The sequence below is a fragment of the Cupressus sempervirens genome, chromosome 1, assembly GCF_028749045.1.
Source record: "Cupressus sempervirens isolate cs-2001-9-10 chromosome 1, ASM2874904v1, whole genome shotgun sequence".
NCBI classification, from domain to species: domain Eukaryota; kingdom Viridiplantae; phylum Streptophyta; class Pinopsida; order Cupressales; family Cupressaceae; genus Cupressus; species Cupressus sempervirens.
This window is the reverse complement of record NC_143118.1, coordinates 890,356,120-890,500,298: the sequence shown is the minus strand read 5'-3', so window position 1 is coordinate 890,500,298 and position 144,179 is coordinate 890,356,120. Positions and strand designations below refer to the sequence as shown.

General features: G+C 36.3%; 2 protein-coding genes across 2 annotated transcripts; one reads left to right on the top strand and one right to left on the bottom strand.

Moving 5' to 3' along the window:
- Positions 1-26,232: 26,232 nt before the first annotated feature.
- GLYR1 (glyoxylate reductase 1) lies at positions 26,233-110,588 on the bottom strand. Its single transcript, XM_089793045.1, has 8 exons — positions 110,368-110,588; positions 87,005-87,115; positions 86,760-86,861; positions 86,021-86,122; positions 85,041-85,156; positions 27,208-27,286; positions 26,845-27,015; positions 26,233-26,684 (listed from the first exon to the last, which is right to left on the bottom strand). The coding sequence occupies exons 1-8, from the start codon at positions 110,470-110,472 to the stop codon at positions 26,607-26,609; spliced, it is 864 nt and encodes a 287-aa protein (XP_089649171.1). The 5' UTR covers positions 110,473-110,588; the 3' UTR covers positions 26,233-26,606.
- LOC149580718 (uncharacterized) lies at positions 71,553-72,557 on the top strand. The gene is made up of 3 exons (XM_089814568.1): positions 71,553-71,783; positions 71,881-72,402; positions 72,499-72,557. Exons 1-2 carry the CDS (start codon positions 71,556-71,558, stop codon positions 72,118-72,120), a joined length of 468 nt encoding a protein of 155 aa, XP_089670694.1. The 5' UTR covers positions 71,553-71,555; the 3' UTR covers positions 72,121-72,402; positions 72,499-72,557.
- Positions 110,589-144,179: the final 33,591 nt, after the last annotated feature.

The following is a 144,179-nucleotide window of genomic DNA, read 5'->3' as shown; positions in this document are numbered from 1 at the left end:
TATTATCTAAAATGGGTTCTTATCCAATCTTATGTAGACTTTGAGTCTCTTATTTTGTTTAAAGGTAGTGTCTTGTACTCATGCTAAGAAACAACTTATAGTCTTTGTGCTACTTTTAATCTTTATACCTGAATTCACATAAGAAATCATAAAATGTCTTTGATATTTTGTGAACTTCTTGGATACTAACTTTGCTAGATTGTACTTTAAGAAATATTCTTAAAAAGGATAATATCCTAGAAGAAGAGGACATAATGAAGGAAGAATGCCTATTTTGAAGAAAGAGAAAATGGTGAATGTAATGTACCATGTTAATTATTTTAGTGTACATAATCTTATATCCTAGTTAGATGCTAGTTGTTTTCATTGACAATAAATAAAGGGATCCTTCCCTCAAAAGTTGAAGAGACTAAATGTATGTGTTGTGGTTGAAACACAATTGATTAAAAAATGAAAGAAGGGACAATTGAATACATATTGTTGATCTCAAAAATGAAACCAAGGAAATGAACAACAAGAAAATAATAAGGAGGAAAATATACACCAAGTGATGTGTTTCAATTTGCCTCAATTATTTATTTAAATAAATTTACTAATTCTTGAGGTTAGATTTGGGGATTTCTTTTCATGTAACATCCCAAACAATATCTTTTCTAGATTATGTTCAAGGTGATTTTGAACAAGTTTATTTAGGTAATAATGACACGTGCAAGATTATTGAAAAAGGAAAGATACATGTAAATTTACCAAATGGAAACCAATGGTTACTAAAAGAGATAAAAACATGTTCCCAATTTGAGAAGAAATTTGATTTTATTAGGACAACTGGGAAATGAAGGTAGCACAATTAAATTGCAGACAATTTGTCACTAAAGACTAATTAATAAAAGCACAAGAGAAAGGTAGGCACATAATATTTATGTAGTTGTAATCTTGATTTTTCTATTTCCTCGACTTTCACTTAACTCTAGATACATCATTGCGGTTCGAAATAGGCTCGTGAACATTTGTAAGAAGACAATACAAATTCTCCATCTGAGGAATTTATTACTAGGCTTGAAACAAGTTAATCTAGATTTATGGAAAAATTGTGTTTGTGGAAAATAAAATAGATATTTCTCATATGATGGAAGGAAAAGAAGAGTATAACTTACAGCTTGTGTATTTAGATTTACGAATATTGATTTAGGTAGCTTATCTTATTGGATCTTATTATTATGTTATTTTATTGATGGTGTGATAAGGAAAACTTTAATTTATTTCATTTGAATAGAAAATATGATGTATTTGATACTTTTAAGAAATTAATTTTTTTAGGTAAGATCAAGATGAGAAATAAGTTGAAGTGTTTGAGATCAAATAAAGGAGGTGAATAACCCAATATATAATCTCATAGTTACATTTCATACCATGGGCTTCATAGACAAAAGTTGTTCTTAGAATGGTTCACTATAAATAAAAAATGGTATTTTTGAAAGGGTGAATATAACAATAATGGAATGTACAAGGAGTAAAGATTATATGCAAAATTTTAATTAGAATTTTCAGAAAATGTTGTGGATATTATTCTTTACCTAATAAGCATGGGACTTTAAGTTCCTTAGATGGTGATATCTAAGAGGGGGATTGGATCAGCTATGAAATAAATGACTCATTTGTGTAAACATATAACTTTGTAAAAAGGTCCCCATTAATATAGGGAACATAATAAAGCTTCGAAAAATTCAAGAAGTATACTTTTATTAGATATGATGTTAATGGTTTTGGTTATTTTTAAAGGATTATGAAAATGACAGGCTTTGTTTCTGATTATACTCTCTTGGTTCAATGTAGTGGCTCCCTATTCTGACCTTGGTGAGTTCTAATGTTTTTAGAGGATATTTTGATTTTTGTATGTTAAATCTTTTAGAACATTACTTTATGACTTAAAAGAAAGGTTAACGGTTTCACAAAATGACCCCTTATTCTAGACTAGTAACATGATAAAAAAATGTTATTTTTTTAAAGGGGCTAGATTAGACTTCCTAATGTGATACAAAGAAAGAGTGAATCTTTATTTACTATTCCATCCCTAATCTATTGAAGTTTGTTTTAGATGACCTTATCTAAGTCAACTCATTGCATATCTTTATTTAGTACTTTCATCCCTAATCTCTAATTATCTATCTATATATCTTAGCCTTTACGAGACATGTCCTTCCTATATCACACCTTATCTAGCTATCAATGGCTTTACAAATTTTCCTATATGGGTGTTGTCTATATATGTTGATCTTATCCTTTTGGCAAGAGATATGTCAATTTTTTGGCCTATGTTGTTAGAGTGGGGTTTTCATTGCACCAAAAGACTGATCTATCAATGTCGAATACAACCACACAACTTATAGTACACAACAGGTGGTTAAGCCCCAAAAATCCTGATGGGAGAGCTGACCATTTTTCCCCCTTAGCATTACCCAAGGGTCTGAGGATGAAAAGTTTTGACCAAGATCTAATACCACTTGTTAGAGTGGGGTTGTTGTTGCACCAAAAGACAAATCTATCAATTCCCAATATAACCACACGACTTATAGTACATAGGAGGTAGTTAATCCCTTGTCATGAATCCTGAGGGGAGCACGTGTCATGAAATCATGCATTTATAACTTATCTTTCTTCTTTAAGCCCTCGATATTCAATTATTAGTTTTTCCCATTTCTCATGCTTTCTTGAGTCTATCCAAATCTTTTGGACTTCTCGGTATGTTTATTAGTGACATGTAATGAAGCATGAGCTTTACATTTATGGTTGTCATGTTTGTGGCTCATTCTTGTAATACTATTTCCGCTATCAATATCCATGTATGTGTTGGGATAATTTCTAGCATGGGTTGGCATTCTTTGTATACCAAGTCATCTATTGTCATTTGTGTACTGGGAGTATCATGATTCAACTCTCTTTTCATCACATATTCCAACATGGTTTTGTGTCTCCTAGCATGAGTAGGAGAAAATTTAATTTGTGAGTCCTCAACTCCTCATCTATGAAAGAGATGAAAATTCATGTTGAAGTTGATGAAAGATCAATCCCATAGCTCCCATGAATCACCTGCATGAAAAAATCTATCACAGAAAGAGAGAAGCAAAAGCTATGGAGACTGGAATTCTTAGATCCATAGATGAGACATTCTTGATGAGCAAAAAAGAGAGACTGTTATTATCAAAAGTGAATGAATAAATTACAAAGAGAGATCATCCTTATAAAGGAGATTGAAACCCTAAAAAGGTCTCACCTAGGTTGCATCATAATAATTAATAAAAAAATTAATTATTAGATGCCTAAAGTTTAGCTTAAGTAGACTAGAGATAATAAGTGACTTAATAATTTTATTAATATGATTTCATTAATAAGAAAATACTTAATTACTCTAACATAAGGAGTAGCTAAAAACTTAGAAACTACTTCTGAAAGTAAAATTGGGTCCCGTCAACAAGGCCTGATGAGGTACCCAAGCACAACTAAGTCTTTGAAAAGAGGAGAAATAGAGAAAACCACATGGGAAAAACCCTACTCCAAAAAGAGATGGAAATAATGTTGAAAGAACTAGTGAAGGAAAGAAGAAGCTTCCAAACTAGGGAATGTCCTAGAAGATAGAAACTAAAGATGATCATGAAGAACACCATTGACACGTGAAGCTACAAACACTGTCAAACTGTTGATCTGAAGAACCTCTGCTGTATAGAACATGACTAGGTAGAGAAGACTAAGTCTGAAGAGCTGATCAAATGAAGATGAAAGGTATCTCCATGGCCTCCAAAAATAGGAATGAAATAATTTCTATATGGTAAATGATCCATCTCACCAAAAGCATAGGTATCCAACCACTATAATCACCTAGTACATAGGATCAAATACTAAATACATAGCTCACTCCATCAAACCAAGAAAACAATAGAACCAACATAACCCCCTATAATGTTGAGAGGTAAGACATGAACACCGAAACTGAATGCAATATCTCCTACAAAAAAGAAGAACCAAGAACATCGAGAGTGCAAAAGAAGTACAAACACCTATAATGGAACATATCATCGACACATCATGAGGCTAATGTCGTGGAAGGAATACTCACTTGAAAAAGGAAGATGTCAAGTATGGCTCATGAAACCCCCCAAGGAACTTTATAATGTAGTGCGAGTACAATAAAGCACAAAGATGTCCAAGTTCTCGAAATGTAGTAGAGTGGCACTTTATCTCAGTATGAACATTGCAAAAGTACTACAAAAGGATGTCAACAAAGATCAAAAGAGACATAAGACTGATACAAGAGATACTACAACCCATGAAAAATCATCTGAAACAATAAAATCAATCTTTGAACATGAAACAACTAAGATATCCACTAGAGTACAAAAAAGCAAAAAATTGAATGGGATGTGCCTGGAGAAAAATCTGAAAAATAGAATGTCTCAAAATATGTCTCTTGGAGTGCAAAATAGAACCTATGACTTTGAATGCATAAATTGGAAACCAAACAACATCAAAAATCAAAATAAACTACACCATCATGACTGGATCAGAATCATCTTTCCAGCAATATCTCGTTTGCGAAAAATGGAGTTCGAATGAGCAAGTTATGGCAAAAAAAACCACATGTAGATCAAAAAAAGCATTGGAAGGGAAAACCAAAACAAAAAGTACCGCCTTAGGATCCATGCCAAATGTCTAAAAAAGTGTGCCCATCAATACCAAAATTACCTCAGGAAGTGTGCCAATTTTGTACCAAAACTATCTCAATTTGTGTGCCAAAAATTTTGGCCCTCATGCCAAAAATCTTGATTTGCGTACAAAAAACCACGATTTGTTTGCAAAAAATCTCGATTTGCATGCCCCAAAAATTGTTATTTTCATTCTAAAAATCTTGATTTCTATGTCAAAAATCTTAATTTTTGTGCTGAAAAATCTTGATTTGCATGCCAAAAATCAAAGAATCATCAACTTGGGAAACATGTCCAATCTCTCATAAACAAAATAGGGGCATGAAGATATGGAGCTCTAATACCATGTTGAAGTTGATGAAAGATCAACCTCATAGCTCCCAAGAATCACCTGCATGCAAACACCTATCATAGAAAGAGAGAAGAAAAAGCTATAGAGGCCAGAATTCTTGGATCTATAGATGAGACATTCTTGATGAGAAAAAAGAAAGATTGTTATTATCAAAAGTGAATGAATAAATTACAAAGAGAGATCGTCCTTATAAAGGAGATTGAAACTCTAAAAAGTTCTAACCTAGGTTGCATCATAATAATTAATAAAAGAATTTATTATTAGATGCCTAAAATTTAGCTTAAGTAGACTAGAGATAATAAGTGACTTAATAATTAAATCAATATGATTTAATTAATAAGAAAATACTTTATTACTCTAACAATTCATAGTAGTTCATTATACCTTGATGCATAGAAGCCTTGATATACAAAAAATAGGATTGCTCGTCACATTTGTTTAGCATAAGAAAATCACAATATTATCTTATCTTATCAATCTTGTAAATTTGATACCATTACCTACCTATTTATATTCTTTATCTTATATTTGATCAATGAGCTTATTTCCACTCTTTCATATACCTACATATCTATTCTTGCATATAATTTAGTATTCTATCATTTACCAATAACATTGTCTAAACCTCAAATTTAATAATTAATTCACATAAGTTGTACCCTTGGTGCGGTGAGTTATTGTTGTTATAATGAGGATAGTCACTGTGATAAGCATGCCCTAGGAACCTATTGTTAGAAATAGGAAATACTGAAGCGAGGGGGGGTTGAAGTGTGAATCCGTAATTTACAAACTTTAGTCACCAACTGGATATTATTTGTTACTTTAAACCATACATAATAAAGTAATAAAGTATTGTTGAACAGTAATAGTAACTATGCACAAAGATAACTCATAACACCATATTTTGTTAACTAGGGACACCCTGGCCAAGGGAAAACTCTGGTGGGGATGATACCCACTAGATAATATACTGATATATAAATTCCTTGTTAGAGGATGGACCCTATTAGGAGTCAATGAGCAAATTTAGTATAGAAAGTCCATGTTAGTAGACTTTGAATCCCTATTAGGAGTTGTAATACAGTAGATGCAAGATGAGCCCACTGCCCAAACATGCACTTCCAATTACAAGAAGAGTTTACTGCCCAAACAAGTAATCATATTTCTGGAATATAGATTATTTCTCACTTCAATCTTGGATCTTGGATCACAAAATAGCTTCACAAACTTTTCATATGTCACTTTAACAAAATTTTGCATATAATTGCTCAACATAATTTCTCCAAGATGGACCAATAGCACACTAGCACACTTTGAGTTTGCAAGATGTACTTTGCATAAATACCATGCCTTTGCAAAAATTGCTGCTAGGTCGGCTAAGAGTTGTTGGATACAACTGATTAATTTTTTATTGTCTTTGATGTTACACAAATGTTATATCATTATCAGTCAGTGCATGTCGAGCTCACTCCGGCAGCGAAGACAGTTTTCTGTGTCTACCGAGTGTTCATGTGTTTGTGTAGTTCAAAAGGCAATGTCTAACGAATTCACTCAAGCATCAAAGGAAAGTCTATAGAAGATGAGTGCTAACCAAGATCACTCGGTTAATGAAGGAAATATTGGATGGAACTAGTGTTAACCAATCTCACTCAGTTACCAAAGAATCTTCACAAATATGTAGTGTTAGCCAAGTTCACTTGGTTAACACAGGAAAATTGTTTCTGAGTTAGTACCTACCGAGCAGGGTCGGCTAACAAAGGATTTTCTTATTTTGGCATATTGAGTTTAATTAATTTATCTATCAGTTCTAGCCGACTGAGGAGATGAACATTAATTACTCTAAGTTGTATATGAGTTGACTTGATAATAAGAATGATATAAGTATAAGGTCAAGTTAAGAATTTGTAAGTGTGTAAGAGTGTGAATGCATGGAGGATTTTGAAGATCTAATGATGCAGTAAGGAAGCGAATTAGAAGGATAAGCAGAATATCCTTATGAAGTTGAAACGATGTATTCGATCAGGAAGGATCAAGTACAAGCCAGAACAAAGATCTATAATCAGCAATTCAGTTGCATCATAAATTAGGTCATCTCATTGTTACTCTCTAGCCATTGTAGCAGTGATCTAAATCTCTTAACAGAGTTGGCTTAACAACTATTTGTAAAACCTCTAACAAGGTGACAATTCTATTGAATTTTCTAAAGACCTCTAACAAGGCCACTCCTAACAGGGTGATTAAATCCTTTAACAGGGTACACCTAGCAATGTATTTTGTAACCTTTAATAGGGTTGGCTCCTAACAAGGCTCACTTTAGAAGAGTGAAAACAGTAACTAGTTCCAATTGGTGGTTTTCCCAAATTGGGTTTCCACGTTAAATCTTGGTGTCAAATGTCTTCATGCTATTTTCTTTATGTGTTTGCATCTAATTTAAGATAATGGTAATCACACATAACATCTAAGATTTGCATGTTAAGTACTTACCGAGCATATTCAATATTTATTGAGTTACAACATTTTATGTGTGTTTGTCGAGCATTAGCAGTATTCAGTTTTCAGAGATTATTTTGTACTGACATCTAAAGGGATCTTGGATTTATTTTTGTGGTAATTAATTCACCCCCTCTCTCTCAGTTACTCCTCTTATATTTCCAACAAGACCATAATACACTTTTCAACTTAGAGTGAACATCTAGGATGTCGGCCCTAATTAAACAAGTAATTATTTTGTAAACAAAATAATTCAGTTCCTTTAATTCTGACGTCCTATTACATTGGTAAAACATGAATATCTCTTTTCCCTACAGTTTGTACTGACTTCTGAGGTTATACATGTCATCATCAACAGGTATACTATCTCCATCTAACTTCACTAGTTATAATATTACATCAACAACAAGTTACAAACAAAAAAATACATTGTTGTATACCAAATTCATATTTAGCCAATTTTCTAAGTACCAAAAGCTAAGTATCTTTATTTCTAAGATTTCTTGTAAGCATGTACATCATGTGTTGCCATAAATGACAACAATTACATATCCTCATTAGCCAATTGTCAACAATCCCCCCCTTTGGCATTAATGGCAACAAAATAGGAAAAATTGGCTAAGTATCAAAAACTTAAAATAAATAACACATTAACATTACATCTATTACAATTTGTCCATTTTACACATGCTCCCCCTTACAATATGATTTCATACTTTTCTCTTTACCTGATTTATAATTTTCTTACGTACTTCTCCCCCTTTGAAATTAATGAGAAAGGTTAAAATGTCAAAATTTGTCCAAAAATTGTCCATCTGCTATCAAAATGTCTATAAACATCTACCTTAAACTGATAGTATCTTCATGTAATCATCAAAATTTTCTTTCAGACTATCTATACTTTTTGTCCACGTATCTTTGGCAGATTCAGCAAAGGTGAGAATTACAAATAAGGCATATGATGCAATCTCAATTGCATTAAGGTCAGAGTATAAAAAGTTAGAATAAGTGTCCTTGGCCTTGACACATTCCTCCAACTGTTTCTCAATAAAAGATATTTTTAGAGAAATAGACTCCTTGAAATCTGATACTCTCTTCAAAATTTATTCCTTTTGAAGTTCCAGTTTCCTAATATCGCTCTGAATATTGGCCACTTGTCCTTCAAAATCATCAATTTTACTAGCAGGATGTTGTAATTGGCTAGATAGAGCTTCTAGCTCACTCATTTTTCTTCCAATCTAATTGTCAATGTCCTTATTTAGTTTGTGAAATAGAGTAAACTTGATGTACAATATCTTGCTATCCTGTTGACACTTCTGAAGTTCCTTGATACAAGTATCAAGTATCAAGGCTTATCAAATTATTCTTAATATTTTGACTAATGGTGCTAAACAAGTTAGGATCATGTGATATTTGTACCTTAGATTCTGCAACATTCAATAAATTTGTGAATTCTTCATAAAAAGACTTTAGCACTACTTGTGTCCTCTGTTCTGGATCTGCCTCTATGTGTTGCATTGCCATAGTACTATGTAATGTGTCAGTAACCTCCATCAAGGTTATTTGCAGGCTCTTCACTGTCTTGTTCTTTTGAATAAGTTTTGACAAAGATGAGATCAAGTTAGTTTGATCATCATCATCAATTTCCAAGCTAGCAAGTGAAAGCGAAGTAGATGAACTAGAAGGTTTAGTGTCATCTTCCCTTTGTTTCTTTTCAATTACCTCTTTGACTCTTCTTTCTTCTTCCTCTTTCTCTTCCCTTTCCTTTCTTTCTTTTTCTTTGTTCTCTTTCTCTTCTAATCTCTTCTTCTCATCTTTTTCTATTTTCCTTTTCATTTCTTCTTTGGCTACTCTTTTCTTTTCTTCCTCTACTTTCCTATCTTCAAGCAATTTCTGCTTGGCCTCTTCTATTTTTTTTCTCTTCTTCTAGTAACCTCTTCTTCTCTTCAATTTGTCTCATTTGTTCTTCAATATCCTCGGTATGAGGATCATTCTATTTGGAACCTTCAAATGGATTTATATCATTAATGTTAATGGTAACATTGGTCTAATCTATCTACATTGTGTCACCAATCGCTGATACTTCCAAGGTTCTGGGTGCTGGTGAAGATGTTGCTTTGGACTTTGTCAACATCTAATTTATGGTTGTCATAGTTTCAATTCTTACTTTATCTTTCTCACCCACCATAAATAGAAATGGTCTTACCTTGTTTCTTAAGTAAGGCACTAGATTGTTTAACAATCTCTTGACTTCTTCATTATCAGTCTTGCATATTGTTCTTAACATGGACTTCTGAAGTTTTATATCCTCTTCTCTAGTTGGTGCCTTCTTTCTTTGAGCCTGTCGTAGGCCTTTTGGTTTATTGTACCTTCAATATCCTTCAGTTTTAGATTGTTGGCTATAATGTATCTCACAGTAGAGATATCAATTTGATCTTTCTCAAAATTGTTATATAAATCATAAAATTTATTCATCTAAACAAAGTTGCCTTCATTAGCAATAGCTAAGTTTATCTTCTCTATCTTCAGCTTCCAAGGTTGTTGAGCTTTTCCTACTAACTGCTTTGAAGTTGTTACCTTCTTTGTTTGTTTAACCTCTTATTTTTCTTCTTCTTCTTCACTAGACTCAACAATTGTCAACAATGTCTTTTGTCCCTTTCCTGGTCCAATGGCTTGTTGTTTGACCCTTATAGTCTTTGTGATCATAGCTTCCACTAATCTCTCAAATTTTCTCTTCAATTCACTTGTCTAAACATCTAACATTGCTACATAAGGAATGCTTTGTTCTAAAGATATCTCTGCAATAGACACTAACAAAGGTTGCACATTTAGTATACCTTGCTTCATGGTTTGCCTAACTACTTAGAATAATTTGTGTCCAATTCTCGATAAAAATGATATTTGAATAGATCTAGTTCCTTCAAGTGTTCAAATCCAAATTTCACAGTCATATCGTGATTAAAGACTAATTCCATATCCTTGTTCATATACTCACTTCTAATAGATTCAAACTTACTGGTAAGATAACTTCCTATATCTTCCAAATATATTGTACATTATTTGGAGTAATGGATAATGTTGAGTTAGGGTTTCCTTCTACGGGTTTCACGAAAAAAACCTTCAATTTTGGTCTCTCCTCATTCTCAACATCGTGAAGTATTGACATATCCATGATTCTATTAAATATAAAATTTTATCGAATAAATTCTGTGAAAAATGTGTTGAAATACCATTTTCAAAAATAGGGTTTGCTTTGAAACGCCTTGTCAAGTTGCTTCTGAGTGCTCTCTGCTTTTGACGTATTTGCAATGAAATGGTAATCAAGTATGTGCTCCATTTATTCCTTCAACTTGAACTTGCATTAATTGTGTACTTTGCAAACATGAAAAAGTTGTCAATTATATATTGAGATCAAATAACTGCTCAAGATCATCTATCCAATCTTCAAATGCCACCCGAGGTTTACTATAACTTCCTCCCATCATGATAATGTTCCAAAAAACTATGCTCCATGAATTTTTTAACAGAAACATAGTTTTCATCTTCTGCCACAGAATTAACTTTCTTTGTAATAACAATAACTCTTAATTTCTTCATAACTGATTTAGATAAGCTCCAACTTACAAGTGAGCTTAGATATAGTCTAAACTTATCTCGATACATCTTTTCCCAACTTCGCTACCTCTAGTTCAATCTCTAGATGAAGTTTCAGGTTTTGGTGCTGTGAACAAGCTTAATTCAACTTAATTGAATGAAACTCAATAATTGACTTTGATCTTCCTATCTCATCATCTTCTAGCTTTTCTTTTTAGATGTTTAATCCTTCTACAAATGTGTCATTGAATTCTTCTCGAATTTCACTAACTACATTTATTTGTTCCTCATTTTCTTTGTTAGTTTTGGAGTTCCTTTCATGGTTCCTTCTGTCATTTCTGACGTTCCTTCCATCATTTCTTTTGTTTTTGAAGTTTATTCCATTGTTCCTTCTATCTCTAAAGTTTTTGTCCATTTTGCAATACTTTGTTGTATATCCAAAGTTGTTGCATAATTGGCATACTAGTGTTCTACTCCTAGGATTCTGTTGATCATCAAGTGCATGACAATTATGAGCTATGTGTCCAAAGTTGTTACACTTACAAGACACAATTTGTCTTCTTTCTTCAAAAAGTTTTCTTTCTCTCGATGTCCTTTCATTAGATCTTCTTCTATTTGTAGGGTTAGTATTCCTAGACATTCTACAATTCCTTCTATTGTTATCATATTTAAGTTTCCTACAATCAATTTCGTTATGACCCCATACCATGACAATTATGACAATAAAAATCCTTAACGTGATTAAATGACTTATTTGTACAATCTCTTTTCATATGACCTATTTCATTACATGAAAAACACTTACCTCTAAATTTATACTTGGTTTCCTTAGGAGATTCCACTTGCTTTGGTTCATCCAATATTTCAACTTCCTTGTCTTGTCCAACTTATTTAGGTTTATCAAAAGATTGACTGGATTCAATCTTATCATCAGATTTATCTTTTTCTTTTGGATCTAATCTAAGCTCAGGTTTATTTGTAGACATGTTAAATAGATAACTAAGACCAGTCTTATCATAAGTAGGTATCTATATTGATATTCAATCATCAATCTTTTCTCTGCTAGAATTAAGCTTCTCAAGTTGTTGCTTGCACCGAGTTAATTCACCTTTCACAATAGTATTGTACTTATGAAGTTCATGATCTTCTTTTAATGTTTCAAGCTTAGATGTCTTATTTGCTAGACTTGCTCTAAGATTTGCATTCTCAGTCTTCAAGTCAATTTCAATTTTGCTAGGATCGCCCCTCAAAGTTAACTTCAAATTTGTAATCTTCAACTCATTCTTCAAGATCTTGTACTCTATCTTCATTTTTGAATAATCATCATCACTAGTTTCAGATTCAATAGATTCAAGCTTGGATTTGAGATGTTCAATCTTTTCTTTCAATTGTCCAATGTATACTTTGGAGTCTTCGGATCTATCCTTCAGCTTATCGCTTTCTTCAGTAAGGAGATCAATTTGTTCAAGTGCCTCTTCAAGGTTCTTCATCAACTGTTCCATATCCATAGGGATCTTACTCAAGTTGTTAAGCCTCTTCTGAGTAACTGTGCTCTAGGGGGGGGGTGAATCAATAATTTACAAACTTTAGTCACCAACTGGATATTATTTGTTATTTTAAACCATACATAACAAAGTAATAAAGTAATGTTGAATAGTAATAGTAACCATGCACAAAGATAACTCATAACACCATATTTGGTTAACTAGGGAAACCTTGGCCAAGGGAAAACCCCAGTGGGGATGATACGTACTAGATAATATATTGATATATAAGTTCCTTTTTAGAGGACAGACCTTTTTAGGGATCAATGAGAACATTAAGTACAAATAGTCCTTGTAAGGAGACTTTGAATCCCTGTTAAGAAATTCCAACTCTGTTAGGAGTTGTGTCAACCCTGTTAGGAATTGTAGTACAGTAGATGCAAGATGAGCCCACTACCCAAACATGCACTTCCAATTACAAGAAGAGCTCACTACCCAAACATGTAATTAGACTTATGGAATATAGACTCTTTCTCAGTTTGATCTTGGATCATAAAATAGCTTCACAAACTTCGCATATATTGCTTTCAGAAAAGATCGCATACAATTGCTCAACACAATTTCTCCAAGATGACCCAATATAATAGCACACTAGCACACATTGAGTTCACAAGATGTCCTTTGCATAAATACCATGCCTTTAGACAAATTTTTGCTAGGTTGGCTAAGACCATAATACACTTTTCAACTTAGAGTAAACTTCTAGGATGTTAGCCCTAATTGAACAAGTAATTATTTTGTAAACAAAATATTTTTTTTTCCTTTAATTTTGTTGTCCTATTACATTGGTAAAACATGAATATCTCTTTTTCGTATAGTCCGTACTAGCTTTTGAGGTTATACATGTCATCATCAACATGTATACTATCTCCATCTAACTTCAGTAGTCATAATATGACATCAACAACAAGTTACAAACAAAACAATACATTGTTGTATACCAAATTCATACTTAGACAATTTTCTAAGTACCAAAAGCTAGGTATCTTTATTTCTGAGGTTTCTTGTAAGCATGTACATCATGTATTGCCATAAATGACAACAATTACATATCCTCATTAGCCAATTGTCAACACATATCCCTCTACTTCACCTATTTTAATTAGATCCTAGTTGTCAACCACTATTTTATCTGAAAAAAACTTTAGTTTAACCTAATGGTGTACTTTAAATTATGCCTATTAGCACCCTTGTTTAATTAATTGTGTCATTTTATTGGTCATTTGTCATGTCTTTTCCTTTTTCTCTCTCTACATACATTGCGTGACACCCTATGTCAACCATGTAATATATTGCATCTATTTTGGATCATTAATTACCTCATTTATACTTTATAGCTAAATGTTAACCAAAATGACCAATATCCAACTTGAGACTTAATCTGTCTATCTTCACTCACATTTTCTTCATCTATCTTATATTTCCTATCATGAAATTATGATGTAGGAGTATCTTAGTTTTCTTTGTTATCCTGCTTGGTTAAGGTGTGCTTGGTTATGCTTGTGGACTTGCTCGATGACATTGTTGTTGTGGGCTCAGTGGATGTTCTCTTTTCTTCATTCACCGAATGGCTCAAATTCTTCTTTTTACTGAGTGTTCATGTTCTTGTATTCACCAAGTGCCTCTATGACTGTTGTTATTGTTATTTAGTGTTGTCTTTCATCGAGTTGTCTATTTGGTTCTTACTTGGGAACTGACTCATGCATTTAATTTGTGTTAGTCATTTATTATTGGATAAATCATTGGGATGTGTGTAGACCTTTATGTGGTTGACCTTCTCCTATGATGATCTAGAATCTTCTGTAAGTCATTTTGGCATGCATAAATTGAGAGTCTTGGTATAGGTTTAAAGGAGGGGAAAGTGAGAGCAGAAAAGTTGGGGAATTAAAACTAGGAAAAGGAGATCGTAGATCTCACATGTTGAATGCATCTTGATGTATACTTGAACCTTTTTGTTTGGTTGTAACACAAAAGGCCTCACAATCAGACATGTATGGTAAAATTTGATGAGTTAATAACATTATTATTTTTCTCCTTTCTGACATCATCTCTTTACACCTATTTTTTCCATTGTGTAATCTTTGTACAAGAGCGTTTGATTTCTAGGCATGCCTTTAGCCCTACCATTCATATTGTACCTTGTGTGAGGTGGCATTAAAGTCAAGGTTCTTCATGGGAATTGGATCTTGAAGAAACCTAAGCAATTTGGGGGTATAGGGTGGGAGATCTGAGTCTGGCCTATAACTAGTAAAGGGTTATGATCTCGTAGGAACTTGTTGTCAAAATGGCTTGAGGTAGAGGAAATACTGATAATAGCATTTTGGACATGCTGAGATAAATTAGAGCCAGACTAGATGCTATTGCAACAGGCCAAAGGAGAGGAGTACATCTTGATGATGCTAGTGATGATGGAGGAGCACTCGGGGCACCAAACCCTAATCTTGAACTTGAAGTTGAAGAGGATGAGAAAGCCTGATGTTGAAGTTACAAGTTATGATGGAATACTGGACACCAATAGTTTGTTGGATTGGATCTTTGGGAAGGAGAAATACTTTGAATTTGAGAGCACTCATGATATTGGAAGGTGAAGATAGCAGTTACTGAATTGAAAGGTCATGCTTCACTTTGGTGGAAGCACTTGTAGATTGATAGATAGAGAAAAGAAAAGGGGAAGATTAGAACCTGGTTGAAAGTGGTGAAAAAGCTATAGAAGAAGTTCCTCCTACTGATTATCAAGTAAATTTGTTGAGGAAGATGCAAATTTTGAGACAGGAGGATATTTGTGTGAAGGAGTATACTAGGGAGTTCTATATACTAGACATTTCATTTGGATATGTTGGTGATGAGGTAGAGAAAGTCGCTAAATATTTAAATAGATTAAGAAATGCAATTCAAGATGTGGTCATTTTTTTTGAAATCGGATAGTGTGGAAGAAGCATATCGATATGCCCTAAAAGTTGAGGAGATATTGACAAAGAAGCATGAATAAATATAAGGAGATAGAGGTGGAAGATTTCATAGGGGTAGAGGTAGACCTTATGGAGAAAACATCGCATTTGACAATACCACACACAATAAGGACAAAACTTAATGGAAAAGTGATGAGAAAGGCAAGACCGAGTGGAAAGGTGGTAGTTCTTACTAAGGATGAGGTAGTTCTTAACAACGTAGTTATGGAAGAGGATGTTTTTGTGGTACTTGTTTCAAATATGGTGAGGAAGGAAATAAAGCCTTTGAGTGTAATGATTCTGGGAGGAGAAATGAAGGTATTAGTAGAAACATTGTAGTTAATGGGGAATCTGTAAGACCATTGAGTTGACCTAAGGCCAGAGAAAATTTGATGGTAAGAAGAACTTTGTGCAATGAGAAGGTGGATTAAGAACTTATCCTGAGGAGATTCTTTTCAAGACCAAATACAAGATGGTAGGAAAATGTTGTAAGGTGATTACTGATAGTGACAGTTCTTTGAATTTGGCTTTAGAAGAGTTAGTTATAAAGTTGAAATTTGCAAAGGTTGAAACACCCCACACCCTATCATGTTTCATGGATCAAGGATGAGAATAAGTTATTAGTAAGTGAAAAATGTATTGTGAAATTTAAGATTGGGAACTACTATGACGAAATCTTGTGTGATATTATGCTTATGGATTGTTGTCATATTTTGTTGGGTAGACCTTTGAAATATGATAGACATGTTATGCATAATGGAAGGTTGAATCAATATACTCTTTGGGTGAATGGAAGGAGGAAAGTGCAACCTTTAATTGAGAGTCCAGATGAAGTTAATTGTACTAATGTGAGGGTTTGCATGGTGAGTGGAAATCAATTTGTAAAATATATGAAGAAGGAGAAAGTGTGTTTTGTTGTGATCCCTAGTAAACTGAATGTTGTTAGTATTGATTGAGTTACAACATAGTTTGATCAGTTGCTTTTCGAATATCAGGATATTGTTTCTGAGAGTGTACTTGGTTTACCGCCAGTTAGGAGTATAATTCATTGTATGGACCTGATTCCTGGAACTAGTTTACCGAATAAAGAACCTTATAGATTGACACCTACCGAGAATGAAGAGCTTAACATGAAAGTACAAGAATTGTTGTAGAAAGGTTTGATTAGAGAAAGTTTAAGTCGGTGTGTTGTACCTTATGTATTGGCACCTAAAAAGGATGGTGAGTTGAGGATGTGTACTAACTAAAGAGCTATTAACAAGATCATTGTAAAGTATAGATTGCCTATGCCTAGGATGGATGATAAAATGCATTGTCTAAATGGAGCAAGGTATTTTACCAAGATTGATTTGAAGAGTGGCTATCATCGTATTAGAATCATAGAAGGAGATGAGTGGAAGATTTCTTTCTAAAAGAAGGCTTGTAGTAATGGTTAGTTATGCCTCAAATGAAGTGTTGAAAAAAATTCTTCGGTGAGTTTTTTATTGTGTACCTTGATGATATTTTGATATTCAGTAAGACTAAGGAAGAACATATTAAGCATACTAGGAAAGTGTTACATAGATTAAAAGAGGACAAGTTGTTGATTAACTTGAAGAAGTGTTCATTCATGAAGGAGGTGATTGTGTATTTGGGATTTGTGCTTTCAACTGATGGTTTGAAGATGGATCTTGAGAAGGTTAAAGTAATTCTTGAATGACATGCGCCTAAGAATGTGAGTGAGGTAAGATCATTTCATGGTTTAGCAAGTTTCTATAAAAAGTTTATATCAATAGTTTCAATTTGGCTTTTAATGCTATGCCTGAATGTGAGTGAGGTAAGATCATTTCATGGTTTAGCAAGTTTCTATAAAAATTTTATATCAATAGTTTCAATTTGGCTTTTAATGCTATGCCTGATACAATAAGAGGAGATAAAAAGGATTTCAAGTGGACACATGGAGCTGATAAGTGTTTTGAGCCTTTGAAACAAAGGGTTGTTGAATTACTTGTGTTGGCTTTACCTGATTTCAATAAGGTGTTTCAAGTTGAATGTGATGCAAGTGGCAATGCAATTGGAGTTGTGTTAAGTCAAGAAGGTAAACCTATTGTTTTATTTAGTGAGAAGTTGAATGATGCTAAGAGAAAGTATTATGTATATGATCAAGAGTTATATGTCATTGTTCAATCTTTGAAGAAGTGGAGACATTATTTGATTCCTAAGGAATTTGTGTTGTATACTAATCATAAGGCTTTACAGTATTTGGGAAGTGAACATAAATTGAATCATAGACATATTAAGTTAGTTGAGTACTTACATAATTTCACATTTGTGATCAAGCATAAGAGTGGAGTTTCTAATCAAGTTGCAGATGCATTGAGCAAAAGAAGATCTTTGTTAACCGAGATGAAAGTTGAAGTTCTTGGTTTTGATGAGATGAATGATACTAGTATGAGACTAACATTGATTTTTATAAGGCATGGAGAGAGTGCAGAGCACCAAATCTATCAAATCAATAGAGGAAGTATGAAGATTATTTCATTCAAGAAGCTATGTTGTTCAAAGGAGTTTAGTTATGTATACTGAGCAGATCTATGAGAGCTAATTTGATTGAGGAGAAACATAGTGGTGGATTGGTTGGACACTTTGGTATTGATAATACTTTGTGTTTGCTTAAGGAAAAGTACTATTGGCCACATTTGTATAAGGATATTCAAAAGTATGTAAGGAATTGTGGAGTTTGTCAAGTTGCAAAATGAGTGAATCGGAATACTCGATTGTATACACCTATTTTAGTACTTGAGAAACCTTAAAGTGATATCAATATGGATTTTGTTCTTGGCTTATCGAGGGTAACAAGAGGGCATGATTTAGTATTTATTGTTATTGATAGATTTTCTAAAATACACATTTCATACAATGTAAGAAGACATCTGATACAGTGCATGTTGTTGAGCTTTTCTTTAAAGAGGTCGTTAGATTGCATGGACTACCAAGAAGTATTATATCTAACCGAGATAGTAAGTTTGTTGGATATTTCTGGAAGACTTTGTAGAAGAAGTTGGATACAGAGTTGAAGTTTAGTTCCACATTTCATCCACAAACTAATGGACAAACAAAGGTTGTGAACACAATCTTGGGTAATTTTTTGAGATGTTTAGTTGGAGATAAACTGAGTAACTGGGACTTAATATTGGCACAAGATGAGTTTGCATACAATAATTATGTGAATAGGAGTATTGGAATGACACTATTTGAGATTTTTAGTGGAATGAAGCCTAGAGGTATATCAAAATTGAGGAATATGGTTGGTGAAGAGAAGAGAAGTGTTAAAGGTGATGAATTTGTTGAATTTATGAAGTCTTTTCATGAGGAAGTGAAACAAAAGTTAGAACAAGGTAATTAGAAATACAAGGAGAATGTTGATAAGTCTAGAATACATGAGTTTTGAAGTTGGTGAAAAGGTGATAGTTCATTTGAAGAAGGGTGGTTTTCCTGTTGGCAATTATAGTAAGTTGAAGATGAGGAAGTTTGGTCCTTGTAGAATCTTGAAAAAGCTTGACATCGATAATGCGTATGAAGTTGAGTTCCCTGATGACATGGACATATCTTCTATATTCAATGTTGCCAATTTGTACAAATATCATGAACTTGATGATGAGTTGATAGTACCGAGTAATTATCCTAAGAAACAAATTGACGAGATAAAGCACATTTTGTATCAAAAAATTGGTAAGAGTACAAGAGTAAAGGATTACTTGGAGTATTTGTTAAAATGGAAAAACATGTTAGTTGAAGGTGTTGTGTTGATTTCCCAATCTAGGTTGGATTCAACTTGGGTTGTGGTACCTTCATGATTTAGGAGAATCATTTCTTTGAACCCTAGTTGTCTGATGTAGGAGCATCTTAGATTGCTTTGTTATCTTGCTCGGTTGAGGTGTGCTCGGTTATGCTTGTGGACTTGCTCAATGACATCGTTGTTTTGGGCTTAGTGGATGTTCTCTTGTCTTCATTCACAAAGTGGCTCAAGTTCTTCTTTTTACCAAGTGTTCATGTTCCTATATTCACCAAGTACCTCAGTGATTGTTGATGTTGTTATTTGGTGTTGTCTTTCACCGAGTTGTTTGTTTGGTTCTTACTTCGGAGCCGACTCATGTATTCAATTTGTGTTAGTTATCATTGGATCAATCATTGGCATGCATATAGATTGTTATGTGGTCAATCTTCTCCTATGATGATCTAGAATCTTCTGTAGGCCGCGTACGCATGTATAAATTGAGAGTCTTGGTCTAGGTTTAGAGGAGGGGAAGAGAGAGGAAAAGTTGGGGAATTAGAACTGGGAAAAGGAGATCACAGATCTCGCATGTTGAATGCATCTTGATGTATACTTGAACCTTTGAATTCGGCCATAACTCGGAAGGCATCATAGTAGAACATGTATGGTGAAATTACATGAGTTAATATGATTAGTGTTTCTTTCTCCTTTTTGGCATAGTCTCTTTGTGTGTGTTGCTTCCGTTGTGTAATCTTTGTTAAGGGTGGTTGATTGTTAGGCCTTTGTCCCTACCATTCATATTGTACGTTGCATCAAATTACCTTCAACCTTGTTTGCACACCAATCTCATAAGGGAACATCCATATTATATCTGCCCTATTACTCATGCATATTACTTGTTATGTACTCTTATTTTTTGAAATAATCTCGTAAATGGCATTGCCACAATAAGTGGGCAAAGTATAGACATCTAAAAATAGATAATGCCTAAACATTGAATGTTGTTATTATATCATTGTTAGACAACTACTTGCTTGTTCATTTGTGAAGGTTAATCATCATGCTTGGAACATTTTTCCAATTACATAAAATGGTGCAATTTACCTTTTGCATACTGTCAAACACACACATAAATACAAAGGACAAACAAATGGAAATGCAATAGTGCTTTATCAATTACCATATTATCCTACATTCACAAGATTAGAAAAAAAATTAAACACCAAACAATATTTTAAGATCATAGATTCAACCTTGTACAACATTTCACGCACTAAGGGTTGACAATTAGGGAAATGTCATCTCTTACAACTTGACAATTAGCTCTAATACTAAATAAAAGAACATTTCCAACAATATTAATCATTATTACATAACCCCTATAAGAGAAAGTGCAAAACAAGTATTCAAATTCACAATAAAAACTAACATACACATTATCAAGAATGCCAAATGTAATCAATTAGAGATTTCTAAAGAATAAATCTAGCCACCTAAACTACCCACATAGCTCAATGTATTGTTCGACTCAGAACGATTGTAATACATTCACAAAGTCTCCATGCAAAGATTCTAAATTATCAAACAATCATAGTTGCATTCCTCCATGTGAACAAGCAAACTAGAACATTGTAGCCACACATCCCTATCCATATTTCCACTACTCATAAATGCAACTTACAAGAGATCCACAAATTACCCTTAGTCAATAAATAAATGATTGCACAAGCCAATCTTAATAATTCTTGATGTACTTGTTTTTATAGAAATAAACTTATACAATACTACTAAATATTATTACATTAATCATGTTTAAAAAAAAACTTTCAAATATATATTTGCCATGATTGAATTATGAAATACTCATAGACTAGAAATCTACTCACTACTAATAACTATTTCTTTGATACAATACCCACACTAAAATTTCAAAAAAATAAATCCTATATGTACATATCTCTAAAATACACCACAATTAACTATTTAATTTTACATTATTAACATTAAAAAACACACTTTTCCCAACAATTAAAAGGTTTCTTGTCAAGTGATGCCATTGCTCGCTCCATTTCCTATCACTTCAGAAATATATATATAAAACCACAACCTTTAAATTTTCCATTACAAGAATATGAAACAATCTAAGAGAACATAGATGTAGAGAGTGATTTGTATTTGTTTGTGGCTTCAAATGCATGCAAAGACACGTAGCGGAAGCAGCAGCCCATACATAAAAGCAACGTCACTCGTGCACAATGCAGACAAAACTGCTACATAAAAATGCTGCCTAAAATAGTATGTTCCGCGAGCTACTGAGGAACAATTCGGCAAAAACACAACGTTAATGAATGATATATTTCTTTGTGAGTAACGAACTCAGGCACTAACATAGCCAAACTGGCCCTAATAGAATTAGAAAAAGTGGATGTGAATTCATCATGTTAATCAATCCAAGAATATTGAAAAGTGAAGAGTGAGATTTTCATTTTGGGTCATCGTGGAGTTTTTTTGTTGTGGGTTTGGTTTGGATCCACCGAGAATCCAGGTGGAGTTTCTCATCACCCCTGAAGACTTTCATGCAATGAAAATATCATTAATTTGAGTATTATTTCTCCTTTGAACATATATTTTTGCTCATCTATTTTAACCTTGCATGTTGGGATTGAATTAAATACACCATTCTCTATTTTCATGTGAGAAAGTAGAAATTAGGTGATTCTTTTATATGTGGCTGTCCTGGATATTTTGATTGTATATTGAACTCATTTACACATGGCATGGGCATACCCTCAAAGCTGACCAATATCAGCAAATATATTTGAAGTTAGATTGGAAATATTTTGAAGACCTGTTTCTTACCGTAGATAAGAAACAACAGGTTAAATGGCTTAAGTGCCCAAGCAGTTTTTGGCAATTGAATTTCGATGAGGATTAGTGAGGTAACTCGAGGTTAGCAGATGAGAATTTTTCTCTACGGGGTTCAGGAGAGCTTTTTGACCATGGGGCTTAGAAGTGTAATGAAGCATGGTGGATGATGGTGGAAAGGGTTTTTAAGGCTTTCTTTTGGATGCAAAAAGTTCAGAGATTTATTAAGTCAGTCCTTCTCTAATTGGAAGTGCATTATAGAAAAACAGAGGACTTTTTCTTTCTTTAGTGAGATAAATAAGGTGGTAAACTGTTTATCAAAATTGGGGATTGATCATGTCCTATTTTGAGTCTTTGTAAATGCAAAATGAAGTAATCGATGGTATGGCTTTTATTATTGATAATGATTGGACTTTAATTGTCAAAGCCCATTTAGCTAGATAGGTTCGCCTTCTGTCAAGGTCACCGGGAGACAGGGAGACTTCAAGGTCTCCGGTACTGGTACTGGTACCGGTACGGCAATTTTTCAAATAGGAGACAGGGGTACTTGGAGATGGCAATTTTTAATTTTTAAATTTTTTTAATAGTTTAAAGAGTCTAATACTAAAAGTAAATACAAGATTTGAAAATAGTAATACTGTAAGGCTAAAGTAAATAATAATAGTAATGTCACATTAAAAATTAAAATAGACTCATAGAGTCAAAGATTTCAAAACTCACATGATCACAATATTGTATCTCATAGACGTATTTGTTTTTCGAATATTGCATATGATCACCATCATATCAGATTGATAATCGCTGAGATTATCATTACATATTCAAATTTTAAATTCAAAAAAGTATAGTTTGATGCTGAATTGCCGATATGCAAACAAAAATGAACACTTTGTACAATAAACAAAAAACAGAAATATATCTAGTATTAGTATGTCGATGGTACTATCATCTACTCCACAAGGTTGTGATCATCCATCTCAAGGTCTTCAGCTATCATGCTCTCCAAAAAATCATCGCTCTCCAAAAATATTTTAAATGATTTAATCATTTAAATTGTTGAATAAAAATAATTTTTTAAAAGTGTTTCTAATGTTTTTAAAGTTATTAATTTATTAAATAAAATATATTAAATGATTTAATCATTTAAATTGTCGGTGGTCTTAATTTTTGTATAAAAAACATTCAAATGAGGGCTAAAATATATAAAATTATTTAATATTATATTTTACATTTATATTTTACCAGGAGACTTCGGGTAGACTTCACTTTTTGGATGAGGAGACGGGGAGACTTTAGGAGACTTCATCATGAAGTCTCCAACCTTTTTTGAGGTCTCCGGAGACGCGAAAAGTCTGTGAGACGTGTCTCGGTCTCCAAGATGCGACTTTTAGTGGGGAGACAGGTCTCCCGGTAACCATGCCTTTTGTTGTATTCTTAACATATTTTATATTTCATTCACATGGTGTTGATGATGGGTTATCTCCCCAAATTTCTATTAAAATGGTGATTTATTAGGACTCTGTATAGGTATTCCATCTATGTATTTCACTTGTTACTATGTTCCAGGTGGCTCATTACAGTTATGGTGAAGAAGAATCATGTGTATTTACTTCATTTTGGTCTATTTGTCTAGTCGTGCCCCATCTCTTCGTATTATTCTCTATTTGGTATATAATGGTCAATTTAGTCTTTGGATAGATTTTAGGAATATTAATCATTATGTGTCTTTTATTTTCGTAAAACCATGTTCCCAAATGATGGCTTCCCAAAGGTCATGCACGTTCCCCAACTCACATGAGTTGGCTTGATACCTCAGCAGCCCAATTCATGAGGGTTGCTCATAGCTTTTTCTGAGTTTCATCTTGGTTTTTTAGCCATATTCTTGCTTGAGGTAGCGAGGTGCATGGCCTATTTGTGGGTGACTATGACAATAGCACACAAAGGAATTTTGGAGGGGAGAAATCCCCATTTTCTCTTAAATTTCGTTGGAGTTTTAAGTTAATATGGTGCTCTCTCTCTCTCTCTAAGCATATTTTAGGTCTTCAATGGACTGAAAATATTGAGGAAGTTAGGTCCAAGGCTACATTATTCAAAGGAGTTTTTCAGAGGTTTGATGAGAAAGTTTCTAACTGAAATGGTAAGGACTTAAATGCTTGATTGATTGGTGCATGATGATGTGTCGTAGTCATTGGGAGAGGATGAAATTTCGGTTAATTTGATTGCATCCACATATATGTGTCTCCATAAGCATTGAGGAAGAAATTGAAAGAGCTCTACAAGTTTATTTTGTCTGTGTTTCAAGGGCCAAGAGATGAATTCTGTTTTGCATTGATGTTAATATTGTCATTTAAATTTTGTAGATTTCTCAGTTTAATGGGCTTCTTGAGGTGATCACAATGTTCACCCCACCTTCATTTAGAACATTTTCCTTCATCAAGTTGCTTAATGGAAGAAGTTAATTGAAATTTTATGTTTACGAACACAGCTTTTTCCATGCATGGGATTCTAAAGAAGATATGGTGGTTGAACTTGCCTATGGTCAAGAGTTCATTGTTGTTCAATGCTCAAGCAAAGTGTTTGGGTGGGGTATTTCGTAGGTTGTGGATATCTCTTCATCTTGTAGCTTTGTTGTGGACTTACTTTGTTACTCTAGGCCTTCTATATTATGTTGAATTTTAGCCTACTTGGTCTTTTTGTTTTATGGCTATAGTCATTATGCTAGTTTTTGTTCAGTCATATTTCCGTGTGAGAGCCACAATATAACGCTCTTATTGTCCAAAAAAAACTGAAAGATTTGCCCTACTTAACAATGAATTAGCATAGACAATTAGATCATAACAAGCTTTGCTGGGATTTTCTTGCTAGCAAATAGATTGGAACGAGCATTTGCTAGGTTTTTTTTTAATATCTACCTAGGTTTTCTACTTTTTGTCTTAGAATCCTTTTACGCAGTTTTTCCACTATGGACCAAGTTGGGAGGGGATTCTTCTTGCCCCCTTTGTGGTCCATTATAGGTTTGTTTGATAGATTAGTTGCATCCTTGTAAGAGAAGGAAAGTGATGTCTCTGTAGTGGCAATGGGGAAGAAAAATGATCAAATGACAAAGGGAACGCATAAATGTGTGCCAACTATGGAGGAATCTCTAATTATCAATCCTGATGTTTAGGAATTCAGGAGAAATACCTGTCTTTGCAGGGCAAGGGTTTGATTTGTAGATTCATTGCGATCTAAATTCCCCTTGAAGATTTATGTTATTGTGTAAGAAGAAATTGGAAAATAAAAGAGAACAAGAGATTCATAAAGGATATTTATGAAGTACTAGAATATTAGTATATATTCTTCAAAATAAATCTCATCTATGATATTGGCTTGGATACATTCCTATGCTCTCCCTCCACAATTCTGGCCCCCTTATATTTTGAGGTAGAAAAAACTTTGAAAGTGTCAATTGATCTCTCTAGACCCTTTAATGACAAAGATCGCGTAGTTTATGCCGAGATCTATGTAGACATGTATCTCATCTCTCCCTTCCCTTGAGAGGATCCAAACCCTAGACTATGAAAGTCTTCTAGGTTCACATTTAAAGGATTTTGTGAATATGGTCATTATAATATAAGATGCCAAACAACCTAGATGCTTATTCACCTAGTTGTTATCTCATCTCTCCCTTTCCTTGAGAGGATCCAAACCCTAGACTATGAAAGTCTTCTAGGTTCACATTTAGAGGATTTTGTGAATATGGTCATTATAACATAAGATGTCAAACAACCTAAATGCTTATTCACCTAGTTGTTAGCCAAGAAGATATTGGAAAGGATAGAGATGTGTACATCAAAGTTTCAAACCATAAAGGAAGAATATTTCAAAAAGGAACCTAGAATCTAAGGGCAGTAGAGCAAATGAAAAGATGTCACTATTCAGGAAGGTGGAGATATGGTCAAAGAAATATAACTCTAGGATATAAGTAAAAACATATAAACTAGTAATATAGTCAGTAAGTAAAAATATATAAATAAATGTTTCATGAAGTGATATATTTTCTCTATCTTTATTCTGAAATTGCACAATGGGAAATTCAATTAACTGAGTAGAATTGCCATGATTCAGAAAACGGTATGCTGCTGAAAAGTGCATGATGAAGATGCAAGCGTGTTACAACCCATATATTATTTTTTCTCAAAATCTTTGAAGAGTGCGAGTGTCTGAAGTCAATAAACTATGGCATATCCACCATCTTCAGAATGTGTGACACGGGATATTTGAAGAAAGTATGTGCACAAGTATCATCTGGTAATCCTGCTATTTGATGGTTTGATTCCAGCAATCCATGACATTAAGTGCACATGAGATTTACGAACTCTTTTATGGTTCCTTCACTGCTTGATAGACAGCTGAAAAGTCATGATCACCAAGCCCCATGCTTCTGGCCTTCTTGAAAACCTTAAGAATTTAAAAAACCAGAAGATTGAGAGTAAACCAGAGGGTAGAACTCCTTACCCAACATATTTTTTTTAATTTTGCAAATTACTTTGAGCCAATTGCTAGCATAACTTTTAAGTTCATTCCAGTAGATGAAAGGAGGAAGACAAACTTAAGATACCTCATTGGCTGCAGCAGCTACAGGCATAGATACTCCAACATCATCTCCAAGGGCAAGTGCTAAACGCATATCCTTTTGTTGATGTTTCAATGGAAATGCCGGAGGGAACTTTTGTTGAATCATAGCTGGCCCTTTCAACTTAAACATAGGATTGCTGATTGCACCTAATTCCTGTCATAAATCATTAAATTAGCAAAGACAGCACTGGTTTGCCATCATAAAACATTTTCCTCTTTGCAATACCCTTTTGGTAGCATTGCATGTTATGGCCTACCTACTAGTTGTAATAGAACTTAAAAGTATGCTCAAAAGTTTTAAAATAAAAGATAGGGTTCCTCACAAAATTATGCATAAAAAGCCTACCAAGACATCTAACAGCGTATGCTGACTTAATCCGCTCTTATCAGTTAGAACGAGGCCTTCAGAGAATGCATTTGCCATGCTACAATGACAACCAGGGTATGTCAAATATAGAAGTTTGATAGTACATTGCAGGTCATGAAAAATTTAGCATTACATAATAGTCATATGAATAACATGGAGTTTATATGAATCTGCACATAAAAAAAAGCATATGCTCTTATAACCTGCAGTCTTCCTCAGGCATAAGAGTTGAAATTGTGTACAAACTTCTTCAACTCATATTGCCATACAGACAATAAAAATTGACATCTTTGACCAGGCATGCTCCTGTAAAAAATTTGCTGCTTGATTTGACATCGATGTGCGATTACCATTGCTAGAAATTTTAACTAAACATCCCAATAATAATTACAATTATCAAAGGGAAAATCTTTTGATTTATGAGTCTCATTTTAATGAGAACTTACATTAATTCTTTGTCTAATGGTTGTCAGACCATAAATCTGTAAGTATCTATTGATTTAACTGTGGCTGAAGGAGATCAATTTTTTTTTAATGGCTTTTACTATGAACATACACTTCACAGTTACAATATAGAGCACTAAATCACTAAATCGTTTTGCAAGCTGTGGTAAGAGTAGATCATATTTTCAATGATAAAACATGTCAACTTCTATTGACAAAAGGTTTAGACACTTTCTATGTACATAAAGATTAGATACACAAAGATTAGACAAGAATATCACACAGTAGTGACACCTCATCATCAAACAGGTTAGAACTTAGAGATAGGTGACAATATCTAGTCATCCTTGTGGATGGTAAGACTGATGATATCCTCAAATATGTATCAAGTTCAGCAAAAGTTGTTAGCATTATGATTTTCATTGTCTTTGATGTCAACCTCTACTGTGGCACTAATGTCAGTTTGTGAAGGATGGAAGGTTGCTGAGTCTTTACTGAGTCTGTAACAGTAATTGAGGAAGAAGATTGGAAGAAGTTGCCAAGGCTGTAACTGCTTGATGAAGAAGATTTGAATAACGACTCAGGAAGTTGTTGAGGCTATGACATTGATTGATGAAGAAGACCTGAAAAATGATTAAGGATTTTTGTAACTTATATGATGATTACTGAAGAGTATGAAAAGTGTATTATGATTATCTTACTGAAGATTATGCAGGAAAGAGTATTTGAAGATCTTACTGAAGAATGCTTTGAGATAATGATTACTTGCAGTTCTCGACATAATAATTGGCTTCTGTAAAAATTGCACTATCATGTAGGCAAGTCCCCAACTGATTATTCAACAAAGATTTGATGCATTGTTTGGATGACTGTAAGGCCAAGTGTCAGGATGGTTTGGACGGGCTTCAAGAATGGCTTGCATTGCTCCGCAATGAGTTCTCCAGTAATGCAGTTTGATGGACTTGGTCAGATGGTTTGTGCAGTGTTTGAGTTCGGACATCTTTTGATGGTTATCTGTACAGGTTTAGATACATGTGCTATTTTGTTGTTTGTGTTGGCTTTTGGTTAACTCAGCTATTTGCAGTGACTTGATTTGAGTAGTTTGTGTCTGAATATAAGTCAAGGGAAGTGCTAAGAGACTTAAGATGATCTTGCCATGGGGAGTCGTGCTTCAGATCATGCTAGATGCTTTAAAGAGTGTTTTGGGTCAACCAGTAACTTGTTTTTAATGCATTTTCTCACATTACTTTTAGATCTAGCTTTTGAAGTTGTGATGCATATAGATGAATTATATTATTTGGATTATAACTTTTATGATGTATTTGGCTCCTGTTTAGCTCTTGGGGTGGTCTACATTAAGTACTTTGTTCAAGGTGGCCGAATTTATATTAATAATGAAAAAAATTTATGGTCAGCCTTGTTTCTGCTGAACAAATCTCTACATATTTTGGTGGAAAGGGATGAGATGAGTATGACTAAATGTGAGGTAGCTGTGAAGTTTGTACGATTCAATTGTGTAGGGAATTTTATAAAATAATTAGCTCTTGGGGTGGTCTACATTAAGTACTTAGTTCAAGGTGGCCGAATTTGTATTAATAATGCTTAAATTTTATGGTCAGCCTTGTTTCCGCTGAACAAAACTCTATATATTTTGGTCAAAAGGGATGAGATGAGTATGACTAAATGTGAGGTAGTTGTGAAGTTTGTACGATTCAATTGTGTAGGGAATTTTATAAAAGGAGGCAGAATTGAGATGCATATTGTTGATTCAGACTAGAAGGTAACTATAGTGAATTAGGAGGTTCCATATTTCATTTATTGCCAGGTTAGTGAGTTTCTACAGAAATCTATATTTTTTGTTCTTTAAGGTGTTTATCCTTGGCAATGCACCTAAATTGGTAGGGACAATGAGTTAATTGGCTTCTGGCCTAAAACATTGTACATAATTTTTTTAATATGGTGAGTACATTTTTCAATGTGATTTTTCCCAACTTGACTGTTGCTTGTAAATCTGGTGTTCATGTGTGTATGAAATCATTACTTTTTTTTGTGTTGATTATTGGTGTATGCAATGAAAATGTGCATTAGGAACATAGAGCTTAATTTAACATTCAACAAACAAACTTAAAATATCACTTATTGGACAAAGAAAAGCATAAAAGTTACGTGAATGCAAACCTCAAGCACCCAAGAAGCCTTTCTTGATGTGTGGATTTGTCAAAGAGATTGGATGTGTGCTCAAAGAATACAATGCTCAAGATTCAATGGATGAGTAGGGATTTTGGCATTATGATGTTGCTTTGCTATGGATTTGGAAGCAAAATGGCATTACAACAATGTATTGATGGTGGATGAAAATGAAGAGGAAGAGGCTTCAATTTATAAGCAAGCGAGAGGTGAGACGGATGGTCAAGATGCAAAGCTTGTGAAGGGCTAGGATGCATTTCAGAGAGAGCACATGAATTGTGTTTTCTCAAATGTCTCTTATTGTGACAAGTGTCACAAGGAGAGAGGCTTAGGAAGATGGGGGAATGTGAACATTTTGGAGAGTGTGAGAGGGGACAAATGTGTAAGAGATGTAAGGGATGTGTATGTGTGGGTAATGAAGATCATAAATGCACTTGGTTAGGGAGTGGGAGGATGTGACTTGATGGTTAACTTGGGTTTGCTTAGGATTTCTTAATCCTCATGATTAAGATTGCGCAAATGTCTAGGGTTTTGATTAAGCTTGGATTAGGGGTTGATTAGCATGCAAGTGGGAGTTTATGGAGGATGTGATGGGAGGAGAGAGAATTAGTGGAGGATTAACTAGTTAATCAAGGTTGATTAAGTAATTAAGAGAGGTTAGTATGTGTGAATGGGTTGGGCTGGGTTGAGTTTGAACCAAGGGTCAAGGGGTAGGTTAGGGGTTAGGCTGGGGTTAAAGTTAGTGACTTTGTGCTTTAATTGATTAAAAGAGAATTATATGATCAAAAAGGAAATTTGGGAATTAATATAAATAGATATAAGTATTCATTTAAATTAACAGCAGAAGGGGGATTTTTATATAGAAAAATGACTATGGGTTGCCATTAGATAGTTAATTGGACTATAGTTACTTAAGTAAATTAATTATCCAATGGGATGACATAAATTAATTAAATATTAGTTATTTAATTAATAATGCCCAAGCAACGAGGTAAATTAGATTACAAATTTCTGTAATTAGATTTAGGTGTCTATAGTTAGTTGAATTAATTAAGTCCTAAGTTAGATTTATACCCGCCCAAAACCTTAAAGTATTCAACAAATGGCCCTATTCATAACAAAATACACAATACCAACACAAGCTTAGGTATTGTACACCGATGGCAAATACATACTTAACGAAGAATGTTGCATGAAATAGAGATGTAAAAATCTTATGTAATAGTGAATTGAACACCCAAAATTTAACTCTTGTATTGAAGATCTTACTTTTTAACTTACAGTAATCCAATTTCCTCATCCTTCAAAATAAATTTATAAATATATTAAGAATAATGATTGTGTTTTTTTCATATCATAAGGTTTGAATATTCTTACATATTAGAACTCAAAGATTATTGTAAGTTAGCAAATCATTACCTATCAAAGACGATCTCCATCTAAAATTAGTACTCTATTTATGATTATCAACAATGTAGCTAGGTTTGCCCCAAGGCTTGTCAATTCTGGGTCCAGGCACCAATCCACTGCACCTACAAGTACCAAAAGGGCTATTTGAAACTTTAAGATAAACCTAGGCAAACCCACATGAACAACTTGCACCTAAAAGACCAGTGATGGGTTTTTCAATTTTTATACAAATTTTTAATATTTTTTGAGATTGGCATTGACAAGTTGCCCTCCTTAACCCTAAAAGTGATCTCCAAAACACTTAAAACACCAAAAAAACTACATTTTTGTTCATTTCTTTTGCAAACAACAAACTTCATTCCAAAAGGTTGAGCATTGATTTTTGCTTTTTGAATCAACATAGGTAATTGAAGATTGATCTTTGAAGCTTCAACAATGATTGCATCCTCATTGCTAAGCATCTGCAACTCTTCATCAATTGTCAAGTTCATAGATGGATTTTTTTTTGCAAAGAGGTAAGTTTTTTGTCAGTTTTTTTCCCTTCATGTTTATTAACACATATATGAAAATTGAAAATTGAAAACAAAATGGAAACATAAATGTAGAAAACCTAGCTCTTTTGAATGTTTGATACATTCATAAAAGAATGGGAAAAAATAGATAAGCAAAACAAATAATTCTCCAATACGACTATCCCATTCTCTAGTTATGCCATTACCTCATTTTGCACGACCTTGGGTTTGGCATAGAGGCTCTTGTGTTTAGCTTCCTTTGTGCATATAGCTTTTGGCACAACATGCAGAATGAACTTCAACCCTCCTAGCATACAGTAGCAATTCATTGCTCGGATGAGTCGAGGCATGTCACTAATTTTTGGCTCCATGAGCAATGCTTTTGGCATCTTAAAAAGTCACAAAATAATGCATGTCATGCAATTTTGTGTGATTCTAGACGTCTTAATGTTAGGGTTAAAGAGACGTAAATAAGTAAATAACAATTACAATCAAATATAACCAATATCAAAAAGGAATAAAGTACACATGCAAAAATAAGACACAAAGATTTAACGTGGTTCACCCAATCCTTGGGCTACATCCACCAAACAGTAAGTCCAATATTATTATCCAGTGATTTCAACTTGATTACAATCAGCAACCCCTCACAACTCAATAACGCCACAAGAAACTACTATTTTATCATACATTATAAAATCCCTAACCCTAAGTCATTTTATACAAGATTTATGCCGCTTACAAAATTAGGGTTAGAATATTCCGTCTAATAGAAAAATAACTCCCAATGCCTTTTACAATAGTCTATGTTCCCCCTATGCACACAAAAAGTGGACACGCTTCTATAGACCATTATACTCAAGAATACCTATGATGAAGAGCATCTGAACAGGTGGCCTATATCTCTCTATTTATGATGTGCAAGAGTGCAATGTAGTATGGTGGCTCTCAAATGAACCTAGTTAGGTAACCCTTGCAAGGTGCACCATAAAACAAGAGATTCAGAGTAGAGGCAAGAGTGCCAATATCCAAGAATCAAATATGCAATGCAAATGCAAGTAAGAACTAGATGAAATGCAAGATTTAAGCTAACAAAGAGTTAGACAACCCCTAATTAGACTAGATGAGTTAAGCTAGTGCATAAAACGAACTAAGCTAAGAATGCAAGTAAGCTAAAATGCAAGTAAACAGAGTGAGTGCAAGATGAGTGCTCCGAGTGCCCTAGAATGAAACTTGCAACATAACAACAACATGAGAGTTTAAGAGATGAGAGAATGAGGAGAAAGCCCCCTTTTAAAGAGAAATGGATGGTAGAGATTAAGAGGCAAAATCTATGGTGGAGAACGAGTCCCATGTTGACTTTGTGCACAAGAATCTCAACTAAGCAAAGATCAACCGTGGCGTTTAAGAGGCAAAAATGTGTGGAGGAAAATTAAAGTTGTTTTGAAAATAAAGATTCCTCTCGCATAGAAAAGTGTGCCCCTCATGTATAGACAAAAATGCTTTTTCTTTTATTTGTAAAATAGGAAAATGCATTTTCATGTGCACACTTAGGATAAGAGGGGTTTTGGGGATTTTATTTAATTAAAAGAGGACAAGTTCCTTTAATTAAATAAAAGACTTAGGATGAAGTAGTCAAACCACAGATTATAATCAAATAAATAGTAAAGTGATGATTAGATTAAAGATGAGTGATAGATAACTCATGCAAAATTGCTAGAAAGGGGGCTCATACTCTAGATGACCATTTTTTGGGTGATTAAACCCCCAAGATTTTGGTACGAGAACAGGGGATAGTGGGACGGGTTTTCGGGATGATAGTTTTGCCAATTTTGGGGACAGGTGGAGACAACAAATAGGGACGGCTATATAACAATAGTGAAAATTAAAATATATAGAGAAATTTAAAATATTTATATGAAAACATGGATAAAACATGTACTTATAGATAATAGAACCTTAAAATATAGGAATTGGCAAAATTCATATGTCAAATTTATGTTACTTTGAGAGTCAAATTCTAATTTGTTCTAGAAGTCAAAGTCAAAGTCCCCTAGGTGTCCCCAACTCTCTAGGATGTCTCTGGGACGGGGATGGCTGAAAATATACCGGGGACACGTCCCTGGGTAACAATGACAATATTAAATTCATTTTTGGCTTCAAGGGCATTGCCCCTCGACCCCTCTCTGTATTGCAACCCCAGCACCCCGCCTTGGGTGCTACCCCTGGACTCCGCAAGCAGTTTTGCCCCTTGACCCCTAGCATGGGGACACTGCCCCCAAACCCCCATAGGAAATATTGGGGATAAATTGCGCCGAACGAAGTGGGGAAAAATTAACCCCTAAGTCTAACTAGGCTCCACATAACAACACTTAATTTGGGCTTAGCGATCGTGAGGGGTGTTGTCTGTTGATCTTTGTGGATACGTTGCCCTTTGACACTACTAGGGGAGCTATCCTCAGACCCCCATTTGATTTTCGAAGTGCACTAGAGCTTTGAGTTTGCAAAGTAAAAGTCATTGTCTACAATCTTGTCATTTCTTTCCTAAAATTGCTTGATACATACTTGTCTAGAAGACAATTTTTTTAGAGGGATGTAATTAGTGCAATGCCTATTTTTATGTTTGATAATATTTGTTATCTGACAATTTATTAATTGTTCATATTAAGTTTGTTTTCACTCTCAGGTACTTGCAAGTGTTGGTTGGTTAATGGTTGTGTTCCACTTGGTAATCATGGGGTCCTTTACATGTGTATCATCAAGGAAGATAGTAGTATGGTGTAGTCAAATGAACTATAATCCTTGCCTAACCATCTCCAATCTTCTTTTTTATAGTAAATTCATGAGCAAATAAATATATATTTTACTCCCATATCTATATGTCATTCTTAATATTACTTCATGTATTTAATTTTTTAATATAGTAATAAACACAAAGAACTATTTTGTCTCTAATAGAATCACCATGACCCTAAGGAGAATTTCTTCAAACAAGCAAACACAATTATTGTAGGAAGCTGGAACAAAATGACCACTCCTTTTCTTTGCATTGTCTCCAGAATACTATAGTAGTCAAATTCTTTTTGCACCAGGAAGGCTTTCCCATATAGAGATTTTAAGTGGCTAAAGGGTACACAACAACATTTTGTGGACTATTCCTTGGATTAATTGTGAGATTCAGTCATGAGATATTTTATTAACTTTGTGCACTAAAATGGTCAAGGCATTGAAGCTTTTTGTGATAGGTTCTATAGTTGTTCTTACTAAAATGGTCAAGGCATTGAAGCTTTTTGTGATAGGTTCTATAGTTGTTCTTCCAGAAATTGCAGCCCTCACAATAAATTTTTTGTCACAAATTCAATAAATATTTATGTTTCAATTTTAAAGTTTCATTTATAGTTTTTTTTTTTTTTTTTTTAAATTTATTTTTATAATGTACATCTTTAACTATTTGCTTTGTCTTTAAGATATACAGATCAGAGGTGCCTTGTGCTCTATCTTCAGGAAACACGGAGACTCTGGGACCACAACCTTCAACAGATTCTCCCCCCAAGATCTCACTCTGACCAGCTCGTCACCCCCCTTTTTACAATAGTTCCCCCAATGTGGGGCACCAAGCATGAGATGGATCCCCCTTCAAGATCTCCCACAGCTGTGAGGCCTCATAGATCCTCCACTGAGCGGCAGCTTTCTTCTTCTTCTAGCACATCCAGGGGTTCTTGGAGGTGTCTTGGGACCTTCAGTCCTATAGCCTATCTGTCAATTCAGGACCTTTTCCCAGTTGTTTGGAGTAGCTAGTTTCTTGGGCAGTCTGGCTGGTTTCAGAGGCTCCCTCGTGTCTTGCTTTGCTTTGCTTCTTCAGCTCTTTGCTCGTTTTGTCTTTTTCCGGACACCGTTTGGTGCTCCCATTGTATTTTGGGTTGCTGCTCTATTTTTTATAGTCCCTTAGGCTTCTTGTTGGTCTCTTGTTGGACCATATCTTATCTTATCATAGGTTGCTAGTTCATTTGAATTTGAGAAGAGTTCGAGCAAATATTATTTCATCCACTTAGTAAATTGCAATAAATTGCACTCAAAAAGAGCAAAGAACTTAGTATATGTGCATTCCAACCTACATCTCCTTTGACAGAAACAACATGACTATAAGGAAGAGGAGATGATGTTATGGGATATAGAGCCTGAGCATACTAACTTGGATGCTTAGACTTCTCAACACATTGCATTTGAGGAGTCCAAAAGTGAGCACACTTTTAGTGTAAGTGGTTGTGGCACTACTTGTGGTTCATTTAATGTTCCTACATCATCTGATGTCAATGAAATGATTTAGAAAATCCATTTGATGATTAAAAGTTGAAACTAATTGTTGAACTTGATATTATTGTATAGTGAATATTTTATGCTTATCATGCATGTTTTGAAATTTACATGACCTTCAAGTTTATGATGATTTTGTTGGTTATAGGACACTACATAGCTATTTGATATTCTAACCTCAATTCATGCTTTTAGACTGTATATATACAACTTTTACATGTTTTTTAAGAAACCAGAATGAACCTGAACCTCTAAAAAAGTTTTAGCAACTCTACAAACTGAAGCCCCGAACCCAGACCCAAACAATACTAGAACTGACAACTTAGATTATTAATGATGTTTACATTCCATTGAAATAGTGTGAACACTTTACAATATTCATAAATGTTCAAAAGCAGATCTATGTGATTTTGGCATGTCTAGAATTGAGAGAGAAAAGACCCTTTCTTACTTTAATTTGCAAAATCATAGTCTGAGCCTACTATGAGTTTTCCAACCATACAAAAAAAAGGCATTGCAAAAATCCTCTCAGAATTTGAAATGCTGAAATAATTAGAATACTGTAATGTTTCTTTAATGTTCATCTTTGCTTAGTTTTTAGTTTATTAGGTAGTTTCTATTTTCATCTTTAGTTCATGATTGTGTCAAAATACAAACATAATCTTTGTAAATCCATATAAGAAGTTTGCATCTCCTCTATCTAACACAACAACATCAATTTATCATAAAATGGTATCAGAGCGGGTCGATGGGATTTCATAAAATTTGGCAAATTTTTAAGAAAAATCCGAGCCTCTTTTGATTTAGTTTTTTTTCTAGAAATGTGTTTTTTATTTTTTTAAATAAAAATTTTTGGAGGCATTTTATGAAAATTTTGTGATTCGCCTTTTAAGATTTTTGTTGAAAATTGTAAGCTTGGTCAACGGCTTTGATCGTGCAATTTCCTATTTTCAGCAAAAGTATGGTTTTGTAGGGTTGCATGTACTTGTATGTTTGTTGCATGTGAGTCACATGTGCATTTTGTGAGTTGCTTGTTCTTGCATGTGTTGTTCTAACATGAGAAATTTTGTGTTTTGCTGCATGAAGGTTTCTTTGATGGGTTTTACAACTTTTCTCTTAAAAAATTCTTAAGGGTTTTCATAATTTTTTCCTTTCAAAAATTATGTTAAAAAATTGTGTTGGTTTTTAATAATTTTTGTTGTTGGTAAATTCTATATTGTAGCCGACAGGTAGAATTGTATCCGAAAGGGCGCGTGACGATTGAGTCACCTCTTCGGGAAAGTATATGTACATCGTCCATAGGGACTATTGAGACATCATAATCATTATTGTAAGCATTATACTTGGAGTGCACATTGCGTATATGAATAAAGTATCTATTATGTGTTACATCTTAATCTACTGAATGTGATAAGTATCATTTTATCCTGTACGGTAAACATTTGGCGTCATTGCCAGTCGAACCTAGAACAAAGGAAATGTTATGAAGATTAATGCCAAATCTGCTTAATAAAGATAGGAATAAGATAAAAGATAAGGATGAGATATGCACAGCACAGGAAGTATTAATTTTAGCACAATAGGGGAAGCGTAGACAAAAGTTTCAGCAGCTTACCAACGGACACCGAGGGGGTGAAGGAGCATAGACGGAGGGAGTGCATTCACCTAGCAAACCGAGGAGTGTCAAGGAATCACTCAAAGAAACTTGACAGCGATTGAATTTGGTGGAAGAGACAAGGGAGGAGTTCTTTAACTTGTATACGCTAAGGGTAGAGAATCTAAACGGAAAGGACGTAACTCGCACGGCTCGAAATGCCAAAAGAGCACGAGTGTGAAGTGAACTCTTTGTTCTCAATACACCCGACAAACAATTACAAGTAGAGAATCGAACAATTTCGTTTGAGGAAGATTTTTTTACACCGGGTAACATGGTTGTCCAAAATAGGGCGATTTTCCGAGGCAGTGCGGTTGTGCAAAACAATGCGAGTGCTCAGAACAACACGGGTGCTCAAAACAGCGTGGGTAAACAAGTACCACAGAATCAAAAGAAAGTAGCAATGGTAGAACTAAAGGAAAAATTATCGAAGTTCAATGATGATGGGACGATCGATCCAATCAGACATTGTAAGACATGCGAAACGATCTGGACGGCGAAAGGTGTAATGGACCAGGATGATTGGGTCCGAGAGTTTCTAGCGACTCTATGGGGTGTAGCGATTGATTGGTTTTTGGATGCCAATCCATAAAAATTAACTATATGGACAAAAGTCAGGAAGGAATTCATAGTAGAGTTCTGACCACTAAGGGATGATAACAAAATAGTAGCGGAAATATATAGTACGAAACAGGAAAGAACAAAACAATCCGGGTATATGCAAGAAGGCTGAAGGAGCTAGTGGGGAAAATGGAAAGCCAACCAACTGATGGATTAAAGAAAAGATGGTTTGTTGAAGGGCTACGGCCGACACTGAAGAAAAAGATGAAAATTGTACCTCTAGCATCGTATATAGATGTGTATAATCGGGCGATGGATCTGGAGAGTGAGCAGAAAATGAGCAAAAAGAAGAAACACAAATCGTCGGACTTAGATGATTCATCTTCTGAAAGTAGCAGCAGCGACAAAGAATCAAATAAGAAAGTTCGAGCATTACAAAAGGGTATGTTAGGGATGATGGAGTTCAAAAATCTAAAAAAGAATCCTGACTTGGTGAAAGGGGAATTGTGGTGTACGGACTGTAAGGAGAAGGGCCACACAAAGGGCTCCTGCCCGAAAAAATAATTTTGCAATATCTACCAAATTGCGGGACATTCCTGTTGTCAATCAGGATTGCACCTATAGCAAGATGCAGAATCTAGCTATCCTATTGAAACATGGAAAAACTCTCGGGTGGTGGGTTGTCCTAAAACGAGAGATGAATCTCTGGAAGCTAGGCCGGTTCCTAAATAATGATCAGCTCATCCTAAATTATACGCGAGATAAGGGGTAAGAAGTGAATAACAAATAATGAATACTAACCTATACGAAGTGATACACCGTTGGTTTTGAATGTAACTTTAATCAAATCAACACGAATTATGAAAGACACAATTGATTCACAATACTCAAACAAACAAGCAACCACAAAAGTGTTTCTATGCAAGGATCGGGATCTTCTGCTTTGAAAGGGAAACCTAGGTTTCACCAATTTTTTGCAAAAAGAACAATGATCACAAACAAAGACCTACAATCACATGTATCAAGATTCAAATCTGCAATAAAGAACGTAACTTAAATGAAGGCAAACACAACATTAAAGTAAAAAAATCACAATATTGCACAAGAATCAATGAGAAGGAACTGTTGAATCTCTATAACCAATGCTGAAAAAATCTTTACTACAAATGTGCTCTTACAATCAATTCAAAATCTGCGATGCGCAAAAATCTGAATTCGAAAGAAGATGCCTCATAACGAGGTGAATGTACAATATATAGAAATTATAACCCTAATTCAGATTCCAAAATCATGCCTAGAGAAAATCAGTCGAAAATGATTGAAACTATGAAGAAGCCTCTGAAAACTGCCCTCAACCACCTACCCAACTGATAGATAACTGGAAAACTGCCTCTAGCCCCTCAAAATCATGCATAAAAAACCCAAACTCGGATCCCTCAAGTAACCCAAAAATATAGCATGTAAAACTCCTCATAATTATGCAATATATGCATAAAATAAACTCTCATCATGAACTGCATGCATTATTGTCCTTAACTGCTCCACAAATCACCAAAAATAGCACTATTTTGCCCCATCACTGCATGAGAAAATCAACTTGTCCTTGGCCTCCAAAAATAGCTCCATACTCGAGTCTTCATATTGCATGTAACGTTCAGTTATCTCCAACAGTCCATCTTTGCTAAAATAGAACTCATCTTTGCATGAAAGAGTTAACTGAACGTGCTTTCCTTGCATTTACGCATTAAAAATATCTGAACTCCTTTTAATTCCCTTTATTTAATTAATATAATCAATGGTTTTATAATTGCAACCATTTGATAGATTAATTATACAATAATATCTTCTATTTATTATATTTATTAATATTAACGTGTTTATCTTTATATTTTATCAAATTTTTTAAATACGTTAATCTTAATAGATATAATAAAGGGAATATATAAAATATATCTTTTATAAGTTTTATATATATTAAATGATCGTAACGAATATATAAATCATTATATATATATATATATATAAAAGACATAAAAAATATTTTCATTTATATTAAGTTTTATATGCATTTAATAAGTTATATATTCTAGCATTATAAAATCTTATGCATATGAAACTTAATATGAATAATGGAGATTTTAGAAATAAATAAACCCAAACATAACTGAATGCATGGACCCGAAATCTGATTAAATGGAGTTTATGTGGGTTATAAAAGGCAAAAAGGAAGGTGCAAAGACTTTGTTTATTTTTCATTGGGAGTTTTCAAAAATAAAAATAGAATGCCTATCCTTATGAATGGATCCAAAATCTTATGAAATGTAGCAAAGGGCAAGATGGAAAGCAAAAGGGAAGGCAAAAGGCAACTTTATTTTGTTTTAGTTTCATTTTGGTGTTCACGCATAGGAAGAATGAGGGTTTGTGAAACCCTAGCCACATGGAGAATGTTCCTGAGATTTTTTGCCTATCCTTATGAATGTTTTTCATGGCCGAATCTTGGTGATGCTGTTCTTGCTATAGACGCAATGAATATTTGCTTTGGCCGTGGATTTCTGTGGGTTTAATGTGCTGGATGTGAATGTTGGACGCCATGTTTTGGCATGAGCTGCTGTTTATGGTGGTTAGGCACAAGTTTCTTTTATGGACACCATCTCTTGCTAGCGTGGTTGTTGGACTCTGCTGATTCTGGGTGTCATGTTCCTTGGACGCTGTTAGCCGACTGGATGGTTCCGGCGGTATTTTGTATTCTGTAGCCGACGGTCCGGCGATGTTTCTGTAGCCGACGGTCCGGCGGTGTTCCTGTAGCCGATGCTCCGGCGGTGTTCCTGTAGCCGACGGTCCGGCGATGTCTCTGTAGCCGACGGTCCGGCGGTGTTTCGGTATTCTGTAGCCGACGGTCCGGCGGTAAATAGTTTGTAACGGATAGAATAATTGTGGCCGACGGACTCCTTCGGGAAGGTTCGGCAGTAGTATTTATATCCCGTCTGGGATCATTGTAAAGTATCATTCATCTACTATTGCGAATATAATTCTGCTGTTCATGTTCTATTGTCTGTATGCATTAATTTAGTTTTACCAGTACGGTAAACATTTGGCGTCGTTGCCTTATGAATCTGGAAGGTGGGAGGAATGAAAATTAATGCCAAATCAGCTTAACAAGGATCGGAATAAGGCGAAGGGAAAAGATGGAATCCGTATTGCGCAAGAAAATTTAATTCTGGCACAGCAAGCTGAACGCCGACGAAGATTCCAGAAGATTGCCGACCGAAACCGAAGTGCGGAGGAATTGTTGGAGACTCGATAGCGGGTGGAATTGGTGGAAGAAGCACGGGAGGAGTTCTTGAATTTGTGTTCGCCGAGGGAAGAAAATTCAGACGGGAGAGCATCAACTCGCATGGCTCGCAGTGTCGACGGAGCACGAGCGTGGAGTGACCTCTTCATCCAGGATAGACTTCCGCGGGAAACAATTTCGGAGGATCCTTCGTCTTCACCAAGGTTTGCAGCTGTCGACACCTTCGGTGTGGGAGACCAGTCCGCCGGTGTGGGAGTTCAGACTACCGGTGTGGGAGTGCCGACTGCCGGTGTGGGAGTGCCGACCACTGTAGGAGTGCAGACCTCTAGAGTTATGGTGGGACCCAAAGAAAAATTACCGAAATTTGAAGGCGATAGTACAGCCGACCCCTTCCGACATTATAAGACATGTGAGACGATTTGGCAGGCAAATGGAATCACAGATGCCGACAAATGGGCCAGGCAATTTCCGGCAACCCTACGAGGTGTCGCAATTGATTGGTTTTCGGATATGGATCCGCAGAAGCTGGATACATGGGATAACATTAAAAAGGAGTTCTTAGCGGAATTTAAACTCTTGCAGGATGATAATGAAATTGTAGCGAAAATTTTCAATACCAAGCAAGGGAAGCACGAAACTGTTCGTGTCTACGCCAGGAGATTGAAAGACTTAATAAACAAAATGGAAAGCAAGCCAGCAGACGGATTGCAGAAAAGGTGGTTTGTGGACGGCCTACGCTCGAAATTGCGGAGGAAAATGAAAATTGTGCCACCGTCATCATATGCCGATGCTTACAACATAGCACTCGACCTTGAAAGTGCGCAGAAGACAAAGAAGAAGAAAACCAGCTCCTCTGACTTTGATGATGATGAATCCGCTGAGGATGATAGCAGCAATGACGAAGGTAGTAACAAAAAGGTTCGTGCCTTACAGAAGGATATGGTTCAAATGATGGAGTTTAAAAATATGCAAAAAGAGCCAAAAGGTAATGAATTGTGGTGCACGAAATGTAAGACCAACGGTCATACTAAAGGATCGTGTCCGAAGAACCAATTCTGTGACATCTGTCAGATCATGGGACATTCGACAAAGGACTGCCCCTTTAACATGAAAACAAGAGGATCTCTGCAGGTGCTTCTCACACAGGAGGCCTCCCCGTCAGGTAGTAACGGAAACACAAATGCCATCGGCGCTACATCTGGAGGCTACAAGAATAATCGGCGTGGACAAAATAACAACAATAATAATACCAATACAAGCAGAAGCCGGATTCAGTATGATGCAAACGGACGACCAATTATTCAGTGCAGAGCATGTAACTTGTGGGGACATTTTGCGCGGGAATGTCCAACAGCAAATACACCCCAACTATTGTGCCGATGGTGCGGACCCGGCGATCACGATGACTCAAAATGTCCAAAATTCGGAGTGAACTTGATCACTGTTGGAGCCGAGGAGGAAGAAGTCCTGGCAATTACGTGGCAACAAGCAAAAGAATACCCGGACCCCGCCATAGAAAAGGAGAAATTTGCGGCAGCACGGGCGAAGGTTGGAAAAGTATCTCAAGCAGTAACTCCTCCGGACACCGCCGCCACTTCAGCAAGAAATTCCGCAAAACAAAACATAGTATGACAAATTCTGCAAACGGAGGTGCAAGTAAAGATAAGTGATTTGCTTCTCACCATGCCCCAACTTCGTTCTGCTCTCTCAAATATGGCAGGGGAATCGAACCTGCAGAAGGGAAAGTTACCGGGGAATCGAGTCGACAGAAAGAAAAGGAAATTGTTGCCGGAGGAGAAGATCAGATGTTGTTGGCGCTGACATCCGGACGGCACCCTGCAGTTGTCGAGATGGGGATACTTGGACATGTTCTCACAGACACCATAGTGGACGGAGGGTCCGGTGTAAATGTATTGCCAGAAGAAACTTGGAGGAAACTTGGACAGCCGACATTGTGGCCTCCAAGGTTTCAGCTACTAACCGCCGATCAACATGGAATTAAACCACTAGGTATCCTCATGGCACAGCCAGTGACCATTGGCACCCAGCCATTCCTCATGGATTTTGTGGTGATTCCATTGAAAAGGAAAGGATATGATGCCATCTTGGGCCGCGGGTGGCTTATCGAAGCAAGAGCTCGACACGACTGGAAGAAGAACACTTTATCCTTGGAAAGTAAAGGCCGCCGATTCGTCATTGATCTGCACACCCAAATGGTAGGGGAAGAGGCTCTGTCATCAGATTCTGACGGAGAGGACAATGAAGGTAGACAACGGATGGAACCGGATCAGGAGGGTGTCCTCCAATTGGACGGAGGAACAACGGATGACGACTTGGATTCCGTCAACGGTCTCTATCACTGGCAAATGGAGGACTATGAATTATTTCACAGCTGTAATGTTCTGTCAATTGAGAACGAATATCCAAAAGAGTTTACTGAAGTAAAGGAGGGGGAGGCACCGTTGGATGTTACACCCGCCCATGCATTCACTAAAGGTCAGACAATTAAGTACAACGAAGCTCCACTGCAAACAATGAATTTGGGGGACGAGGCAGAGCCGAAGAACATACTAGTCGGAGATAATTGGGATCCAATACTGAAGGCTGCGGCATTCAAGATATTTAAGGACTACAAGGATGTGTTTGCATGGACATACAAGGACCTCAAAGGAGTACCGCCGAAATTGTGTGTGCATCGCATTCCGCTGGTGGATGGAGCTGTACCTGTACAGAAGCGACCCTACAGGATGAATAAGAACTATGCCGCACTCGTTACGGAGGAAATCAACCAGATGCTGGACGTTGGCATTATCTTCAAAGTACAGACCAACGAATGGGTGTCACCAATAGTCATTTCCTTAAAGAAAGATACTATTCAGATCCGAATATGTGTTGATTTCAGATGCCTGAGTGCAGTAACAATCAAAGATCCTTTTCCGATTCCATTCACAGATAGCATTCTGGAGGAGGTAGCGGGACATGAAATCTACTCTTTTATGGACGGGTTCTCTGGATATAATCAGATCTCTATAGCGGAGGAAGATAAGTTGAAGACGACGTTTTGTTGTTGAAGATGGGGTCTACGCGTACAATCGGATGCCTTTTAGGTTGTGTAATGCACCGGCCACATTCCAGCGGATTATACTGCATATCTTCGACAAGATGTCTGTGGGAAATTTCAAGGCCTTCTTGGATGATTGGTCAATATTTAGCACAGAGGACAGACCCCTAGCAGCACTTGGTGAGTGTATGGAGAGATGTCGCAGGGCCCGACTAGCATTAAACCCCAAGAAGTGCCGATTCATGGTTCCACACGACAGACTGCTCGGACACATTGTCTGTAAGGAAGGATTAAAGACGGATCCCGACAAGGTGAGAGTCATTCTAGAAATGCAACCATCTACTAATGTCACGGAGGTAAAATCTTTTCTCGGACATATAGGGTATTATCGGAGATTTATTAAAAATTTTGCCAAGGTGTCCCAGCCGTTAGATAAGCTAACGTGCAAGGAAGAAGCATTTCGATGGGAGAAAGAGAAGGATGAGGCATTTGAAGGCCTAAAGGTACGACTGGCTACGGCACCCATCCTGGCATATCCGGATTGGAATAAAGAATTTCATGTTTATGTGGATGCCTCCAATTATGCGATCGGCGCAACCCTAGCACAGACTAGTAATCACGGATTGGATCATCCAATATACTTTGCCAGTCGATTGCTATCAAAGGCCGAGCAGAACTACAGCACGACTGAAAGAGAAGCTTTGGGAATGGTTTATGCTGTGCAAAAATTCTGCCATTATTTGCTTGCTACACCGTTTGTGTTTTATGTTGATCACTAGGCCCTGTTGTACATGATTAACAAACCCGTCATCCAAGGGAGGATCAGCCGATGGTTGCTACTGTTGCAGGAATTTACTTTCAAAATCATTGTCCGGCCAGGAAAGAAACACGTCAGTGCCGACCACCTGTCACGAATCAAAACAGGGGAACCAGCGGATGGTGTAAATGACGACTTCCCTGACACACAGCTGTTTCAGATTGGGGTGTTGCTGGAGTGGTACAGGAATATTGGTGAATACCTCTCAACAGGACAGTTTCCCACAGGGATGTCACCAAATGATAGGCGCAAGTTGATAATCAGGAGTCGTACATTTCAATTAATCAATGGGTTGCTCTACAAAATGGGGCCGGATCATATTCTTTGACAGTGTGTGTTGGAAGAAGAGATACCGCAAGTTTTAAAAGAAGCACATGAGGGTCCCGCAGGAGGACACATGGGGCCTGACACCACTGCACGGAAGATATTGCTCACAGGACTCTAGTGGCCGATGGTGTACAATGATGCAAGAGAATGGGTCGTCAGATGTGACACTTGCCAACGGATTGGGAAGCCGCTGAAGAGAGATTTCATGCCACTTCAACCCTCTCATGCGCAGGAACTTTTTGAGCGATGGGGACTAGATTTCATTGGACCACTGAGGGTGAGCAAGACTCGACGGTGTCGCTACATCATTGTTACAACGGAGTACCTGACCAAGTGGGTGGAGGCCCATGCGCTACCAGATAACTCGGCCGTCAGTACCGCGAAATTTATTTATGAACAGATCATCACAAAGTATGGAATCCCATTACAATTAACAAGTGATAGGGGAGGTCATTTTGTTAATCATGTTATTCGACTGCTCACCACTCAGTTCAAGATTTATCATTCACTGTCGACTCCATACTATCCAAGAGCAAACGGGCAGGCAGAGAGGCCACCAATAAAATTCTGGTATCCATCATCTACAAATCCTGCGCGGTGGAAGGTGCGGATTGGGAAGAGAACTTACCTGCTGCCCTCTGGGCGTACTGCACGGCATACAAAGTGACGACCGGACACACACCATTCCAGTTAATGTTTGGACAGGAAGCAGTGGTCCGCGCAGAATTCGTGATTCCAAGTCTCCGAATAGCGTTGGAAAACAAACTGGATGATGACGGAAGCCTACAAGAGTGATTAAATAATTTGAATAAATTGGAGGAGAAACGGTTGTTGGCACAGTGGGCAACAGAAGTGGCGCAGAACAAACGAAAACTCTAGCATGATAAGCATCTGAAACGTAGCAGATTTCAGCCAGGACAGTTAGTACTGAAGTATGACGGCCGTAATGAAATCAAGCCGGGCAAGTTCAAAGTGCGATGGGTTGGACCATATCAGATCCGAGAAATTGGCGACACTGGGGCAATGAAATTGGCAACCTTGGACGGACAGAAGATAGCTCAGCCAGTGAACGGATCCAAGTTGAAACCATATCGTGTAAGGAAGTTCTCGCTGTCGTTGAATCTTTCCTTGTCATCAGTACAACACTCCCAAATGTTTACCGTACTAGTAAAGTAAATGAACGCATACAGACAATAGAACATGAACAACAGAATTATATTCGCAATAGTAGATGAATGATACTTTACAATGATCCCAGACAGGATATAAATACTACTGCCAAACCTTCCCGAAGGAGTCCGTCGGCCACAATTATTCTATCCATTACAAACTATTTACCGCCGGACTGTCGGCTACAGAATACCGAAACACCGTCGGACCGTCGGCTACAGAATACAGAAACACCGTCGGACCGTCGGCTACAGAATACCGAAACACCGTCGGACCGTCGGCTACAGAATACCGAAACACCGTCGGACCGTCGGCTACAGAATACAAAAACACCGCCGGACCATCGGCTACAGAGACATCGGCGGACCGTCGGCTACAGAAACATCGCCGAACCGTCGGCTACAAAATACAAAATACCACCGGAACCATCCAGTCGGCTAACACCATCCCCCCCAAAAATGAAAGTCGTCTCCTGACGACTGACAAAATATCTGAGACAAATTAACACAGGTGAGTATAGTGGTGAGTATTTTCGCCTGTCACGCGGGTGACCCGGGTTCGATCCCCAGCAACGGCGCCAAATGTTTACCGTACTGATAAAGTAAATGAACGCATACAGACAATAGAACATGAACAGCAGAACTATATTCGCAATAGTAGATGAATGATACTTTACAATGATCCCAGACGGGATATAAATACTACTGCCGAACCTTCCCGAAGGAGTCCGTCGGCCACAATTATTCTATCCGTTACAAATTATTTACCGCCGGACCGTCGGCTACAGAATACCGAAACACCGCCGGACCGTCGGCTACAGAATACAAAAACACCGCCGGACCGTCGGCTACAGAAACACCGCGGAACCGTCGGCTACAGAGACATCGCCGGACCGTCGACTACAGAAACACCGCCGGACCATTGGCTACAGGAACACCGCCAGACCGTCCGGCTACAGAAACATCGCTGGACCGTCGGCTACAGAATACAAAATACCGCCGGAACCATCCAGTCGGCTAACAGACGCCATATTTTAGTATTCCATTGTGGTCAGCTTGAGCTTTTTGCTTGGAATTTGGATCTTCAATGACTTCAGCTTATTTGAACGCCGTGTTCTGAGCCTTCTCTGTGGGTTTTATCTGTTTGGATGGCTTCTTTGAGGGTTCACAATACCATTTCAGATCTTCATGGAGGTCATATTTTGTTGGGTTCTTTCTAGCCGTATGCCATGTTCATGTTTGCTTCCATACTGCAGATTAATGAGGTTTGGATTTATTTTTTATGCTATGTTAATGTTCATATTTCTTTTTCTTCCTTGCTGTTGGAAATTGATATAACAATAAACACACTTTTTTTAAAATTTCTTCATCAGCTCTTGGTAGAAAATAGTTACTGCAGCTACCATACTTCTTAAAAAAATTCGAACTACTGCTGTATATATCTGAATGTGACCTTTCCTTGTGATTCAAACTTCTTCAAATTTAACCTCTTATCAGCAACCGACAGACGTGTTAAAGGGTGTACTGGACCATGATTCCGATATTTTAATTCATCTTCAGCCATATGGATGAGCCTCTGATAATATGTAGGGCTAATGAAAATCTTTGATCTCAAATTATACCCTGTCTGCCCATTTTAAATCTGTTCTTTACCCATTGTTCGAAGCCATACCTGTGAAGCTGTTCAGTAATGGATTTAATCGTGATAGGACTGAAATAAGGCACATTCAAAAAACTGTCCAGGTGTTTATCTTGAAGTAAATGCTTGTGGATTTGTGATAAGATCTGGAATAATACCTTCTAATGTAAAACGCATATTTTCTTGCTCTTCAATAAACCTTATCACTCCTTTTTGACCATGCATACTTGAAAACTTATCTCCAAGAGCTGGAGCTCTTGCTTCTCTTAACCTCACCCTTGTAATGAAATATTTGAAAGGGCTACGACTTTTCTTGAAGTTTTCAAATTGCTGTCTGGATATGCATAACCTTTTATCTTTCACAGTAAGAAGTGGTCTCAAAATTATTCCTTATAACACTCCATAAAAATTATAGCTTTGACTGATGACTACATTATCACAATGATTGCACTTCTAATCGCCATCTTTATTTCTGTTATGGAATAACTGTCATGAGTATTTGCTGCTATAAATTATGAAAGTTCTTGTTATGCTGTTGATGGCGTGAGCTATTTTATGGGCAGATCCATTCTGATTTAGACTCCACATTGTGAGCGTTATTGGTATTAGCTAGCCAAATCTGAAATGAGTTTTATTAGATGCCATACCTGTTATTATTCTTTCATGCTGTTTCAATAGGAGCCATCCTTGGTATTTTCATGCTTTCCTAACTTTAATCTGCTGTTGGCATCTTGACTCCATTTTGCTGTAAGATTTATCATTATTTGCATGTGGAATATAGCTTTGTTAGGTGCCATTACAACTGGATCTGTTATGTGCTGGTTCTTCCATGAATTGAACATCATGAGGATTTTTCTGCTTGTTATATATTACCATTTTTATGACTGTAGGTTACTGCTGTTCTTTTCTAACAACTACGGGGCTTTTCCTTCCTTGCTCTTCAGATTTTGATATAACTATATCTTGTCCTTCCTTTTCTTTGACATTTGCACTCGCTGAAGCATATATTGCGGCATTTATTTAATCTTCCGACTGGTGAAGATCTGTTCATTTCTACTTTCTGTAATTGTAATCACTGTCATGAACTCTTCCATTTAGTCTTCAAACTGTTACATAGCAGCAACTAAGTCTTGCAATTTTATCATTCCATAGTTTGTCTGATCTTGATAGTTATTGTTCTTTATCTCGTACCATGTTCTGCCTGTATACTTGTGAAGCTCTAATCCCTCTATCTTTTAGACTAAGAATCTCATAAGCCCTCCATGATTTGACTGAAAGGTTTCATACCTGTAACACATGTACGTCCTTTTAACAATCTCCTCGAGTCTTCAATCTCCTGCTATGGTTCAACTAGAAAGTCTCGTACTTGTAATTTATGTATGCCCCCTCAACAGTCTCTCCATGTCTTTAGTCTTTGCCCCTACATGATTCAGCCAGAAGGTTTCACGTTTGTAAGTTATGCATGTCCCTTCGATAGCCTCCTCAGTCCTTCGGTCTTGGCCTCTACATGATTCAATCGAAAGGCTTCAAGCATGTAATTTATGCAAGATCCTTCAACAACCTCAAACTTCATACCTGTATCTGCACATGGAACAAACTCATTAGCATAAACATGTTTTACTTTTTGGATTTCTCTCTTGCCTTCTTGTCTTTTAATATAGTTATCTGAACGACCATGTTGTAGGAACGGTAGAGTATAGATGATTGGAAAGATTTCCATTGCTCAGTTCATATGAACTGACCCATCTCTTCTTTCATTTTTTGCAGGTTTATTCTCAGGTGAAGATGCAAGCTCAACCCTTCAATAGTCACCACAATAAATCTTCCGTTCAGGCAATGGATGCCTTTCCTCTTATCTTCTTCAAAACTTTTCTATTTATACAATGTGTTTAGTTCAGATATTATGTTAGGAGTTGAGAATGCTTTTGTGATATCTGAATGCATTGTATTTAAGTACTGTGTAAAACTTGAACACTTTGTACCTCATCAAAACAGTTTCGAATATTTCAATAAAAATGTACTATTTTGGTACTTGTATTTTGAATAAAAGTGCTCAATTTTCTTGTTTACTAATTCCTGTACTTTACTTTCTGCATTCTTCTCATTCTGTAATATGCTAAGTCACAAGGTTCGCCGAATTTTCGGTTTCAAGTTCGAAATTCGGCGAACCTAGAAAAAATATAAAAAATGTGTATAAATTCGGATTAAGTTCGTACAGTAGGAAAAAAAAGGTTCTGGCTTTCTTAAATAATGGCCTCAGTTCACAAAGAAAAAGATTTATTTTGTTTCTCTGCCTGAGCTCCATCGCCACTGTCGTCATCTGTTCTCCGCCCGGGTTGTCGTCACCACAGTTTTCGTCTCTTCTCCGCCTAGGCTGTTTTCGTCTCTTTGCAAGCAAACCAGACTGTGCAGTGTGAAGTACGTATGCTGCTATCGACTTGGAGACGGGTAAGAAAGTCACGCATAGTGGAGGAAGAATATCTGGCCGCAAATAGATTTTTCTCACTCGAGCTTTTCTATGGCCACGGGAAGAATAATATATTAGGTCTTCCATTTATTTTTAGATTTTTAAGATACATTTCATTTTATGTTAGTTTTATTTACTTATTAATAGTTAAAGATTTAAGTTTATTTATTATTATAAGATTTATCTTTATTAATTTTGATTACAATATTAATATTTAGTATATAATTTATTTATTATTACATTAATGTGTCAACAAATTCAAAATTTGATTATTTTTAATAGTTTTCATTATGTTGTGTAAAGTTCAAATAAAAAACTAATGTATTTCTATTTTATGTTTTAATTAATATAATTGGTGATTTTATTTTGTTTTTAAAGTTTGATGTTTTATAAAATAAAAATTAGTATTATTTTAATTTTTATGAGTCAAAAGAAGAAAATGAAAATAAATTATATATATATATATATATATATATATATTTTTTTTTTTTTTTTAATTTATTTATTTATTTTATATAAGGCGAATTTTTTTTCGATTTTGTTTTCGAATTTTTATCCTTCTCGAATTTCATCTGAATTTCATTGGTGCCGAATTCGAACTTGAACTCAAACATTGTGACTTAGGTAATATGTATTCTCAACAACTAAAACACACTTAGTTCAGCATATAACATAGCAATTTAGGAGGTATGTTAAATTGGTAACAATTCCACAAAGGAATGTTTGTTCAATATGAAGACAAAGGGACACCAGCAAGTGTTACTAACCCAAGAAGTGTCCACTGCAGGAGCAAGGGTGAACACGAACAATGACACAACCTTAGAAGAATACTGTAACAATAACCGACATGGACAAAGTGGTAATTATAATAAAAATAAGAATAATGGGGGCTGAAGTCGGATACAGTACGACTCTAGTGGACGACCGACGATACAATGTCGTGCGTGGGGCACTTCACCAAAGACTATACCATGAAGGAAATGCCATAGTTGTTATGCAGATGGTGTGGTCCGAGAGACCACGAGGATTCGAAATGCTCTAAGCAAGGGGTGAACTTGTTAAGCATTGAAACATGCGATGAAGAGATACTAGCTATCATTCATGAGCAAGCAAAGAATGCAATGTACCCAGATGTAGAGGAAGAAAAGAAGAGGTTGCAACAAGTAGGAATGGAGTTGGAAAAGCAAATGGAAACGGAAAAATTACAAACAAAAGACACTGTCAGCACCTCGAAGAGGAACCTGGCAAAACAAAATATTATAAGACAGGTAATACAAATGGAAGTTCTTATGAAACTGAATGACCTTACAATGCCTCAGTTTTGAACGGCGATACTGAACATGACACCACTCTCGAAAGCAACAGAAAAGACAAGAAAGGATGACAATGAAGCGACTGCAACAGACACAATGCTACTGGCACTCACAACGGGAAGTCATCCTGCAGTAGTAGAGATGGGTATCCTGGGAACCATACTCAAACACAATCGTCGATGGAGGGTCAGGAGTGAATGTATTACCAAAAAATGGATGGAAAAAGTTGGGACAACCTACGTTGTGGCCACCTACATTTCAACTAATCACTGTCGATCAGCACAAGATCAAGCCTCTAGGGACCCTGATGGTGCAGCCTGTAACAATCGGAATGTAACCATTCTTATTGGATTTCATGGTCATCCCGCTAAAAAGAAAAGGGTAGAACACCATCCTCAGACGAGGTTGGCTGGTACAGGCGAAAATGAAACATGATTGGAAACTAAATACTCTGTCCATAAAAGGTGGAGGCCGGAGATTTGTAATCGACCTTCACACATAGATGGTAGGTTAGGAGGCAGTGTCATTGGATTCTGAAGGCGAAGGCGGTGGTGAAGACGAGGGGTAGAAAAAAATGGAACACGATGAAGGGATATTGAGATTGGAAGGAGGGTCTAACAATGATGACTTGTACTCAGTGAACGACCTACTACATTGGCAGATGGAGGACTACGAGCTTGTTCCGAGCTATAACAAGCTAGGGGTCGAAGATGGAAAAGAAGAGAATAATTTCTGAATGAGTATAGAGAAGTGAAGGAGGGAGAAGCAAAGATTGATGAAACGCCTGCGCATATTTTTAGTGAAGACAAACCAATTAAGTATGAAGAGTCTACAATAAAAACAATGAACTTAGGAGATGAAGCCAATCCGAAAAATATATGTGGGAGATGACTGGAATCCAGCCCTGAAGACAGCAGCATTCAAAATATTCATGGAATATAAGGACGTATTTGTGTGAACGTGTAAGGCCCTGAAAGGGGTACCGCTGGAGTTATGTGTCCATCGGATACTTCTAATAGGAGCAGTAACCGTACGGAAGCGATCGTACTGGATGAACAAAAATTATGTCGCAAGGGTCACAGATGAGATCAACCGAATGCTGGAAGCAGGAATTATTTTTAGGGTGCAGACGAGTGAGTGGGTATCACCGATTGTGATATCTTTGAAGGACACCACTTAGATACAAATATGTGTGGATTTTCGATGCCTAAACGTAGTAACGATCAAGGATTTGCTCTCGATACCATTCACCGATAGTATTCTAGAAGAAGTCATGGGGCACGAAATCTATTCATTTATAGATGGATTCTCTAGATGCAACCAAATATCCATCGCTGAAGAAGATATGCTGAAAAGAACATTCATAGTGGAAGATGAAGTATATGCCTGCAACAGGATGTCGTTCGAACTGTGCAATGCTCCAACAACATTCCAAAGAATTATCTTGCACATATTTGATAAAATGTCAGTCAGGAATTTTAAGGTATTTTTGGATGATTGGTCAATTTTTAGCTCGAAGGACAAGCATATAACTGCACTTGGAGAATGCATGGAAAGATGCAAGCGGGCGAGACTGGCATTGAATCCGAAGAAGTGCAGATTCATGGTACCGCAAGGAAAACTATTAAGGCACACAGTATGCAAAGCAGGGCTGAAAACGAACCCTGACAAAGTTCAGGGAATCTTGGAAATGCCACCGTCGACAGATGTGATAGAGGTAAAATCGGTATTACTGAAGGTTCATTAAGGGCTTTGCGAAAGTGTCCTACCCAAAAGACAAACTAACCTGCAAAGGAGAACCGTATAAATGGGATGCAGAGCAGAATGAAGCCTTCGAAGGATTGAAAACCTAACTAGCTACAACACCTATCCTAGCTTACCCGAACTGGGATAAGGAGTTTCATGTTCATGTTGATGCATTGAACTACGCAATTGGAGCAACATTGCCGCAGACAGGTGAATCACGGACTGGATCATCTAGTACACTTTGTGAGTAGATTGTTATCTAAACCAGGGGAAAATTACAGTGCAACAGAGTGGAAGCACTCGAGATGGTGTATGCAGTACAAAAATTTAGACATTATTTTATTGCCGATGCCATTTGTATTTTATGTAGATCATCAGGTACTACTATATCTCGTAAACAAGTCGATTATCCAAGGAAGGATAAGTAGATGGCTACTACTGTTGCAAGAGTTTACATTCAAGATTTTGGTACGACCGGGAAAGAGTCATGTAAACGCAGATCACTTATCGAGGATAAAATCGAGAAAGCCACTGGAGGAGGTCAATGATGATTTTCCTAATGTGCAACTATTTCAAATTGTCGTGCTGCCATCCTGGTACATGAGTATCGGGAAATATCTTTCGACGGGACAATTTCTTAGCAAAATGTCACCGAACGAGAGAAGGAAATTGGTGCTAAGGCGTCGGACATTTCAGTTGATCAACGGGTTACTATACAAAATGGGACCCAACCAAATTTTAAGACGATGTGTTCTAGAAGAGGAAATTTCAAAGGTGTTAAAAGAAGCACATGAAGGACCAGTAGGAGGACACATGGCACCGAATACAACTGCGCGAAAGATATTTCTGGCAGGTTTATGGTGGCCAACAGTGCACAACGATGCCAAGGAGTGGGTCGTTGCATACGATACATGTTAGAGTTGGAAAACCACTGAAGAGGGACTTCATGCCTCTAAATCCTTTACACACAGGAGTTATTTGAAAGATGGGGGTTGGACTTTGTCGGACCCCTCAAGGTAAGTAAAACTAGATGATGCAAGTACATCGTGGTAGCGACGGACTACCTTACTAAGTGGGTAGAGGTGCACGCCCTGCCTGACAACTCTACAGTAAGCACGGCAAAATTTATTTACGAGAAAATTATCACAAGGTACAGCATTCTACTACAGTTGATAGGCGAGCATGGGGGACATTTTGTGAATCATGTCATCCGACTGCTAACCACAAAATTCAAGATATACCATTCCCTGTCGAGCTCGTACTATCTGCGAGCCAACAGACAAGCAGAAGCTATAAATAAGATCTTAGTTAGAGTGATTTATAAATCCTGTGCAGTTTAAGGAGAGGATTGGGAAGAAAAGCTACCATCAGCGTTATGAGCATACCGTACTTCATACAAGGTAACCATGGGACACACTTCGTTTTAGTTGACGTATGGACAAGAGGTCGTAGTACCGACAGAATTCATGGTACGAAGTTTAAGAATCACAATTGAAAATAAGCTAGGAGATATGGAAATTCTGAGGTAGAGATTGAATAATTTAAATAAACTAGACGAGCAATGACTACAGGCACAATGGGCCACGGAGGTTACATAGAACAAGCGTAAGGCATGGCATGACAAGCACTTGAAGTTAAACAAATTTCAACCAGGCCAACTAGTGTTGAAGTATAATGGGCACAATGAGATCAGACTAGGAAAATTCAAAGTGAAATGGGCAGGACCATACAAGATCTGCGAAGTTGGCGATAATGGGGTAATCAAATTATGGATGCTTGACTGGAAGTGCCAGATGCAGTGAACGGGTTGAAGTTGAAAATCTATCATAAAAGAAACAATGTCCCTCCGCTAACGAACTGAAAGAGAATAAATAATGCATATCTATAAAATAAATAAGAGTAAATAATATAGAGAATGTAAAATTATAATATGTTAATAGAGCAACGATTAAAGTTATTGTACGACCATCAAGTGAGGAGAAAATGAAATCGTACGGTCATTACTAGGAAGGAAAGTATACCAATGCAAAGAAGCACGCAAGAAAAGACGGTATTACAAGCATAGAAAGTGCATTGTACAGAGTTGGAAAAAGAGATGTTATCGTATGGCTTAAATATTGAAGGAGATGATACCGTATGACCACTAGAATAAAGGGAGAGGTCGAATAGACCACCGTACGGAACAAGAGAAAGCATACAAAAGGAAGCACACACTGTATGCTCATTAAGTGGAAGACAAATCAGGAATGATGGATACTATACGGCCCTACAGGTAAAGGTTTTGAAGTTGAAGAGTATTGAAACAATGTCGTACAGACGGGAGAGAAAAAAAACGCAGTAGCAGGAATCACACACTGGCGATCAAGTGGAAGGACAAAGGTACCGTACGAATATTGCTTTGGAAGGAAGAATTATTGTATAGTCATACAGCTAACACAGAGAAGGGAACAAGGGGAACACAAGGGAAACCCGTATGGCAAAAGCAAAACAAGATAAAGTCATACCGTATAGTAACAAGGATGACATAAAGGAGAGGCAAGATAACACTACGGTACGGGTTGATGGGATGGCAATGAAGCTCGGCAAATGATCACGGCAAGCGGTAGGAAGAGCAAGAAATAACACAATATGAACAGTTTAGGAAGAAGCAGAAGAAACACCGTGCATTAGATATTGTACGGCCATCACCAGAAGTCAAATACCTTACAGCCTTATAGGAAGCATACATCCTATAACCAGTACAAAATAGGGCTACGAGAATGAGAGTCGTACGGTAAGGACAATAAGTTATAAAGCATCACCTGAAACCGTACGACTACCATAATACGCAAAGGAGATCAAGGAGAGGTTTAGTACCATACGATTGTGGAAGAGAGAAATTGAAGGCCAGAGGTAAACATATGCTACCATATGGCCTATAGAGGAACACTTGTGCGGAGTGTGAATAAAACATACACTCACGCAAGGGATTTCAGTTACGACCGTTTCAACTATTTTTGCTCTCTTCACAAAAAGGCAAGAGGTAACAGTACGCATCTAGCCGAAAAGAGAGCATGGAAGAAGAGAAGAGGATTCATCAAGCAGCACAATGAACAAAAATGTACAATCTTTACCATCAGGCGTACGTATTGCAGGCAATACAGGAAAAAAGAAAGCAAGGGCACGACTGCCTACAACACATCTCACGCCTTAGAATGTGGCATTCGAGAGTTTGAATGGACTGGAGTGTAGAAAATGGTGGTAGAAGGCTCTGAATGATCACTTTGTAAGGACAACATACAGAGGGCACAGGTGGAATTGGCGTTGTAGATGCCAATATTCTGCATTCGCGACTTCGAGGGGTTTCTTCGCACAATGCTAGAAACCTACGACAGGTTCTCACGAACATGCTCATTTCCTTACCTCAAACAAAATATGGTGATATCTTTCAGAGCCACAAACTTCACCAGGGTATTCGACATACCAGGTCATGCATAAGAAGGAAAATCAATAATAAACCAAAGAAACTCGACCGGAAAACCAAGGAGCAGTTGGTAGAATTAGTGTGGGAAACAACCAAAGGCAAAAAGCGAAGCATTGAGGGATTCTTCAAAGGCAAGAGGACTAAAAAAATCTAAAGTGTTGGAAGGACATTGGCATCGTCTAATGGATTTAGTGAAGAGCAGACTCACCGATTCGAGTAGCGAATCGAACATTTCATTTTTGCAAGTGACCATGATGAATGGTATCATGAATGGCATAGTGTATGATTGGGCATCCTTGTTGGCTGAGCGCATGCAGGAGTTCATGTCACTTCAACACAAAACCTTTTACATGCCACACTATGTCATTGGCCTATTTCTTGATGCCACTGCACGAATAATATCGAGTGATATGTTGGAAATCAAGCCAGGTCCGACAGAATTAGGGGAGCCACCGGTTATGCAATGGAGGCATCTTGATACTCCTGGAGGGCAAAAGGCCATTAGATAGAAAAGGATGCAACATGAGGTAGAAAATTCTGAGCACAGGAACACAGATAGTGGGAGACGGGACACATCTTCTGAGGACAGTGGCAACTCAAAGAAGGAAGTGGAGGGCGAGGATGATGATGAGGAAATCGAAGTTATTACAGCACCGCCTGTACTATTTCTGAGGACCCTCATAGCTACCTCCCACTCGCACTTAGTCCCCACAAGCATTCACATTCCTGGGTTCAAACAATTTAAGCAACTTGTTGTCATGACGCCGATCACCATAGCAACATGGCCAACAACACTAGTAGTATTAGCACCTTCAATGAATACAATAGTACCTGATACAGCCGTACTGGAGGTAGCCAAGGGGTTACTTGAAGGAGTTGTCGAAGAGGGCTTGCCAGTCGTACCAGAGGCAGGGACTAATATAATTATTCCAAAGGAGGGGATGGACACTCAAGAGGGAGTGATGGAGATACCGACAAGCAAGGGTTTGAGGATGTTGGGTGTCCACTTGGATGTCATAGGTTCAGATGAAGTGATTAGGCTAGATGCAACATTGTTAGCATCGCCTGAGGAGCCAAACAAAGGGAGTAGAGCTCAAAGCTTAAGCACGTACTTGAGTACGAGGTTTCACCATATACCAGCACCTCGAGCAACATGCCTTCTCACACCTATGCGAGAAGTAGCTCCAGAAGAATATCCTCTACAGCCACAGGTTGAGGAGAGTCACCCGACATAGACTAATGGGCTACCACATAGCTTTGTTGAGCGGATGGTGGAAGCAGTAGAGACTGCTATGGGTGCCCACCAGCAGCCTCTAGTGGCATCAGAAACAGTGACGAGAGAAGTTATAGAGACATTCTTTGTTGATGTAGCAACTCTAGCTCGCCAAGTGGTGGCCTCTGCAAAGATACATGCCTTGGATTCAATGGTGAAGGAGCCAGAGAACGTTATATCTTTCATGAGAGTGAGATGTCCAACGGCCTTTAAAGTTTGTTTTGAAGAGCACAGATGGCCGAGTATAGAGACTGCTGAGATGCGGAGGACTAGGCCTCTACGAGAGAGACAGGTATGGAGACCCGCATAGAGGCTCTAACTCAGGAGATAGTCAAGATACAGAGGGATGCTTATTATACCCTTAGGAGGAGCCAGGTAGATTGGGTAGCGGCAAAGAGGGCTTGGGAGGAGTCAGCTACCAAGGTAACAGCGATGAAGGCAGCCTAGGAGTTGAAGAGAGCAACCTAGGAATCTGAGAGGGCAGCATTATTAGCCCGGAAGAGTCAGCTATAGAAGGTGGCAGCAGAGAAGGAACAGTTGGCAGCAAAGGAGCAGGTGGCAGAGGGGAAGGAGAAAGAGCTTGGAGGAATTGTTGGAATAATGCAGTTAGCATTGGAGCTTCAGATGGAGGCTGAAGCAAATTTGAAAGTACGGACATCGCAAGTGTATAAGCTACGAGCTTAGAGCACAGACAGTTACTACACCAGGGATGCATTCCTCTTCTTAGTGTCAAAATCTTGATGTAATTAATTGTTTTGGTTGTTGTTTGAGTTTTGTTGTAAGGGTTGTCTTTATTTTGTCGTTTGGAGACGACTTTACTTTTTGGGGGGGATGATGTTTTCGGTAAGTTCTATATTGTAGCCAACGGATAGAATTGTATCCGAAAGAGTGCATGACAGTTGAGTCACTTCTTCGAAAAAGTATATGTACATCGTCCATAGGGACTACTGAGACATCATAATCATTATCATTGTAAGCATTGTACTTGTAGTGCATATTGCGTATATGAATAAAGTATCTGTTCTGTGTTACATCTTAATCTACTAAATGCGATAACTATCCTTTTACCTTGTACGGTAAACAATTTTTTCCTCAAAATTATCAATTGGGTTTTACCATTTTTTCCCTAAAAAATGAAGCTTTGTATAATCTAATCCATCTCTCAAATTTTGTCGTCTAGTTTTATTTGATTTTTCAACTTAAAAATTGTTTGGTTTTTCTGATTTATTTTTTAAACAAATTGTGCCTTTTTGGAGTTAGTTTTGAGTCGTAGTGCTCATCTGCAAAAGTTCTTGGTGAATCATCTTACAGACTGTTTTCGGGCACAGTGCTCATCTACAAAAAGGGTTTGGCAATTTTCCTCAAAATTGCGGTTTCAATTTCATCTTGGTGTCTCTAGCTATAGGGAGTAATACTTTTGTTACCCAATATTAGATTGGACTTCCTCATTAACATTTTGCAGATCCAAGGAGGGTCTCAGCAGCAACAAAATGTTCTAAAGCATTTATGACCACAAGACATATACAATCTTTTGCAAAATAGTTAGACGATGACCATTAAAAGAGGGTATCAAAATATTGTAGTCTTTCTTTAAAGGTCATCTTAATTAGCTTTTAGCTTATTACACAGTTTCTATATTTGTCTTTGTCGTCAGTAGAAATTGTGTATCGGCCGACGGGTCCCTTCGGAAAGGAAATTGTGTATCAGTCGACGGGTCCCTTCGGGAAGGAAATTGTGTAACAGCCGACGGATCCTTTCAGAAAAGTTTTTATGTAACGACATGTATGTAGCCGACGGGTAAATAGTTTTTAGCGGACATAATGTATGTGGCCGACGAACTCCTTCGGAAAAGTTCTTTGAAAAATATTTATAACCCCTTCGGGAAGCATTATAATCATCATCACATCATACCATCGAAGCATAATGTAATGTTCTAGCATATGCGAATAATAATAATAAGAGTTCTGTTGTCTGCTGTTCATGTTCGTGTTCATTATCTGTGTGCAATTTTTAATTAATCCATGCGGTAAACATTTGGCGCCGTTGCCCAATGGACCTGGTACGCAGGCAGGCGGATATGAATTAAATGCCGAATCAGTTGAACAAAGATAAGAGTAAGTTGAAGGAAAAAGATGAAATACGCGTTGCGCAGGAAAATTTAATTTTGGCTCAGCAGATAGAGCGTCGAAGGAGATTTCAGAAGATTGCCGATGGAAACAAGAGCGCGGAAGGATTGTTGAAGGAGACTCGACAACGGCTTGATTTGGTGGAAGAAGCGAGGGAGGAGTTTCTGAACCTGCATACGCCACGGGAAGAGAATCCTGACGGAAGGAGATCGACTCGCACGGCTCGGAGTGCCGAAGGAGCACGAGCATGGAGTGACCTCTTCATCCGAGATATACTTCCGGAACGAACAGCTTCAGTTAGCGAACCCTCTTCTTCACCAAACAGCGCGGGTGTTGAAAACAGCGCAAAAGTCCAAAACAGCGCGAGTGTTGAAAACAGCGCGGAAGCCAAAAACAGCGCGGGTGTTGAAAACAGTGCGAAAGCCGAAAACAGCGCGGGTGTGCAGAATAGCATGGGTGTCCACAACAGCGCGGGTGTGCAGAACAACGCGGATGTTCAAAACAGCACGGGAGCTCAGAATAGCGCGGGTGCTCAAAACAGCGCGGGAGTGCAAAACAGCGCAGGTACACAAAAAAACCCTCAACATACAGTGATAATGGCAGGTCCGAAGGAAAAATTGCCTAAATTTGATGGTGATGAAGCAGCTGATCCCATTCGACATTGTAAAACATGTGAAACAATCTGGAGGGCAAATGGCATAACAGATGCAAACGAATGGATCCAACAATTTCCCGCTACCCTACGGGGTGTTGCGATTGATTGGTTTACTGATACTGATCCACAGAAATTAAATAGTTGGGATAACATTAAGGAGTTCATCGCAAAATTTCAACTTTTGCGTGATGATAATGAAATTGTAGCCGAGATATTCAATACCAAGCAAAAGAAGAATGAAACAGTACGGGTCTTTGCTAGGAGATTGAAGGACTTAATTAGTAAAATGGAGAATAAACCGGCAGATGGGCTCCAGAAAAGATGGTTCATTGAAGGCCTTCACCCGAAGCTGCAGAAAAAGATGAAGATCGTGCCACCATCAACATACAATGAAGCGTACAATCGGGCAATGAACCTCGAAAATGACCAGAAGACGAAGAAGAACAGCTCGTCCGATTCAGATGACGATGCATCTCCAGGAGAGGATAGCAGCGATGACGAGGGAACCAACAGGAAGGTCCGTGCCCTCCAGAAGGATATGATGCGGATGATGAAAGAATTCAAAAACATGAACAAGGAGACTAAGGGTAATGACCTATGGTGCACAGAGTGTAAGAAAGAAGGCCATACGAAGGGATCCTGCCCAAAAGATCAATTTTGTGAAATTTGCTAGATCCTCGGACACTCGGTAAAGGAATGCCCTTTCAATCTGAAAGCAAGAACACCGCAGCAAGTGTTCCTGACGCAGGAGGCATCCCCATCAGGAGGGAACGGGAATACCAGTATAGAAGGTGCCACATCGGGAGCATATAGAAACAATCAACGCGGTCAAAACAACAACAATAATGGTGGGAGGAGTCGAATCTCATACGATGCCAATGGTCGACCGATAGTTCAATGCTGCGCATGCAATCTGTGGGTTCACTTCGCCCGAGAGTGTACAACAGCGAACACACCGAAGTTGTTATGCAGATGGTGTGGACCTAGTGATCATGAAGATGCTAGGTGTCTAAAGTCGGGAGTAAACTTGATCACCGTCGGGACGGACGAAGAAGAGGTTCTGGCCATCACACGGCAGCAAGCGAAAGTGTACCCCGACCCAGCGAAAGAAAAGAAGAGACTGGAGGAAGCACGGGCAGAGATCCAGAAAGCAGCACAAGCAGAAACGACACACCTGAAGGACACGCTGAGTACCTCCGTACGGAACTGCGCAGAACAGAACATTGTACGCCAAATATTGCAAGCTGAGATACCCGTCAGGATAAGTGATCTATTGCTCACTATGCCTCAGCTCCGATCGACACTCACAAACATCGTTCCCGCTGCTCAACTACCAGGAGAACATGGAAGGAAGCAGGAAAGTGGAGCAAGTGCAAAAGATCCGATGTTGTTAGCTCTTTCATCCGAACGCTATCCAGCGGTTGTTGAAATGGGCATTCTCGGGACTGTACTAACGGACACGATCGTGGACAGAGGGTCTGGTGTCAATGTGCTGCCAGAGGATACCTGGAAAAAGTTGGGACAGCCAACATTGTGGCCACCTACCTTTCAATTGTTAATAGCCGATCAACATGGAATCAAGCCATTGGGAGTCCTGACAGCACAACCAATGACAATTGGAACACAACCGTTCCTGTTGGACTTTGTCGTGATTCCACTGAAGCGAAGAGGATATGATGCCATTCTGGGTCGGGGGTGGCTGATACAAGCCAAGGCAAAGCACAATTGGAAGAAAAATACTTTATCACTCGAAAGCAAAGGCCGGAAGTATATCATCGATCTACACACTCAGATGGTTGGAGAAGAAGCTCTGTCGTCGAATTCCGAAGGAGAAGAGGATGAGAGGAGGCAGAGTATGGAACCCGATCAGGAGGGAGTCTTACGATTGGAAGGAGATGACGATCTGGATTCAGTAAATGGTCTTTACCATTGGCAGATAGAGGATTACGAGCTCTTTCCAAGTTGTAATATGCTAAGGATTGACGAAGGTAAGAAAGAAGGAAATGAATGTCCGAAAGAACACAGAGAAGCCGAAGGAGGAAATGAATGTCCCAAGGAACACAGAGAAGCCGAAGGAGGAAATGAATGTCCGAAGGAACACAGAGAAGCCGACGGAGGAAATGAATGTCTAAAGGAACATGGAGAAGTCAAAGGAGGAAATGAATGTTCGAAGCAACACAAAGAAGCCGAAGAAGGAAATGTGAATATGACTGAAGCTGAAGCACAGAACATACAGTACGAACCCAAAAGAAGGAAAGATTCTACTGTACGACTGCGCAGGAAGAAAGTATTACGTCGAACCACAGATATAGCAGAAAAGTATCGGCGGCAAGGAAGACACACGATACGGTCTGCACAGGCAACAAAGAGGAAGGGTTCAATAAAAGTTGTAGCAGTACAGAGTGAATGTGTTATTGACGGACAGAAGAGGCAGCTCACGGAGTCCATAGTAGCGAGCTTCTGGAACAAACTGAGCGATATGGGGATGACACGGAACAAGCGTAGTAGGTTTCAACTCGGACAGTGGGTGTTGAAGTATGACGACTGGAATGAGATCAAACCAGGCAAGTTCAAAATTAAATGGGTCGGGCCGTACAAGATACGGGAAGTTGGTGATAATGGAGCGATGAAGTTATCGACAGTAGATAAAAATGAAGTGGCCGACGCAGTGAATCGGTCGAAGTTGAATGTCCACCATGGAAGAAGCAACGCACCCCCGTGGATGAACTAAGAGAAGACTGTAAGTACTGTATATATGTAAATATTGTACATAATTGTTCCAGAAGTGAGATTTTTCAAAATTTTTAATTTAAAAAAAAAAAAATGAAAAATGTAAAAAAGTACCGTACTGATTTTGTTCGTTCACCGTACGATTTTCACTTGGTTTTTGAGTTGTACGGTTTTTAGTTGGGAGCTGCTGTACGATTTGAAATTAAACTTTGAAGCACCGTACGGATTCTTACCTGCTCACCGTACAGTTTTTGGAGGTTGTGTACGGAATTTAATGGTTCACTGTACGGATTTTGTAATAAGAAAGCAGTGTACGGTTTTTAAATACTACCGTACGGTTTTTTAGTGGGCAGATACCGTACGGATTTTGGAGACAGTTCTCGTACGGATATTTTCACAGCTGTCGTTCGGATTGTGGAGACAGTGTACGGATTTCTAATAATTTAACAACGTACAGATTTTTAATGAAGATGCAGTGTACGGATTTTAGGCAGGCTATGTACGGGTTTTATGCAGTCATCGTACAGCTTTTGAGTCCCTGTCATTGTACGGATTTTGGAGGTTGAGTTACCGTACGGCTTTGTTAAAAAGCTTGCCGTACGGATTTTCCCATTTATATGTTATTTGTACGGAATTCGAATCTCGGTGCGGATTTTTTAAACAGCCATCGTACGGATTTTCCAACATGGCCACCATACGGATTTCCTGAAGCAGCCAATGTACGGATTTTCAGTATAATATGGTGTACGGGTTTTGCATAAATGATAAATATGGCGTACGGCTTCTACCTGTTATTGCATTCAGATTTTGAATGGCATTCCAGGTTATTGCATAAGGAATTGGCGTAACATGGCAGAGGGTGGCAGGAGGTTTTCTAAAAAATAAAAAATAAAAAACGTCGACAAATCAAGAATGCTCAGAATGAGTATCAGATGATGCCATAGGGAAGGGGAAGCATCAGCAATTGCCAGAAAGAGTGTAGAATCGGCAGAAAATGACAGAAATGGTGTGTTCCGTGCAGTTTTGTGTGGGTTTCAGAGTGCTAATTTGGTCTTGGCAACGAGGGGCACTGCCCCTCGACCTCGCCCTGTACTGCGACAGGGAGCGCACCCGGGGCGTTGCCCCAGGACCCCACAAGGGCGCTACCCCTCGACCCCGCCAGGGGCGTTGCCCCCTGGACCCCCAGTCCTTGCGGATATCAATCGTGGGAGTCTACCCAGTTGAGAAGACTTGGAGCTACGGCAGGCATTGTCTGTGTATCAGAGGCACTAAGAGTAGGTGTTGGCCATGAGGCTGTCTTGGTGGATGCGTAGAGAGCTCGGGAGGAGCTGATCATCCAGTTGGAGGCAGTGCAGCGACACTTGGCTCAAGGTACCGAGGAGTTAGAAGCAAAGGAAGCAGCACAGGTGGCTATCAAGGTCAGCTTGAGGGGTCAGTATTGTGTTAGCAAAGGCTATAGATGCAACGGGATGAATGTAAAAGTGATATGGCAGATCAATATTGTTGTATTAGTTGTTTGAGTTTTGTTCTGTAGTCATCAAGAGACAACTTCTCTTTTTGGGGGGGATGATGTCGTCGGTAGAAATTGTGTATCGGCCGACGGGTCCCTTCGGAAAGGAAATTGTGTATCAGCTGACGGGTCCCTTCGGGAAGAAAATTGTGTATTAGCTGACGGATCCCTTCGGAAAGGTTTTTATGTAACGACATGTATGTAGCCGACGGGTAAATAGTTTGTAGCGGACATAATCTATGTGGCTGACGGACTCCTTCGGGAAAGGTTTTCGAAAAGTATTTATAACCCCTTCGGGAAGCATTGTAATCATCTTCACATCATACCATCGAAGCATAATGTAATGTTCTGGCATATGCGAATAATAATAAGAAGAGTTCTGCTGTCTGGTGTTCATGTTCGTGTTCATTATCTATGTGCAATTCTTAATTAATCCATGCGGTAAACAGCCTTTAGTTCATCATTGTTTCATAATATAAACATCATCTTTGTAAATCTATATAAAGAGATTTCATCTCCTCCATTCAACAAAACATCATCAATTTTTCATAACAGAAATTAGCTAGCCAACGAAATAGACAAGACAAATGCAAGAGTAAGAAAGGGGCTTTCATGATCAAGCATACTCTGTGGTAATCATCAAAAGGAAATGCAAGAGCCCACTTTCGAGGGTAACTATCTAAAAGGCTCTTTATTCTGTGGCACTATGATTCTAGTACTACTATAGATCTAATGGCCCAATTTTTATGCCTTCTTATGCGTTAGTTATTTTTAGAGGTTAACCTATTATCAATGGTCCCCATAGGCTAATGTGGTGATTAGGGGGTCCTTTGAGGGTGATCCAATGTTATTCAACTTATCCTTTGGATATCTCAACCAACGTTCAGTCCTTCACTTAGGCCGAATCATCTAGGGGATTGAATAAGCTAGAATAAGGAAACCTATGATTCTCACCCACCCAATCTTAGTTTCGGGTGGGGGGAAACTATAATACAGCCTGGACACTTGGGTCCATAATTACTATTTATCATCTGGATGGTCAAAGGGCAATATGATTATAGCTAAAAAGTTGGCAAGATCAGTTGTTGGTATTATGCCAAATGGGGTGCCAACATAAGAAGGTATAAGGATATTGTTGGTACCCAATATAGACCCGACATTTAAACTTTCAGTGTGGAGTCTTGAACTACTTCGAACTAAGGTTCAAAGTAGTTCAAGGTGGTTTGAAACAGTTCATCTTGCAGGTTCATTGGTTGTCAAAGTTGAAATGCAGCTTCTAATTTCCAATCTGGGTTCAATTTCAATGGTTTGAAAACTCAGCATCTACAGATTCAATTTGCAGATTCAGAGATTCAAAGCTTATAATGTGATCAATCAAAAGTTTTGAAGTGTGATTCGGGCATTTAGAGTTTCAAAGTAGCTTGGAGAAGACTCATATGTCCAGTTCAATTTGGGACTCGATTAAACTAGAAGGGATTGAAGGATTTGTTCATCTTTGAAGCCTAGCCTGTTGTAACTGAGATATGGGGGCATCAAGATATTTGGACAAGATCTTCCATACTTAGCATAACAGAGGAGAGTCAATTCATTTTTTAGTGCATTAAGCCCCTTCAAGTGCAAAAGAGTTTCCTTCTATGGTACCCTCCACCCTTATAATATCAATGGTCGTGAGGCCCTTGTGATGATCATAATGATTTTGGAACAAGTTGTCAGCATTAAGGCCATTGTGAATGAGGCGATTTAGATTGAACAGGTTCGTGAATTGCGATATGGGACAACATCTTAAAAACAGACACTTCATTTCATAAAAAAGATGCTCGTTTAATAATGAGGTCGGTTCTAGCCCATGATTCCACAAGTTGAAGCCACCTCCTCTTAGACTCCAAATCTCATTAATCACCTAATGCTCCTTCATAAGTCTACATACTCAACCTTGAAAGATGCCATCGGGTGCCAACATTTTCTTTGATAGAAGGCATCATTGGTCTCCAAAATGCTGAGAATTTGTTCAGGTACACATGTGCAGTCAAACCATATGTATTAATGTTCAAACCCATGCCCGTGCATATACAGAGATGAATATAGGCGAATCCCCAAAGGCGTACCCTCAAGACTCCACTTATCTTGAAATGGCCCATGCGGGTTAAGTAGATGTTGCATTTCTCTCTCATGGTGGTTGTAGTTAATAGTGTTGAGACACAAATACAGATATAATGCAAAAGCACATGATCCGTTTGATAGATGTTCAACACCCGACCGGGTCGTCATTTATATATATATATATATGCCAAGCCTAATCATGATGCACGTGATTCAAAAATTATCATGATGATCACACTAAAGCTCAGGTTGCAAAAAAGTGTCTTAAAGTCATTTGATGGAATACTAGTATGCATACAATCGGCTTGGTGAAGAACCCTGATTTTTCTCTCAAACAGAGAAAACCCGATGACCATTAGAGCCGATTGTGGATTCGCGGGAGATATCTCCATTTGCTCAATAATATGCACTCCACGAGGGTCGGTTTCTGTGGGACTCCAAGTATTGGAGCCATGGATTCATCAATTCCAAAAGCATAATGCAGGTTTGATAGCCAGTGTCGAGAAGGTGTGATATGATCAGACTATGCAAGGAGCTTTTCAGGTATTCTAATTTGTGATCTTACCAATATGAGACTTCACTGGAATAGTGCATGTAAAGGAGTTTGTGATTGTCAGCATAGCAAAAATTGAACCCAAGTGGAAAGGATCTCAACCTAAGATTAAACTCAAGACAGTGACATGATTTTAAAGGGATTTTCTCCTCTCGCATAATGGCAATGTCTCCGGACTGGTCAAAGCTCGCATTTGTGATCACCCACAATGAAGACACTCGAAGTCATGTGCGAACTGTTTGACAGAATGTCAAATCAATACAAAGGAGTCTCAAGTTCAATAAAAGGAAGAATCTTGTTCGAAAACCATCTGTCTGATTATGGATGCGTGGAAAGATAGCAATTGAAGCATTTGACAAAATGCCTCATTGACATGAATATTAATAATTGCAAAACTCACCACCAAATTCGTGGGTATCGGCTCTCAATCTCCGGAAGACCGACTTAGGATAAACCGTGGGTTGTCCATAGTAATTCAAGGTATGTGGACAGCTAAAAAAAAATGTTTGCGATAGCTAGGGGAAGATATGGTGGGACGAGCACAAATTCCAAACAGAAAATGTCACTCGGAAACACCGACAGTGCATATAAAATCTCCAACTCAAGGAGCACATGAGCATCAATCTAGCCAATAAATTACAGAGGCCATGAATACTAAAGTTAGCATTTGGTGGAGGACAGAGAAATCTCTGAAGTGTTTGATGGATTGTCAACACTATCAGAAGTAATGAGAAAAGTACAGAGGATCAAGAATTCCTCTTTTGAATTCAAATATGAAATTCAAAATCCCTGCACACGAGTGTGGCTAAATTGAATGCTAAATACCATAGATGGAAAACTCGCCGAGTACTCGGCGAGTTTTTAAAACTCACCGAGTTTCCTAACTCGGTGAGTTTTTAACCAGTTAACTTGCCGATTTAAAAACTCGGCAATCTGGTAAAAACTCGCCGAGTAATTGGCGAGTAGTCAGGTAATTGGCGAGTAGTCGGCAAAAACTCGGCGAGTTTTTCCTAAAAACTCGCGATTTACTGGTGAACGCAGCCTGTGACGGATTTAAGCGGCAGTGAGTGTGTTTTTTCTCATTCTTTCTTGTATTTGCATTGTTTAGAACCTTGAGGAGTGAAGAGAAGAAGGTTTGGAGGCATTCTTGGCTGATTGCAAGTGATTCAAGGCGGATTTGAGTGGATTGTAGAGGATTCTAACCGATTTTAGAAGACAAATTTCTTTCCAGGTATGTTCATCTTATCATAGTTTGAAAACTTTTATAATTTTATAACAAATGTTCTTTTGTTTTTGTTGTTTTTTGTAAATGTTTTCAAATCATTTAAAATCATTTTGAATCATTTGAAACCCTAGCTTCTAAGGATATGGTTGAAGTTTGTTGTTTGCTAAAGATATGGTTCAAGTTTGAAGTTTGAATCATTTGAAACCCTAGCTTCTAAGTTCTAACTTTGTTTATTCATTTCTCTATATATTTATGTGTAGGGCAGCGGTCAACCATTAAAAAAATGACAAACCCACAAGAAGAGTGGCCACAAACACCATGCCCATCTAGATATATAGGCACTCGGCCTAAAAATGCAAGAGATAAGGCATGGCGGTATGCCTATGAAGCTCCAAATCCAAATGATATTGGGAAGGTGATATGCATTCCCTGTGAGAGAATTATTTCTAGAGGCATAAACCGCCTCAAATACCACCTTGCAGGCATAAAGAAACATGACTCAAATCCTTGTCTCAAGGTAACTGATGAAGAAAAAAGATTCATCCATACCCTACTTGCAGCTGCTGAAGAGAAAAAATTGAATAGGGAGAGGGCAAAAATAGCTATGAGGGCAGCCATAGCTGAATCTGAAGGAGCTCCTTTTGATATGCAAGAGGAAGAAGAAGCACTTGAGAACATACCAGGATCTCTTCGTGGTCCACGGATCCGCAAACAAAATTTCTCTTTTACCAATTCCTGTTCTTCTACATCTCCTACTTCTTCATCATTACCATCCAGATCCCCATCAGGGATAGGTGGTTATTTTGTGCCCAGGAACACACCTGGAGCACAGCCATCATTAGAGGGCACTGCATGGTTTAAAGAGGTGCATGAGCAAACTGATATTGCAGCAGCTGATTTTTGGTTTTTCAACAATATTTCAATGAATGCCGCTGATAGTCCCTATTGGGTCAATATGGTGAATGCAATGACAATATTAGGCAAAGGGTACAAGCCGCCTAATCGCAAGGATATGAGTGGAAGGTTAGTATTTTACTATTTAGTAATTGTAAATAATTGAGATTCACTTTAGTTCATTGTTATATTTTAAATCTTAATTGTTATAACTTATTTCCTAATTTTTTACTAACACTTACACTTTATTTAATATTACACTTAAATTTTGTAGGTTGCTTGACAAAGCGGTTGGTAGGGCAAGATTGTTAATAGAAGACCAAAAGAAAGAGTGGAAGAAGTATGGCTGCACCATTTTATCTGATGGGTGGACAGATGGAAGAAGTAGAACCATTATTAACTTCTTGATTGCTTGCAAAGATGATGTGGTGTTTTGGAAATCTGTCGATGCCTCCAACAAAGTGAAAAATGCAGCCACATTAGCTTTAATGTTGGAGAATGGTGTCATGGAGGTGGGAATAGAAAATGTGGTGCAAATAATCACAGATAATGCAGCAACATATGTGGCAGCAGGTAGATTTAATTTTTTATATTTGAATCAATATGAATCATGAATGTAATGCTATGGTATTATTCAATTTAGATTTGATGTAATTTGTAAATACTAAATATGGAAAGTTTGTTACTGATTATTGATTTTTTGCTAATCTTTTAGGTAGAATCCTCCAAGAGAGGCATCCCACACTTTTTTGGTCACCTTGTGCAGCACATGTCCTTGACCTTCTTTTGGAGGACATAGGAAAACTTGATTGGGTGAGTCCAGTTGTGGAAGATGCTAGGCGAGTCACGAAATATATCTATAATCATCCATGGGTTCTCAGTTTGATGAGAAAAGCCACTAAAGGCAAAGATTTGATGAGACCTTCTATGACAAGGTTTGCAACGGTCTTCTTGACTTTGCAAAGTATTCTTGACCACATATTGGCTTTGAAGCAAATGTTTGTGTGTGCTGATTGGGTTGCTTCACCTTACTCAAAGAAGCCCGAAGGAGAAGCTGTGGCACGAATAGTCTTTGATGATAGCTTTTTTGCAAAGGCTAAGGAGATTGTGGAGGTAACTTCATTATATTTTTAGTTTATTCAAGTTTCATTTTCAATTCATAACTTACTATGTTATTAACTAATTTGTATTTTTCAAATTTCAAATGTAGATGTCTCTGCCCCTGGTTCTAGTCTTGCGCACATGTGATGGGCAGCAATCCTCAATGGGAGGTCTTTATGAGGCCATGGATAGGGCGAAAGAGGCTGTTAGAAGTTACTATCACAGGGACAGTCTCAGATTTGACCCCATTTGGGAAATAATTGATAGGAGGTGGAACAATATGCTCCACCAACCTATTCATGCAGCAGGCTACTTCCTCAATCCCAAATTCAAGTACTATGATAATTGATTGTCCTTGAAGTTGGGATTTTAATAAGTCTTTATTTTACTTTACTTTTTAAGGTTGTGTAGTAAGACTTGATATCATTTTCTATTTGTTTTAGGGCTGATGATTCCTACTTAGATCTTAATGGAGAGGTCATGGAAGGTCTCTCTAAATGCATTGAGAGAATGATATCAAGTGAAGAGGAGAGAGACCTTATTGTGACCGAACAACAAATCTATGTGGAATCAAGGGGTCCTTTGTTCTCTTCTATGCTAGCAAAGAGAGCAAGATCTACTCAAGCACCAGGTAAAGCGTCAAACTTTAAAACTTTTGCTAATTGATAAGTTGTGCTTCTGATTTTGTTTTTTATTGCTTTATAACTTTTTAAATTTTGTTTTGCAGATGCTTGGTGGGCAAGTTGGGGTGGCAATACCCCCAATTTAAGGAAATTTGCTCTCAGAATCCTATCCCAACCTTGTAGCTCATCCCATTGTGAGCGCAATTGGAGCTTATTTGAGTCCATCCATACAAAGAAAAGAAACAGAATGACTAAAAAACGGCTTAATGACCTTGTTTATGTGCACTATAATCTTAAGTTGCACATAAAAAAGTCACAGCTCTTAGAACTACCTGGTCCGCTTGATCTAGATGAGATAGATCCTTATTCTGATTGGACAGCACAGGAGCCAAGTCCATTTTTTACACCAGATGAGATCGCTGATTTGGAGAGGCAGGGCATGGAGGGGGAGGTTGACACTGATTTTCAGTTCACTACGGATGACATTGAGAATGAGGACGAGGATGATGATGATTCAGGCGAGGATCAGACATTACCATTAGGAGGAGATGCATCCTCTTCTAGGACGCCGAGCCAGTCAGTAGGGACGTCGAGCGAGGGGGCACAGCCACAGAGTTCACAGTCACGCAGCTCACGCCCTATCCCAGTGCGGGGCACTTCTTCTAGGACTAGACCCCCTCGCTTTCCTACTAGTGCAAGTGGAAAGAGGAAGATGTGATTGGCATTGTCACATTGTATTGATGTATTTAGACTTTTAGTATTTACTTCTAGTTTGACAGATTGAAACTATTTAGTAATTTACTATTTTGCTTCCTACCATGAGCATTCTGCATGAGAATGCAATTTTGTACGCATTATGCATTTATATATATCTAAACTTTGTTTCTTTCTTTTGTATTGTCTTTAATTAACTTATTAGATGCATCTTCTCATTAAATTTTGCAAAATAAATGTATTTTTAATTAAATTTCAGCGGTTTTTTAGGTTCTCGAGTTTTTCCCGAGTTTTTTTTTTAAATCGCCGAGTTTTTCCCGATTAAACTTTTGGGGGGCTTGGCGAGTTTTTGCATTTGGCGAGTTTTCCAACTATGCTAAATACAGAGTTAATATATGCAGATTTCTTAATATTCACATGAGAGGGACCGATCACCACTATAAAAAGAATCCACAATGATGAGGGTTACTACAACTGTCAAGCAGTAAACATCGACACTTGTCTCCAAGCAACTGACTCAAAATCGTCCTTTTCTTTATTGAATATTTTCATCAATTCACGAAATATGGGAAGGAAAATTATCCGGCTTCCTAAAAGTGTTTCATTGAAACAATTTATAGCCGAAGACATGTATAGTGGATTTTAGAAAAGGTATTTGTAAGGCTGGTTCTAAGAATCTTGGGGAATATCAAAGATCATTTTTAATAACTGAAAAGAAACCAATCCAAGGGAAAAGATAAATATGCCACAAGAAGCTAGTGGAAGGCTTCTTCTTCTTTTGGGCTTTGTGGTAGACTGTGTGCTACAGGATAGTATTGGATTCAAATTGTAATGCAGGGAGAGAAGGGAAATATTTTTCTAGATAGTGATTTTTGTGTGCGTCAAACAGCGAAGTTTGTGTTGTTTTGTCATGTTCAGAGGGAGGGGGATTTTAATATATCAAAACTTTGAGTCTACATGTTAGATTCTTGATCAATGATAATCTTTGAATTGTATTGGTTATCTCTGAATTTAGTTTGATACATCTGATTATTGTCACGATTATCTTTTGGACTTTGCACTTTAGTTATTCAATTATTTGGAAAGAGCCATTCATCTTTCTCTCCTTTTCTTTTGTGATGTAAAATCTGAATAAATGGACTTTGTGTCATTTATTTCCTCTTAGCTGCTAAGTTTTTCCACATCTATTTCGTATTTACGGATAGATGTTTGTAAACCTTTTGTGCTTTCTGGTTAAAAACATTCGTATTCGTACTTCTGTGAATTCATTGTATATCCTACACAAGGTGCTATACCCGATAGAATTCAAAGGAAGGTTATCAATTTAATGATAACCTATCCAACTGTTAGTGCTGATTTAGTCTTCTCATCTGGGCATTTAGAGTGATTTTGTATGTATTTTCTTGGAAGACAATCTGTTCACTAACAGATATTAAAGTAACTTTATATTAATGAAGAAATTATATGATGGGGTCACTTTATTATTAATTCCCATATAAAAGTTAAATATTAACTTATAAAAGGGGGAATCTTGAATAGGGTTTTTGGAAACTCCATGAGAGGACTATAAAATGGGATTTGACGAAGTCATTTGATATACTAAGTCTTTATTTTATTTTTTCTCTCTAAGAAGTTTGGAGCTTGGCTTTCAATGCAATAAATGTAAAAACAAAAATCCTTGGAATTTCTCAGTGGTTTGGATGGAAACCCAAATTCATTTTTAGTGTGGATTCATATATAGTTCACCATTGTGCTCATTATCAGATTGTTGGAAAGCTGTGAAGGATTTGACAAGATTTTCACATTGAGGAAGATGTAGAAATATCATTTATTTGCAGATCTACAACTGCTAGCGGCTGGAGGAAATTTTGGAGAGTTGGCATTACCGAATCACAATCAGCTTTGTGTTTCAGACCTTTCATTTATCTCCAGAAATTCAGACTTGTTGTAACTGAGATTTGAGTTTGTCTCGTCATCGTATGGTCTTTGACATTGCTGATCCCATCACCATTGGAGTTATACATCATCCGGGTATGTTGTAATACTAAGGTTTGTACTTGCTGTTACAGTCTAATGAATACCATATCAGATTTGATTTATTTGTGATCAGACCTCATATTCTACCAATAAAAGGTTCCTTTTGTATTGTTAAATTGTTTGTTATGTTCTCTCTTATTTGGTACATGTAATTGCAACACAATAAATCCAAAATTCAAAGAACAAAACTCAGAAATTCATATCAAACCCAAAAAATAAGAATTCAGAGGCATACACGACAACTGTTTGACAAAACGTCAAAAATCCAAAACTAAAAAAAGAGGGGGCAGAATTAGTAAGGGTTCTTACGAAGGATTTCTGCAGTTTTATGAGTGATACTTATCTCAGGCTTAATTGAACAAGTAGCTAACATTTTAGAGGACAATCCAAGTGAAAATTAGGCTTGGGTTGACATTGTACCCACAATAGTACTTATTAACACACACAACTAGTATAGAAAACAATAATTAATACATAGTATTTCAGTTTATGGGGGAATCCAATGCATTTGTGTATGCCTTTTTTCCAAAACACTATCAAATTGGCCTTTAGACATAATGTCCCCTACTCGGAGTTGTCAATTTCATGTTCAATATACATTAATATGCAACTAAATAAAATAAAATGAAGAAAACAATGACTAATTCATAATGTATTTGACAATAAACATATTTAAACCCTCTTTATTACAACTCTCCAAACTTAACCCTGAGGAAGGTAGGGAGTACTTGTCATACGGCTCTTGGATACCAATCTACAAGTGGATCACCTCAAGGTTTCTAGAACACATATTCATACCCATCTCAGAATTATGCCCTTGGGGTTTTTAGAAATGCACGCCTTCACCTCTCTTGGGATTAACCCAATTCAGAAGGAATTATTACAGCCATTCCCTTCAACCTATCTATCCTCAAAAAGGCCTATAGCAAGAGACTGAGGAGATAGATTATGAATACACCAGCCTCAAATAGAGTAAAAATGAATTACGAATCAATATACATATATATGTGATTACAAAATATGTATTTCTGATTCATTAAGATGGACTAATACCAAATCATATAACATATGAACTGGACCACATATTGGCCCTTAGCCATACTCGCATTTAAATATTACATTTTTGTAGAGCAGTATTTAAACATACTCTTGCTGCCACACTCGTTGCCAGCTGATGAATCCGTACTTATTGATCTGTGAATGCAACCTGTACTTCTCAGATCCCAGTCAATGATATCTTTGAAATGGAGTTGATCGACATTTTATATTAGGTCTTAAGAATGAAGGAGTGTGTCTGTTCACAGTATCCATACTGTGGAATCCCTTCATTGCACCACTTAGATTAACTGTTAATCCATTTTAGACATGATTTATCACTTAATCATGATGAACATTTTCCCCCTTTTTATTAACAATGGTGATAGTATTTGTGATGACAGATTGCTAGAAGCATTCCTTAAATCCTCAGTTACCGGGCTTCTCTATTTAGGCCCGGGTCCTGGTACTGGTACAGTTTTGGTACTGGTTCTTTCAAGGTACTTCATGGGTTCTCTGTAGATCCTTCTGTGAAGGACCCACAACGAACTTGGGCACCCAGGAAGTACCCCAGGGAGATAGATCACTTTATGTATGTATTTCTGGTTTGTTCAACAACATACTCTTTGTATCAGATTTATCAGATAGTGTTTTCAACAGCTTGGTAATATTATTCAAGATAAAATTGGTCTCTGTAATGCACTTAGTTTATGACAGCTGTTAACAGAAATCTACTTCAATTCATTTGATGATCAAGGATTTTTATTTTTTTTTGTAGATCTGAGTACATTACTGTTGATAGATTTCAGCCCATGGTTATGCTTGTTGATCATGTTCGGATTGATGTCAATTTGTAATGCATGTAATCTGAAACTATATCAGTAATGCAATTATTTCATTTATAATTTTATTGGCCATTATGGATTTATGAGTATCACTCTTTTTTTTATGTTCATAACTTTGATTTTTTAACATACATACATGGACATGCCCGAACCCGCAAAGGGGAGAAAATTGTCGTACCCACGTACCAGAACCCTGTATCCATACCCGGACCAATACCCGAATCGGCAACTTAGCTTAACTCCTCATCTCAATTTATATAAAATAATGATATTCTTCATTCTTCCCCCACTCCCCTTTCCCCCCAATGATAGTATTGGATGGTCACATATGACTGGCTTGTATGATCTTTGTTCACGTTTGATATGAATGATTGGAACATAAGAAACCCTCTTCGATAGTCTCTGTGTGACAAGAAATATCAAGGGAGTTGATTGATGCTGAGAAGATTAGAATTCCTGATATAAGGTGTCATGGAGCTTATCATGTGAAGCATTCTCAGTCTTTCGACAAATCATGACCATGCTTTTGACTTCTTGACTCAATTAAATTTCTGAATCTAATATATCAATCGTCAATTAGATATGTTGAAGTTGATTAAGGAACGTTTAATCCTTCTACTTGTTGGAAGTTGATGCTACCATCAAAGTAAATCCCTAGAATAACTCTAGTGGATAATGACATTACTTTGTTTGTCGATAGTCCATGGGTTTGTTCCTCAATGTCCACAATATGCAATACAATATTCTCTTAATTGCAAGACTAAATGGTTTATATCTTCATCATTCCAAACTAAAAGCTTTGTCATCATCATAATCATTATCAGCGGCGTACTGATTGCTCAATATTTGACCTTGTTTAGATGTTGTCTCTCATTAATATTTCAATATATTGTACTTATACTGCATTATAATTTATTATAATGTATTTAATTTTATAGTTTAATCTTATTATTATTTATTATTAAATCCTATTTCAAGCAGGGTATATTACACTTGATGTACAAAAAACTATTCATTTCATGATCCATTTTGTATAATAGATTCTTATGAAGTATGTAGAAGTTATAAGGCATACAAATGGAAGCTTAACAATCACAGTTTGCAACAATATCTTCTTAAAATTGTAAAACTAAAAAACATTTACCAATTATTGGCTTTAGTGGAATCCAAAGTCTCACAATAAAATAGACTGACACAGATGCCTCTACAGAAGACAGCAGGTTTTTAATTCAACCAAAAGGAAAGCCAAGGAATGCAAACAATTTTAGAGAGAAATTTAGAATCATATCTTTATATATAATTTCATGGCTGCATGATGTTGATTACCACATATTTCTCCAGTTCAAAGTTTATTTTCCTGCATTTTTAATCATATCTCAAAGTTAATGTACATGCGTCCTCATCTTGATGCCCAAATCACTACTCTCTTTTGCCCGTTCTTCATGGATTGGAAAAGAATGCACCAAGTGGTGCATCCTCGTTGCCATTTCTTTGGGAAGTATTTCATTACTTTGATTGTCAATATCTCTTAAGGTGCACAGGATTATGGCACTTGTTGTGACTTTGTTGTGTCTCCCCAAAATCTTTCATAAAATACTTTGGGATCTTTATATGATAGAACCCTTGCATCTTTATAGTATTTTGCAAGTGAGATCCTAACAAGTGGTATCAGCGCCTTTTCCTGGTTGCTTTCCATAACAAAAAAAACACTATAGTGGCTTACTACAGGCAACCTTTGTATATGCTCTCACCTTGACCTTATCGGATCTTGGTGATCCAAAAGCAGTGAAAACAATGGGGTACTAATCATTTTCTGACAAAACAGTTTTCCTTGCAATATTGGTTGACACAACAACACCCAGACTCAAACATGTATATATGGCATTGAGTATTTGCATATCTTTGAGTGTATTGAAGGACCTCTAAGTCTATAGTTAGGAGAAAACTTGCCATATGAAGCCATCAACAGTCTATGATCTGTAGTACACTAGTTAGTGGATAGCGTCCAGAAGTTATTCTTTGTACCTTGAAGATGAGAGAGTGTAGCTAAAGGAAGGTGGAATCCTCCATAGAGCTTTAAAATATTATCAGGTTCATTATTTATGAATAGGAAAAGAGAGACTATAAACAAGACACAACCTAGCCAACCAATTCATGTCTTAAACACTAGCTCTGACCAGATTTAGGCAAATTTGGTTGAAGATCGATTAATCCTTGCTGAGTTGCACAAATGCATGTGGTAATAATGGATCAATGAGTTGGAGCATTCAAAATGAGAGAACTTTGTTAAATGTATCTCAATTGTTGGATTTCTATATGATCTGCCCTTCTAAAACTTTTGGGTCAAATTCTCTCAAACCAAGAGGAATTGAATAGCTTTGTCTGAAATTGTGCATAAGGTATTATGATATTATCTGTACATTTCTATTTAAAGAAAAAAATTGATCCATGATCTAGACACCTATACCATTGTGGTCATCTAGTCAAGCTGCTCATTTTGCTATAAAACTCCACCTTCCAATAAGCCCAGGTGACCCAAAATGGTTAACAATCACCATTTTCAAGACCTCACTTCTGAAAATCTTGATACAAACCTAAAGACCATCAAGGACTCACTTTCAATCTGGATCAAGTTGGACAAACTTGACAGTATAGAAGAAAATGAATGTTGAAGCTCAATGGTAAATATGATTTGATGCAAGTTGCCCTTACACAACTACAACCACGAGGACAGTATAGTGGCCAGCACAACTTCTCTAGACATGGTTCTGATATCACCTCTTTAGAGGAGAGCATAATTTGGGGAAACTGCCCCAAATTACACCCAAACTTAATTTTCCCAAATTAAGTAGAGATGATGCCACAAACTAGATTTACCAAGCAGAACAGTAATTCATATTGAATCAAACCCCCGCATAAGTTGTCCCTAGCCTCACTCGACTTGGAACACAAGCCAATATTTTGGTGCCAATGGTTCAACAGGACTTTTGGTACAACTACTTGGAAGCGTACTAGTTTAATGTGAACCTTGTTGCTAGTACTTATGAAAGCTTCACTAGAGGCTTAATCAAGCTATGGTACAACAAAATTAGAATAACTGTTCAACAAGATACAACTAAATGAAATCATTTTTTTTCCAAAAGCTGTTTTGTAAGTGGTTTAAGAGGAAATTTGAGAAAGATGTTTAGCTCCAAAGACATGATGAAGAATTGAAACCACTAAGTTGGCTTAACCATGGACCATTCATTCTCATGGGAGACGGGTTTGTGCAAACCACAACTCCTATGGGTCAATGAGTTTGACTCAAAAATAACAGTTGAATTCTGATATTGTTATGGAGGTGAATCTCATAGTTTGTCTTTTTCTCTTTTTATGTTTCTTTTGTTGCAGGTTGCTGATAGATATAATTTTTTTTTTTTGGCTGCTCTCATTAGGTGTGCTCTCCACATATTCATATTTATTGTTTTTGAATTCCTAAGATGTCAAATGTGTTAAGGGATGCAATTTTTCCTATCTGTTGGATTTGGCCTTCACCCTTTCATACAATAAGCTCTCAAAACTAATCTCTTCTGACCAAATATCTCGAGCATCATTGCTCTCAACTCTCACGGTTTGAGGTTACCTCTCATCTGGTTGCAGTTGTGCCCCCATCAGCTTTAAATTGAGATGGACTACCATATTTTAGAAAGTGTAGTGTTTGCTGCCTTTGTTTTCATCATGAGATGGAGACTTAAGAAGCATTTAATTTTTCAAAATACAATTTACCATTAAATTAACGAGAGAAACCATTGTCTATATAGAGATTATGGTCATTCTATATCCACCTTTTTCCACTACATTGACCTGCAATGCTTGACTTTTTTTCCTTTCAGAAGTAACCGCCTTATGGTATATATTTCTCTGTGAAAGACCAAGATCTAGCCGATTGATTACTGCATTCTTTGAGCCTATCACAACTGTTGGAAGCATAAAGTGTCATCTGCATAATATTGTTTCACGGACAGGTGAAGCATTGCTCATCCTTGTGGTCTACTAAAGCTAAGACTTCCCAAAACCGCAACTCTTATATTATAGGTCATGATTATATCTCTTCTTGATGTCAATATCTTCCAACACCCCTCGTAATACTACAGTCTGCCTTCTAGGATTGTCTAGCTCACCAGATGAACGTTATCTCTACAATGTTACTACTACAGTAACTGATGATTACATCATTGGCTACTCTAAAGCAAATACCTAATTTTTTTGTTATCTGCTTAGATATCTTCATCTACTCCCACAGTATTATGAGGACCTCCTTGACTATTGTAACTGGTGTATGTTATGAGTAGTGGTTTGCATGAATCCATCCCTCATGGACATTCTTTTTTTTCTTTCTAAACTCTTCCTCTACTTTCTTGTTGCTTTCCAGTGTTTGTTGCATTCCCTTTGCTTTGTTGGTTGCTTTTCCTTGATATTTGTACAAGAGGGATTTTGTTGAGTGTACTCCCATTAGGCATGTGAAGTATAAACACACACAAGGTTTCCATGTTCACAGCAGAGTTTATGTCTGAATGGGATTTTTTCGCAGTCCACTGGCTGCTTTAATCGGTGCACCCATTTACAGCGTTTAATTTGACTAGCAAAGGGTTATTCATATCTATAGATCCCTTGTTAGGTTAGAACCCTAGGATGTTGGGTGAACTCAAATGCAATAATACAAACACCAATAGCATTTCATATTTCTTTGAGGCCTTTCCTTGCCAGTGTTTGCCATGTAGAAGTACGAATTTACTTCTGACTGGGATAATGGAAGATTTTCCTTTGGATTGAAAAATGGGAGCCTGTGCTTGAACAACAGAGACTTCTTCTTGAACCATGATCCTCATGGAAAGCGAAGTACTTTCCTTGCTTGGTTGAATAATATGGCCACGAATGTCCTCTGGGCATAGTCAGGATATCCACTTCATCCATCAGGTTTACAATTTTCTTGGATCCGTATCCTTAATGTTTTATGAACTGGATACCATTAAACTGTAGAACAGAGTTTCTTCCTTGAGTAACCAGAGCCTTTTTCCAATTCACCTATAGATGATAACATCCTAGGTGGGTTAGCCATTTATGTATAACATTCATTGTCATTTTTTGAAGGGAAAGTGAGCCTTTTTTATTGTTCTCTCGTCATAGTTCTAGATAAAAGGATTGGTTTCTTCAATGCTTGGGAGGGTTGGCTATTGTATATAGCAGATAAAAATATATGAGTTGGACATTGTGGGAGAGTAGTTTGGGAGGAGGCCACTATCTCCCCAAAAATGGTCATCTAAAGCTGCTATCAGTTTATGGCCATTTCCAAGGATATCTGTCGTTTGAGAAGTAGTATTGGATCTAGTGTTTAGGTTGGAAGATCACAAGGAAATAATGAGTCACTCAAGAACTCAAGCTCTTACGATTGCCTAAAATACCAAAATATCCTCTACAAGAAAGAATATATGAGCATAGATTTGCAATAATGGATGCAAAACTATATTGGATCAAATGTGATCAATGAGCACGCCCAAAATGTACATATGAAACCTTGCTATTCTAGGCAAGGTTGACAGATAGGACTACAATAATGATAAGTGTCTTAATCCTATGAAATGAAACAACTAATAGATAAGATCACATGTGTTTCTAGAAAGATTCCTAGAGCCCCATGTAAACATGTGTGAAAAAGTCCTAACTAGGTACTAGTTAGGTAGTGTGCCTTGTTCACACAACACAAGATTTAATAGGATAGGAAATACTCCTATTCACAACAACATCAACCAACCTAAATGTCCACTATATTCCAATGTAATAAGCACAATCAGTGACATGCATCATGAGCGATGTATTGCATGAGGAAGAAACCCTTGTCGTGTCCAACTGTGTCAACTTATTCATTTTCAAAGTTGACGAGAGCTACTCACCTCTCTTCTCTCCATCGCCCCACATTGGAAGGATGTGAAGTACAAACACACACAAGGTTTCCATGTTCACAGCAGAGTTTATGTCTGGATGGGATGTTTTCGCAGTCCACTGGCTGCTCTAATTGGTCCACCCATTTCCAGCGTTAGTTTGACTAGCAAAGGGTTATTCATATCTATAGATCCCTTGGTAGGTTAGAACCCTAGGATGTTGGGTGAACTCAAATGCAATAATATAAACACCAATAGCATTTCATATTTCTTTGAGGCCTTTCCTTGCCAATGTTTGCCAGGTAGAAGTACGAATTTACTTCTGACTGGGATAATGGAAGATTTTCCTTTGGATTGAAAAATGGGAGCCTGTGCTTGAACAACACATATTTCTTCTTGAACCATGATCCCCGTGAAAAGCTAAGTACTTTCCTTGCTTGGTTGAATAATATGGCCACGAATGTCCTCTAGGCATAGTCGGGATATCCACTTCATCCATCAAGCTTACAATTTTCTTGGATCCATATCCTTAATGTTTTATGAATTGGATACCATTAAACTGTAGAACATGGTTTCTTCCTTGAGTAACCAGAGCCTTTTTCCAATTCACCTATAGATGATAACATCCTAGGTGGGTTAGCCATTTATGTACAACATTCATTTTCATTTTTTTAAGGGAAAGTGAGCCTTTTTTATTGTTCTCTCTCCATAATTCTAGATAAAAGGATTGATTTCTTTCATGCTTGGGAGGGTTGGCTATTGTATATAGCAGATAAAAACATATGAGTTGGACATTGTGGGAGAGTAGTTTGGGAGGAGGCCATTGTCTCCCCAAAAATGGTCATCTAAAGCTGCTATCAGTTTATGGTCATTTGAAAGGATATCTATTGTTTGAGAAGAAGTAGTGGATCTAGTGTTTAGGTTGGAAGAGCGCAAGGTAATGAGTCACTCAAGAACTCGAGCTCTTAAGATCGCCTAAAATACCAAAATATCCTCTACAAGAAAGAATATAAGAGCATAGATTTGCAATAATGGATGCAAAATTATATTGGATCAAATGTGATCAATGATCACATCCAAAATGTACATATGAAACCTTGCTTTTCTAGGCAAGGTTGACAAATAGGACTACAATAATGATAAGCATCTTAATCCTATGATATGAAACAACTAATAGATAAGATCACATGTGTTTCTAGAAAGATTCCTACAGCCCCATGTAAAAATGTGTGAAAAAGTCCTAACTAGGTACTAGTTAGGTAGTGTGCCTTGTTCACACAACACAGGAGTTAATAGGATAGGAAATACTACTATTCAGAACAACAATCAACCAACCGAAATGTCCACTATATTCCAATGTAATAAGCACAATCAGTGACATACATCATGAGCAATGTATTGCACGCGGAGGAAACCCTGGTCATGTCCAACCGTGTCAACTTATTCATTTTCAAAGTTGACAAGAGCTCCTCACCTCTCTTCTCTCCATCGCCCCCTAATGATAAGGTGTCCAATACTATGGACTCTAATATCAATGCTAGCATGATCAGTGACATGCATCATGAGAAACATTCTCCACAAGGAGACCCCTAGCATGTCCAACCATGTCAATTTATTCATTTTGAAAGCTGATGAGAGCTTTTGACCTCTCTTCTCTCTATTTCCACTAGGATAAGGCATCCAATACCATGGATTCTAACATTAATGCTAGCACAAAGGACTAGTTATCTATTATATAATGATAGTAAAGCCATGCAGCTGTGAGAAAGACACTTTTCACTATGCTTTTTACTATGATTTTATCAAACTATAATGTAGAATTGAATTTAAATCAATATCCATAGACAACAAAATAGGTCAACAGAACGTATAATAAATTGAGAAGAAATAACACCAGGAATCTACTGGAAAGTTCACAACTGGAAAGTGCTTGTTTATGACCTTCGTTTATTTTTTGCATTCAAGAGTTAACAACCTCAGATGAGGAAAAATAATCATATCATATGTAGATTAAATTTAAACAATGTGCACAAAACCTAGTGTTATGTAGGATATAAGAATTGCAATAATTGTTTAGAGGAAAACTGGAATATTCACCTTCCCATGATCATGTTGACAACAAGCTTCATCTTGGCTCCATTTCCAACTTCCCCTAGAAAGAATGTTTTTTTTCCCATCACATCGAAGGCAGGCGTCACCTCATCATGCAAGGACTGTAACCACAAAAAATATGGTAACAGTCTCTATTAGAAATTGGAAGAGAGAGGAGAGATGATATTAATATCCATAAGTCATGACAACCCAAAAGATCAACCGGACAGATAAAAGCCTCAAAAGGTATAATGTCATGCTCTAAGAGAATTTCAAATGAGTTAACATTCATTAGAAGGAATATAAAAGAAGTTTTGGGCATTGAGAAAGTATGAAAGTAGAAACTATATTTTTTATCATATTGTTTATATGTTATGCCCGGAGTTAAAAAAAGTAGCTGCATATTTAATTTGATGTTATGAATAAGCTTGGTATTATTTGACAGTCTGGTGGAACTTAGCAAAACTTCAAATTAGATGAGTTAATGGCCTTTGGAGGATGTCCTTTTCCAAGTACGGCCAATATAAGGATTCTAATTCAATCTGAATGCCACTATTGATTGGTCAGGATTTGCTGACATTTTTGTGCATGACGGGAAAGAAATGCATAAAACCTGAGATGAGATTTTCCAAAATTTGATGGTAAATCCCCAAGCCCTCATATTTGTTCAAATTTGAAAAAGTAGTAAAACACGTGAATTGCCAAAGCAGACAAATATCAACCAGAGTTCTGCTCCTAAACATTTGCATAGCCCTATGATTTAGGACTAAAACTGACATACCTAATGATATGACATTAAAATGCTACTTCTATAGCATGTTCTTGTCAAGTGGCTATATTGTATGTTCTTGTCAAGTTAGGATGTTCTTCTCTATAGTACTATTGAAATGTTGACTGCAAATAATTCAAAGAAGAATACTGTCTAGTCATTCTTTACAAAAATTAAAACCACCTACAATCCAAAAACCAAGAAGTACTCCTCATACCTTATCACCAGCAGCCAGTATAATTAATTGGCCATCTTCTGCAGGCTTTTTGCTGCCTGAGACTGGAGCCTCAACAAATCTTCCCCCTTTGGCAATTATGCCCTGCAGGAATTGGGTTAAGCCAGCTGTGACTAACAGAAAAGCAGACAGCTAACAGTTTGAAAATTAAGAAAGCGTATGTCCCTTTTCCTTCAACTATTTCAATTTCTAAAGCTACCCCTTTCCTACCTACAAATACAACAGTCCAATAACAACCCAAGCAAAGAAAAATGGATTCCTTCAACTCTTACCAAAACAAGATCAATCCAGGCCATTTATTTTTTCTTCAAGAATTAGGAGGGAAAGGAGTGATTTATAAGCTACTGCTATTATATGTTGCTGAACCACTCAAAATGTGTGATTAACTCAAAACTGGAAGCTATATAGTGCAAAAAACGCCCTTCTGAAAATGAATTTCTTCAACTCTTATGTGATTAAGTACAGGCAAGTTTGAAAATTTTAGCATTAAATGGATATGGTCACATTAACATGTTAAATCTCTTACAAAACAGGTGTAGTTTGTATTTGAATTCTACCAACAACTTATAAGGGTGACGTTGCACATCACACCAAAAATACATAGGTAACTAAATAGATTAGATTATAAAACACACTCTAGAAAGCTCAATGGGTTTCAAAAATTCATACATTTTGGGCCACTCAAATATTTTATCGTACCATTGATATTGTGACAACAGACCTCATAGATTTTTGTGGACGTGGCAGCATCAACTGTTGACATGTCAATGTATCCTTTTCCTGAACACATTTCCTCCAGGACGCCACCCTTGTCAAAAACCACCTGCAAAATAGTTGAGAAGAAAATAATATAGGAAAAGCTTGCACAGAGGAATAAAAAAACTCAACTTATTGAAAGACAATCAGGTAAGGCTAACTGTCAATATGGTACAAGACAATTCAAACAATGTTCGAAAGTATTCTCACTGAGAGTGCAGCAGGAGGATCAGCCAGCATGGCTATAGTATACTTGCACTTCTTCACAACTTCTGCAGGTGTGTTGCCGACAGACGCACCATAGGCCACAAGCTCTTCACACTGCAATTTATGGAAGTAAGAAACCAAATATCATCTAATAGTGTACGTCAATTGAAGAGAAATTTTGGGAAAACTAAATAAATTGCTGTTGCATTGGAATTTGAGCAAAATAAATTATCCATTATTTATGATACCCTGCCAAAGCAATTTCAAAATATCTTCTCATTGTCAACTATATGCAAACTGTTTGACAAAATGCCAATGAGCTTACATTGTGAAATTTGGCAAGTTTGGTCAAAAGTTTGGATAGATGGACTGCAGTTTCACGATTATTGATGGTATTTCCCTAAGTTGCCAGTTTGGATTCTGGATCGGAAGCGGGTTTGACCTTTGCTCTTTTTTTTTTGTGGGGGGGGCTGGGTTCAGATTTGTTTTGGGTTCATCCGTACAAGAATAGTTTTCAATTTGTTTTGAATATATATGTAAAATATATATATATATATAATGAATTTTCCTTCAAACTTAAATTTATATCTCTACATACATTTATTAAAATAATAAAAAAGATTCATGTATCCAATTAATATTATTGATGTTGGCTTTTATAAAGTAGTGTCGTTTTATTTTTCCATGAAAGGTTTCATATAAATATACTATCCTTTACAAAACAAGAACCTATTTCATTGAAAAATAATGATCATGCACAGTGCGGTCAGGAAGAAAATAACATATAATTTCAGATTAGCAGAATTTTAATGCAGGCGGACATATCATTTTGGAGATGTGGCCTTGAATCTAGGATGGGATGATAAAGACAGCATTGCATGGTGTGACCAGATTTCTTCATTGTGCAGAGATATTCCATTTTCAACATTATGGAGGGCCCATCAACAGTGGAGAACGATTATTATCCCATTTTGGATAGCGCTGTCCCAGAATTTTTATTGATTTTCTTTTTTACTGTGTGCATATTATATGTAAGGGAGGTGCCAGGTAATCTGTGGAAGTCGTAGATGAACAGATAGGATGCGATGGAGGGGACTTTTAGAAGATTAACCATGCCCTATTTGGTGAGACTGAAAATAATAATTAAAAACTTCACTAAAAAAAAAACCTGCATCAGCGTCACAGGAAAGTTGGTCCATATTCACCAGAAAAAACAGAAATGTGTTTCCAAATCGTCAGGAGAAGTCTGAAGTCGGTTAAAGTCGCCTCACATTCGACCAGGGTCCCACGTGGTGATTTTACAGTGAATTTCTAGAAAAAAATGCGAATATGATTCAAATTCAGTTCCAAATGTAGAGCGAATCAACTTTTGAATTTGGGGGTTGACCAGCAAATACGGTAACTTATGCATTTCCAAATAGACAAATCAACGAAAAAAATTGAGTCGATGCTAAGTGACTGACAAAATACCTACACAATAAAATCACAATATCACAAATTTGGAATAAACTTCCTTGGTGGGATTCCACAGAAAATGTGGGTGTCGAGGTTAGGTTGTGCCTTTCAGATTTAGCAATTATGAATGTCTCTATAGAGAATGCTGCTGAAAATTGACAGAAAGAAATAAGTTGATTTGTTTCAGAAAAAGTTGTAGGTTAATAAATTATTTTCTGACAAAAGGATTGTGTTCTTTAATAATGTCAAATGGAAATTGCTTTATAATGCATTTGAATTTTCAACATCCTGATAATTCAGTGTCTCTAGATGTCAAGATAGATGAAGATGATCAATAAGTAACATTAAATACGTTCTTTGAGAAATTCATAGGATAATCTTGTTCTGGCTATCAAAAGCACCACTTATAAGTTGAAGCTAAAGAAAGTACCTGGAGTTTTGCTGTTCGAGGAAACAAGGTGAAAATTCATGCATTCTGTAAAGAAAGATTTGTTTGTTAGAGGTTGTGGGAAAGAGAAAAGTGAGAACAAGAAGCGGGTTAAAGTCTCCTAGAAAATCTAAGGTGATATGTTGGAATTGTGGAAAAATTGGTTACATTGCGAAGGGTTGTAAGGAAAAGAAGAAGAAAACTAAGTTTGAAAGTGACTTTAAAAACTGTTTTCAGAAAGAACTTGAAGGAGGTGTGTTTCTTTCATGTTATGTTACGCATGCATCTGAAGATGGATTATTGAATGCCCCTTTTCATGTCTCCTCACAAGGGATGTTCTTTCTATATATGAACACAGCCATGAATGTGATTTTTTTTGAAGAGATGACATCTCATAAAACAATTGGTGGTAGAAAGGCCAAGCTCACAATAATAGATGAAAGATTCAAGACTCTCTTAATTGTTTTGGATATCGCAAGTATGGCAAGAAACGTGTTATTTGTCAACACTATGAACAATGAACAATGAGAGTGCGTGTTGTCTTTTGTAAAGGAATTCGTAGAATGTTCAAAGGAAATTTGGTTTTGAAAAAGAGGGTTTGACTTGTACCTTCGCTCAATTTTTGACATGTTCAATGTCAAAATCATAGGCATGTGGCTTCCATACTCACTTTTGTGCAAAAAATTTGGACTATTATAATCTGTTTTACTATAAATCTTCTATAAAACAAATATTGTTTGATCCTAGCTAATCCATGCATGATGGTTAACATCTCCTTGTCGTCAATACAAAAATCCTTCATTTATTCGTTGTGTTTTGCATTGTCAAATGCTATTGGTTGTTTGTTTTGCGTTAAACCCCTCCAATTCCTTCCCTAGAAGAATCACACTACAAAACAAACAAAAATGAAAATTTGGAATAGCCAAATCAGGAGATTATCTCATTACCTCCTTAACCTTACTAAAAGCTCTATGTGCTAAATTACTCCAAGTGAAGGCTTCCTTCTATATCAAGTCCATCAATGAGGCAGCTAGCTGCAAAAATACCTTAATGAACCTCTTGTAATAGCTACAAAGGCCAAAGAAATCTTTCAAGTGTTCATACTCTTAAGCGGAGGCCAATCCAAGATCACCTTAATCTTCTCATCACACACACTAACCCTTGGGGACTAACTTATGCACTAGATCTAATGTCTTTTTGTTAGTCCCAAGGAATTAGATTACTGGGAGGGGGTGCGAATCAGAAATCAGCCATATAATCAACTTTTCAACCTTTAATTGATAAACAACTTACCACATGAAAACATTCACAAAGTTGACACAAAGATTTTGGTATCGCGGAAACCCAACTTGGATCAAAACCGCGATGGGGAGTAGTACCCACAAATTGTGTACTCTTCTAAAGTACACCTTGTTAGGAGCTTAACCCAGATAGGAGTTACAAAGATACTGTTAGGTGCCACCCTATTAGGCAATTTACCTCTAGCCCTATAAGGAGCTTTACCCAATTAGGGGTAGCCTTGTTAAAGGGCTTTGAACACTAGCTAAAGTGTCTTTCTAAGAGGGCGTGAATCAATAATCAGCCAAATAATCAACTTTTGAACCTTTTATACCTTTAAATGACAAACAATTTATCGACACATGAAAGCATTCATCACATGAAAACATCCACAAAGTTGACACAGATTTTGATATTGTGAAAACCCAACTTAGAACAAAACCACAATGGGGATTAGTACCCACAATTATGTACTCATTTGAAGTATGCCTTGTTAGGAGTTACAAATACACTATTAGGTGCCACTCTATTAGGAGATTTACCTCTAGCTTTGTTAGGAGCTTTACTCTGTTAGGGGTAGCCTTGTTAAAGGACTTTGAACACTAGCTAAAGTGTCATCCTATTAAAGGATTTACAATGAAGGACCTGTTAGGATCCACTCAGTTAAGGGATTTTACTATTGTAACTGTTAGGGAACAACAAAAAGAATGATCTATGTAACACTACCTTTGCCTGATCAGATCCACTTAAGCTCAAACTCACTTCTTCTCACATCTGACTTCTTCCTAGCTCGATCACACCTTGCACTTCTTCACCACACTTGCTCGACTACAATCAACAACACAAATTGTTCATTCATCACCTATATATATGGATTTTCCAATTCCACCTCCTTAACCAAACCCTAAACGTGTTACTAAGCATAAGACAATATCTTACACCCTACAACACATTTACACGATCGCGCCAACTAATTTATAGAATTTTGTGTCAAAGGTCAAACACATTTTGACCAACCATTTGCTTCCTCTAGAATCTTCTCCACATGATGTCCTCAAAAAATGTAATGTTAAATCATCACCTCCAAATGTTCATCCATGTCACTGGATCACTAGTGACTCATCCAAAGTCATTACAACCTTGTCAATGGTCACCAATCACCAGCTAGCTCACTATTACTCAAGAACTCATTCTTCTTTAACTTGTTCATCAAACTTGTCACTGCTTCACCGGTCACCATTCCATCTTGGAACTACTTTACCTACAATGATAATGAGTTGCTATTGTAACCACATCAGCTTTATGACTACTTCCCATCATCTTGTGATCGCTCCACTCCGTTCAACATGGATTTGACAAATCAATCAAATCACCTAGTGCTTGTCACTAACTGCTCTACTAGTTGCACTGTGAATTCACCGATCACCTTACTCTTCACTTCAGCAACAACGGTCACCACGTGATGACCCCATTTCTATAATTAAATTTAATTAAAAATAATAATAACAACAAAATATTAAATGTATATATAAATAAATAAATAACATTCTAATAATAGTTAAATAATAAACTATTGTAAATGATAGATAAATATTTGATAATTAATTAAATATATATGCATATATATTCATCAAAGGTTAATACATATAATCAACGATCGCTCTATTATTAAATATAATAATAATAATATGAATGTTAGTTAATAAAATCATAACTTTCTTATCGATTTTAAGGAGGCTCGATAACGATAATGGGAGTTGGCGATCATTATATGCACCGTATGGGAGCTTAGGCAATGGCCTCCTCATCAATAGTTCAAGTAAAGGCAGACGATTATCTCAGTACAAATTGCCAATTGTAGTCAGCAGCGATAACACATACAGGAAGCACAACGACATGATGCCAGTTAGAAGAATGGATATCTCAATCACAGGGGTAAGAGGTCAATTAGGAAGTGGGAGAACTATCTTTTGCTGGATGACAATATGCTACTATTATGACTTACACTTATTGACAAATAAACAAGGCATTTGATGAATGAATACAGTGTTTTCTTGCAACTACCATAAGCACTGAACTCATCCATAAAAGCCAAATTAATGTCATTTCTTATGTGGAACCATTCTTATTTGTCCATTATAAGAAAACCAACTAATGGCGTCTATTGATGAGGATCATCACAAAGACCATTATTGTGAATCAAGAATCAAGAGTGATTAAATTTAGAAGAACATCAAAAGGACGATGGACTCATATAAAGGATTGTTGAGTTGTATCACCTACAAATTAGTTTGGAGTAGGTGTGATTAGCGCCCAGCAGAGGTTAACAATAGGTGTCTTTAAAATAATGGGAGGAGTCACAACCATTATAAACTCAAACAACGACTAGTTATGCAACTAATGTATGGCTAGTATTTACCAAGAGTAACAATTGTGCAAGGACATAGGGACGTGCCCATAAAAAATGATTCTTCACTTATATATATAAGAGACCTTTCTCATCATTCTAGAGAAAAGGAAAAGCTTTTCACTTATCTATCCATTTTTTAAGATCTGCTCCATTAAGAAGTGTCTAGTTGGCTTTCACTAGTGGCAAGTAATCATATCTATATATATATATATATATATATATATATATATATATATCAGAGAGACTGGAAAACAAGTCAAAGAAAATATGAAATAAGGGCTATCAGGTAGGAACAGCGATTGGAAGATATAGCAAAGGGAAGAGGATATAAATTTAGTATTTAAATCGACACACCCATAAGATAAAAGATCTTGATTTATATATCATCCAACATTGTTTCTTGATACAAATTATCTCTGCCGAAATCTGTGATATGTAATAAGAAGAAAATTTACAAATCAAATAGACCATCCATCATAGAAGTGCAAACTTAGTCATCTTTGTTAACATATTATATACATATACTTCATATTCAGATATCACAATCCAATTACTGTATTAAATCATTAAACAATAACACCATAGCATCTTAAATCATTAAACATCAAATATTGATACCCTTTTTTAATATCAAAATCGGTACACATACTTAAGAAATAGAAATTGATATCTTTGTACATCCTATTGATTGGGTTTTAATTGAAATCATTTGGAAAATAAGAAATCAGGAATTGGTAATTATCCTTAATTTAAGTATTGGGCAACCAAGGGACATTACAGTGGTATCGGAGAATAATCCTGCCATCCTGTGAGTGAAGGCTTATGGAAACTTACAAGAGGAGGACAAATAAAACAACAATGAACGACTTAGTAAATGAGGTGAGATCCTATATGAAGCAAAACAGCCAAACCAACCAAACTATATTGAACCAAATGGAAAAATCAAATCAAGCACTTCTCCAAGCATTGCAAGATATGGGAAATTCTATCAATAATTTGAGAGGTCAACCCAACCAGGCAAGAGAGACTAGCTCCACTCACTCAGAAAATAATAATGTGCTTTCTGCAACCGGAATACCACAACCATCATTCTTGCGTAAAGAAAAGTTACTAAGAGAAGAAGAGGGAATAAAACAACAAATTACTAGGACTAAAGAAATTGCAAGGTCATATGCAGCTCTAGAACCTAACATTAGAGAACTAGTATCTTTCAAAGAATTTTGTGATGATAAACAAAGGGAGACATCTAGAAGGATTGTAAATGAAGAACTCAAACATAAAATCAACAAAATAAAGATTCCACATTTTGATGGGTCGGAAAAGATTACACTGCGCTAATGGTTAGAAAAATTAAACACATTTTTTATTCTACATCCCATGACGGAAGAAGATGCCTTGCAATTTGCTATAGTGCATCTAGAGGGAGCAGCACATGATTGGTGGACCAATGAGCGTATCTCATTGGGACATAAAGATGTAAAATCCTATGAAGAATTTTCCAAAAAGCTCATGAACAGATTTGATGATAAGGACATCGAATGGTATTTCCAAGAACTAACTCAACTCAAATCAACAGGAACAGCCAAAGACAATGCTCACAAATTCCAAGAGTTATCAATTATGGTTCCAGACCTCTCGCAAAAGAGACTCACTCATATGTTTATAGAAAGATTAAAAGACTCCACCAAGCACTCTATTAAACCGCATGAACCACAAAACTTGGAAGAAGACATTAGAAAAGAAAATTTGGTAGAATCAAATCCTTCAAAGGAAAGATCTAAAAAAATTTCAGCAAAGACAAAACATAGAAACAATGACTCGAGAAAAGATCATAAAGAAAAAGAATGTTATTTCTGTAAAGGACACTGGAGTGTTGGGCATCAATGCCAAGGTTAGGACGCTCTCAAGCAAAAAGAGGACATAATGAAGAAAGGCCCATGTTTTAAGTGCAAAGAACCATGGGCATCAGGATACAAGTGTAGCAAAAGGAATCAAATCAATAGAATAGAAGCAACATCTAGGAGAGAAATGGAGCAGTCACATAAGAAAGCAAGGCATGATCCAAGAGATCTCAATAGTATCCAAGCACAAAATGAATGGGAGAAACAACGGTCTTTTGAAGAAATTCCACTTGATGCATAAATTTGAGAATGAAATTAGTAACTTGTACAAGAGAAGAAGGAAAATAAAAATGGAATAAGAATTCATTCACTTCAAGATAGAGAAAACTATTCATACCTATCTTATTAGGATCGACTTGTAAGATGCATGAACAAGTAATTGATTATCAAAACAAAATGAAAAAATTGTAACAGCAACTACAAACATATTAATGCAAATATTCAGCTGTAAAATCTTCTCAAAATTCCTTGTATGAAATATCATACACTTCCAGAGGTCTAGGAAGGGATAGAGTCTCTCCCAAGCATTATAAAGATGGGTAGTCCTAAAGGGATATCCATAAAGGCCATGGGGCTAGATAAAGTCTCTCCCAAGGATTATAGGAGATGGGTAAATATCCATAGAGACCTTGGGGTGAGATAAAGTCTCTCCTCAAGATTAAATAGAGAGGGATGATCCTAAAGAGATGAGATAAAGTCTCTCCTATGGATCACAGAGATGAGTACGTCCTAAAGGGATACTCATAGAGGCCTTAGGATGAGATAAAGTCTTTCCTAAGCATTAAATAGAGATGGATACTCCTAAAGGGATATCCATAAAGGCTTAACACGAGATAAAGTCTCTCTTGAGGATTATGAAGAGGGATAGTCCTAAAGGCATATCCACAGAGGCCTAGCATGAGATAAAGTTTCTCCTAAGGTTTACAAATGCATACTAGAAAGGTAATCATAAGGTCTTGGAAGAGGTAAATTCTCTCCGAGAAATTATAAGGTTTATTCATGAGAACACATCATGCGACAAGGAAATGCATAGCGGGGAACTATCAAATACTACACAAATCCAAAAAAGTTCTATAATTTTGAATTGTTGTTAGAAATTTAACTTGAATAATAAATTCTTCAAATCTAATAACTTTATATTTATATTGTAGTTCTAACTATAAATTAAAATTAATCATTGTAGGATTGTTGGATTGAATATCAACTTTGTAAGTCACGACTCATTTTGGAAGGTTGGAACTTGGAATTGCTTGAGGACAAGCAATTTGAGGAAGGGCGGACTATGATCATTACTGCCTGATCACACCCATTGATCATTAGTGCAACACTCTACTCATCACAATTATGCTTGGCACCATACTAGGAATACAAGGTCAATAGTTGACATCAATCACAACACAATAATTGATAATCTTGCAATCAAATCTGCATCATGACATTACTAAAATCAATATTTATCACATCATCGACTATATTAGTTAAGCCAACACTATCAACTCAAATTCACATTTTGATGCCTAAAAAATGGTTGTTTCTCTAGAATAACAAGCACATCATCTACTTGCCTCAAATGATTCCCCCCATGTCTTACTATAAATCAAGATGTTGCCAAAGAAAACCAATACAAATTTCCTTCACTACTTTACAAATGCATGATTCGTGCAAGACTGAAATGTAGCCAATGCATTAGTCAACCCAAATGGCATCACCAAGAACTTGTAATGACCATACACTTGAAAGTTGTCTTATGCACATCCTCATCCCTTCCCTTATTAGATGATACCTGATCATAGATCAATGTTGGAGGAGTAAATCGCATCACAAAGCTCATCTATCAACTCATCAATCATGGGAATGGGTTAGCAATTTTTGAGTGTTGTCTTGTTGAGGGTTCAATAATCAATGCACATCCTCATAGTACCATCCCTCTTGACAAAAACCACAAAAGAAACAAATAGGCTGGAGTTAAGTCGTACATGTCCCATCCTTAAATTGCCTTCTCAATCTCTTCTTGTGCCTCCAAGGTTGACAATAAGGTGTAAGAATGACTAGTTTCACCCCCACTTCCAACTCAACCGCATGCTGAAAACCTCCATCTAGTGGCAACCTTAAAGGAATGTTGTTGAGCACCTACCATGCTTGGCCAAGATGGATTGGATGTCAACATCGTTAGATCCCCCATCCTTAGATGAAGATCCTTGGATGAACTAATATTTGTAATCCAACACAACGATGCCCAAGCCATTTGGTTTCTACAATAGGCCCTCTCCATCCTTTTAGCCAAAACAATCTTGGAAGCCCCATTAGATAGGCCTCAAAGAACCACATCCTTCCCTTTGATTTGAAACTTAAATCCACAATTTGACAGCTTTGCGAAAACTCACTGAGTAAATGCAACCATTGCATACCCAAAACAATATACATCTTGCCAATGTCAAACACATAAAAATTATGTCACTCTATGTGTCCCTAGGGTCATATCAAGATGTTGGATCCTTTTGTTGCATGGAACAGTAAACCCATAAATCACTGTAACATTGAATTGTTTTAAAACATTTGTCCTCAACTCCCTAAACCCTCATTAGTGAAATTATGGGTAGCCCCCCCCCCATTAATCAAGGTCATCACTCTATGTCCTTGCAGAACTACTCTATCTTGAAAAGGATAATACTCATATTTATAATCAAACACAATGATGCCCATGCCATTTGGTCTCTAAAAGGCCCTCTCCATCCTTTTAGTCAAAACAATCCTGGAAGCCCCGTTGGATAGACCTCAAAGAATGTAATGTCCCCAGCTCAAAGCAAGACAATTAACAGCAGTTGGCTGTCCTTTCCTTGGATTACCCAAGATGAAGAGGACGTAGAGCATCATTGGGTAAGAAATGAAGTCCTTAGCTTGTTCTAAATTCTAGATTTTAAGTTGAGTACATGTCTTTTGATGTAAAGTAAGTAAAGTAATTATAAGTTAAGCACGTCTTTTTAGGCAACTTAAGTGATGCCTAGACAAGCAACTTAAGTTATCCCCTCTTTTATACACTTAAGTGACTTAATAAAATATATAAAAAATCAAGTTGGGCCCCAACTTCAAAAAGTTTCATTGGTGCACACTTAGATTTTTATTTGGGATCGTTGCATTAAGAGGTGGAATATCAAGGGCGGAGATTGATTCTTCTTTTGAGAAGGTGCTATAAAACACCCCTAAGGGGCTTATTTAGAGCTCATTATGTGATAAAGATTTATGCTTATTGCTGCTACAACTTGTCTTAAGGATTCAAACCCTTCAGTATAATTGATTTTGGTGAGACATATGGGCTCTCCCTAGTCAGAAGGGTGTGTTTCGATGGAAGAACTACAGTTTGTGAAACCCTAGCACATTGCTAACTCTGGGCTGAAAGTGCTCATCAAGTTTAGAGGCCAAATTAGGGACAATATTAGTGTTGGAGACTCAGATCTAGGAACATTCACTACTGCAAATTATCTTTTTCTGAGTTTTCTATGGCATGGCTGTTAAAGAGCATCAATATCACACTTAATGCTGGTCAATTTGGGAGCCTATCACCACTTTTGGAAGGTCTGCTAGGGTTAGAAAATATTCTGACCTAAATCTGGAATATTTTGGTATATAATCTGCATCATATTGTTTGATGGAAATGTCTAATCGTGGTTTTGAAGATTCTAGGCAGAAGTAAGGGCCCGTTCAATTCATGGAAGATGATGGGAATTGGCTTTTTCATAATCCGGATTTGAAAATTTATGCTTTTGTTTCAAATTTGGCAAAATGGTATTAGAATACCAAATTTCTGATTTTTCCTCAAAACCAGGTTATCAATCTTCCCACTAGCAACCAGGAATTGAAAATCAAAACCTGGTTACAATTTTTGAGGAGTGTAAAAAAATTAGACTAGACGATTTTTTGGAGTCCACCTACAACTCCAAGCTTTGAATGCGTCGTACTACAACATTGTTTACCTGGATCTGTGTTGGAGCAGAAATCATAGATATGCTCTACAGGATTTTAATTTATTAAAGGTTTAGAAAGGATGAGTAGTATTACATGATTTACTTCTCTCTGTAAATTTCATGAGTGTCGATTTTGATTGGCAATGTTTTTAAAATTTATTATTATTAATAAGTTTTTTCTGGTCTGCTCTATCAAATCACAAATCTTTTATAATTTCCGTGATCTTGGCTGGATACCAGATTGCAACCAAACCCTGATTAAAATTTCTAAGGGTTTTGAGAGTCGTAGTAGTAGGGCAGGGGAGAATGTCTCATATCCTTTCATAAGTTTATCAGATTTAATTGTTTATTTTCAATGAGATTTCATAATCTGCTAATGTGTGACCTTGTGCTCCACTATGGCGCTAAAGATTGCTTTTGCTGTTACTTGCAACAAACCCCAAATTGATGCTACATGAGTTTCTATTTTACCATTGCCAGATGTATTTCTATTTTATCACTCAGTTGAAATTGTTATTTTCATTCTACTTATGTCTCTGATTCCAAATTTACGCCCACGGGATTAGAAATTACTTAAAGCACATTATTAGGAATGAACTAGAGGAATCATGCGGAAAAAAGAGTTAAAAATGAGAAAGATGTGAATCTGTGAGATATATTGTCTGATTCTGATTTTAAACTGCATGATTTTGTGTTCTAATTCCAATTCCAATTTGAGGAACCAAACGCATAAAAATGTATCTTCCCACTCATTTCCAAAGTGAAACAAACGGTTCAAGTAAAAAACCAAAAATAGGAATGAAGATTTGCAAACAAACCCTACAAATTCTATAATCTTGATTTCTACAATTTCACGAACCAAACAGACCCTAAGGGTTTTGGTTGAATTCTCCTAAGTTCAGGAATAATCTAAAATCCATATTTTGTTTAGATGAGAATATCAGATTTGAAATATTGAGCAGAATTCCGGATTTGTCTTACATGCGTATAAATTTCCAGATTTATGCCCTAATTTGTAATAGTTTTTGTTATCAGATTTGCTATAGTTTCCATAAATTATTGTTTCCTTTTTAGTATCCCATTTGGGGATATTTACATAGAACCACCTCCTTCCCTTTGATTTGAATCTTAAATCCATAGTTTGATAGCTTTGGGTAAACTCACCAAGTAAATGCAACCATTGCATATCCAAAGCAATTTATATCTTGCCAATGCCGGCCACAAAAAAATATGTCTGTATGTCTCCCTAGGGTCATATCAAGATGTTGAATCTTTCTGTAGCACAGAACAGTAAACCCATCAATCACTGTGACATTAAATAATTTGTCCTCTTCTCCATCCTAGTCACTAAACCCTAATTGATGAAATTGTGGGTAGCCCCACTATTAATCAAGATCATCACTTTATGTCCTTGTAAAACTCCTCTAACTTGAAAAGGATGATATCTTCATGCTCTTAAAAGTGTAACCAATATGCCATGTGTGACTCTTCTCCTCCCTTGACCTCATGTTCTTCTTCCTCAGCTATCACCTTAGATTCGACTTCTTCTACCTTTGAATCTGTTAAATATTTAACAGTGATATTCATACTGGTTTGAGAAGTGCAGACCGCACCTTAATCTTCTCCATGTCAGCCGACTGGATGGTCCCGACGGCGTTTCTGTAGCCAACGGAATGATTGTCGTCGGTGTTTTGTATTTTGTAGCCGACGGGTAAATAGTTTGTAGCGGATATAATGTTTGTGGCTGACGGACTCCTTCAGGAAGGTTCGGCGGATAGTATTTATATCCCGTCTGGGATCATTGTAAATGATTATCATCTATCTTCTATTATCATTGATCTTATCTTATAAAGCATAATGTAATGTCTGGCATATGCGAATATAATTCTGCTATTCTGTTCCATTGTCTATATATGTTTATTTATTTTACCTGTACGGTAAACACTCCACTTATACCATACGAAGGCATTTTATATATACTATACTAGACAAATAAATAGGGCGGCGATCCTTGGAGTAAACATGTTTTGTACTAACCATAACTAATTGTTATGTTAGTTAAACTTCTTGTTATCTCCTTCATAGGCGTCAATTTATAGAAGTATTGTATGGGTCGACCTAGAGAGGGTCATGTCCCTTTGAGGGACATGCCCTTTGGTCTTATAAGGGGCATGCCCTTTGGTCTTGGTATAAGGGGTGAGTGTTATTGTAATCTAAGGACACAAAATTAACATAAGTTTGCTCCTTCAAGCAATACTGCCCCATAAGAATTTATTGCAAAGACAATTAAATTCAAAACAACATTCAATATTCTGATAACTCCTCCTACATTCAAAAGTTAAAGAAGATTATCTTCAGCAACCTAAGGGTATTAGAAAAGTCTGATTTTATAATAGAATTTGCAGAAACTTTACATGGTATCAGAGCTCTAGTAGTCGAACCTAGGCTCTGCAAATTAAGTAATCAAATCGTATATATATCTAGCATCATTCTCCTATCTTTAATGGCATACACAATCAGACCCGACGACAGGTTTGATGGGAAAGAACACTTTGATGCCTGGAAATTCAGAATCATGATTATTCTTGAAGAAAATGATGTAAAACAATTTGTTGATTCAGCATCCAAACAACCTAATGTTGAACCTCATAAAACTATCTAGATTAAAGGAAATAGAAAATCCATTCAGATCATATTAGATGGAGTGAAAATGATATTGTACCTGTGCTAACGAAACATCAGACAGTATTTGATATGATGAATGCAATACTAAATGCATATGAGGTCAACAATGCAACTAGAGTTCTCGCACTGAAAAGGAAACTAAATCAAATACAAATAAAGAAAGGAGAATCAATAAATTATTTCTTCCTAAGGCTTGCCAGTCTTAGAGATGAACTTGCAAATATAGGAACCATAATTAGTGACATGGAACTAACACTAATGGCTATAGATGGATTACCAGATTCATGGGAAACATTCACAAAAGGAGTAAGTGTCAGAGACAAACTTCCTAACTTCAATAGACTTAAAGGAGATTGCCTTCGCGAAGACTCTAGAAAACTTAAGAAAGGAGGAAAACTAAAAACAGAAGATGAAGAACTTCATGTTCTTAATACAAATTCCTATAAAGGTAAAACGAAGCATTTCAAGAACAAAAGGGGTAATCAAAAGAATGACAAACCTAAGAAAGATCTATCCAAAATAAAATGCTTCAGATGCGAAAAGTTTGGACATTACAGATCTAATTGCACGGAGAATTCTAAACAACGAGTAAACTGTACAAACATAACTAGGGAAGAAGATAACTATGATCCTGAGAATCATGTATTGTATTTGTCACTATCAAATGAAGTCTCGAGTAAAGCATGGATGATTGATAGTGGATCATCTAGACATATTACAAGATACAAAGAAGCACTAGACTCTATATCAGAAAAGGTTAATGGCAATGTCACCAGCGGTGATAATTCAGCACATTTCGTCAAAAGAATTGGAAATTGCACCTTGAAATTATAATCAAGAAATTATCTTCTTCTCAAAGGAGTACTCTATGTACAAGGAATAAAAAGAAATCTAATCTTGGTTACAACACTTGAAGATGATGGACATAATGTTGCATTCATGGACAATAAAGTAATAACCTAGGCTAAGAACTCCTCAATTAAGAAAGCAAAATTGATTGGTCAAAGAAAAAGGTATTTGTATGAATTAAATTTAGAACCTAGTCAACCTATTCAAGCATTAATTCATGAAGCTGCAGATATAAATGAAATATGACACAAAAGGTTAGGACATCTAAATTTCAAAATTTTATCCACTATGGAGAAGATGGTTACTAGTTTACCTAAACTAAATAAAGATCTCTCAAGTATATGCAAAGGATGCACTCTGGGTAAGAACACCAAAAGTTCATTTCATGATAGCACTAGAAAAACTAACAATGTTTTGGAATTAATCCACTCAAATTTATGTGGACCTATGTTTGTTCCTTCTCTCAGAGGATTTCGGTACTATATTCTATTCATAGATGACTTCTCTAGGAAAACTTGGATTTATTTCTTAAAATGCCAAGAATCAGAAGAAATCCTAAAGAGATTTAAAGAATTTAAAACCTTAACTAAAAACTTATCAGGACATAAAATTCAAACTCTTGGAACTAATAATAGAGGGGAATACACCTCGGATTTGTTTAAAAGGTTTTGTAAAGAAACAAGAATTAAGAGGGAGTATATCGTTCCTTATAACCCGCAATAAAACAGGGTAGCAAAAAAGAAGAATAGAACAATTATAGAAGCTGCAAGAGCTATGATATTTGATCAAAATCTAGAATATTATCTTTGGACAAAAGCCTCTTGTATTTTTGTCTATATTCAAAACAGAAGTCTTCACTCCTACCTTAGAGTTAAAACTCCTGAAGAAGTCTTTACTAAGGTTAAACCCAATATAAGTCATCTTAGGATTTTTGGGTGTCATGTATATATCCATATTCCAAAAGAAAAGAGAACTAAGTTAGAACCCTCTGGGAGGAAAGGTATTTTTGTAAGGTATAGTGAAACATCTAAAGCATATAGGATTTTCATACCTGGTCAGGAAAATATTGAACTTAGTAGGGATGTAATTTTTGAAAAAGATTTAACATTTAAAAGAGCCCTAAGTTCTAAAAAACCCTCTCTTTTACCTAGTTCTAAAAGAGATATTGAAACTAAGTCTCCGAGGGAGAACATTGAAGAAATTGAAGATGAAATTCAAAATCTTAATCTTGAAGAAACTCAAAATTCTAAGAAAAGACCACTTTGGGCCATTAAGACAATAGAGGAAGCACAAGATTTTGCTACACCATCCGGAACAATCAGAGAAAGCAAAAGACTTAAAAGATTTTCTAGTTACACAGCAAAAATGAATGATTTCTCTAAATCAAAACCTACTAATGTTTTAGAGGCTATTAAACATATAGCCTGAAAAGATGCTATGACAGAAGAATACCAATCTATTATGAAAAATGATGTTTGGGAAATTGTTCCAAGACCTGAAAGAAAATCTGTTGTTTCTTCCAAGTGGATTTTTAAAATAAAGTATGCTACAGACGGTAGCATTGAAAAATATAAAGCCAGATTTGTAGCCAGGGGATTCTCTCAGAAAGAGGGGATTGATTATAAAGAAACCTTTGCCCCTATTGCCAGATACACCTTTGTAAGAGTAGTCCTAGCCATTGCAGCATAGAAGGGATGGAAAGTACATCAGATGGATGTGAAAACAACATTCCTGAATGAAAAGATTACAAAAGAAGTATATTTGGAGCAACCTAAAGGATTTAAAACTCATGATCCTAACGTTTTTGTTTGCAGGCTCAAGAAAGCTCTCTATGGGCTTAAACAAGCTCCAAGGGCTTGGTATGAAAGAATTGATAAGTATCTCACCGGCTTAGGATTCTCCAAAAATGAAGCCGATCCAAATCTATATTATAAGAGGGATAAAGATGATGTGGTAATTTTGATACTGTATGTTGATGATTTACTAATAACAGGTGATGATCATCTTATAGATCAATGGAAGAAAGATCTAACTCAAGAATTTGAGATGAAAGACTTGGGACTTCTTCATTACTTCCTAAGACTGGAAGTATGGCAGAATTCTGATAGCATTATCCTTCATCAAGGGAAGTATACATTAGATATTTTGAAGAGATTTGGAATGTGGAATTGCAAGTCTATGTCTTCTCCAATGGAAACTAATCTACATAAACTTAAAGAAGCAGCAGCCGAATCACCTTCCATAGATTCTACTCTCTACAGATAGATGATTGGGTCCCTAATGTACTTGGTAAATGCAAGACCTGATATTTGCTATGCTATTAATGCCTTAAGTCAGTTTATGTGTGAGCCAAAGGAGATTCACCTAGTTGCAGTCAAACACATTATTAGATACTTACAAGGCACTCTTAATCTTGGGCTCAAATATGAGAAAATTGATTTAGATTTACACAGATTCACTGACTCAGATTGGAGTGGAAGTGTTAAAGACAGAAAAAGTACTTCAGGATGTTGTTTCAGTTTAGGATCAGAATTGATATCTTAGATATGTAGAAAACAGTCTTTAGTAGCACAAAGCTCTACAGAAGCCAAATACATTGCAGCAGCGGTGGCCTCTCAAGAAGCAATTTGGCTTAGAAAGTTACTTGTGGGATTATTTGGGCAAGCTATGAATCCTACGATTATTCATTGTGATAATCAGAGTTCCATCAAGCTTTCAATGAATCCAGTTTTTCATGACAGGTCCAAGCATATCAAAATTCCTTGCATTATGTAAGAGATATGGTAGACAGGAATACTGTAAAATTAGAATACATTTGCACTACAGATCAGACAGCAGATATTCTCAGCAAACCTCTCTCTAGAGTGAAGATAGATCACTTCAGAAAAAGACTTGGTATGGTTGAATTGTAATTCATTCATATTCTTTAAATTATTAATAAAATAATTTTATTGTCAAGCTATTGACTGTTATGGACTCCACCATCTATATTCATTATTTAAGAGGTGACGATCTCTGAAGTAATGAATACTTTTATAAAAGACATTATGAGAAATGACGATTTCTCAGATAATGTATTGAACAGTTTAGAACTGTTGGATCTAGATGAGTTTAAGATCATTTGTGAAATAAGCATTTCCATGTCTATGAATCACAACTTGGATAAAGGAAGAATTTATTCTTCAAACTTTATCCTATGTTTTGGTAGATCTTAACTCAAGATCAAGTTGTGATATAGGATTGCCAGTTCCTATGAGTCATAGCCTAGATAAATAAAGAATTTACTTGTTCTTTGGATTTTATCCTATGTGTATTGCATTACATGCAACACTGATATCACTAGTATAAGTGATAAGTCATATCACAAGGTGGTTATATGACTCAGTATCATGTGTTACATGATACCATTTGCTCAGAAGATTCAAATAGATATAGAGTATCAATTTATGTTTATTCATCGTAATTGATGATGCTAGATATTGATAAGTGAGCATCACCTAGATCCAATGAGTGCTTAGTGTTCCAATTATTCTCATGAGAGATGGATTCATGTTGAATCACTACTCATGAAACTTGGGTCAATGAGTTTGACTCAAAATCACACAGTTAAATCCTGATAGCAATATCACAACAATGCTAGATATGCTCTCTCAGTATGATTATCAAGTTAAGAGGCAGTGTTAAATATTTAACAGTGATATTCATACTGGTCTGAGAAGTGCAGATCACACCTTAATCTTCTCCACTTATACCATACAAAGGCATTTTATATATACTATAATTGACAAATAAATAGGGCGGCGACCCTTGGAGTAAACATGTTTTGTACTAACCATAACTAATTGTTATGTTAGTTAAACTTCTTGTTATCTCCTTTATAGACGCCAATTTATAGAAGTATTGTATGGGCCAACCTAGAGAGGGTCATGCCCTTTGGTCTTGGTATAAGGGGTGGGTGTTATTGTAGTCTAAGGACACACAATTAACATAAGTCTGCTCCTTCAAACAATACTGCCCCATAAGAATTTATTGCAGAGACAATTAAATTCAGAACAACATTCAATATTCTGATAACTCCTCCTACATTCAAAAGTTAAAGAAGATTATCTTCAGCAACCTAAGGGTATTAGAAAAGTCTGATTTTATAACAGAATTTGCAGAAACTTTACAGAATCCTATTGAAAATCACCTTTGCCTTTCCCAAGCATCTATGATCTAGCTTTCAAGACTTTGTACAAGAAAAGCATAATTTTTTCCTTCAAAGCTCATTTTTGGACTCTTCCATCTTTCTTAGGTTGAGGGAAAATTGTATGAAAATGTTTATTACATTGCCCAATGGTGCACCCTTGGAATAGAATGTGCTCTTAGTCTTTGAAACTTCCAAATTTAGTACTCTTGATGGCATCTTGTAGAGATATTGGGTCAAGATCCTTGATCAAACCCCTGAGTTGCTCAACTAGTCCTAAAATAAGACGACGAGTCTCCTCTTTGTCACATCCCAAGCCATAACTGAAACTCATTGGAATTGTGCTGCATAATCACCCGCTATGCCATGTTGTTTCAATTGAGCCAATTCCTTAAAATTAGTCTCAAGGTTTTTCTACTAGATCTATCCATAAGTTTTTGTGTAAAATCGACGTAAATAACAATATGACTATGTCCCTAGGTGATCATCTTGTCGTGCAACCGCTTGTAGATATTCCTTCCAAATGAAGAATTGTAAATTCAATGGCTTCCCTTCCAATATATTGCTGAATGAAAGATAGGTACCCAACTTTTGGACCCAAGCTCATGCAGTACTTCTCCTAGATCCATCAAAAGGGGGAAGAGTCAAAGCTGTTCAACTGAACAACAAATCTTTGTGGAGCTTCTTCGGGACTTCTATATCCACTGTTGGTCCACTCCTAGGTCTGAAATTGGAAGAATTTGCAAATGTAATTTGAATTCTAATGTTTGGATCAAAGCTTATGTACTCATCCATGCAAGCATTGATGTCATATGTTGTTAAATTCTATTCTTCTACTTCTAGTGGTCCCTCTTGTCAAGGTAAAAAAGGCGGGTTGAAAGAGTCTGGCTGCTGATCCAGCTACAGCTCAACTATGAGATTTTGTGCAGGTGTGGTGGTATTTAAAGTGGCATTCATTTGTCGTATCATCTGGATGAGTAGCTAATTCGTCTGATTCTGTTTTTGGACAAAGGCATAATCTGCCATCTTTTTCTTACCTCTACCTTCTATTCCAGCACTTATTTCTGTTTATATAACCTCCAACATTTTTTCCTCCCTTTCTAAAAACCTCAAGTCTCTTTGGCTCAGCTGCGTGCATTCAACAATTTCATCCTCAGGCTGACAGGACTGAAGCTCTGATAACATTGTGGTATCCCGGTTACTTGTCTACTTCCTTCTCCAAAAGTGAATGCATATACAAGCAGATGTCCTAAACAATTCACCAGTAGATAGACTTGCATTCAACTGCAAGATAATCCTGCAAATGACCTAATAGTACTATAGAAGGAAAATTAACTGCAAGGACCGGAAACAATTTTTGTAAGCATCCTACGTTACTCAGTGCACTGATATAAATTTCAGAAAATACTGGTAGTCAGTAGTTTGATGTTCACTAATGCAATACAATGCTTTAATCAATGAAGTCCAACGACACAACTTGTATCACTGATGGAAATGGATTAGCCACAAAATTACTGGTAATCAGTAATTTCAATATTCAATAATGCCATACATTGCTTTAATCAATATTTTTGGAAAGTGAATTCTGCTGTGTCATTTTTAACATGAAATGGAGCAGTCGGGTTCAATGAGTAGTTATTGGATTTTGGCTATAAATCCAATGTTGAGTTTGGCAAATGTATGACAGATTTTGTAGTGGGCAGTTGCTCCAAAAAAATTATGTTGTGTTGCTACGTAAAACTTCCGCATGTTGAAGAAGTACTAGATAGCAGAAGTTTGGTTCTCATTGAACAATGATATTCTTACTATGAATGAAATCTGAGTGCTCATATTCTGTCAGGTCTTTTCCATAAAAAACTAAATTATATGGTATTTGTTATTTTTTATGGTGGTTTTAGACATTGTAATTTTGGAGTAGCTATTTGAAAAAAACATTAGTGAGATAATGATAATCACTCCTTTGACGATAAACATTGGCGTGCATGGACCTTGAGCCTCATCAGTTCAAAATCAAAGAAACAAAACACGAATTCTTCAATTTATAGACACCTTTGATACGCAAATATTCAAATCCCTCACAATAAAATTCCTTGCTAAACATATTCCACAAGTAATCAAAGATATAGTACGTAAATAGTAGATTTGTAAGGTATTGCCAAGGTTTCCGTCAATGCTTTTGATGACTTTTGCAATATAGTAATTTTAGTTCAAATGAAAAAATATCATCAACTATCAGAAGCTAGAAATAAAATTATTAAAGGTTGTCATTACATACATTCGTGATTAACTAAAATCATACGGAACTTAATCTACAACTGCTTAGCTAAATATTAATTTAGTTTATTTAGTTATGAAAAAACAATATTTTTTTTAAAGATATTGTAACCTGCTATTCCATCAGTTTGGGTTTCTCTCACAGTTCTTTTCATTTGTCTTTGCCTAGGTTTCAGCAATGTTGTATGATCCCATTAGGTTGTCCTCTCATAAATCCATATTGGTTGAGTAAGAGTTTTTGTTAACGTACGACTATCGCTAGCACTTGGCTATCATACTATGAATTATGGGATTGGATGACCATGAAAACTCTTTTTGGTTTGCTGGTCACTCCAGTTATTCTATACGGATGTGAAGTGTGGGGCGGTAATATGTCCGAACAGAAATGGCGGCAAGTAGAAAGAATTCAAAAACACTTCATCACATGCAATCTTAAAGTCAAGACCACAATTCTGTATGAAATCCTTTTGGCGGAGGTGGGTTCCTTTCCATTAGAAGCCGTTGCATTGGTCCAGATGCTAAGCTATTTAAAGAAAACCCAAGGTCTAGAAACACATCGTTGGCCCAAGTTGGTCATAGAGGAAAAACTTGTGAGACGGAAAAGCACATGGATGAAGCAAAATGACAAATGGATGCGAAAATGGGATATCAACATCCAAACTTGCCCGGATAACATTAAAGAAATAAAGAAGTTTGTCAATGAAAAATTCAGCAATATTCTGTGGACAAGACACATAGGGCGGAAAAAATCTTATTACATAAAAGAATTTAATCCCACTTCTAGTCATGATGAAAGGGTCTATATAAGAGCACCTATTAACTGGAAAGCAAAAATGTTGATGGCACAACTTAGAACTAGTTCACATCAGCTTCGATGTGAAACTGGTAGATGGCAAGTTCCAAAGGAAGAGTGGGCAGACAAAACATGTTTATTCTGTAATATGGGAACAGTTGAAACAGAGCAGCACTTTGTCAAGGAGTGCCTGGCTGACAACGACATCAGGTCTGATTATACAAAAATACTGCAAAACAAGGACTTCAACTATTTATTCGAGGAAGATCAAGTGAAGAGAACAGCGGATTTGATTATCAAACTTCAGAGAAGGAGAGACAAGTTAACCAAAACTTTGCAACTGACTAGTTTCGCTCCTGACTCGGGAGGGTGATTGCGTGGGTCCCATAGACTACTTTAGTCTCGTGGACATCATTAAAATCTATCATATCATATCATATCACTATTCTTCAGTCCGATTTCTCAACAATTTGTTTCTTCATTCTTTATTGTCTGGATAACAGTCTGGAAACAGCTGCACTTGGCAGGAAATACTTTCATTTCATATGCAAATTAATTTGAGTCCAAAAATATTGAATATCTTGCAAAAAGCATATTCCAAATGACAACTCGATTATCTTTACCATGTAAAACATCCCTTATTGTTTAATTATAATCTAATGTAGACCAGCAGTTGCAGATGCTGAGGGACGTTTTCATTTAATACAAAATACAGACTTGAATTTAAACAACTAAAAATCCTGCTTAACTTAATAGCCAAAAGATTTAACCATAGAACTACCTAAGTCCAATCCACCAAGTAGAAAGAAAGTTGAGGATGTTTGGCAAATATTAGCCTGGTTCCAAAATAGAATGAGTTCAATCCAAAACACAGCTGAATCGCCTGCTAAAATTTGTAATATAAGTGATAACCGTCACAAATCCTAGTTATATTACTACCCTACCATGTATGGAGAGAGTTGCAGAATCTGGCAGTACACAGAACAGAACTACAAACTGAATTTGATCCAAACCAATAAGGGCAATCGCTTCCGTAAGCTTATATAATACAAATGGTACCCATGTGATCAATCCAACGTACATAACCAAATTCACAATACCAACCTAGTGCAGAGAATATTTGGTGAATTAGATGCCAAGGATTACCTTAGATAATGACCTGTTCCACACGGTCACATTGAATCCATTCTTGAGCAGGTTGATTGCCATTGCTTTGCCCATTATACCCAAGCCCAAGAAACCCAACTCCATGTCTTTTCTTCGAGAACTAAAAATTACCCTTGATTTTATGTGGAGTATGGCCGAGCAGGAATGATGGCGCTGTAACTGTAGTATCTTCCTGTTTCCCTGTTATATGTGATCGTAATAAAACGTGGATTCCACAAGGAGCAAATAAAACATTTCACATCTTTTTTCCTGAAACTCCCAAGATCACTGTCCAAGGTGGAGTTTTTTAATTTAAAGATTTATATGATATTATTCTAAAATAAAAACAATTCACTAGCACTCTTGTCTTGGTGTGTCGTGGATATGTGGAAGGGAGGTGTGGCAGGTCAATTACGAATAGTTTTGGTCTATCCTTTGTATAAATTTGTGTGTGATATATGGTCAATTGGTAGGCTACGTAGGAAATGACGTTGTATATGCAAAAATGTTTCAATGGAGAAATGATAGCTTGAAATAAACCATTTGTCCACCTACAAGGACCGAGATGTGGTTTAAACAAAACATTTGAATTACACATATACATAAGGGAGATAGGAGGGAGATTGATAAGTTGGAATTTCTATAGTTGAAAGGGCTAGGGGAGGAAGTTGTTTAGAAATTGCTTAAGACGTGTAATTTTTCATTGAATGCTTACTAAGCTATAGAATTTGTGTGGGTTTCACTCCCTTGCTAATGACCCACAATATCATATTTTCTCATTTCTCTTATTTACACCCTTTTTCTCACTTATGAGTCTTATATTATAGTATGCTATAATTTTCCTTACACTTCTTCGCCTCTATTTTAAAATACAACCTTATGACTATGTAGATGTGATTCAATTTTGATAGATTTTAAGCTTAAATTGTTCTAAAGCCCATGAATCCTTACTCCATTAATAAATTTTATGCCTTGATAAATCAATTTCTAAAACAACTTAATATTATTTTTCATTTTTTATATACAACTTGTTGTAGAATGTTTAATCAAATTTAAATAATATGTATTATCAAGCAATAAATTGAATATAATATTGAAAGAAACAAGTGAAAATTGGTAGACATAGGGGCTAACATTTGTTACCCCAATGGCGAGAAAATCGATCTTCGAGGGTGCGTATAGGAGCTAATGTGGTTTTACTAGGTTGCATTGGGGTCACATCATTATTTAAGCACGTGTATGTTGATGAAACAAAAATAAAGGACTTAGATGCCTAAAATAAAGTTTTAAAATATTATACAGCGCAATTGATGGGTTTGATAGACCCTGCTAACCCAAAGGTCACATTATAAGCAACACTAGAGGCATGAGCAACACTCTCACAAGTAGTTCTTTTTCAAAGCCTATGAGGAGTGGAAACAAGAAGTGGAGGAGCTCGACAAAGACACCATAAGGCGACTCGCTTTTGTAGTATGCTTAAAGAGAACATTGCTCTAAATCACATGATCACTAATGAGTGGATCATAGGTATCAATGAGACAACATTGACATAGGGTGATTTCTCCCTATTTTGAGGATAATGAGGTAGGCCAGATTAAATAAATTGATAGAAGCGACATTTTTTTAGAGAGTAGGAGTAGACAAGTACAACACATGGTTGAGGGTTATTAGATTAGCCATAAAATATTACAATAAGAGGAAGGGGCTCATTAAGAAGAAAAGAGAAGCATCTATGCAATTAGTACAATCCATTGAAGAATTTGTCGTCTTTGGCGTGCCACTTGTATCAAGATGAAGACAAAGAAAAAACCTACAACATAAATAATGTTGTCTAGGAGTTCAAGGGAAAGATGGAAAGAATTGACACTAAAGTAGATGTTGATTGGGTCTAGGCTATGAAAAGAGAATTAATAGATATCAAAAAAGAAGTGCAACAATTCTAATAAGCAGGGAAGCACCTTCAAAGCTTTTGGAAAAAAATAGCTAACTCCCATGTCCTCTATTTGTCAAAATTTTGAATAAGTTACCCTGACTTGGTACCCCATGTTCAAGAAAAAAAAATTACGTTCTTTTATTCTTTTATAATAATTGATGAACATTAAGCCATGTTTTGTTTGAAGTGGTGAATCTTGGACATTTGAAACTCCATCACGATGTTGTTTCAAATGTCTCTAGTTGCCTATGAGGTTAACCACATAAAGTGATTTAGTTTCCTCGTGGTCCAACTCATTCTTTGTGCTAAAAAAATTGGATTTGGGTATCCAAGTTTTTGTTGCAATCAACCTAGAGTTCTCCCAAAATGTTAGGGAATATTTTTGGGTTAAAATGGTCTCTTTTTTAGTTGCAAGCATGAAAAACTCAAACTCATAATGCAATACAATAGTCTAGGAGTAGATTTCAATTGTTAATATGTAGTTTTATTTTGTTATGCCCATAAATCCTAGATATAGGTTTTCCAATTTTGAAGTTTGAAAACTATGAAAATCCAATTTTAGATTGTAATAAGAGTCAAAAATTTTGCAATAAAACAACAAATACAATTGGTCTTGCAATCTTGGTTTGAATCTATGCTAATTTTGTGAGATTGGAACATAACTTCTTATTCAAGAGTGAAATGTATGTTCTTTGTGATTTATTTTGCTTTCACTAAGTTAGTGTTAGTTGCAATCAATTTTCTTGTAGTGGTGAATGAATGGAGCTAATTGAATCTACTATGTGTTGAAGAATGTATTTTTCTTGCATGTGTGCACGAATGGATATGGTTGAATGATCTGGTGATTGTCAAAAATCGTTATTTTAATTTCCTTAGATGATTTCACTTGGGTAGTTTAAGTTAAGAGATTCCAATTTATGCATTTCAAGTTTTAAAGATTAGATTTGTTATTTCTTATGCAAGTTAAGATTGCTCATGGTTGACTTCTATAGGAGTTTCTTATTATTTGATTCAAGTTTCTTGTTAATCTCAAATATTTTGATTTTTTTTAAAATTTGTAATTGTTGAATAGGAATTATATTATTAGAAATTTACTTCAATGTAAATTTTTAGTTTTAGATATTAAAAAAGAAATTAAAAAGGTGGAAGCATAAATTGTCAATTTTTTGCTTAATGAACTAGCAAAGTCTTACCTCGTGTTTACACATAAATCTTCACTAATATCGCAATGCAATTGTGAGCCAATTGCTAATAACCATGGGAACAATTCTTATCATTCTTTCAAGAGTGGGATCTAACCTTCTCATCCATTTCATTGTATCATTCTAACACAAAATTCAACAAACTGGTGCCTGGAGGGGGTCCAATAGAGAGAAGGTTGAAAAATGTCATTTCTTTCTCACCTGAGAAATACATATGGGTCCTCAGATCATCTCCTAAGAAATTTGAATCTATAGAACTCACCCTTCATTGAAAGACCCAAAAAGACAAGGGTAAATCTTGAAAAAACATCCCTAATACTCACAATTTAGAATGTACATCCACCCATTCAAATGGTATTTTTCACTAATCCTCAAAGCTCACCTTTGAGTCTGAATAAATTATCACATTACTTGCCTAAAAAATATGATAAATCATGTCCTAAGCTCATATATGGAAAGTCTAAGACAACAAATTATCGCATCCATAAGATATATGTAATCAAAAAGACAGTGTTTATCAAGATGTGTCTCATCTCTTATTCCCTTACATGCTTGGGAAATTTGCATACAAGTTGTATTTGAACTACCTAGTAAATCCATTACCACTTGGGTAGAATTCAAAACCAAATTATTGGATCAATTCAAAGTTTATGTGGAACCTTCAAGTTTGCCTCACTATGTTGCATCTTGTAGGAAGGTCCCAATGAACCTATTGCCATGTTTATCATTTCCACGAGATGCATCAAAATCTACAGGTTTCTTACTTCATGCTCATTGACACCTCAACTAAAGTTTATCTTAGATCTTTGGATCTATTGAAATCATTTTTCCTCAAAAGGTTCCCTCCCCAAACCATTGGCATATTAGAAATGGTATATAATGAAGTCATTGTGTTATGGAGCAAATGGAAAGTTAGGGGTAGTTTGGATTTCTACTGTCATTTACAAACCCAATTGTAACGAACTGGATTCTATCAATAAATCATGCTTTGACAAATCACACACCATTCTTGAGCCCAAGCCTTGTTACTCTCACAAACATACCACCTCTAACAATAATATTTATGGGGCATAAAGTTCACAAAATCACATTTTTTTAACATCGAGCATTATCCTCTTGTGCGTATGAAAACCACCTTGCATATGAACTTCAATCCATGAAGAAGACTCTTGTGCAGGTGATTAGTGAAATAAAAGGCTGAAATTCAGCACAAATGTAGCTATGAATGCATACTTCCATCCATTCACTGCCCAAAATTTGTATTTGCAGGATTTGAATGAGAATAATAACACATAACAACAAATCTGTGATGCAGGAGCATCCAGAGGTATAAGGGAAATCCTGTGTCACCCAAAAAAATATACTTAGACTTAGTTTATGTTTCATGTGTTTTCATTTTTGGATACCCATTTGAGTCAAATAAAGGTTCCAACTCTCACAGTTCCACTATCAGTGTGTTTGAAAATCCTGAAAAAATAGGAGCATTTAATTGGGCCATCATTTTGGTAAACTAGAAGGTGTAAATTGGCTAGATGAATGTAATCATGATTTAGAGCATTCCAGAAAAAGAATCAGGTCAATAGGCCCCACGGTTTGAAAGTTATTGCAGTTTTTCGGGTTTTGGAGACCTCCTAAGAATGCTTCAAATTCAGGTTAGGGGGATTAAATGACCTCAAAAAGGGTCAAAAAATGGGGGACAAGCAAATCTTGTCCATAGGGCTATAGAGCGCTTCGAGAGCTTTCCGAAAATGCAAACGGTTCATCAATCGGAGCTACGGTTAAAAAGTTATGCCTCCCGAAAGTTCGGTTACCATTTCTATATTCTTCTAGATTTGCACCGACTTCTAACTCAGCTTTTGGAACCTTCTATTTGGTCGATGGATGCCTACTAGCAATTTCTAGAATGTATTCCTAGTCCTTAACCCTCTGGGGTCTATTTAAGGAGATTCCTAGCATTGTAAAAGGCAGTTTGGAGTGGAGTTTGAGAGGAGGTACTAAAAGGATAAATTATCTCCACATTTATGCTATTGTAAGCCCTTAGGGCATGTTTTGAAGTTTATTTTCTCTATACTAAATGTACTAGCTTATTTTTCAGTTAATACAATTTCTCTTTTCTGTTGTATCCATTCTGTTCTTGGGTTGTGGCCCCATCAAGTGGTATCAGAGCTGGTTTTCCTGAGTGTGTAGACAGAGCGCCAACTGTGAGGTAGTTTGCACCAGGACTGTGTGGTTGTGGGTTTGAGTTAAGAAGATGCCTCCACGAAGAGAGCATGGCAGAAGGGCCAGAGCTATTAATCCTGAGGAGGTTAGAGCCCTCCAAAGGTAGGTACAAGCATTGCAGGAGGAGCTCCGTAGAGGAGCAAATGTTGCCGCAGGTGATGACAGTGAGGATGACAATGAAGAAGAAGTAATGGGACCAGAAGGGGAATTTGACGGGGAAGTTTTGAATCATGTAGAGGAAAGGCTTTTTAGGGCCATTACTAAGTTTGGGAAAAGACCTACAATTGAAGTGGGTGTATTTTCAGGAAATTTGAAACTAGATGAGTTGATCGATTGGATCAATGAACTGGAAGAATACTTTGAGTATGAGGATATCAGGGACCCATATAGGGTTAAGTTTGCAAAGGCCAAACTGAAAGGCCATGCCAAAATCTGGTGGCAAGAGGTTCAATTGGAAAGAAACAGAAGAGGAAAGGAGAAGATCACAAGATGGGATTGCATGGTGGACAAATTGAAGAAGCAATTCATTCCTGTGGACTATGAGCTTGATTTGTTTAAGAAGATGCATGGGTTAAAGCAAGCAGGAAGATCAGTCCAAGAATATACAGAGGAATTTTATCGACTCTTGATTAGAGCGGGACATGCAGAAGCAAATAAGGAGAAGGTTGCTCGTTATATCAATGGGTTGCGACCTAGCATCCAGGAGGAATTAAGTCTGGTAAGAATGACCAGCGTTGAAGAGGCATACCAGTTTTCCCTACGAGTTGAAGAGAAGTTGAATAAAAGGTTTGAAGGAAGACAAAGAGGGCGCGGTCAAGGAGGAAGGGGAAGCGGTAGATCATCTGGAGGCCGCAATGAAACCCAAAAGAAAAATGAAGATGTGGGTACTAGCAGGAACCAGAGGAATGAGGGTTTCAACCGCTCCCATGATCAAGACTTTGGAAATCAGAGGGGAAGAGGTAGAGGACGTGGACAAGGAAGAAGAGGCTTCCGTGGTACCTATTTCCATTGAAATGAAGAAGGTCATCGTGCCTTTGAATGCCCTCAACGACAAGGAAGGACAGATAGGAGAGCTGAGGGCCAAGCTAGGGTTGCTCATGTGGATGAGGATGCACAATCATCACATTCAGAGGATGCAAAAAGAGGAGAGACCTTGGTAAATGAAAGAGTCCTACTAAGTGGTGAGATTGAACCAGGACAACGGAGGAGTTTGTTCCATACCAGATGCAAGTGTGAGGATAAATGTTGTGATGTGATCATTGATGGTGGTAGCACTGATAACTTGGTCTCAAAAGAGATGGTCTCTAAGCTGAAGCTCAAGAGGGAGAAACATCCCCAGCCCTATCGGATTGCTTGGGTAAAAGATGATCATAAGGTCCTGGTAAGTGAACAATGTTTAGTGAAATTCAAAATTGGGAGTTACCATGATGAAGTTCTCTGTGATGTTATTTCGATGGATGTTTGCCATCTATTGTTGGGTAGACCATGGCAGTTTGATAGACATGCAGTACATGATGGACATGCAAACACATACTCTTTGACAAAGGATGGAGTTCACCACAAATTGAAGCCCATGAAAAAGGAAGGTGAAAAGGTATGTAGCAGTGCTAGGATTTGTCTTGTTGATGAAAGGAAGTTTTTAGATGGCATGAAACATCAACATATGTGCTATGCTTTGATTCCTAGGAAAGATAAAGAAGGTAGTAGTGAAATACCACTTGAAGTTTCAGATTTACTAGGGGAGTTTGGAGATATTATCTTTGATAATGTTCCAGATGGATTGCCACCAGTAAGGCAAATCAGTCATCAGATAGATCTGATTCCAGGAGCTAGTTTGCCTAACAAGGCTACTCACAGGATGAATCCTATTGAAATAGAGGAGCTAAATAGACAGGTTCAGGAGCTGTTGAGGAAGTGCTTGATTCGAGAGAGCCTGAGTCCATGTGCAGTACCTATAGTACTCGCACCAAAGAAGGATGGAGAGTGGAGGATGTGTACAGATTCTCGAGCTATAAATAGGATCACCATCAAGTACCGGTTTCCTTTGCCAAGGATGGATGATCTTATGGACTGCTTGAGTGGAGCTCAGTACTTCACAAAGATAGATCTGAAGAGTGGTTATCACCAGATACAGATTCGAGAAGGAGATGAGTGGAAAACAGCCTTCAAGACCAAGGAGGGTCTTTATGAGTGGTTAGCCATGCCCTTTGGATTGACGAATGCCCCAAGCACCTTCATGCGGCTCATGAATGAGGTACTTAAGAAGTTCTTGGGAAAATCTGTTATTGTTTATTTGGATGATACTTTAATTTTCAGCAAGACTTTGGAAGAACATTTATTGCATATTCGTAGTGTCCTTGAAAGGCTAAGGGAAGAGAAATTGTTAATTAATCTGAAGAAGTGTATCTTTGCAAAAAGGGAGTTAGTCTATTTGGGGTTTGTTATATCACCTGAAGGTCTCAAAATGGATCCAAAGAAGGTAAAAGCCATCTTGGAATGGCCTACTCCAAGGTCTGCTACTGAGGTAAGATCATTTCATGGTCTGGTTAGTTTTTACAGGAAGTTTATTACGAATTTTAGTGGCATATGTGCACCCCTAATTGATACAATAAGAGGGGATAGAAAAGAGTTCAAATGGACTGCAGTAGCTGCGAGAAGTTTTGAATTGCTGAAGAAGAAGGTGACAAAACAGCCTGTGTTGGCACTTCCAGATTTTAGAAAGGTTTTCCAGGTGGATTGTGATGCTAGTGGCAGCGCTATTGGGGCTGTATTAAGCCAAGAAGGTAAGCCTATTGCATATTTTAGTGAAAAATTGAATGATGCAAAGAAGAAGTATTATGTTTATGATCAAGAGTTCTATGCAATAGTTCAGACCTTAAAGAAATGGAGGCATTATTTATTGCCAAAGGAATTTGTTTTGTATACTAATCATCAGGCATTATAGTACCTAAATAGCTAAGGTAAATTGAATCAGAGGCATATGAAGTGAGTAGAGTTCTTGCAGAGCTATACATTTGTGTTGAAGCATAGAAGTGGAAAATCTAACAGGGTTGCAGATGCACTAAGTAGGAGACAATTGTTACTTACAGTAATGCAGGTTGAAGTAGTTGGGTTTGATGAACTCAAGAATTTGTACCCCGAGGATCCTAATTTTGCTGAAGCATGGAAAGCTTGTAAAGAGCCTGTTGCTGTAGATAGAACCAAGTGGTTAGACTATTTGATTCAGGATGGCATGTTGTTCAAGGGTAGTCAATTGTGCATTCCAAGGAGTTCCATGAGGGAAAATTTGATTAAGGAGAAACACAGTGGAGGGATGGCAGGACATTTTGGTCAAGATAAGACCATTGCCATTCTTAGAGAACATTATTTTTGGCCTCAAATTTCACAGGATGTGAAGAAGTTTGTACAGAGTTGCCAGGTTTGTCAAGTTGCCAAGGGGTTTAGTCACAATACTAGCCTATACCAGCCATTTCCTGTTCCATCAAGGCCATGGGAGGACATAAGTATGGATTTTGTTCTTGGATTGCCAAGGACACAAAGGAGTAATGACTCAGTATTCGTGGTGGTTGATAGGTTCTCCAAAATGGCACATTTCATTCCATGCCACAAAACTCATGATGTTGTCCATATTGCAGACTTGTTTTTCAAAGAGGTGGTAAGACTACATGGTCTTCCAATGAGTATAGTTTCTGACAGAGATACTAAATTTGTGGGGTATTTCTGGAGGACATTGTGGAAAAAGTTGATAACAGACTTGAAATTCAGTTCCACGCATCACCCGCAGACTGATGGCCAAACAAAAGTGGTAAACAGAAGTTTGGGCAATTTGCTAAGATGTTTAGTTGGGGATAAGCCCAAGGGATGGGATTTGATTCTACCACAAGTAGATTTTGCTTACAACAACTCTATAAATAGGAGTACTGAAAAATCACCATTCCAAATTGTATATGGGAGTAGCCCAAGGACTGCACTAGAGCCGAGGAAGATAGAACAAGGGGAGAGGACAAGTGTTGAAGCTGAAGAATTTGCTGAACATATCAAGCGTCTACATGAGGAGGTTCAAGCACACATTACCAAGATGAATCAAGAGTATAAAGCTAGGGCTGATAAAAGGAGAAGACATAAGGAATTCCAAGTAGGGGATCTAGTCATGGTGCACTTACGAAAAGAAAGATTTCTAGCCGGTACTTACAACAAGCTGAAAATGAAAAAAATTGGCCCCTGCAAAATTTTGAAGAAACATGACTTAGGAAATGCATATAAGGTGGAGCTACCAGATGGTATTCACATTTCTCCAATTTTCAACATTGCAGATTTAACAGAGTATCATGATGATGGTGCAGACGAGGAGCTGGTGTTAGAGCCATGTCCGATTCCTGCTTCTAAGAAGGAGGAGATCGAAGACATTCTAGATCATCGTGTGGGTAGGAGTACCAGAAACAGGTAGTATGAAGAGTATTTGGTCAAATGGAAAGGACAACCGATTGAGGACTCAACTTGGATTTCAGCAGCTGAAGTTTCCCATTTGAAATTTCCTCTACCATTCATAAAGTGACAGGGTCACTTTTCAATCTACCCTGGGTGTCTGATGCAGGAGCATCCAGAGGTATAAGGGCAATCCTGTGTCACCCAAAAAAATATACTTAGACTTAGTTTCTGTTTCATGTGTTTTCATTTTTGGATACCCATTTGGGTCAAATAAAGGTTCCAACTCTCACAGTTCCACTATCAGTGTGTTTGAAAATCCCAAAAAAATAGGAGCATGTAATTGGGCCATCATTTTGGTAAACTAGAAGGTGTAAATTGGCTAGATGAATGTAATCGTGATTTAGAGCATTCCAGAAAAAGAATCAGGTCAATAGGCCCCATGATTTGAAAGTTATTGCAATTTTTTGAGTTTCGGAGACCTCCTAAGAATGCTTCAAATTCATGTTAGGGGCATTAAATGACCTCGAAAAGGGTCAAAAAATGGGGGACGAGTGAAGCTGTCCATAGGGCTATAGAGCGCTTCGAGAGCTTTTCGAAAATGCAAATGGTTCGTCAATCGGAGCTACAGTTCAAAAGTTATGCCTCCCGGAAGTTCGGTTACCGTTTCTGGATTCTTCTAGATTTGCACCGACTTCTAACGCAGCTTTTGGAACTTTCTATTTGGTCAGTGGATGCCTACTAGCAATTTTTAGAATGTATTCCTAGTCCTTAACCCTCTGGGGTCTATTTAAGGAGATTCCTGGCATTGTAAAAGGCAGTTTGGAGTGGAGTTTGAGAGGAGGTACTGAAAGGAGAAATTATCTCCACATTTATGTTATTGTAAGCCCTTAGGGCATGTTTTGAAGTTTATTTTCTCTATACTTAATGTACTAGCTTATTTTTTAGTTAATATAATTTCCCTTTTCTGTTGTGTCCATTATGTTCTTGGGTTGTGGCCCCATCAATCTGGTGGAAAGAGATTTGTACAATAGAGGTCAAACCATCCTTGTAATACATGTCCCAACAATGTGGGTGCCCTCTCAAATAATGAAAATGTCTATGAATGTGTTGATGTAAATTTTGTAAAATTTACAAGTGGATTTCATAATGATATTATGTGCAAAAATGGTCCATACAATGATTCACCTCTTACCCTAAAAAAGATTGCTAAAGATTTTAATGCTATGACACTTGATTCATATGTTTCAAAAGTAATATGGTTTGTAAACAATACCCCCTAAGAGGATGAATTCATATTTCTCTTTGAGACAAAAAATGAACCTGAATATTCAGAGTACATGCATTTTAGAATAACAAATACAATAATTATAATATGAGGATTAAGAAATAACCTCTTAAAGATGGAATTCCTCTTACAATGTAGTCAACTCCACCTAACCCTCATGTCAACAATAATCCAACACCACCTAAAGGGGCAAGTACTATTAAAATGTTGTTGGTGAATACTCTCATGGTAGCTAAAAGCTTCACTCCAATCTTATAAAAGTATTGAGGGGTAGAATAATGGAAAAGGACAAGGGAAAAAATCTCCATGTATGACATGTTGTAGACTTGTCCTTTATAGAGGGAGGCATTGTTAAAGTCCCTTGACTACTTGAAACATAGATCTCCCAACACCATATTTTGCACTTCTGTGTCAAATGTGAATGCAACTGGGGCATTTCCTACTATGTTTAAGGATAAAATAGAGGTACACCCATTTTCATTAAGTCTACAAATTTTTGGGAATAACTTGCACAATTGCTTGATAGACTGAGAGATTCTTGCAAAGTTATGTCACACTCTATATGCCAAAATCTTGGGATGGTCCCTTAACCTACCAACAAAGTTGTTATATACAATTTGATAAGAAAAAGGTGAAATTTGTAGTTATCCTCAAGAATTTTCACATACTATTGGTGGTTGTTATGAAAATCCAAGAATACATTTATATCCATATGTTAAACATACCTGAAATGTAATGCCTTGGCCGGATATCCTTGGAAACAAGGATGAAATACAAGCTAATTTTTTTTTTTTGAACAAGTATGAATGCACACGACAGCAACATACATGGATCACAAAGATCACAACAAAAGACTTAACCACCATCCTGACAACCAACAAATCTCTAAACGCCACTATTGACCAAAATGATCGATGATGAAGAATGCATAACTAAATTCAAATCAAACACATTTCGAATTCAAAATGCGAGACCAAAGGACTGAAGAATGCCTAAGAGGGTACCTCAAACAACTCTTAAAAAGTTTGGATCAAACTGAAAAGTGCCTGATGCCTACCCGCACAGGTTTTTTGCAAAATTCCATGCAATAATTTAATATAGCACTAGAAAGTATCGTACGACATTCCTTAAAAAGGAGGGTGACACTTTTTGGGACTGGGCGATACTTCTCTCAAAGGCGTGCAATACTTTAAGGGTATCGTAGGATAGTTCTTACAAGGAGGTGTGATATTGGAAAGTATCGCATGATATTTCTCCAAGAGGTGTGCGATAGATATAGGGGATGCACGACACAATTTCAATGGGCATGCGATACAATATTGTATCGCACCATGTTGATAAATGGTCGCCAAGAAACTTAAGAAAACACTTAAAGACAAACAACAGACTAAAACTGAGTATAAAACCTCCACACCGAGGAATACCGGATCCACATAAATCGAGGAATGAACACTCGAGTGCATAAATAACAAGGAAAGAGGAACATCTAATCATCTAAACCAAAGTAGTAAAGAAAGTACTGAAAGAAATATCATAGTAAAAATAAACAACATCACAATGCATAGAAATAACATCGCAATGAACAAAACAACTAAGTATGTGGTTCCTTCCAACTATTAATAGCATCATAAGATCATCATGGATCCTAGCCATCCCTTGCATGTAACATCCCAAGCCACCGATCAGATTGTCGGTACTATCGTAATAGGGACGTCACTACTAAAACATGCTACAATATAAGCAAAAAGAAATCTAACATGCTAGTAGTAAAGCATAAGATAATCCTACAAGTAGATAACATCACCTATCACTTGCTAAACATCAATGAGCAATAGATATACCAACAAAGCAATTCACATCATCTAAACATATACTAAACATCATAATATAGGAATGCATCAAATAAACTAACATCATCTAAACATGATATCCAAGCGTTCCAATGAAAGCATAAATCACAAGAAAGCCTACTCTGGAACCCAAAGTACCAAGTGAAAACATCCAACAACAGTCACACTAGGATAAAAGACTCTCTGTACATCAGTCCCTAGCAGTGGTATAGGTAGCTACGCCTCCCAACCATGTGGCACCCGTAGGTCCACACCTATCGTGTTGATGGAGATAATGATCCAACCACAAACACACAAAACAATATCCATGGCTAACACTCACACTAGATAGTATGATGGTTGTAACTAAGAACCTAAGACAATGCAAGGAGTAAAGGTCCTAGTCAGACACTCAATAGGCTACTAAGTGGGGGCTGACATCATGGAGATTCGCTTGGCATCAACAAGCCCAAGCTAGTATTGGCAGCATCAACTTCCCAACAGAAGGCACACAATTATATGCAGCATCAAATTCCCAACAGAAGGCGCACAATTCCTCTTTTTAATTATCTTAAGTTTTATTACCAAACACACATTATATTTAGTTATCACTTATATAAAACTTCCTCTGGCAACTAGAAAATAGTTACCAAGCTGCAAGTTAGAAGCCCCTCCATATGCTACCCTACCCTACCCATGCTCATCCTATGACAAGTGCCCGTGGGCATGCATACTCCCATCCCAACCCACTGATCATAACTTCTGAAAGTACCACGAAAGATCAAGCCTCGCAAGTCACTCGAAAAATGTGTGTGCATGTACTCGTGTGGCGTACCACCATCATGAAGATCAAAACACAAGGACTGGATGAGAACACAATGCAAAAGATAACACCCAACTGAAAGCAACACGGGAGGATGGATTCTACACGAATCCTAAAACCAATAAAACCATACATTGTGAAATCACTCAACTGGCCTCAATTCGGGAGTGTGGATTCTACACGAATCCCAATGATGCAACAAGACCAAACATCATGAACTCACTCAACTGACCTCAATCTGGGAGTATGGATTCTACACGAATCCCAATGATGCAACAAGACCAAGCATCATGAACTCACTCAACCAACCTCAATCTAGGGGTATGGATTCTACACAAATCCTAATGTCCATGAAACAAAAGCAAAGGTCCAAAAGAAACAATAACACCAGGTATAAAATCACTCAACCAAACACAAAGTCAAGAGTACGGATGCGACATGCATCCCAATGCAACACAAAAGTGCAATAGTGGTCTGACCGATATCCAAATGGATCATCTAGGTCCATGACCCACATTGTGCCAAGAAACCCCAAGAAAATAAGGTGGCATGCAAAACGAGGTAAAAAACCCTAAATTTTGGAAAACTTCAAAATTAAAACCCATTTGTCCTTTGGGTACAAAAACCACACAAAAATCCAAAAATAATCGAGTTTGAACATCGTATGCAAAAATGGCCAGCATAATGGTGCAAAACCCCAAACCCTCATCCCAAAAAATAGGGAAATGTTTGCACCCGCCCAACTAGGTAGAACTAGCATACATAAATAGAAGGGAACACTAGTTCTCAGCCTCCAAACAAACGACTACCAAAAATAGAAGCAAAAACAGAGCCAAAACAATAAAACAGGAAAGCCCTACCTCACAGCCAAAAGGGCAAAATGGGAAACTGAACCATAAAATAAATAGCTCGCAGAAGTAGCTGAAAATCACTGCAATCCAAGGTTTTCCCGAGCTAGATCCAACAAGATCAAACCTCGCAATGATCCCACACCCGTAGCTCACACAATGAATAAAATAGTAAATCCTCATGAAGAGGATTTTGGGTTTTACTCTCCAACTTTCTAATTCAAAAGTGAGAAGTGAGGAATTAAATTCCTTTTTGAATATTTATTCACTTTTCGAGTGACTAATTGATTAGGGCAAATAACTAGCCAACCTAGTTAAACCCTGAATTGACCTAAACGAAAACATGCTATTTGTAGAAATAGGAATTCATCCATGCCAAAGCTACCAAAAATTAAAATAAATCAATTAAAAAGCTCAAAAACACAAAAATCTCCTAAACAACTTTCGCCACAATGTGAAACTCTAAATACACAAACATGCTCACTGGTCCAATCACATAATGCAAATGAGTTCATATTTAATAATCTCTGAAAGGATTAATTAAACAACTAAAATAAGGATACATTGACCATACAAGGATGACATTGGTAAAATATGAATGGTTAAATTACTAACTCTGTGTGCCACTGCCAGGGATATAAATCTTGTACACCAAACAACACAATCAAGTGCAATTGCATATAATAACATAGTTGGAGCAATAAATGCATTAAATCACCTAATTTAACCATTTATTTAATTATATTAAAATAATCTATTTACATCACTCACGTTGGCATAAAGCATAACAACACAAAAATAAAGTAAATAATCATAGCATTAAATCCATCACATAACATAATCAGTGATAAGCCTAAATATCGGATAACCAGATATCATCATAAAACACAATGGCATTATCATGCAATATGATCAACTAAACAACACAGTAGTCTAACATTTATGATACTGAAATCAAAGTATAACATCTAACCCTCAGGTCCTCTCAAATGTAAAACATAACATAAGTAACAAATATCTCTCGGATCAAAATATAACAAGGTAAATGTCTACAACACATAACCAAATAATCCAAATGGACAATCCATTTCTAATCATTTAAGCATTTAATAAAGGTTGATTAAAGAACAACAAAAACACACTTAAAACACATAAGCAAACACCATCATAAACATTACTAACCATTGCTACAGGAATCTAGTTCAAGGTAGTAGGTAAAAATTACATAGTGCAATCTCTCCACACATCACTGGGTAATCACAGAACAACATCATGATACCACATCGATCCTGGTAACCACAGGCACAAACTTTAGTGAACCATAAATCACATCATAACCTCATAAATCATCCATAAGCATAATCAAAGCAACTGATACAGAAACATAACTCAAATCACCTCAACGATGTAGACCACTCATGGTCATAATCATAATCCATCACAACAGAAGATCAACAAGGCTGCATCCATTAGGATGAATTAAATAAGTCAAATGGGAGAGGCACTACATGAAATATATGGCATGTTGTTAAGCAGGGATGGACTGAGTGTTTAAAGGAATGGTCATCAACAAATTTCACATAATTGTGGCTATTGTGGAGAGGTTTGAATAATAAAATTAAGGTTGATGTTAAACTGAAGCTAAAAATGATGATTTTTTTATTACAATGCACAAAATGATATTCACTTAGTCTAATTTTAAGGTAAATAAGTTTGACCATAAATTTCTATGTCACTCCCAAGAAAAAAAAATGTTGATGGTATCCTAAAGGAAGGATTATATTAATTTATTCGAGACAAATAAGTTTTCCAAAAAAAATCTCAAAAAATGACTAAATCCTATAACATTTGGGAAGAGACATTGACACTTGGATATTGTTGCCTCTATCATCAAAATCATTATGAACTTATGTGTCATTGATATTAAGATGCCCTCTTAAGCGTGTTGAATCAAATATCACAAGAGATAAATAGAGAAAGTTCAAGTTCTAAAGATATGAGTCCGAAGTCGAGTGTTAAAAGAAAGAGTAGAATTGATGATGGGTGTTAGATTCCCTTTGAGATGTCACTGGTTCATAAGGATAAGCTAGGAAAGCACAAGAAGAGGTATGCCCTGAGATGTCAAAAGGATTAAATCAGAAATAACCCCATCTACAAAAGAATAAGAGCCTCATGAACATTTGTTTGATCAGACAACAAAGCCCATAGTGTCTAAAGGTAAACACAAGATGCAACTCAAGGCTAAGCCTCTAAAGTAACACCAAGTGTAGAAACTATGGTTTGATCACTCCAAATACAAATAGGGATTGGGAGCTATAATTGAGCTAATCTAGTTAAGAAGTGAGTCATTTTATGCAACATATAGATTGTAATACTTTTTTACTAGAAATGTCACTGAATATAGAGCAACATTGGATCAATGGTGCTTTATGGATCATAAGAATACAATCAAAGCATTGATAGTAGGAGGAGGTCCAAAATTGTGATAAGGTATATCCATAATTAGTACTCCTATAATGAGAAAAGGTTAAAAACATATCAAAATTGGGTATGGGACCTTATTAAAAAATTTGATGCTTTCAACATCACATCAATCCCAATGTAGCAGAATAATGTTGCATATTCTCTCATTATGTCAACAAGTTCATTAAATCCTATGAAGAAGTTAAGATTAAAGGATTCTCAGTTGAGTTATTCGTTACACCCGTTAAAACAATTAGCATCATTGATTCCAAGTGTTTTAGTGTCATCAACATATTTTGGAATTCATCATGTGCAGCAATGTCAATGAAATTTTGATCATATATTTGGAACAATCTGAGTCTAAAGAATTGAGAGATCAAAAAATATTGTACTTGAATACTAATTTCATTTCTGAAGGCATGGTGGTGTTAGAAATTATTTTTGATATAGATAAAGTTGCAATGAAATGAAAACTCACACTTTCTCTAAGTGGGCATGAATATGAAACTCATAATCTTGGTACTAAGGAAGATTTGTGAGATGTTCTCATTGAAAAAATTGGCACAATTGAGGAGAAACACAAACTTATACAACTCAAGGAATATTGCAATGTTTTTTAAAATAAAAGAAGCCAAGAACAAGGGGGGTGACCCATTACAAAGCAAGTTCCAAAAAATAGATTAATAATTGAATCGACAACACATAGGCAACACAACAAATGTTGACTAGAATAAAATAAAGTACAAAGTCTTAAGCCCAAACCTAAAATCACACCACAACAAAAGAAGGGCTAGATTTCTTCCTACTTCATAAAAAAATTGTTCAAGTGATACTTCCTACATATGTGTACGTACACAATATTCAATTGAAGACACATGCTAAACCATTTTGTCAAAGGAAAAGGCTAGTCAATTCTCTAATTTAGCCCTCGAAATAAAAGGAAGTTCATGAACTATTATATGATAAGATTATATTTTTCATAAGAAACTCCACATGGGAGGCTAATCTAGTCCTAGTAAGGAAAAAGAATGGAAAATTGAGGTTACACTATAACTTGATGAGCCTTAAAAATGCATATCAAAAAGACAATTATCATCTACTATCATTGGATGAAGTTTTGTAAGTGGTGAATGGATCATAGGTGGTGTCCTTCTTGTATAAATTCATAGAATATAATTAATTCATGGTCCAAGAAAAGGATAGGTTGAAAATTGTATTCACCACAAAATGGGAAGCATTTTCTTATTGGCACGTGTCTTTTGGGTTGATCAATATTAAGGTTACTTTCCAATGTGTGATGGATTCAATTTTCAAAGGGCTTGTAGGCAAGTGTATCATTATTTATATGGATAATTTGACTATCTTTTCCAAGAACCACCCAGATCATGTCATTGACTTGCACAAGGTATTGAAATTATGTAGGGGGTGTCACCTATCATCGTGTCCCAAAAAATGCATATTTGGGGTTACAAAAGGTAAATTGTTAGTCCACGTGATTTTAGAAGATAAGATAGTTATATAATACAATAGAATTAAAGTGATGCTAAAAGTGGCTCTTCAAATAACAAGAAGGAACTAGAATTTGTCTTTGGTAAGATGATTTTTTAAGGAAGTTTAATAGTATTTTTTTAGAGATTGTACACCCCCTTAATTAAATATGTTGAAGAAGGATAGGAAGATTGAATTGATGTTCCCGATTAAGAAATCTTTTGAAGAAATTAAGACTATCATTTGTTGCACTTCAGTGTTGGATAGTCATTATTATAGACTATCTTTTAAGGTGTATTCTTTTGCATATGAAGGTTCTTGGATTAGAATACTCACCCAAAAGGAGGATGGATAAATAGAAAGGCCAATTAATTTTATGAGTTATTTTTTGAAAAATGTTAAGATAATATATTTGAATTGAGATGAGCAATCCTTTTCCTTGGTGAAAGCACTCAAGAAGTTAAAATAAGGTTGGTTCTTAACCAATCTCACTTTAGAAGAGTGAATTATTTTGGGTGACAATTCCCAAGTGGTTTTTACCCTAACCAAATTTCCACATTAAAAATATTGGTGTTAATGTGTGCATGCATATTTTACATGTTATTTCATGTTTACATGTGACAACTGATTATTGTTGCTATAATTCAATTAATTAAGGTTAATCTATTTACCAAGTGGATTTGTTGATAAGTTTAAGTTGGTAAAAGTTGATGAATTATTTAAAGGGCATGACAATAACTAATTCAAACCCCCTCTCAGTTATCTAACATGTTAGATGTGTTTCATCACATCATAATAGATTTGGATCATTTGACATATGGTTTGTTAAGGTGGTGGAAAGAACTTCTACTTAAGGGTAAAATATTGAAGAGGAAAAGTGTTGATTGTTGGTTGTGGAATTGGAGAAGGTTGCAATTATAGAGAGAGTACTATTATGAAGTGTGATCAAGCCAAAGAGTAGAGGATGTTATGCTGAAGAGTTATTGAACTTAATTGGATCTAATCATGTGGAAATAGTGTAAATCATAGGTTATTTTCTTTTTATTATTCTATATCAGCAAAATCCCTTAATAGGGTGGATACTAATAGGTCCCTATTATAAAATCCTCTAATCAGGTGACATTTGAGAATATTCAAAATTATCCAACCAAGTTTCTCCTAATAGGGAAAATGCTTTAATAGTTCTATAGGTAAATCACTTAAGAGAGTAGTACCTAACAATATTCATTGAAACCTTTAATTGTCAAAGCTCCTACAAGGTGTATTCTAGAAGAGTATAACATTTGTGGGTATCATCTCACTTTATAGTTTTCACCCAAAGTGGGTTTCCATGAGATAAATCTAGTGCCCACATTGTGTGTTTTATTTTCATGTGGTTGCATGTTGTTTCAAGTTCATTTTACATATTGTATTGATTGAATGATTGAGAGCCCAAAGGATAAAGAAGTTTGATTTAGTGATATTTGTTTTGATTTGGTGATTATTGATTCCCCCATGTCTTAGTATTCTATCATGTATTAACACTTTGCATTGGTTTTTAGTTGCTCCCATGAATACTTTAGTGTCGTCAATGTAATATATTGACCATTCGTATCAAATGCAAGTTCTTCCATGCTATCTATGTACTCATCTTAGGTGTGCCTATCAAAACTTCAACTTTCTTTAGATATTCTTGAATAATGTCCATATGTGGAGTAAGAATACTTTGCAAATACAAAAGTCATTCTAATCCTATCATTCCCTGCCTTCAATTCTCTTTCCTTGAGTTATAATTCTCTCATTTTGTAGTGTGTCCCATCAATGAACTTTTTAGTAGATCCAATTGATTAGCAAGTGCAACCAATTTAGTTTTGATCTTTACTTTGTTTACCTTCAAATCTGTAGTGAAATTCGTCAATATAGAGTCCTACTAAATTTATTTTAGCATCCTTCAATTACTCCTTAAGCTTTTCACCATTTCAAATAATGAAAAATTGATCAAAGCAACATTCTTTAATAGTTTCTCTCATTTCCTCCTCTAACTGCTTCTCTTCTCTCCTTGACATCTTTGCTTCCAAATCATGATAAAAGCTAGTGATTGCACTAGAGTATTTAGCTGACCAATTAGTGATTTGTCATCATTAATTTGTACATCAAGAACTAAATCATATAATATTGTAACTATTTTCCTCAACATTCTCTTTTTGTACTTCTTCTTTTCTCTATCCTTTTCAACTTTTTCTACTAATTTATGAGAATACAATATTTTCTCTTTGTATTTCATCTTTTTGGGATCCTTCTCCAAGATCTCAAATTCTGGATCATCCTTTTCATCTTCATTGTTGCCATCTTCTTATGTTATTTTCCTCTTCTTTTCAATAGTATCCTTTGTGTCAATTAGTGAAGTGTTGGGGGTGTTCTCCTTTGTTGTTTTTGCTTCACCTTTGGGTGTTTCTTCTTCATCCTTAGATTTTTATTCACCTTTATCCTTCTTACCTTCACCTACCTTATTTTTTTGACTTGTGTTGTCACCTTGAGAATTTACTTGTATCTATTTTGTACTGGTGTCTTTTGCATTGTGTTTCCCTATTCCCATGGTACCTTGTTCAGATTTCTTACCTACCTCTTATCCTTCTCCTTGCTCCTTTTATTTATCAGCTAGTTGATCTGTATTTGTATCATTTGCATTAGTATACTTTACCTATTCAAATGTTTCCTTGATATCCTTAGTTTTTTCTTATGTTTTTTATGGGGTCTCTTTTACCTATTCATCTTCTATGTTCTCTTTTGTCTCATTAACCTTATTCACCTCGATATCAACTGTATTATCTTAAAATGGATGCACTCGCCTTTTAAGACCGTTGAAATCCCTCATCTTCATGATTCCTTCTTCAAACCATTGATATGCTCATGTTCACTCTTCTTTTCCTCATTTTCCTCTTCTCTCTTCCATCTTTCCACCTTATCACTTTGGTATTTGCTCTAGCTCTCTGTGGCACCTAGGACCTATCCTCCTAGACCAAGTCAACCCAAGTCAACCTAGTCCTCCCAGGTTGATATAGTCTTGGACTAGGTTGACCCAGGTTGACTTAGTCCTTGACATTTTTTGATCTCAGGGCCCAAAAGTCCTTAAGGGTTTAATAAGTTTATGACTGTTATCCAGTTGGCTTGTATTGTTTTCCCGACTGAAAACTCATATATAAGGTGAATCAGAGGCTTCATTTTTATATCATGCACATTAAATATCATTCATTCATCCAAGCTCTTTTCTGTAGTGAATGTTTTCATCCTTTTGCATTCAAGGAGTTCAAGAATTCAAGCATTTTTCAAGCATTCAAGCAAGGAGATTTTATCTAGCATTGGAGAATCCTTTATGAGCATTTTCTCTTCAAGATCTAGTGTATTATTAGCCATCAAGGGAGGAGATCTACATTAAAGCATTCATCTTCTTCATTTATGTATATCCATATTCATGGTACCATGACGGAGTTATGATAGATCCATTGCAAAGTGTGAAGATATCCTACATTCCTAATTCAAGATCTACATTACATACACATGAGCAAGGTGAATTGTAATATTTCACTTGTTCTTTACAATCATTTACATTTACATTTCTCATTTATAATTAATTCCTTAACCTAGGTCTTAATCAAGGCAAGTTCTCATCAAACCTCAACCCCCAAACCTTTATTTTTTGTGTTGATTTGTAATTTGGGAGCAAAAAGAATTGCATATTTGGAACCTACAGTTCACAAGCTTTCTGGAGTTGTCAATTTCAGAGCCATGGACTATGTCAACCTGGTTATAGGACATCTTTCCATGTTGACCTAGTCCTTTAATCTTGGATTCTGGAGAGATTTTTGGGTTTTGTTCCTTTCGTCATTTTACTCCAGGATTCACAAATGGAAGTTCAGAAAAGATTCAGATCCAAAAGTTATTGAGTGAAAACACATCTTCCTTTACACATTTCAAGGTGAGTCTTTTACATTTCATTTCATTTCATATCTTTATCCTAGATCTGCATCTTAATTGGGCTGATTATATTCACATAACATCTAGATTCATATTCCCTAAGCAATTAGTTTAAATTTACCTTCACATTATTCTATTAAGGGCCTACGAGAGAGTGTTTCTTGGTATTATATTCCTCTTTACAACCTAGATTTAGTATTAGAATCCTTCTTCCTTTGGGTCCTAGCTAATCTAATTCGGATCAGAAGTGGAGTCATACTTGGAAATCCCTCTCTTTCCCTTACACACACATATTTGAATAGCTTGGTGCCCCATAAAGTGGAGGCCTACATCCTATTCAAGTGCTTCCATTTCACCATTGAACATTTTGGTGAACATAACTTGTGCCCCTTTCTTTTTGGAGTTAGATTATTTCTTCTAGGTGTTTACCTTCTTTTAGTGAACTTGACTTCTTACCCTCTTTCTTGGAATTTCATATTCTTACCGACGTAAACCCCTTGCCTTTTTGGTGTTGGATTATTTTACATATCTTTGGATTTTCTTTCCTTTAGTTAGATCTCAATAGGTTTTCCTTTTGTGATCTCCTCTTTTTATGAGCTTAATTACACGAAGCCCTACCTATAACATTTCCATTAGGCAAAGTCATAGACTGATGGGTTTGTTTGATGTTACCCACATTTTTTCTTTTGATTGTAATCCTCTTATGGAGCATAACTCTTCTCACTTATCTCATGATGAGGATGATGCTTTAAGAGTCCCTCCTTCGCAAGTTGATATACTTTCTAGTGAATTTGATAAATTGGAAACTTGGCTTGCTTATGAAAATTAGAATCCTAGTAGCATTGCTATTTTTGAAGCTCTTAAGAAGTGTGTTAATAACAATGACAATAACCTTTCTATCTTGTGTGGTATATCTCACCTTATTAATGTGTGTTAAAATGTTGACACTCTTCTATGAGTCATTATATCCAATATTTCTCAAGAATGAGGTCTCAAAGGGCGATGCATAACTCTCTATTCATGGAGCGCAAGGGTTTGTAATAGAGGCCCTCAGTGTGACCTAGTTTGTGCCCATGCAAGTACACCATAAGATGAGAGATTCAAAGATCAAAATATGAATGCAAATGAAGATGCAAGCTAATCTAAATGCTAAAAATGCAAAGCAATGGAAGAAATGAAATCTAATCTATGAAAGGAAATAACAATGCAAGATTAATCTATGAAGAAAATATGACTCTAACATGATATGAAAATGCAAGGATGAAGCACGACAATGGAAGCCATGGATGCATGAGAGAAGAAGACAAGAAGAGAGAAGTTGCAATGAAGCTCCAAAGTCCAAACTCTAACACTCAAACTCCTCCAAAATCGCTCTCCAAACCTGCAGCATTATAGTACTATAGTAACTAACATCTATCCAAACGAGAAGGAGAGGGCTCCTCATAAAGGAAACTGTGGAGGTGAGAGGCTTCTCACAAGAGCAATGTGGGATAAATCCCTAAAAATACAAGTAAGAGGAAAAAGCTCACCACTTAGAGATATGTGCAAAAAAAAAAGAATCTTTATTTGATTTATTTCCTTTTTTCATCAAAAAGAGAGCTTTAAGTGGGGATTTATTTATTTAATTAAAAGAAGGTTTTTCTTTTAATTAAATAAAATAAGATTATTTAATTAAAAGGGAGATTTTAATTAAATAAGATAAAACTATTTAATTGAGATATTTTCTTTTAATTAAATAAGATTGTTTTATCTATTTAAATTTAATAAAAAAAAGATTTTATTTAAATACGATAAAACTATTTAATTAAAAGAGAGATTTTCTTTTAATTAAATAAGATTATTGATGAAATGATAAAACCTTAGGAAATATTGAAATAATTAAATTAATTGCAATTTGATCAAGGAAAATGATTTGAATTGATTCAATAAAACATTGCGATGCATTGGTTCAAGAAATTGATAAATTGAAGAATTGGGGCCCATAGTCTAGGCGACCATTTTAGGGTGCATACAATTAATACTTATGTTAAGTCTTTGACAGAATGTGCTCAAGAGTTGGAATACCCTTCTCCTTCTGCCACTGTCAAACCTTCTATCCTAATTTCTACCACTCCTTCCAAAATACCTACATATGCTCCACCTCTTATGACTACTTCTACACAAGTTTCCACTCCTTTAAGTGTTAGCCTTCCTAGTCTTTCACTTCTCGTGAGTGGTCCTCCTACTTCCATTTCTTCTTCATCACCTTTGTATAATGCAGTTCCTTTTACTTATTCTGACCATATACCCATTCCTTCTAATTTCCCTCCAACATCCTTATATATTCATTTCGCTTCTAATACTTTTCCTAATCCAACTAGTGTACCTATGGCTACTAGCGTATCTTCTAATCCTATTGTTAGTACCTTGGCTCAAACATTTTACAACAACAACTTGTTCATTTAACCCAATCTAAGTACAATATCCCTACATGTGATGTCACTAATACCCTTTCCTTAGATATCCTTCATGATGTTATTCCACAACATATTGAGGTACCTCATCTCAAGACTTATAATGGTAAGGGAGATCCTTTGATTCATGTTAAAACTTTCCAAACTATATGTAGTGATTTTTCTCATGACTATAGGCTTATGGCTAAGTTGTTTATTTACACCTTGTTTAGAGCCTTGCAATGGTATTTCTCTCTACCTCCTTATTCTACTGATTATTTTCAAACTCTTACTAATTATTTCATTCAATAGTTTCAAAATAATATTGGTCCAAAAGTTTCTTTAACTGATTTAATGCATTGTAAGTAGAATGTTAAAGAGAAAGTTATTGAACGTATTGGTAGATTTAAACATTTGTATGCTTAGAGGTCTTATTCTATGCCTAATTATGATATTCAACATATTTTTATTTCTAATTTACAAAAATACATTAGGGATAAGATTCTCTTTGGTGAGTATATCTCCTTTTCACACCTATGTGTAGTGCTTCACCATTACCAGTTACAAGTGAGTCAACTCGAGAGCTCTAATTTGATGACTCATGTTTCTAATTATAAGAGTGATGTTGTCAAAAATTCAAACAAGTCCTCTAAATCTAACAACTTTATAAATATCAAATCTCCACATATAAATGGTGATCAAGTGACAACTATATCTCAAGGTATGGCTACATTTTCCTCTGTATTTCATCCTAATCATCAATGTACTGAATTATCTAAACCTTTTTCTAAGGTGATGACTAAGTTGATTCATGCTCATGTTCTTAATCTTTCTCCTATTCATCCTATTGATCCAAGTAAACCACTACCTAAGTCTTTTGATTCTAAAGATTTCAGCCAATATCACCATCAACTAGGTCATGATAATCAAAAGTCTTATGGTTTGAAGATTCAAGACCATATTGATTCTAAGGCTAGTTGTGTTGATGCTCAAGAGTTAATCATTTGAATAAGTATGTTGCATCGCCTAATCAAAGTTTGTAGATTTACACTGATCCTTTGCCTTCACCCTCAACAAATGTCATTAATCAACCTTCTTCTTCTATTTTCCATATTTCTTGTGATGAGAAGATAGAAGAATCTAATCATGTGGTTAATCATGTTGAGTTAGAGTTTCAACCTCTAATTTCTTCTCCACCTTAGCCTGAACAAACACCACCTATTATTAGCTTTAGTTAGTCTGATATGTTTAAGTTGATGAGAGCCATTTTCAACCTATGTAATGTCATATTTTAATCCATTTCATTTATTTTCATACTCACTTCCTTATTCCATTTCTATTATGTTTCATCCCATTTTAGTATTTTATGCATACGATATAATATATATGAATAATATTTAATCTAGTTATTAGATGAAATATGTGAATAAATAGATAAGATTATATTTATCTAACATGTTTCTTATGAGTTATTATGAGTTATGGCTCTTCCTGTCACTTACTATGCATCTTCTTGTAACTATTTCACTAATACAAAGCTCCATCAACTTTGAAATGTATTGCACTTACTTCCAAGGCAATATCAGATGATTATATTATTAAAGAGGAAGGCTGCAAGCCTTACTTCATATTACTTATTGTTTCTTGTCAGCATAGAGACACATTTGATGCAGATATCATTGACAATGCATGAAGACGTGGAGAAGACATCAAGAAGATTTATGTGGCAGAATATGGAAATAGACTTGGCCCAATACCAACCATTCTTGTTGATATGAGTGATGTGTGTATACTATATCCGTGTCACAATTCCACATGTACTATTTTTATAGCAATTTACGTGGCTACATGTGTGGTGGGGATGCTAGGAATCCATAGTGTTGTAGGATCCTTGTGTATTCTGTTATAACATAATCATTTTATTCTATAAAAGGCAATATATATTATTCTTCCTTCTAGTTTATTGGTTGCAAGACATAAACAAATCATGCTAAATTTTCCATATATTGTTTATTGTAAGGAAAATGAATTATATTCTCATTAACTCGAGATAGAGATTAGGTTGGAACTACAAGCTCCCAATAGCTAGGTCGATGCTAAAATATAAATCATTCTATTCAAACTATATCATTTGGAGTTCATGGTGGAAGATGCACAAACTTCAACATCATTATATCATTTTTTGAATGTACTCTAAAATGGCTTGCATGATTGGTGTAAGGAGCTAAAATAAAGATCTTGAAGTTGGAGATACATCTACAAGTTTAACGTGGATAAGAAGACCATCACTCATTTCATTCCTATAGTTATCTTCTGTTATAACTATAATTTATTCCCAAGAATGTATGCACTATTGTATTACAGTTTGTTAATTACAAGACAAAAAAAAGAAAAAGAAAAAAAACTAATTTTATATATAGCTACATATATATAAGCAATTGAGTGAAGACTTGAGGGATAGTTCTATATTCTTTCTGAGAAATAAGAAAAACTATCGATTGTGGTGATCAAGCCAATGTTCAACATTTTTTTTATCTCACCACTTGATGAACTAAGGAGGGGGCCCACTTCTTGGAATGTCTAGTGCAATACCTGTAATTTGTTATTTCATTATGGTGTGTTTGAAGTTTTAATAGAATAATATTTTGTTTAAATTAACAATTTGATTTGTATTATCATTATTATTGAATGGTATGATTTCTAGTGTTTTATCATATTCTCCATTCACTTAGTAAAACTAATTCACATTGTTAATATCTTATTTGGAATTCATATAGGAAACTATTATCATTAATGGTTCTTGTCATATTTTAAGTTCCTATCACATTTTCATTAAGAAGAAAAACAAACAAATCAGATTTGCATATATAGAATTTGTGTATTAGATCAGGTGTTCATACATGATGTTATTTTTTTTCTTATAAGTTATTTTTCTTTGGATTTATGAGTTTTATTTCTAGAATTATTACAGTTGGTATTGTTCTTGTTGCTAGGAAGATATTTTTATTTATGATGTTTTTGTCACTAGAATTGTTTAAGTAGGTTTCATTTGAGCTCCTGCCACCAGGAAGTGATAGTTCCTGTCACAATTCTATTTTAATTTGTTGTAGGTTTATTTTTCATGTGTTCTAGCTACACACATAATCCCTCATCTCACAACTAGCACCCCTTGATGACATATTTCCTAGACATCTTTCACAACATTATGCCCTCGAATTGACACATATAGACCAAGCTAAACTTAATCAAAATTATTAATTCTTTCTTATTATTTTCCCTAGTGTTGGCCTATCATTTTGGTGTTGTTGTTGGGGAAATGTGTCAAAGACATGTTAGCATGTGATTTGAGTCAAGAACAATGCACCTTAAGGAGTTTTTGATCAAGTGTCGACCTTGCTCAGTCTGGTACCTTAGGTTTGCATTGTAGTAAATCATATAAATGCATTATTTTAGTTTGCCAATAGATCTTAGAAGTTAGATTCAATTTTACATTATCATTAGTTGTTGTGAGTTATTGGTAAAGAAAAGAAGCTATTTTGAAGAAAAATTGTTAAAAAAGATGCATTTTCAAGGTTGCTCAAGTACATCAATTTTGGGTGAAAATTGTTTTAAAAATGTAAAATTTGAAGGGAATGCAAGAGGCAAAATGTGCTTGGTGACGGGGGCACTACCCCTTGACCCCTCCCTATAGGACCGTGCAAGGGATGTTGCCCCTTTATCCCCACTTTCAAAATTAAAAACAAAAGAAAAAATTGGAGGGGAAATTGCGTCAACCAAAGGTGATGGTTTTTTACCCTCTCTGCCTAATGAAGGCAACTTAAACAACCTTGATCTTCCATTGTCACAAGTATGTCCAAATGTTAATTTTGTGTTTGAACAAGAGAAAATAATTGAAGAATTTTTAGAACAATTTGATTTTGAGAATGAAAATTAATCATTTATTGTTCTATTTGTTATAGGAAGGATGATAAGTGAAAATTCTCCAACAACCAAGAGAACATGGTGAATGAGGTACAAACTATTTGTAAGTCTCATCATGATAAGGGTGAAAAGTGGACAAATTTTTCTTATAACAGATAAACAATTTCAAACTCCAAATCAAGAAGATCAAGGTATGGATTACTCTATTTCATTGGAAAGACAATGTATTTCTTCAAAATATAATTATCCACCTAGTATGCACAATAAATGTAATAATGCATGCTCACAACAACCCATTTATCCCTCTTATAGTCCACCAGATCCATCCTTACCATTCCTATTCTACCCATCCTACTTATTCCCCTCCCCTTTATATCCTCGATGATTCTTGCCATTATCCCATTCACTTTTCACTCCACCATATCTACCTAGGGAAAGGATAATTCTTCCTAATATGCTTCATAATAAGGTGGTTAAAACTACATATAAACTTTCAAGGATCCCTTTTCCATCTAATGATGTTCTTGAAATTGATCAATTACCATTGGAATGTATTGATGCACATAAAGGATGTGATTTTGGCATAATTAAATTTGGAGAACACAATAATTTATTTAATTATAATCAACTTTGTTCTTCTTTTCTACTTAGTGAATTAGAAATACATACACATGAGACCATACTTTAAATTGAGTCGATTTTAATTATCAGACTCATAGATGTATGTATGGATATTACGCATACACTAAGTAATATTAAACCATATGCCTTCCTCATTCCACAAATGTGTTTTTGGATCCTCCTACATCTATATTTTATTTTTATACATATCAATATTGATATTTGGAGGCCTATGGTTAAGATGTGGATTCTTCACATACTTGCTGATTTGGGACCAATAATTGATTAAGTGCTGATTTGGGACCAATAATTGATTAAGTACAATCATAAGGGATTATATGCATTAATAGCCAAATAAAATATGTTGCAAATAGATGGTTATTAATTCCCAAAATAATCAAAGATTAGTATCTATTTGTTAATATTGATTCTTTGTACTATCATTCTATTTCTTGATTCCTTGGATTGTCCTAATAGCTCCAAGCTTTTGTAATGTGAAATTAAGCTAGGGAGGTATCCATTTAATTTTAAAAATCTTTGGTTGATTGATGATGAGTGGTATTTTTAATGGGTTATCCTATTTATTTGATTTAATATTCTCATGCCCTTGCAGTATGAAGTTAAGTTGGGGGGAATCCCTTGACTTTTCTAATTCTTGATTGATTCCTAATAAATGTTCATTGATGCTTCTAATATACCTAATTGTGTGATTCTTGGACCTCATCAAGGTATGTATTCCTATGTTGATTGACATTGGTATAATTCATTGTAATCATATTCATTTGATTTTATCAAGTGTTTATTCATATTAATAACTCTACCTATTAGTTGTAAAAATGAATTACCCTCTTAATGATAGGGTTATTGACTAGATGATATTGCTTTACTATACTTTATAAGCTTGGTTTTGAGAATATGGTTTCAGGTCTCTTATTGTGGTGAGATGATCTTAGCACCAATATCATTTGAGGATGTTTTTCTACACAAGCATTGCATAACACACTATGTTGGCTTTGTTAACATTGTGTGGGCTTGCTAGCTATCTGGTGCATATCAGTTTCACTTGTACTTTAATATTCAAGATCATAAAGAAGAATATGGCATGAGGTGTTCACCACCTTGAGATGGGAATTAGTTTTCTCTACTGCTCGATCACACAGTGGACACTATGCAATTGGGTCTATGAGAACCATGCATAACATGATACTATTTTATTGAGCTCCACATATAAAATACTTTGAAGAAATGTACAAGAATCTTGAACATATTGCCAGCTACCTTCTGCAAGATGTGTCTCCTCCTCTTTAATTTTTATGGACACATTGGTGACTACTATCAATCTTCACTCCATACTCATGTCTTTAGTAATGAAGGTGTTACTCACAACTTTAATTTTTCCTACAATGGATATATCTCAAGCTTCAAAAGAGTAGGGTTTCATTCATGAGATGTCATCCTATTTTATCATGATAGACAAATGTGAGTATCACCATCATTCTGAGTGATTCTCTTACCTTAGTGTGTTCGTGTGTTCCAAAGTTCTATAAGAAGATTTCAGATTCAGTGTTGTGAGATACATGGACCAAGATCACTTTTTCAATATTTCCACTTTTTTAGAGATTAATTTTTGGTCATCATTTCTGGTCCATTATGCAATCAAGTCTCAATAATGCCTTATGTGAGGTTATGGACAGAAGTTCAAGTTTTGGATGGTATCATTTTTTATCATCCATGTCAGGATTTCTTTTCTTTGGTTATTCTATGTAGTTATTGAAAAATTGAACAAAAGGAAAAGAAAAAAATAGAAAAAAATAGAAAGCAATAAAAGATCCAACAATGAAAACCTTCAGGCGTTGTTGACTAGTTAATATATGAAAACCTATTTCCAGTGGATGTTAACTGCAAAATAAATTCTTAGTGGTGAAAACTATTTTTATAGGACCATTAACCAACATGTGATTGAAACTGACTTGGGTTACTTGTCATTATAAAAAAATGAAAAGAAATGAGAAAAATGAAAAAAAGAAAAAAGAAAAAGAAAAAATGAAAACAAAAAAAGAAAACAAAACAAAAACAAAAAAAGGGGAACCAATGCAATAATTGATGTTCTTGGCTTTTCTGCTAATCATTATTTTTAGGAACACTCAATGGATTTTGTGGTTGTTTTAGTGTTGTCACCTCCTGTCACTCCCTCTTGAAGCTCTACTCCTATTCAGTGTGGTCCTCACAACTTTGATCACCCATAGTATGTGCTACATGTTTTGTCAAGGTGTTTTAGTAGAATGTGTTATCCATTTTTTGTTCTTATGTACTTTCATCCAATGGTGGTCGCTCCTCCAATTGCAGTCTTTGTTACAATTTTTGGTTCCTTCCAGTGGTATGCTCTCTAAGTGATTTCAATTCGATGGAGCTCTTTTGTGGTGTTGTAGTTCTAGCTACTTTTCTTTGTTCCTTGTTGTTGATTCATCCATTTTGGAGGTGGTTGTTGCTCAATTGCTCTGTGTTCTAGCCTTGGTCTCTTTGAACATGCATATTGGTAAAATAATCAATTTTATTTTTTTCCATTATTTTCTCTCTTAACTTTATTTACACTACTTATTATATTGATCATTTTGCAATACCCCTCTCTCGCCTCCTCTTGTTTCTTGTGGATCGTCAACCCTTTCAGTTGGGGGGAGGTGTCCCATCCTATGAAATATCTTTCATCTATCATCCTTCATCAACCCATCATATTATCCATTATTTCCATCCTACATAATCCTTTTCTTTGTTTCCTATTTCACCCATTTCAAACCATCTTGTGCTGAGTGAGATAAATTTCTCATGACACCTCGTATATAAAAATCATTTCAACCAATATGCTAAAAAAAATCTCAAAAGAAAGAAAACACAAGAAGAGAGAAATTTGAAGGAGGTATCTATATTGGCAAAATTCAATTGAAAAGAATAAAGGAATAAATCTTATCATGAGAAGATCATAAAAGGAAAATGTGGTTTCACATGAACTATAATAGTTAAGGGTGATAATGCAAGTCAAGACCTCCTAATCATAATGGCGATAAAGTCAAATGACTATAAGTTCAAACTAAGACCTCTTGATCATAATAATTGCACGAGGATGTGCAAAATGCTAAGTTGGGGGGAAAGATGAGAGCCATTTACAACCTATTTAATGCCATATTTTAATCTATTTCATTTAGTTTCATACTCACTTCCTTATTCCATTTCTATTATGTTTTATCTCATTTTACTATTTTATGTTGCATACGATCTAATATTGATGCAGGAGCATCTTGGGTGTAAGAGAAATCTTGTCACCCAAAAATATTTTATTTTTAGTGTTTTCTATTTTAATGAGGACTAGTAGACAGGGTGGTTACTATTTCGAGGAACTTGCTATTTTTGGTAATTTTTTCATACAAGCTCAAAATCTTCTCATTTTCTACATGAAGGTTCATTTTAGAGTTATAAGTCTACCATAAAAATCTCATTGCTCTAGCTTAAGTATTAGAGAAGTTATTGCAGATTTTTAGTGGAAAATTTAGGAGAAAAATATTTAGGCTCACCGCTAGAGGCCTTAGAGTGCCCGAATGAGGTCCGAAAACTCAACGGAAGGGCACTTACATAGTTCTAATCTTGTAGGTCACAAGTTGGTATTTCCAAAAGTTGGTTATAATAGCCAATCAGAGCAACGGTTTGAGGGTTATGGCCTTTCGAAGTTGGGCTACCCAAAATTTCTAAAATAATTTGTCAAAGATGTATTTAGTCAACTCTATATGTATTGTTAGGGTATGTCGGCCTTAGGTATTAATTTTGAGCATTTAGAATCTTTTCGAGTGGCATAATGCCACTTGATGAAGGGTGCTCTCCTTAATACCATAAACATACAACAAAAACAAAGAAACAACAACAAATGCGAGAACAAAATATGGACTTCTTATTTTCATCGCAAATGTTGAATTACAAAATTCATAAGTATAATATGCTAACCCACACGAGCACTTTCATTACAGTAATTTGCAAGACTAAGCTACGAACTACCACCCAAAGCTGTCCTAGTCAATGTTTGGGCCTTTCTTAAATAGGCAATTTTATGCCGCCTGGGAAGGTTCTAGATGCTCAAACTTAATACCTAGGGCCTACAAACCCTAACAATACATATAGAGTTGGCTAAATACATCTTTGACAAATTATTTTAGAAATTTTGGGTAGCCTTACTTCAGAAGGCCAACTCTTGAACTGTTGCTCCGATTGGCTATTATAACCACTTTTCGGAAATGCCAGCTCCTGATCTACAAACTCAAAATCATGCAAGTGCCCTTCCATCAAGTTTTTGAACCTCATCCAAGCACTCTAAGGCCTACA

Coding starts and splice junctions, on each gene's coding strand:
- GLYR1 (XM_089793045.1), bottom strand. CDS start 110,472: ATGGAGTTGGGTTTCTTGGGCTTGGGTATAATGGGCAAAGCAATGGCA. Junction 85,157..86,020: donor TACTGGCTGCTGGTGATAAG/GTATGAGGAGTA, acceptor TTGTGGTTACAG/TCCTTGCATGATGAGGTGAC. Junction 27,016..27,207: donor ATACGCTGTTAGATGTCTTG/GTAGGCTTTTTA, acceptor GATTTATGACAG/GAATTAGGTGCAATCAGCAA.
- LOC149580718 (XM_089814568.1), top strand. CDS start 71,556: ATGAGAAAAGCCACTAAAGGCAAAGATTTGATGAGACCTTCTATGACA. Junction 71,784..71,880: donor AGGCTAAGGAGATTGTGGAG/GTAACTTCATTA, acceptor TTTCAAATGTAG/ATGTCTCTGCCCCTGGTTCT.